This window comes from Glycine soja, chromosome 11 (assembly GCF_004193775.1).
Source record: "Glycine soja cultivar W05 chromosome 11, ASM419377v2, whole genome shotgun sequence".
Lineage (NCBI taxonomy): Eukaryota > Viridiplantae > Streptophyta > Magnoliopsida > Fabales > Fabaceae > Glycine > Glycine soja.
Genome location: NC_041012.1, coordinates 9586518 through 9697823, shown reverse-complemented (window position 1 = coordinate 9697823; position 111306 = coordinate 9586518). Strand labels below are relative to the sequence as shown.

The 111306-nt window shown below is 32.0% G+C and overlaps 13 protein-coding genes and 2 pseudogenes across 16 annotated transcripts; 4 read left to right on the top strand and 11 right to left on the bottom strand.

The window, feature by feature from the left end:
- The first annotated feature begins 1052 nt into the window (after window positions 1-1052).
- LOC114375043 (calmodulin-like protein 3) lies at window positions 1053-1941 on the top strand. The gene has a single exon (XM_028332781.1). The coding sequence runs from the start codon at window positions 1350-1352 to the stop codon at window positions 1800-1802; it is 453 nt and encodes a 150-aa protein (XP_028188582.1). The 5' UTR covers window positions 1053-1349; the 3' UTR covers window positions 1803-1941.
- Window positions 1942-4017: 2076 nt separating this feature from the next.
- On the bottom strand, window positions 4018-7205 carry LOC114376281 (protein FAR1-RELATED SEQUENCE 6-like). The gene is made up of 3 exons (XM_028334311.1): window positions 7081-7205; window positions 4968-5530; window positions 4018-4553 (listed from the first exon to the last, which is right to left on the bottom strand). Coding segments are annotated over exons 1-3 (792 nt in total). The 5' UTR covers window positions 7082-7205; the 3' UTR covers window positions 4018-4325.
- Window positions 7206-7354: 149 nt separating this feature from the next.
- On the top strand, window positions 7355-11237 carry LOC114376280 (annotated as a pseudogene).
- A 2431-nt stretch (window positions 11238-13668) lies between these two features.
- LOC114373710 (fructokinase-2-like) lies at window positions 13669-18781 on the top strand. Its single transcript, XM_028331232.1, has 4 exons — window positions 13669-14209; window positions 17218-17550; window positions 18156-18272; window positions 18403-18781. The coding sequence occupies exons 1-4, from the start codon at window positions 13793-13795 to the stop codon at window positions 18529-18531; spliced, it is 996 nt and encodes a 331-aa protein (XP_028187033.1). The 5' UTR covers window positions 13669-13792; the 3' UTR covers window positions 18532-18781.
- A 979-nt stretch (window positions 18782-19760) lies between these two features.
- On the bottom strand, window positions 19761-22966 carry LOC114373711 (B-box zinc finger protein 24-like). The gene is made up of 3 exons (XM_028331233.1): window positions 22484-22966; window positions 21305-21604; window positions 19761-20400 (listed from the first exon to the last, which is right to left on the bottom strand). The coding sequence occupies exons 1-3, from the start codon at window positions 22664-22666 to the stop codon at window positions 20167-20169; spliced, it is 717 nt and encodes a 238-aa protein (XP_028187034.1). The 5' UTR covers window positions 22667-22966; the 3' UTR covers window positions 19761-20166.
- A 3787-nt stretch (window positions 22967-26753) lies between these two features.
- LOC114373623 (RHOMBOID-like protein 13) lies at window positions 26754-28272 on the top strand. The gene has a single exon (XM_028331124.1). The coding sequence runs from the start codon at window positions 27215-27217 to the stop codon at window positions 28028-28030; it is 816 nt and encodes a 271-aa protein (XP_028186925.1). The 5' UTR covers window positions 26754-27214; the 3' UTR covers window positions 28031-28272.
- Window positions 28273-29801: 1529 nt separating this feature from the next.
- LOC114377071 lies at window positions 29802-31766 on the bottom strand (annotated as a pseudogene).
- Window positions 31767-36317: 4551 nt separating this feature from the next.
- On the bottom strand, window positions 36318-39676 carry LOC114374932 (protein FAR-RED IMPAIRED RESPONSE 1-like). The gene is made up of 2 exons (XM_028332657.1): window positions 39417-39676; window positions 36318-38722 (listed from the first exon to the last, which is right to left on the bottom strand). Exon 2 carries the CDS (start codon window positions 38693-38695, stop codon window positions 36668-36670), a length of 2028 nt encoding a protein of 675 aa, XP_028188458.1. The 5' UTR covers window positions 38696-38722; window positions 39417-39676; the 3' UTR covers window positions 36318-36667.
- Window positions 39677-41559: 1883 nt separating this feature from the next.
- On the bottom strand, window positions 41560-46826 carry LOC114372855 (probable transcription factor PosF21). The gene is made up of 5 exons (XM_028330397.1): window positions 46671-46826; window positions 46012-46576; window positions 43467-43599; window positions 43178-43262; window positions 41560-42453 (listed from the first exon to the last, which is right to left on the bottom strand). The coding sequence occupies exons 2-5, from the start codon at window positions 46557-46559 to the stop codon at window positions 42062-42064; spliced, it is 1158 nt and encodes a 385-aa protein (XP_028186198.1). The 5' UTR covers window positions 46560-46576; window positions 46671-46826; the 3' UTR covers window positions 41560-42061.
- Window positions 46827-56604: 9778 nt separating this feature from the next.
- Window positions 56605-60624, bottom strand: LOC114376302 (F-box protein SKIP16-like). The gene is made up of 5 exons (XM_028334367.1): window positions 60291-60624; window positions 58705-59427; window positions 58319-58537; window positions 57762-57868; window positions 56605-57005 (listed from the first exon to the last, which is right to left on the bottom strand). The coding sequence occupies exons 1-5, from the start codon at window positions 60492-60494 to the stop codon at window positions 56927-56929; spliced, it is 1332 nt and encodes a 443-aa protein (XP_028190168.1). The 5' UTR covers window positions 60495-60624; the 3' UTR covers window positions 56605-56926.
- A 2219-nt stretch (window positions 60625-62843) lies between these two features.
- On the bottom strand, window positions 62844-74153 carry LOC114373080 (flowering time control protein FPA-like). Its single transcript, XM_028330625.1, has 6 exons — window positions 73703-74153; window positions 70833-71078; window positions 70372-70452; window positions 69126-70141; window positions 67207-68599; window positions 62844-63289 (listed from the first exon to the last, which is right to left on the bottom strand). Exons 1-5 carry the CDS (start codon window positions 73973-73975, stop codon window positions 67219-67221), a joined length of 2997 nt encoding a protein of 998 aa, XP_028186426.1. The 5' UTR covers window positions 73976-74153; the 3' UTR covers window positions 62844-63289; window positions 67207-67218.
- A 1954-nt stretch (window positions 74154-76107) lies between these two features.
- LOC114374173 (3beta-hydroxysteroid-dehydrogenase/decarboxylase-like) lies at window positions 76108-81846 on the bottom strand. Its single transcript, XM_028331783.1, has 13 exons — window positions 81699-81846; window positions 81312-81569; window positions 81120-81209; window positions 80900-81033; window positions 80613-80783; window positions 79936-80052; window positions 79778-79857; window positions 79232-79427; window positions 78765-78882; window positions 77747-77921; window positions 77156-77312; window positions 76723-76789; window positions 76108-76641 (listed from the first exon to the last, which is right to left on the bottom strand). Exons 2-13 carry the CDS (start codon window positions 81559-81561, stop codon window positions 76469-76471), a joined length of 1728 nt encoding a protein of 575 aa, XP_028187584.1. The 5' UTR covers window positions 81562-81569; window positions 81699-81846; the 3' UTR covers window positions 76108-76468.
- A 1474-nt stretch (window positions 81847-83320) lies between these two features.
- On the bottom strand, window positions 83321-87415 carry LOC114373655 (probable hydroxyacylglutathione hydrolase 2, chloroplastic). Of its 2 annotated transcripts, none has more exons than XM_028331162.1 (8): window positions 87000-87415; window positions 86328-86510; window positions 85964-86167; window positions 85703-85826; window positions 85058-85158; window positions 84196-84270; window positions 84008-84106; window positions 83321-83825 (listed from the first exon to the last, which is right to left on the bottom strand). In XM_028331162.1, the coding sequence occupies exons 1-8, from the start codon at window positions 87012-87014 to the stop codon at window positions 83679-83681; spliced, it is 948 nt and encodes a 315-aa protein (XP_028186963.1). In that variant the 5' UTR covers window positions 87015-87415; the 3' UTR covers window positions 83321-83678. The 2 variants fall into 2 exon arrangements, with proteins under 2 accessions (XP_028186963.1, XP_028186964.1); XM_028331163.1 differs by having other exon boundaries at window positions 87268-87413.
- Window positions 87416-90855: 3440 nt separating this feature from the next.
- On the bottom strand, window positions 90856-97489 carry LOC114377184 (calreticulin-3-like). Its single transcript, XM_028335596.1, has 14 exons — window positions 97247-97489; window positions 97029-97136; window positions 96714-96906; window positions 95999-96257; window positions 95684-95740; window positions 94945-94992; window positions 94702-94788; window positions 94563-94620; window positions 93948-94015; window positions 93552-93647; window positions 93402-93458; window positions 93208-93291; window positions 92609-92638; window positions 90856-91167 (listed from the first exon to the last, which is right to left on the bottom strand). The coding sequence occupies exons 1-14, from the start codon at window positions 97347-97349 to the stop codon at window positions 91156-91158; spliced, it is 1260 nt and encodes a 419-aa protein (XP_028191397.1). The 5' UTR covers window positions 97350-97489; the 3' UTR covers window positions 90856-91155.
- Window positions 97490-98840: 1351 nt separating this feature from the next.
- LOC114377336 lies at window positions 98841-104490 on the bottom strand. 3 transcript variants are annotated; one of them, XM_028335802.1, is made up of 5 exons: window positions 104295-104490; window positions 102268-103283; window positions 101733-102041; window positions 100893-100984; window positions 98841-99967 (listed from the first exon to the last, which is right to left on the bottom strand). In XM_028335802.1, exons 2-5 carry the CDS (start codon window positions 103243-103245, stop codon window positions 99118-99120), a joined length of 2229 nt encoding a protein of 742 aa, XP_028191603.1. In that variant the 5' UTR covers window positions 103246-103283; window positions 104295-104490; the 3' UTR covers window positions 98841-99117. The 3 variants fall into 3 exon arrangements, with proteins under 3 accessions (XP_028191603.1, XP_028191602.1, XP_028191604.1); XM_028335801.1 differs by lacking the exon at window positions 104295-104490 and adding an exon at window positions 103734-103897; XM_028335803.1 differs by lacking the exon at window positions 104295-104490 and having other exon boundaries at window positions 102280-103900.
- Between the last annotated feature and the right edge of the window lie 6816 nt (window positions 104491-111306).

Sequence of the window (111306 nt, the reverse complement as noted above, 5' to 3'; positions counted from 1 at the left end):
AACGGTCACTTGCTGAGACATGTAACTTTCTAAACTCAAGGTTTAATTGTATTTTTTTTCTTTTAATTTAAGTTATATAATTTTTGTTTTTAATTTTTTAAGCTAGTTGATTTTTTATTTGAAGTTAATAAATTTTTTAATTAAATTTTTTGTTTGGGTGAAATTCAATGCAATTTATAAAGATTTTGAGTAAAAAAATAGTTTAAAATAGAAAAAATGGTCAAAAGTTAAAATTAATATTTTTTAAAAATAAAAAATAATTTATTAAAAAATTAAGAGATTCAAACTAAATGAATGTAAAATATAATTAAGCCCAAATTAAACGTAGCACCGTGTACCAAAAAAATTTAAAAAAAAAGTTAGCAACATGATTTCTTTTGTTTGTAATTAATTATTTGGCATCAACAACCCTTATTTATGAACAACGCATCTCAGTTGAATTGCCAAGCACCAAATTGAATATACCCGCGATTAAAGCAATGATTTATATCAACGCGTCTTTAAAATAAAAAATAAAGTTGCATCAATCACAATGATAATTGCAACCGTCCACCTAGCAAATACCTGTACGAGTGAAAGTGCCGTTGTAATATTTTAAATAATAAAATAATCCACTTTTTTTTTTTCCTTCTTCGAATAACAGAATTGTCACAATTTCTTAGATAAAATCGCATTTTTCGAATAATTTTTTCCGCAATATTTTTCTTTAAAACATTTTTTTATTACTAAGAAAAACATACTTTAAGTACTAAAATCATTCTTTAAAAAAAGTACTAAAATCATAGTATTTTTTTGATATAAAACTATGAATTTGCGTTGGGTCACGGAATAAGTAAATCAATTATCAAATATGACTAACAAGAAAGAAAAGACGTAAACCCTAAAATCATAATGTTACTAAAGTCAAAAGCAACATGTATATCAAATTATTTCCATGCCTGCTGTCATACGACACCTGTCAATAAAACAACAAATTATTATAGTACTCATCTCAACACACATGATCCCAAAAAACCTACTACATGAATTGTTATATATATATATATATATATATATATAGCAAAGGGTCCTTATTTAGTGCCCAAAAATCTCTCAAGAAATCATACCAAAAAAGCAACTAGCACTTCAAATTCGCTGTCTCAGTCCCTCGTATCCAACTATTTTGCTTAGGATTTTCCTTCTTCATCACAACCTCGTAATAAATTCGTTAAGTTCCTCCTTGTTTGGTCCCAAACAATCTGAGAACCCTCTTTCAATTCCTCTTCCTCAACTCCATCGTTCATCGCCGTCCACTATTATTAGCAATTGGTATTTAGTAATTAATTAATTACTAACATTAGTTAATAATAATGGACCCTGCAGAGCTGAAGCGCGTTTTCCAATTGTTCGACCGCAACGGTGACGGGAGAATCTCATTGAAGGAGCTGAGCGATTCGTTGGAGAATCTAGGCATCTTGATCCCGGACAAGGACCTTGCTCAGATGATCGAGAGAATCGACATGAACGGAGACGGTTGCATAGACGTGGACGAGTTTGGGGACTTGTATGAGTCCATCATGGAGGAGCCTGATGAGGAGGAGGACATGAGGGAGGCCTTTAACGTCTTTGACCAGAACCGCGACGGTTTCATCACCGTCGAGGAACCAGGGACAGTGCTGGCCTCCCTCGGCCTCAAACAAGGGAGGACCCTTGACGAGTGCAAGAAGATGATCATGAAAGTCGACGTTGATGGAGATGGCATGGTTAATTACAAGGAGTTCAGGCAAATGATGAAGGGAGGAGGCTTCACTGTCCTTAGTTAGCCCTACGTTTAATGCAAAAGCATGCTTGCCATTACAAAATGTATCAAATTTTCAATTTAATTCAATTCACATCTTGTAAATAAGTTTGGCCATCTAGGAGATTTCATTGATTAATGACTATGTGTGCTTTTAGTTTCAAGTTGGATTATTCATAATCACGTTAAAATATAAATGTTAGATAGTTTATATGATATTTTATCTTTTTTTTTCAATGGTTATTTATATTTTAAAAAAAATATTTTTATTTTTATTTTATTTAAAAGATGGATGATAAAAAACTATTGACAGCTAAAAAATTATCATAAAATATAAGTTTTTTTTGTTTGATGTTCCTTTTCTTCTTTTCTCTTGTCCTTCTCCTTCCTTCATCTTCGGTTATGTTTATCTTCAACTCAAGCATCGTAAAACAAAAACTTCAAACCCAGGTCCTTAGCATTTGCCTATTTTGAATAATACTAAAGCATGGATAATGATTCGAACAACCCCTTGTACAACTACTGAATATTATCATTCGAGTCGGACTCCACAATAAAGTGCTTTTCAATTTTTTGAATAATCAATATATCATGCAGGTTATTAAAGCATTAAAAATATTATTATAAATTTGGGTATAACGATATTATTTTAAAATATAAAGGTGACTAGGATATATATATTATTTAAAAATTTAAATTAAAAATATTAATTAGATATTATGATATTATTATATTGATCCCTCATGCAAGGAAATTATGTTTCATTATATTTTTCTGATCTAGCAATTATGATTGCTAGAAGGTCTGCCCGTATCATAAATTAATATTAATTTGATTTAATTAACAAATAAATTATGGAAAGTATTTGATTTGATTTAAATTTCTTTTTCTTCTGATCTTCTCCATTTTTTTTTTCAAATCAACTCCATACCCGCTTTTCCTGCTGGCCTCTATTTATGGGAAGCACCTAGTATTTATTTGCTTGTAATTATGAGAGCGATAGTACTTAGCATTAGCATGTTGTATATATAAAGATAGAGTGACAGATAACGCATCAAAGGTTTTTCTCAACGAGTAATTCAATCTGAGCCGGTAAAGACTCAAAACCCCTAAAATATGCATATTCTAATCATATTCTAATTTGGCATTAGTAATTTTATAATGTTATTATGTTATTTGAGTCATTACACTAATCATATTCTAATTTGGCAACTTTACTAGTTTTTCGTATTTTAATTATTTCCTACGCAGGAGTGACTGATATTGACATCGACGTGGAGAGGGGACTGGTTGTAGTTAAGGGGGTGGAAGATGCTTCAATATAATACTAATAGCGGCTATTAAAAATGCGCTTAAGAAAAAAAAAATCTTAACGTGAAACTTGTTGAACCTAATTCTGCTAATGCTAATGAATCTATACAAGATGTTGATGCCCAACATTCGGAATGGAGCTGATGATAATGAGATTGTTGTCGAACATTCGGCATGTGATCATGGAGCTAACGTTAATGAAACTAGAGTAGATGTTGGTGCCCAACACTACTGAGGTGATCACAGAGTTAAAGGATTGTTTGGTTGGTTCAAGTCTCCTCGTTCAAGTTGAAGTGTTGAAACTTACCGGAGTGAAATCCTTGGATAGTGGCATGCTATACGACAGATTAATTAGGCCAATTAACAACTTTATCTACTTTTTTTTTATACTATTCTATGTTATGTCTGATTTTCACTTCTTTGTGGAAGGATGCATATGTAAAATTTATTATGACTAGGAACATGCTTTAGGAGTTAGGAGTTTAAGTGTAGTTTATATGATGCATGTTTGGTTTGTAATTGAAATTTTTATGATACACATTCTAACGCAGATCTAATACATAAAAATAAAATAAAAACAAAAATAAGACCCTAATCCTTTGGCAGAATAACTTTCGTCTCAAAAGTAATTTTATACCAGATTTCCAAACATCCACGTAGTTATTTTGTCTTATTCTTGTCCTTATTGTTAGACTTCATAAGTCTACGGTATAATAATATTTTAACCTGTATATATTTAAGTTGAGTTAGAGACAACTCGATTAATTGCCTATTCATTGAGACAGAATTTCAACTTAATCAAATATATATTTTTAATCTAGATAACATTTTTCCTTTGTTAATTGAACTAGTCATTTTATAGAATTAAATAAATAAGAATGGCTATAAACACTATCACTTACTGAATTGTTGTTACATATTGCCCCATAGAAATCATAATCATATATTACATCGTATATTAAGTTAAAGCCACGAATACTGTAAATCTGTTGGTGGAAATTTGGATGGAGAATATTCAGCCACAGCATTCTCAACAGCAGTCTCATTCTATATACAAAGGAAATACTAGAAAAATGATGGAAGAATGAAACTCTATCAAGGGCGTTTGAATGTCTGTTGAGTTATTACATTGTTGGCACAACTTGACAATAGTGGACTCAAAAGGACCTCTACATTGACTGAACTAGTTTCCTCTACCAACTAAAAGTATCACGTTGTAAGTTGAATCTATCTGAGTCTACTCTGTTGTTCTTTGGCTTCCATCTCCTTCACACTGTCTACTATGTTCTTCTTTGGCTTCCATCTCCTTCACGCAGTCTACTATGTGCTGTATTTTCTTTGAAAGGTTATCATTCTGCTCTTCAATTTGCTCAAATATCAATTCAAGATGTCTTTTATAGGCCGCAGATCGCTTTTTCTCAGTTGCCAACTGTTGAGATAGTTCCCGAATTTTATCCTGTTCAGTCTGAAAATAGCATAAAAAGGAACTGAAAAAGAGTGAGGAATATAATATTTACTAATCTCACAAGTTGCTCTTTACTTACGTGGCACTTTCTAAGTTGCATTACATTATGAGTAAAGGAATTTGTACAAGGGCAAGGGTAATAAGACCAATTTGAGCAAATTTCAAATGATGTGAGGTAATGCAGAAGAAAAAAATTCTCTGGATTATGGATTATAATAGAGATGGAAAATGTTAAGAGAACCAATGTTATCCTGAAAACTTCGTTCTGAAATAGCCTGAAATTCTCTAATATTTAGCACAATATGAGAGCATCATGATCTCACTCAGATTTCATAACTGATCTATTAAGCACAAGTAACACTTGACACAACATAATATGTACAGTTGTTCAGTAGTGAAAGAAAAGAAACTGACCGGATATTGTTCATAGTAGAAATCCCTTCTACCTTTGCCAGGGGTCAAAGGATGTGTGTGTTCCTTCACAAACTTTGCAACAACCCATTTGCCAGAACTAAGTTTCCTCACCATAATCATTGCCCTGCAACCAACCCTGGTCTCGGCCCTTTGCCTCACAATCTTTTCACGTTTGTCAGCCATTCTGAATCCCTCTTTGTTGCAAACAAGAGTACGTCCAATAGCAGTTCCATCACGCCTTGACCGCGAGAGTTTACTCACACGTACGATAAATCCAACTTCTGTGGCATAAGCATTATAAAATGCATGTGCTGCTGCTTCTGACCCAAACTCCTGACCAACATAGGGCTCTTCAACTGAAACAACCGATACTGTGGGAATTGCAGATGGGATAGTGATCCCTCCAGAGGAATCTTGAGTCCCATTATCATGTTGATCTTGGTTGTCATTTGGTTCAACAGAACTTCCACCTTCTCTGTTGTCATCCGCTATGCTACTAACCTCACCTATAGCAGTATTTCCTACTGTTTCGACAGTAACAGAGCCATCAATCTCAACCTCCACTGCGGTAACAAAAGAATCTGGTATAAGATTTTCAGTGCACAGGTGATATTCCAGTTCTACACAACAGTCTATGAAATTGATGAATAACTGATTCATTGAAAATACAAATAAAGAAAGAACAAGTCAATAAACATAATCCTAATTCCCATTCCTTCCATCTTCTTTAACTGTCTATTGATACTGTACCTGTAACCGACTACTGGTATTTGGGAATGTCTAACATATAGACAGGAGTACAATGAACACAATATGGCTTAAAATGAAATTCTAAAATTGAAACGAAGAACGTTGAATTCACTAATAGAGAGCAGCCTCTAAATCACCAAGTATTTCTTGAATACACTCCTCCACAACAACAAAACATGAATAAAAAAACACTTATCCCAGAGTCAGGAAGAGTTTCTGTTCTTCTGAAGATTCCTACATTATAAATCAACCAAACACATGATATATATATATTCTAGCAAAAAAAATTCTCCAAAGTCAGTAAAATGAGTGAACAAATAACTCCATGCTATGTCTGTGGGCAAACCTAACTTTAATCCCAGCAAGCAGATAATCTATTGCATACATTGATTCCATCGCATTAGTGACACGTAATAAACATGAGTTACTGAATTATATGGTCTCAAAAATAAGATCTTCGCAATTTCTATGATGGAGGGAAGATGGGTGCAACACAGCAATCATGACTCATATCATCTTTATCTACTGCAACAAGCATTCCAAATTTCATTAAGTTTCCACATGTCCTGTCATGTATTGCAAATCAAATCTTAAAAATGTACTAAAGCCAATGACATCTTTGGCCATTAAATCACTAATGAAATTGAAAGCTAATCATTTCATCCACATCAGAGTGGAGAATTGCACCCACGTACAGTAGTCACCTAAAAAGGATGTCAAATGCTTCCAAATGTTTTGCACAATCAATATATGCTCCTTTTAACAAAAGAGGATATTTTTTTCGTTGAATCTGAACTTAAGCGTTCGTAGTGCTCTTCTCCGATAAATACATAACATGTCAATTATTTTTTATGCATCAACCATGAAAAATAACTCGTATGTCAAGTTTTTATCAGAGAACAGTATCACAAAAAAATCTGAGTTTTGTCACCACAAGAAAAAAAATGATAATTTATATTTCTGAACGGCTTTTCCTTGCCAATTTACCAATTCTATCATACCAAAAACTAAGCATTAACAGGAATTTCCTCGTCTCTAGCAAAAATTCGTAAGCACAAACGTCCAAATAAAGTCCAAAACTTTGAAACGTAAAAAGAGCAAAAACAGGACTGTGGAGAACAATAACACCAACAACAACGTCAAGCTTCAATTTTGAGTTATTTGCTCCATACCCTTTGAAATCCTCTGTAGAAAATACAAAGAAAGACGACTCTTGCAATTATGCAGTTATTCCCCCCAAATCACAAGAAAGCAAAACCCTAAAATTCCATACGAATCAAAATCCTCAACAGAGTTTACAAATCCGAAACAAACAGAAGAAATTGAAATTAAAAAAAAATAGAAAAAGAAGGAAGAAACTCACTGAAAATTAGATCGTGGTGGAAACGGTGTGTGATGCCGCTGATTATTTTTCTATCCTCTGTTTCGTGCTACAGAGAGAACACAGAAGAAGTGATTTAGGTAAGGCGAGGAATATATGGACCACCGAATGCATCCTATACGTGTCGAAATATCATTGGACATACTCTCCTGAATAAAGTCAACTTTTAAGTTGACCCAATGGTTTTCTGCCACATGTCAAATGAGGTGGACACAGGCCCGTAAGACTAGCACCTGAACAACAACACCACCAACACAATACAACACAAAAAACACAACAACACAAAAAAGAAACACTTGTTCTTCAACAAGGGCAACTTCGTTATTCCGCAGCATAAGGAGAGCTTCCTTTGCTCTCAGATTCTCGTACTCTACCTCGTTTTCGGTCTCTCCCAGGTTGTCTCTCATCTCTCTACTGTCACTTTTTTTTTTGTTAATTATAGTTATCTGCTAAGTCACTACCCAAAACCAATTATACTGTTATGTGGACAATATATTGAAGAACCTAACATGGGTTATTTCGTTTTTCCTCGTTAGTGGTTCTGTGTTGTTGAAAGTTTTAGGCTTTGAATTGACACATTTTATTTTTTTTATCACCAAATGTTAATTGTTAGTTTGTTAGCAGGAGAGATCGAACCTTTGACCTTTCCCTCCCTCTCTTCTTTCTTAACCATCCAATCAACCTTATATCTCCTTTGAATTGACATGTGTTATGTGTAGGTGCTATTAATCTATTATGTTCTAATTCCTTTGTGTTCTAGGTCAGTTGTTGGGAGAACTCAAATGTGTGTTTGTTCACCGTTGGGACAGCTTGTTCCGGTGGGAGAGCAAGGTTATGGGTGGGGTTTGAGAAATTTGAGCTATGCCAGGGTGAACCTTGTGATAACGGGAGGAGGAAGAGCCTCCAAAGAAGGACAAGTGGACGACAAAGAAGAGGTTGAAGATGCAGAGGAAGAGGGAGAAGGAGAAGAGGAGAGCGGCCAACAGGAAGGACCCCCGCCGACTCGGTGTCAAGGGGAAGAAGAAGAAGCAGAGATTTGCCAGTGCAGAAGAGAGAATCAAGTACAAGATTGAAAAAGTAAGCTATGATTGGATTTCTGCAGCATACTGCTTCATTTTTGTTTGATTTTAATGGTGTTTGTTTGCTAGTGTTGATATTTATGTTAGAGCGAGATGTTAAATCTGTTCGCTTGTATATTCTTCCCTTTGAGGGGAAACTAAAGATCAACATGCTTTGTTACAAGATGTTATTTTTATTGTACTTCTTGATTCTAGATGATATATACTTCTTTCTTTTTATTATTTTTCTGTTCTAAATTTTTAAAGCAATGGTAAATTTCTTGGTTGTGCTAGTTATGTTGTCCATTTGGAGAGTTGGCAATAGCAGTTATGGGTCTGGACTCTGGAGACATACATGCTTGATTTTTACTCATGTTCTGTGATCCCTGGTTGTTTGTAACTTTAGTTGGTCAGAAAGATCTCTTCTTTCTTTGCAGCATTGTTTTAATGGGGAGTGTTTAAATGATGAGACTGTAAAATTTGTCATCAACAATCACAAAAATCTTGAAATGCTTATCTGCCTGTACATTCTACTAAAATTTTGCATGATTCTGGTTTTAACCACAGGCCAGAATTAAGGAAGCATTGCTCATAGAAAGGCTCAAATGATATGAAGTTCCTAAAGCTCAGGGTCCTGTTGTAAAGCCTGATGAGTTGACAGGGGAGGAACGGTTTTATTTGAAGAAAATGGGTCAGAAGAGATCTAATTATCTACAAATTGGCAGAAGAGGATTATTTGGAGGGGTTGTTCTCAATATGCATATGCATTGGAAGAAACATGAGACTGTTAAGGTTTTTTGCAAGCCTTGTAAACCTGGTCAAGTACACGAGTATGCACAAGAACTTGCCAGATTGAGTGGTGGTATACCACTTCAAATAATTGGGGATGACACTATAATATTTTATCGCAGAAAGAACTATGAACAGCCTGAGGTTATGTCACCAATCGATACCCTGTCCAAGAAAAAGGTGTGTTTCTGTGCTGCATTAAAAAAAGAAAATAAAAGATCTGAAATGCATGATTGCTATAGTTTTTGTTCATCGTTTAAAAGCACTGGAAATGAAAATTGTTTAGATATTTTACCTGCTGCATTCTCAGTTGCAGAGAAGGTTCATATCATGCAACTATTTTGTAAAATGTGGTGTAAGTAGAAAAAAATATTTTCACCTTTCCTCTCCAACAGTGATCAGAACCAGCATTGTGTATTTTTGTTATAGGATCCAACTCTTCTAAAGTGAGGGGAGTGCACTTAGAGGATAAACTATAAAGTGCACTTACAACTAGTGATTAGAAAATTAATGATTGAGAATTGTGATAAAATCAAACACATGCATAACAATATCTGTAATTAACTACAATCTCAATCATTGATTTTCTATTCAACAGTTGTTACTTAGAGCGCTTTATTTTTAGAAGTACAAACCCCTCACATTATATTGAACCCATGTAATTGCACTAACACATGTCTCATCCATTCAAAATTGTTTTCTTATGATGGGCATTTACATTTCTCTATAAATTCATTTCAGACCATTTAGAAACTGTTGATTTGTCATACATGTTCTAATATTTTGGTTAGCAGTCAAGCTATAATCAACATAGTTGCTTTGCACTTACTAGCCTCAGTTTAAAGGTCACTGCACCATTATTTGGTTCACTTACTGTTTTTCGAAATCTTTTTCCCACATTCTGTTCAACTGTTTTTTAAATTTTAATTCTACACACATCATTTTCTGTTTTGAATGAGACTTTTTATACTGTAGAAATAATAAATCTTTGTGTACATTCAACTTGACTAAAGAGTCTCTGTTCTAATTGTTTTCTCTTGTTATTTCCATTCCATTTATAGGGCATTCATTCTGCATGTTTTTCTGCATCTGCTTGTAAACAAATACATGATTGGTATTACAAAGCCATGAAATCAAGCAATGAACAAAGAATAAGTTGGAAGTAGGATTAGGACATTGTTCCAAGGTGTGCCAAGCGGTTAAGTGGGACAATTCAGTGCGAAAATATTATGGGTGAAAAGCTAAGAAAATAAGGAGTTGAGCAAGGCTAGTCAAGAGTTTAAATTTGTAGCATTTGATCTATAGGATGTAGTTTCTTATGCCATGCGTTTTTGTGTATCACATTATAGTGGTCTCCAGTCTGCATCTTGAAGCTGTATGGTCATGGACAATTCAAAACTCATGCTATGACTTATGAATTTGATAGCTGGTTGATTGGTTATGGTGTTAAAAGTGTTCTGCAGTTATTTTTCCTTCCTAAAATTCTTTTTAGATATTTAGGAGAAGAAAATAAGAAGGAAATTTCTTGTGCACAAGTTAAAAATAGGAAAAAGTCAGAAGAAAAAATAAAATAAGGTCTCCTCTCCATAAGTTAAAATTAACTTATGCATATGTTAAAAATCAGTTTTTAGAGAAGCTAATATGAGAGAGCTTCTACAAAAATAGTTAATCTTTGTACAAATAGTTGAAGTGGGACATTTAGCAGATGTGGTTTCAGTTGCTCAATGACAAATAATAGTGGATTTGGTGTTTTTTAGTGACTGGTGATTTGTTGTTGGTTTACTTCTAGTTTTTAATCTAATAACTTAATTTTTCCTGCAGGCACTTGAGAAATCCAAGTTTGAGCAATCACTCGAGTCAGTGAGGCGCTTCGTTGCTATCGCTGAGAAAGAATTAGAGCTATATTGCAGGCACGTTGCACTCTATGGTGATCCAAACAACCGAAATCTGTTATCGATGCTGGACGTTCCAAGTGGAAACTCCAAGGAAAAAGGGAATCATGAAGTTAGTGGTGATTTTTCAGTCAGTCTTTCAGAGACTGAAGCAGATTCCATGGAAATGGAGCTATCAGAAACAGAAAATAGTCTTCAAGATGAAAACATGTCAATGAATGAATCAGATTCTGAAGAGGACAGCATGTTGGATTCCTATGTAATAAAGAAAGAGAGGTATATTTTACTAAAATGCAAGATGAAAGTGTAAGTTCAACCACGGGTTCTTCATCAGTGTCTGAACATAGCCACTATTACAATAATCAATTTTTATAACAAGTTCCATTCATTAGAGATTAAATATATTTTGTTAACAGTTACCTTGATTAAATCAAGTAGTCATAGAAATATACCTCGGAGGAATTTGAAAAATAGATTATTTCTTTTCTTTAATGTTCAAAATCAAGTTTTGAATCTACCAAAACAACCATGGCTAGGCTTTTAATTTTACTGTCGCCCACTGATGTGCCGGACACCTTGCAAGATTGAATCTAGATATTCTCAAAGATAGATATATTTCAAGATTACGTGAATAAAATAAAAATTATAGAACCTGGACTCTTTTCTTATAACATGTCAAATGAGAAAACCAGCACTAACATATGCAAATCCAATTAAGTCATTTATGGTTCCTTACTTTCTTTAGTATAATGTTGAATGGAATTTATTTTGGTAAAACTATTTTTAAAGTATCAAAGTGTCTAAATTAATTTTAGTTATAGATTTTTATATTAGTAAATCTATTCAAATGAAGCTCGGACTTTCATTAAGTTACCATTTTCTACCCTATCGAGATGGTCTCAGTACATCAAGAGGCCATGGACCTTGTGAGAGTATGTGTCTATGACATGTGCATCCGAATTCCTAACAGCTAGAGACCTGAAAATAGCACCTCTAATTCCAATTCCAATTCCACATGCAAGTACTGGATATTAAATTATATTTTTATAGCCACTTACAATGGATGTGTATGGAGCGGTATTGATGCCATTGTTGATTATTCCTTATCGTAACTACTAGGTACGATTATTTCAATTATCCATGATTAATTTTAAAAAATAAAATAGAATCATGATTAAGTATAAAAAATAAAATTGAAAATGGAAAATGAAAATTTTGACACTATAACCATGATTAAGTTTTAAAAATAAAATAAAATTGAAAAATAAAAAATATGAATACACACAACTTATGTTATAGTATTAATCAATCGTACCCAGTTTTGGATGCTGTTTTTTTTTCTTCTTCCCTTTTTCACGCCCACGTTGACACAATGATACTTATAAAGAGACTTTTAGTTTGTAGTGGGGACTGATGAAAGTTTAGATCTATTAATCATGATATCTAATGTTGAGAATGGAGAGAAAAACAACACCTTTTCTTCAAAGGCACGTTAGTTACTTAGTTACTCTGTCCAATTCCAGTAGGGCTGGACTTAACTGTGATCAGATCAGATCTCTTAGCCCGTTGGCTCACACTTTTCTATTCCTAGATCAAAATAAAAATGTTTTTTCAAATAATTTAATGCTACATAAAGATTACTAAACAACATATTAAATTACACAAAACATATGACAAGAGATCAAATCATTTTTCGAATAATTATTGGTAAAATTTCTTCATTCATTAACCTTTTCTTATCTTTATATATCGTTAGATCAATTATGAGACTTAATATTAAGTCTATCACTTAGTTACACTTCAATTTTTTTTTCTCTCTTTAAGAATAAATTTTGTGAGAATCCAATCCAAATATTTTCCCACAAACTCAATGTATAATATTACTAATTGAATTACCCCCATTCAATATAATTAAATATTTGTGTACATAACATGCATTTGATGTCTCTTAACCAATAACCATGACTGTTTCTGAAAAATGATATACTTATGCATAAGAAACAAATAATTAAATGTTTTTATTTATTTATGTTTTACTTATTCTTATCATTAATTAATTGATGAGACATTATCGTTCTTCACTTACATTTCAAGTATAATTATAATATCTTTATTGATTATTCCTTCTCTATTAAAAAAAAAAGAATCAAATTTTTATTTATTTTATTATTATTCTGAGGGTAAGGAACGAATAAAGATAGATTACTAGATTAATGATAATATTATGTATAGTAAAAAAGGATAAGGTCGCGTTGTAAAAACGCATTCATAACTTTTAAAATGAATAATATACTTATTTTGTATTATTCATTTGAAGGAGAATAATGTACTTATTAATTAAAGTGGGAAGGTTTAGTTTAAAAAGTTCCACAAAGGAATCATAGTTTAAATGTCAATCAAATACAGTGGCATACCTAATATGTCATCATATTTTAAATATAATTCTTTTCATTTACTCAAAATAATAATATACTTATCTAGTAAAAAAAAAATACTTATCTTAGATAATGAGAAAATTGGTCTTGACATTTTGGTGATAGGTCACAGAACACAAATGCTACCCAATTTACTGAATCAAAAACTAATATTTTACTCATGATACTTAAATAGTGATGATCCAAAAAATTTAACAATTATATTGAAATAAATACAAACAGTAATCTTATACCAAAAACTAATATTGTTAGTTGTTTTATCCACGGTGTACTAAATAAACAGGTAAGACCGTAAGAGAGATTTGAATTAAAAAAGGCAAAATGTACCAAAAATAATTAAAAAAGGTAAAAACCAAAGACTTATTATTATCAGCAAAATTAGAAGATTAATGATTAAATTGATTGATTTTCTTAACCTTCTTCTCACACTCTATACAAACTCTCGTAGCATTTCGGCATCCAAACTAACTCTCTCATCTTCTACAGCATTCTTCTGCAATTCAAATCAAATTTTCAAACCATGGCTTCCTCCACCAACGCTCTTCCTCCCACCGGCAACGGCCTCATCGTGAGCTTCGGCGAGATGCTCATCGATTTCGTCCCCACCGTCTCCGGCGTGTCCCTTGCGGAGGCTCCGGGCTTCCTCAAGGCCCCCGGCGGCGCCCCCGCCAACGTCGCCATCGCCGTCGCGAGGCTCGGCGGAAAGGCGGCGTTCGTCGGAAAGCTCGGCGACGACGAGTTCGGGCACATGCTGGCTGGAATCCTGAAGGAGAACGACGTGCGATCCGACGGGATCAACTTCGACCAGGGCGCGCGCACCGCGCTGGCGTTCGTGACCCTACGCGCCGACGGAGAGCGTGAGTTCATGTTCTACAGAAACCCCAGCGCCGACATGCTCCTCACGCCCGAAGATCTCAATCTCGAACTCATCAGATCTGTACGCAAATCTATTTTCTCAATTCTCAACTTTCAGTTCTTGTCGTTTTTCTTCGTTAGTGTTTGTGTTTCACGCGCGTGTGGTAATGGATTATGCTGAGTCAGCTTCAGGTAGGTGGGGTCCACGAGTGGATCTAGGATACCCCTACAACCCCAGCACGCTAATTTTTTGAATAAATAAAAAAAGAATTGTGAATCGGTGTTTTTTTATTAAAATTTTATAGATTTTCTATAGATTTTTGCAATAAATATTTTTTTTTTGTTTTGATTCCTTGTTTTTAAGGACACTGCTTAAAATACCCTTAAAAAATATTTTTTCCTTTTCTAATTTCGTCTAACTCGCTCGCAATCATATCATATCGCAAAAGCTCATAGAGTTGGTGGGTTGGTGCCATGTCACGTGATGTGTCTCACGTGTTTTTCCCTGTTTTGGTTTAAACTTTGATCGATGTGGACAATGCGGATCGGGTGGCACTTCCACATAATAGCTACACTGTTTTTTTTTTTCAAACATACTTCAAGAAAGATAAACTTTCGGTTTTATTTTAGAATAAATAGTTATTTTTGTATTTCAATATATATAATGTTAATAAATTTATTTTTAAAAGCTGAAAAATTAAATTTAGTTTCGGAAAGTATTAAAAGTAAGATAAATCTATCTCACAGTTTCTGTTTTTTAACGTTATCAAACTCACTAGATAAAAATATCATGAAATTAATATTTACATGAACATAAAAGTTAAATTAATTGAAAAATATGTTCTTAAATTTAACAAGTTAATGACATTTTCATTCTTCAAATATATAACTTCTTGATAAATATATCTACGAAATATATAAACTTGATTAGTTACCATCAATAATAAGATACACGTATCAACAACTCATTAAACTTTAGAAGTTTATGATTTTGTTATTACAAATACTTATTATAATCTATTATAATTATAATTATATTTATAATAATCTATTATAATTATAATTATATTTATAATGTTAACTTATCACATATGATACAAGACTTAAGAGAAGGGAAGAGAGAGGTAAGTTATCAAATAAAAAAAACAATTTATTAAATCTTAAATGAATCATTCACAAATAAATGAAAATAAACATGGGAGGTCTAACAACCAAAATTATAATATTTTTATAGTTTTTCCAAGCTCATAAGTGTATATCATGTCATTAATGTCACTAATTAAAATTATATATTTTGAGAATATATTTGTCAATAAGTTGTATTTTAAAGGATGAAAATGTTATTAAATTATTAAATGTAAAGACATATTTATCGGTAATTTTCCTTGTGTCCACATGTCATGACATTTTCATAGTTTTTTAACATTAAAGAACAAAAATTAATAGTGAGAAGAATTTGTCATACTTTTAATATTTTCAAAAATTATTTTTTTTTCATCTTTGAAAGATTAATTTGTTCGCAATATACACTTTGAGTGACAAAATAACTATTATTCTTTATTTTATTTCAAAATAACTATTATTCTTTATTTTATTTCAAATTTAATCAATCATCTAATTTCTGTACTTGTATAACCTAATCTTTATGTTGTAGTCTCTAAAATTGTAGGAATTAAGACGTATTAAAGAGTATATGCATAAGCATTAGAACAGTATATATGCAGGAACTAAAGTAATTTCTAAGTATAAAAAGTAAAAAAAAAATTATGGATATTTATCCCAATTTTCTTAATTTTATTTTAAATCCTGGTTTCTCACGCACGCGCCTAGGTCGAGGGTGGGATGTGGGAACAGTAACGAAGCTCTTAATGTTGCCATCTACTTTGACTCGTGCCAGTTGTCTTTCCCAGGCGCCGGTTGACTTTATTTAAGTGATATAAAATTAATTTTGATAGAATTAATTGTAAATTACTTAAAATAATTGAGTAGCCAGTATAAATTAATATTAGTAATGAATATTACATTGAATCATGTATGACGTGGGAAAGTGATTTTCGATATATAACAAACGCGTCTTTAATTTTTGAAAATATTTATGGGTACGGATATGTGTTTATAGCTTTTGTTTTCTTAGAAGTTAGAAGCAAAAAGACAAATAGTTTTGTTGTTTTATCATTGTGCTGCATTGTTAATTATCATTTTATCATATTGTGTTGCATTATTTGTTTGTTGGTCTCGTGTGACCAAAATACCGGGGTTTTTTTATTATTCCCATTAATAACTTAAATCTGGAGGATGAGACCATCAGGGTTATCAGCAAATCATGAATGGGAGACAATTATTTGTAGTTTTGTTCTGAGTTGCAAATGAAGGACCACCGTTTATATTTTACAGCCTTGCAAGTTGCAAGCACGTGCATAATTAAAAAAGTGAATAATTTGCCGGCCTTTTGCCATGCAGGGTACGGTAATGAAATTCATCAACAAAGTATTTTTGTTTTTAATCAATGTGGTTGAAATTTTGAAGTACTAAGAATAACCACATCAGTATACCCAAAAAAAACCACATCCATAAATTACTCTTGTTAGTAGATTTGTTGATATATATTTTATTGACTTTACTCATTCATCCAACTAAATATTGTACATAATTTTTAAAATGATTATTATATAAGTTAATAAATTTATCATAAAGGACGATTTGTGATAAATTACTCTTGGCAGTGGATTTAGTGATATTTTGTTGTGTTTACCATGTAAACCAATTAGAAATCATGTTACATATGACTATTAAAATAATTAAAAGTTGACAAATTTATATAAGAAGCTTAAAAGTGATGTAATAATAGAGTATAATAGTTTTATACTCTCAATTCTAATCACAAATTATCGTTAGTATAACTGTTAAGGTAATTATTGTAAAATAAATTGATTATATATGATAATTTGTGATTGAATGAAAATATTAAACGTATATGATTTTTCTCTATGATAAATGATAATTTGCGAGTGATTGCATGATAGTGTAAAAGTGATTTATATATTTTGTTGGTGATTGAATGTGAAAGTGTGAAACTTGAATCGTGAGCAGGCAAAAGTATTCCATTATGGATCGATAAGCTTGATCGTGGAGCCATGCAGATCAGCACACCTGAAGGCAATGGAAGTTGCCAGGGAAGCAGGATGCTTGCTCTCTTATGACCCAAACCTGCGGCTACCCTTGTGGCCCTCCGCCGAGGAAGCACGTCAGCAAATACTCAGCATATGGGACAAGGCTGATGTAATCAAGGTCAGTGATGTGGAACTGGAATTCCTAACCGGAAGTGACAAAATTGATGATGCATCTGCTCTCTCCCTGTGGCACCCCAATTTGAAGTTGCTCCTTGTCACTCTTGGCGAACATGGCTCTAGATACTATACCAAGGTAAAAACACTCTACTCTTTCAATTTACCTATCCTTTTTTGTTTTTTACTTTCCAATCTTTGTTGTATATTTTGTCCATTCTTCAAATTTTTAAGTCCTAGTTCTGTCCAGTTCATAGTAGTACTCTATCACAGATGTTTGGTTAGCTATCAATGGATGGTAGGCACTCGTATAAATGCGTGCAACCTCCTTGGTCCCATGTGTCATCCTGTTTCCCACATTTTCCTTTTTTTAAAAAAATTATTTTTAAAGGGTACAAATTCCTTGTACCAACTCAATGACTCAATCAAAGTTATATATGTGGTTTTAATATTCTGTAGTACTGCTACAACATATCATGTTTTTCATCTGTATGAGCCTATATGATATATCCATCTATTTGCTGTGCCTTGTGGCCCCAAACAACTTCTGTTAGCAAATAACATGACTTGCTTCATTTATGAATAAACTTTCCTTTCTGCATTTGGATTTTCTTACTGTCATGTTCTCATTATGATATTTACATTTTACCCAAATTAAAAGGTTATGTTCTGTAGAGTATGTCAAATGGCTGATCACTCTTTTTCTATTTGCAATAATTGTTCTCCTTTTTTTGCACAAACCAGAATTTCCATGGATCAGTGGAGGCTTTTCATGTCAGCACGGTCGACACAACTGGCGCTGGTGATTCCTTTGTTGGTGCTCTATTAAGCAAGATTGTCGATGATCAATCCGTACTTGAAGTGAGTGCTTTAACTACGCCCGCCCCGTTTAAAATGAGGAGTTTGGAAATGAAGTTATTGTTATGAATTTTTAAGTGTATTGTTTTGTAAAGCCTTTTTTTTCTAATCATTTTTCACATGTTAACTGCAGGATGAAGCAAGGTTAAGGGAAGTACTCAAGTTTGCAAATGCGTGTGGAGCAATTACAACTACTAAAAAGGGAGCAATTCCTGCTCTTCCCACAGAGGCTGATGCCCTCAACCTGATCAAAGAGGCATAGAAATTTAATGCTAGTAGCTTTTGGTTTTCTTTATATATATGTCTTCATCCTTTTCCTTTCGCGTTGGACTTGCTTGCTATCAACTTCAGATGGATTTTGTTTCTTGGTTTTCTTTGTTTTATTTACCCCTCATTCTGCATTAACGGTAATATCATATGATTTGGGGTTTTGCCAAATGATTTCTTTCAAATTCTGAGATTGAGATTATTGGTTGAATGAAAATTTGAGTCCTTATCAGGTCGGTCCACAATTGCTCCTTCTTCGAGACTTGAACGTTTTTTGTCTTTTTTATCAAAATCTTGCTTTATTATGTGATTTTTATAAATCAAATCTAGTATTGAATCAAATTTTGGGTAATTAATTCATTAATTGGTTCAACCAGATAAAGTAATAGTTGAAACAGAGTGTCTGATTTACTCTAGTGGTTAGTTTAGTCTGATAATCTGATTATCGATATGTTTTTACAACTACTAGTGTTTTTACTGTATTTTATTTAATGAGCAAGAATATTAATAAAAATCGGATTTTTTTTTCACTTTTTTAATTGACAGAAATAGATAATGGAGCATGTGCATCAAGCCGGGAACACCAGATGTCTTATTTTATGATAAATTTCACGGAAATGAGCCTTGGCCATTCTTCTTACCAAAAAATAAATAAATTTTTGCGAAATTGGTTCGTAGTGTACAACAATCCCCCAACCCTCTGTAAAAATAAATGAATAAAAAGTTGGAGAGGTTATGTCCGTGTAGTGTTGCCTTTCCAGCTACTTATAAAACACTAATGTAATAATCCTTGTCTTACACCGGAGTTAAAGATTATAGTTTACAATTTTGTTTATATCATAATTCTTAATGTATTTCTTAATAAAAATACAGAGGTTATGTCCATGTAGTTTCCCTTTTTCCACAAATTTTTTATTGAGAAACCTTGGTGATGATTTTTTTTCCAGCTTTTTGTAGCATAATATTAATATCAAAGCCAAAAGGAAACTGGGGAATAATCAATATCTCATTGCTTTTGATCCATGTTCCTCGGGAATGGAACACGAGAATTGATTGTTCGTGAAGTTAATTGCTGTTAGGTTCTATTTCTTTGTCATAGATAACAAATCATGGGTGTTTTCCAACTCAGGATCAGAGGGATTAATCTGCTGGCAATGCATGACTTCCGCTGGCCCAAAGGAATTGCTGTTAGGTTCTGAAATTACATAATAAGCACAAGTAGTATGCCGCATGTCTTCATCCTAGCTATTAGGCCAAAATGGTCTCCAACACAAGCATACATATGAAATTAACCATCTAGAGTGTAAACAATGATCAAAAAGAGCAACAAGGAAAATTAAATCCCCTAAAGTTTTAATTTATGCTATTTTCTAAAAATCAAACCATTCAAAGCTCTCCTAAAATGAGATATTTATCAACTCCACACAGCTAGTTAACATACTTCATTACTTACTGTCCTAAGAAGTATGCATATACAACTCATCAATCTACAGGTTCATGCAATAGTCCTCATGGTCCTGAGCTTCAGCTAGATCAGGCACACTGAAGAGTTCATTAACATCTGCACCTAGTATGCATATACAACTCATCAACCTACTGATTCAGGCAATTGTTTACATGAGAATGTACTTTATCCGAGATCCGGGACAGTGCAGTGTTCATCATCATCTTCATCCAGGACTTCAATCCTAGGCTTTTTGTAAGACACCAAGGATTTGGGGGCTTTATGTGAGGCAACACTGCTAGTGTGTGGCACTGGAAGCTGAGGAACTTCAGCTGCGACTAAAGCTTCATGAGGAAACTGTTCACTGAAAAGGCCTGCATCTGCTAGCCATTCAAGTTCTCCAAATTCCAGGGATTGCTTCTGAAGATGAAGAAAAGAAACAGTTCCAGACATTTTAATATGGCACATGAGGAACATCATAATTAAGTGACTGGTTAACAATTCACAAGTTCAAGGATAAAAATCTCCTTACCATGGCCCTCAACAAAATATGGTGCAAATACGATACAAAATATTGTCTATAAACATTGAAAGTCACACAAACCAGAATCAAGAGCCAGAATGTACTGCATAGAAACTAACCTACCTGCTAATTATTAAATTAAAAGAACTAGCCTCTTCCTTGGTGGATCTTTTCTAGATATAGAATTTAGTACTTGATCATGTACAAAGGAAGCATTTATACTACAATGCGGTGTGGGAGTACAATTCTTCACTATGTCTCCTTCCCTCATAAATCATAGTCTCTCAATCAGTAATCAATTGAAAAATTACTGCTTTGGTCAGTCTTCATCCATCACACTAACAAACAAAAATGTGTGCATGTTTTTTTCTGAGACTTGCATCAGACTAGCTAGTTGAAAGGTTAGTTACTAACCAGTTACAGACATGGTCCTGAAAAAATAACTTAAAACTCAATTCCTTGATGCATTTTCACGGGTGTCTGTTTTTTGTTTGTCATTGTATAATATAATTTAATTGCATGTCTTGTCAGTTTCTTTAAAGGGGGTTATGTTCTGAAGAATATACATAAATGTTTTCCAGATAAAATAATTGTGTTCACAGGTTCAAGCCATAATAAGCCTATTTTACGATATTCACATGATCCGTGATGATTGGCTATTGTATGCTATTCCAAAATGGATATTTTTGGTGGCAACAAAACAAAATGGTCCATCCTAATCATACTAGGTTCTTTGATCAAAATCACTATAATTTCTTAGCTAAAATATGCAACTAGAATTGTGAAATAAAACTGCCTTACTTTGTCTGGCGATTCAAAGTCTGTTAATTCCAACAAGTCATCAACTGCCCAAGAGGATGTGAAGCTAGGCACTTGCTGAGAAGGAGTTTTCACAGGAACTTCTTGTGCATTTGGATTAGATGGTTCCATGTTACCTTTTTCATGGCCTTTGGTGCAATTAGAACCCAAAGCCACCCTGATACCAGTAGCGAGGAAGCGCTGGTGGTTTGCAGAAAGGCTACTGGCTAAATGAATTGGCTCATCACAGTCTTTACAGAAGAGTGCTCTGTCCTCAACACAAAATATGAAAGCTGGCTTATCCTACAGTTACATTACATATAAGAGAAGGTTAATATCCATGTTCAACACAGATTTCAACTCATACTCTACTTGATTTATAAATGTTCAAAAGACAAAACAAAAACTCTGTTTAAATAGATCCAATTGAAATTAGAATAACAAAAATATAAGATGGCATCAAAATCTATCCTAGTGGTTATTGTTGAACCTATTGGATCACTCGGGCTATTATCTGACCATGAACATATTTTTGGTCAAGCAAATTTCACGCTTGAGATGTTCAGTCCTCATTGTTAAGGGGAGTGTTGGAGATCCCATGTGGACTAATGATATGAGGGATTTCCAACAAAGTAATCAAAGATCAATAAGGTTTTGATAAAGCAGTAGAGTATCTCTAACATCTTCCAGTCTCAAGCATATGTTATGACACAATTTTAACGATCAGTTAGCCTTTTCATGAACTTAGTGCTTTAAAACAACATAAACTCGAGGCTTCAGGTAGCATAAAGAAATATCATAGGATTAAGACAATATAAACTAACTAGAAGGCTTATGGAATGAAATTTTACAATCCTTACACTAAACTGCTATGAAGTTTTCTTAAACAACCTCTTGACTGATCCATTAAAAGCACAGCCATACATGTCAAACAGATTCAATTTAATAAAACTTAGATCTGGCGTCCTGTTTTATATATCCCTATGTTTGATAATTAAATTTAACCAGTAGCCAAGATTACAGCTACGATCCTAGATATCCTAGTTGCTTCTCATTTGAAACAAACACATACTGATATCTATTTGAGAGGCAGAATTAAACAGTCCATTCATTCAAGCACAACAATATTTTTTTTTTAAAAAAAAAAAAAACTAGAAGATGGACATAGAGTGAAGGGAGTACTTGGCATATGTCACATCTGGGAAGCTTGTTTGATAGACATTGAAGGAGAAGCCTCTGGTGCTTGCTTGCAAGCTTGTTTGCAGCATGAACTTCAACGTCACATTTGGCACACAAAGCTGCCTCATCTGCGCAACAAATCACGGTTGCAGGGGCTTTCTCACACACATCACACTGAATCTTCATGTTCTTCTTCTTCCTTTTTGCAAATGGGGTTCAAAGAAAGACCATACCAATATCAATATGAGCCACTACCCGACACGACAAGACAAAGGTTCCTACAATGTGAACTTGTTGTTGGTTGTTCTAAGCCGAAGATATGTGTGAAAGGTTTAGATGAAGTTGAAGATGAAAAACAAAAGACAGCATTCATAGTGACAGTGGTAGGTAATAAATGCAGGGAGAAAGTGTTTGGGCCATGGAAAAGGAAGTGACTGGAGGAGGGGTGCAGTTGGGGAAAGGGTGAATGCGATAATATTAAGATCTTACGTATCAGAATAAGAAAAGAAAGAGTGGGTCACACCTTGCCATGCGTGTGGCTGTGGAAGTACCACATCGAATGCGTCAAGTTCTCGTTTTAGATATTCTCATGCGTGGTCCATTGCTGACTATGACTACTGCAATCAATTTATATTTGTGCATCATATGATCTGTAAAATGGACAAAGGGAAATTAATTTTTCATATTGAAATTGTGCATAAGGTTATAGTATTATAATAATAATCACAAGAGGAAGAAATAGTGACGTGTATACACCTCATTTTGAAGGCTATAAATCAACCAACGGCATGAACTTAATAGAGGTTAACCCCCTCTTAATGTTATTGTTTCACTTGAAGTCTCTCTTTTTTTTTTAATGATTATCACTTGAAGTCTCTAAACACAAGAATCATGCAAACCAAACCAATTTTATTTTAAAAAATGCTTACACAAAAAGAAAAAAAATGACATAGACCACACAGAAGTAGAAAGGGAGCCGATGGTAGTACCTAAAAAACAAAGTAAGAGATAAAAAAGAATACTAATATACTATAGATGGTTTTATTTATGCGCGTCGCAACTAATAGTTACTCCTTTGTTATTTTATTCACAAGCAGGGTCAATACTTATTTTTCCTAATTGAAAGCAACCATTATAACTTATAAATCCACTTGATACTTTATAGATTTTTACATTACATAATCTCCCTTCTGTTCAACCATGGTATAAAGCATCTTATGGTAACAAAAAATGTAGAAGGTAAAGTCATAGTGATCCTATAGGCCCTGATTCCAAGCCTTCTCTTGTACATGACTCGTGCCCAAAACAATTCTCATGGCAGCTTCATTTACCTCCTTCACTGACTTCTTCAACTTCTCCTTGAAGCTATCATTGTTTCTTTCCAAATTGAAATGGTAACTGTTCAGAAATGCCTGCCTTGCATACCAAAATTCGCGACCACGCAGAGACCAAGTTCCATGACTATGCTGCAATAAGTTTGGTGTTAATTGAAGGGAGTAATTATCAGAATTTTCATCTAAATTGTTGGACAATTTGATGGGACGAACTTTGGAACTTCGCATCAGGAAGGGACAACTAGTACAAGAACATTAATTAGTGGGAGTGATCACGAGACACACGGGCTGCTACGAAAGGATTTATAGATAACAGCAAACAGATTAGTTTGATTGCCTTGATACGCTTAATTGAGTGGTTGACGTTAAGAAAATATTCCTAATTTAGTTGGCTTACCTTATCAATATAGTTACATGGGACAAAATATTTTAGTTAGTTTTTAATTCTTTTTTAGGTTTAATTGTAAAATTTGTTTTCTTATTTGGTCTATTTTATTAAATTGATCTTCTATTTTATAATTCATTATTTGAATCTTCTTATATTTTAAGATTTATTATCCGAGTCCTCCTATTTTTAATTCATTATCTCAGTCTTTCTATATTTTAATTTTTTAATTTATTATATTTTTATAATCTTATATGTTATCTTTTAAAATATAATATATAAGATAAAATTTATATGATATATAAAATAAAAATAAAACTTAGATAAATATACATATTCTAATTTATGTAAAAATATAATTTAATCTTATATATTATATTTTAAAAGATAATATATAAGATTATAAAAGTATAATAAATTAAAAAAAAAAGAAAATTTAAAATATATTAGGACTCAGATCGTGAATTAAAAAATAGATGGATTGATTTGATGAAATAAGTAAAATAGGAAAACAAATTTTGCAATTAAACCTTTTGTTATTAATTAAAAACTCATTTAATTGTTCGGTCAAATTTTTTTTTTAATAATTTCTCAATAGTTTCTAGTGTTTTCTAAAATGTTACTTGAAGTAATTTTTTAATGTTATTTTTTAACTTGTTATATTTTCTTCCTTTTTTATCCTTAACATATTTATCTTATTTTTTACTTATTATTTTTAAATAAATTATAATTTTATTATTTTTTAGTCATTTTACACTTTTCAGTTATTTCAACAACGAATTTTACCGAACACTTATAATTTAATAAGTTAATTTTTCAACTTTAAGCTTTTAATTACGAATTAACTTTTCAATTTTTAGCTAATATTTTTTTATCATAGCCATAGTCTTTGATAAAGTAATTTTTCCTATGTTTCTATTTATAAGTCTCATCACCTAATTTATTAGGATTAAAGAAAGTGACTATAAAAAATACAAGGTTGGTTCAATAATCGAAGAAGAATGAAAAAAAAGGAAAAAAAATTATGGTCTCAAGTTCTCTCAACTAATATTTATAATAAAACTAACAAATTAATATTTGTGGATAAAAAAATATTATCCCCTTCATCTTTATTGTATACTAATCTTCTAAATAAATGAGGAGTGATGGAGTGCTAGAAGGACAGATGAGGTGCGATGACGTAAGAGAAAGGAAGTGGGGTCCCATATAATATTAATAAAGAGCATATTAGTCTATTCGGTATTTTTATTGTTTCCTATGGAGTGAATGAAGGAAAAAAATGATGTGCAGAAAGTAATAGCCTCACTTTCACTAGTCAATTCAGTCTTGACTAACAAAATGACCCAACATTTCTTTTTTAGTAGCACCTCAGTGGCATTTGTGTTGTATTTGGTGGAAGAAAGTAATGGAATAAAGAGAAATTTTAAATTTGTATTAAAATAAAAATAGAAAGAAAGGAAATTTAGATTTTGTATTTTTAAAAGATAACTTATTTTTTTTCATTTTCTCTCCAATTAAGTTAAAAATACATTATTATTTGTATTTGGCTCAAGAGAAGACACCACCACACTAAGAACATCTGCATGCCTCTAGGAGGTTAATTTGGCTCTTAAAAGATGAAAGTAGTGAGATTGGTTTAAGGAAAGAAGCATATTCTCCATAACTTCCCTATACAGAGCCAACTTACTTGATAATGTGACATGACACATTAAATATCATGATAAATGAACATTTAAAGTAAAACATCATTTCAATGCTTGTAAAATAGGAAGTTAATTTGGTTCTTAAAAGATGAAAGTAAGGAGATTGATTCAAGGGGAGAAACACATACTCCATAACTTTCATCTACAAGGCCAACCTCCTTGAATCATAATCATGGCATTACACTTTATTCAACATTCATAAAATTTCTCTTAATTCTTTCAAATCCAACCATACATATCATTAAATCATTATTTAATAATCATAATTGAAATTTATCATCAATAAAAATAACGTCTTTCTTACATATAAAACAAAGAAACAAAATATAAACAATATCTATCGTTAAAAGGGATATTTATTTTACAAAATCATACTATATTGTCTGGGATCACATTCCCATAAATGTTGTAATTAGAAATATTATTCCTTTTTGTTATTCTTTAAAATATTTTTAAATTTTTAAAATAATAAATAAAAATAAAAGTGATAGTATAGTTAGAAAACAATTCCTCACATCACCATCATAATATAACTTTCTCACGCTATTAGCATCAGAATAAAAATTATGTAAACTGTATAAAAAAATTATGCAAACATAATAAAAGATACTCAAAAATATTTTATGATAATTTCCAACCGTAAATCTTACCAAACATAAGAATAAATATTCTCATGTTCGCATTTCTGCTAATAAGTGGTAAAGGAAGATGATTTTGGGAAACAAATACTACATAAACATTTTTTTTAGGAAGTTAAAGAAATATTTTTTAAACCAGAAAATTTCAAAAAATAATAGATTTTTCTTGGAAAAAGGCACCTAGCATTATATCATGAAATTTAAGATCATTAATTGACAAAAATGATAGGCAGTTAAATATGCACTTGCTTCAGAAAACGCAAGCGAGCATTCTTCCAAATACTCGAATCGTCTGTCTCTAGTACCTCAATCAAGGTGAGCATTCTTCTCAACCCCGATTCTTCATTGATCTCATCACAAAACCCATTTATTGAATCTGAATAGAAAGAACCCCACGATTATTATTTCATACAATTGAACTTCTTCAGCGTTGTTCGTGAACTCCCTCAAGTTAAAGACACTACCTTTCTGGCTTTGTTCTCTTGCAATCCCTTGAGAAAAGTTTATGTTCTGTGTTTGGGAACCCATGCACAATTTTTCATTTGGTGGGTCTCGTTAATTTCTGAGATTTCCAGAGAATTGAAAGAAAAAAAAACCCTTGAATTTGGGAGCGTTGGATTGAATAGACTGTGCTGTGTTGTTTGATTGTAGCATTTAGAAGGGGGTTTTGAGAAATGGGGAAGCCTTTGTTTTATGAGATCTTGGAAAAACCTGCCACAAGTTGCATCATAGGCATATGTAGCATGATTTGGTTCTACATACAGAAGAAAAATATTGGGTATTCACATGTGGGTCTCAGTTATGAGACTGCTCTAGAAGGGCATCATTGGAGGATAATTACTTCTGCTTTTTCTCATATTAGTGTTATTCATCTTGTTTTTAATATGAGTGCACTTTGGAGTCTTGGGGTGGTAGAGCAGCTTGGTCACTTGGGTCTTGGTGTTGAGTACTACTTGCAATACACACTTGTGTTGGTTGTTCTATCAGGAGTGCTGGTTCTCGCAATGTATCATTTGTTGATTGAAAGGTTCAAGCTTGAGTATTTTCGCCGAGTGACGGCTGTTGGGTATTCCTGTGTTGTTTTTGGGTGGATGACAATTCTTTCTGTGAAGCAACCATCTTCCAAGTTGGATCTCTTTGGGTTTCTTTCTCTTCCTATCAGTTTTGCACCGTTTGAATCACTTATCTTCACTTCGATCATTGTTCCTCAGGCGAGTTTTCTTGGCCATTTATCGGGGATTGTTGTTGGATATGCTATAGCATGGGGTTTGATTCATGGGATGAGCAATTACTGGGCACTTTCCTTGTTGGGATGGATTGCACTTGTCTTTGTTTTGAGTTTGAAGAGATCTGGCGCGGTTGACCTAAACTTTCTTGAGATTGAATCTGTTACGGATCCTTCCTTACCCTCTGTGCGGTTTTTGGCATCAAACAGTGGCAGAACACTGCAGATGAGTGCATTGCCAAATGGAAATGTTGAAATTGTCTAATGTTAAAGTTAAATTGATATATCTTGTGATATCAGATGTTGCCTTGACACACTCAATATTGATAGCAATGTGATTCTAATTCTTCCAATATAGAATTTGTTTAAAGCTTTAGCAATATCCCTTTTCAGAGTTTGCATCTCTAGTTATGTGATAATGAATGTTCTCTGATGTTGTATATCTCCATTTGTTGAAGTGATACACTGCTCGTTGAAAATTTGCTGCTACTTTTTGCCTTTTTGTTTAATTTGTGTGCTAGAATCTGAATCTATTGTGCTCATGAACAATACAATCATATTAAGATATATCATTACCCTTAAACTAGATAAATAGAAATTAGTGTCAAAATTTATGGAATTGAAGTTGATTCTACACAGCCTGGTTTGGTTATTGACTTATTTATATCACTGAACGATCTGCTTTGGTTGTAGGAGAGCAGTTTATATGTTGGAGAATTTAATATTCATCTTTATATAGTCAGTTAACCGGCTAGTGCATTTTCGTTTACATGCGTAGGTTATTGTTGATGTTGTTATATCAAGTGATTATCATTGAATAAATTATCAAATTGGTAGTCCTCTAAAGATTTGGATATTACTATGGTTCTTCGTAGTGTAAAACAAGCCTCAATTTAGGAATCAAACTGGTATCCAAAGATATATTGATAAACTAAATTGGTGTTAATTTTAATATTAAGGTACCAAATTGATGTTTTAGCAGGACCAACTTGAGGTCTCTTGAATCTTTGAAGGACTAATTTGAGTATTTACTCTAAACCACTGTACATTCACACTGAGCTTCTATGATTGTCCTATCTAACTTTACAGTCTTGCATAAAGGGCAGTGTTTTTTTGTTTTTAATGAAAATTTACTTTCAAAATTAACTAACTTCATTATTCGGGTGTGTGTACGTATGTGACTTTTTAGTTGAATGGTTAAAGTCGTCTTGGCTGTTTGATTGAGTTTTGGAAAGCCCCAATATATTATGATGCTTGGCATTCTGCGATTTGCCTTTCAAGAAAAGTATCAAGCTAGCATGGAGATTAAGGACTTTGCTTTTTTCGAAATTAGATAGAATTGATTTGAACATGATTAATTTTGAACTATTGAACGTAATTGTGATGTGTTCAAATCAATATTGAATCATAGATTTACATTCAATAGTGTATTTTCATTATAAAGTGTGAGAATTAATTTTACAATTCAACAAATAGGTGCTAAAATAGCAGTTAATTGATCTGGCATCAAAACTCACATTTCTCTGGATTTTGAAATTACTTTGCTGCTCAAATCAATTGGGGGATATTGTCTAAGTCAATAAAGTTTCAGATGGTAGATTATTTATTTAGGCATATATACATGAAAGATGCGATTTAGGTTTTGCTTGGAGTAAAAGATGCTCAAACTGAAAGTGAGGAATATATGAGCAGAGAATATCACGTCCAATAATAAGTAATTGAAAGATAAGCCGATCCAGTGATAACAAAATAAGATTGCTAATTGCACATTTTTCTGTTACTCTGTGCTTCCTCATGGCATCTCCCTGCCTTTCAACTGGATAAAAATTGCATCAACTGGAACCTACTGAATTGCAGAGTTGCAGAGTTCCGCTTTTCACCTTGATTTTAGGTGTCAAATATAACTGAATTGTTAAGAGTAAAAATATTTGAACTAATAGAATGAATTACTAAAGAAAATACATTTAGCTAAAATACTTTAGGACATCTAAATTTCAATAAACAAGGAATAATCAGATAACAACATATATTGTCATTTCACTTTGCAAATAAATTCTAATTTGTCAACTATACATACGTAAAATCTACAAAAATAAATTACTAGTAACAAAGATGTAAGTAATAAGTTAATAACCAGGTATAAAAAAATAAGGCTATTCTAATTTTTAGTTGTCACGGGCATTAAGTCTTGCGAAGAATGCCTTGACCTCTAAGGCTAAAATAAATTGTTAAAACAATAACCACCTGAAATGGACTTTCCTTTCCCTTCAATTCCTCCTGTATATCTGTAGACAAAACCATAATACAAAACAATTATTGACATAGAGAAAATATAGTCAAGGTGAACCTATTGACCCGTTCTTTTGAACCAATTTATCACAACTTATTATGCTCAAGCTCTTTTGACGTGATTCACTTTAGAGTGGAAGTCATAGATGTAAATTTAGAAAGAAAACAAAGACAAAATGCTATAATCAAGATTAGTAACACAGACACAATGCTGACTGTTTTTGTGCAACAAGCTTAACAAGAAACATCATAATATTTAATAAAGGCAAATGCTAACCAGTGCCTAAGTGTATCGGTTAAGGAACTAAAAAGAGAATTTTTTTTATTAGAATGCATAAAATTGTGCTACTCGTGACTTTTTTACTTTCTCCTATGGTTTTCACAATAAATACTTTCTCCTTTTACAAGAAAATTAATAAGAGAATCAGAAACAGGATTGGTTTCCATTTCTTTCAGGTATGGTTGAACCAAAAAAGAGGAAAGTAATGGGCTAATGGTTGGAGGCACATCTAAAAACTAGTTGCATTTACTGCTTAAAATATAGTCAGGCAAAATAAAACTGTGTTCTCGTGGATATTGATCAGAATGACCACTTCCCCGTCCACCGCTCTTCATTAAGAGAAACAATAACAAAAAAAAAAAAAAGCGGGTTTGCAGGCAATTGAGAAGCACAAGTCCTAAATCTAAAGAGAATACTTTGAAGGTTAGTTTAATTTCCAAAGCATCTATAATCATACTAAAAGTTGATCACAAAAATTCCAAAAACTCACCATTTCTTGAAGTCACTCGGACGTTTTTGTGATCTACAGTTTTAGTATTTTGTGAGCCAGAAGTAGAGTCATCCTCTTTAGAACCAGGAAGAAGAATCTGCCCTATTGACTTCCACAATCTTTTAGATAAAGATTTTTGTAAACCACCAGTGCTCAAAACGGATGATGGATCAATTTGTCTAGCTGAAGCAGGATTGAGGTTAGAAAATCTGAATGCACCTAAGAGATTTTCTGGAAAATCTGATTCAGTTTGGCTCTCAATAAGGAAAGCCAGATCAACAGTCAAAGTTGTCACATAACCAAATGCCAAATGAACTATAGCAGCTGCTACCATGGAAGATCCAATATCAATATCTACTTCTTCTACGAAATTCTCTGCCACACAGTATTTACAGGAAAGGGCGCGTCCAATTATGCATATCGCCTGCTATCCAACCGCTTTTCTCAAAATCCAAGGACCATTGACAATGTTGGCAATCATCTTAAGCCTTGAGTTTCTGAAAGCATCATCACCTTTCAAGAAATTATCCATTAGAGACCCCTCAGTAATAGGCTCTTTGTTTGTAAAATATGCCACCGCACTGTAGTTATCCTTGGTTGGGAGTTGAATATTGAAGGCCCAGACAAAAGGTTTGTCACCAGCTGGAAACTCATTATCAATGACCTTCCTAACTTGGCTATTCGAATGCTTCAATATCTCACCCATTTTTACTGAACTTTTAATCCAATCAAATCCAAGAGGATTGAGCAGATAATCACCAGCAGGAATCTTAGCTTTTGTTGTTAAATACTCAGGACCTCTAACCTTGAATGCAGCTCCAGGAGGTGATGCCCAACCATTTGAACAGTTATCTGGATCAAGGAGTGGAAATGTGGAATGGATCCTTCAGATCTTATTCTATCTATCCATTCTGATTTCTTTGGATTCTCAGGGCCCTCCATAATGTTTTACTGTTTCCAAGTAAAACACAATATAAACTTACAGGGACGAAAAAGAATTGGCAACAACATAAATAAAAGGTAATATGGTGCATGTATATGCCAGCAGTCATCTAAAACTGCACAAGATTTTACCAAATACATGCATAGAGAAAATAAATATTCATTCCAAAATTGGCTTATGACCTATAAACATAGAAGTAGGTCACCTAGAAAGCTTAGCACCAACGGACAGACATAATGGAACTCCCTGAATGCTTTCAATTACCTAACTGGACATCGTTCACAATCACTTTTTTACTTCAAACTTGTATGTGGAATAAATTGAACTTTAATAACCCCTTAGGGCCTTAACATTTTTAGTGAACCAAAGTATCTTTTGACTGAGAGTTAGAATCCCATATCTATTTAAGGAGCTAACTCATCCCAACAGATATTTTTTTTATATACATGGGTTTGGGGATCAAACCCCTGACTATATATGTTTAAGGGACAAAGTTATGTATTAATCATGTCACTCCATATTTAACTTTTCTTGGTGCAATTTAATTACTTGCCATCTTCAATGCAAACAGAGTCTATTTTCTATATATAAAACGAGGAAGGTGTTGATTATCACACTGTTTCCATATTTCCATTGTCATCATCCCCTTGATAACAATGATTGAATTAGGCTATTTTTATGATCATGACATATATCTTATACTTGACTAGAATTTGTGAATAAAACAATTCTAGAAATCATGTAGACCCCTATGGAAGAAAGTAGAGTAAACATGAACTCAAGTTATAAGTGCAATCTCTAAAGAACCCACGTTTATAACTTCATATGCTTCAGCAGCACCCCTGGGTATGATTTATTTAACAAAATATGGCAATTCAGCAATAGATTATGTCATTAGCTTATATAATATGCACACCAATACGTAATTGGCTGGTTTATCAACAAAGTGAAACCAATGATGAGACTTTTTCGATCATGCAGGGAATGAATACGTATAATATGAATCATGTACGTGTACGCATATTCCAAATTCAGATACATAGCCATGCAAACTTGTTCGCGTAAAATGCAGAGGATTTGTGAGCAATCCAATGAGGAGCTTCTGCAGAAACTAATTATATCACAATTGAGATCTGGAATTAGGGTTTTGTGATGTGAATTTACGATATGCTTGCTTCAGAAATCAAGATCAGGAAGTACCTCAGAAGGAAAAGCTTTCTCTTTTTCTTTTTTTTTTTTCAATTAAGTTTTGCAAACTTTTTTATTATTATTTAACTATTTTTTTCTTTCTATTTTTTTATATTTGGGAAAATTAAGTTGCTGGCTTCGAAGGATAATCGATAAGCACCCAAGGGGCATAGACTAGACTTTTTTTTATTATTAAGAAAATAAAACCTTTAACATTTTTTGTACGAGCCCGCAACTTAACTTGAAAGTTGAAATAACTTTCTATTCATGTGTTTAATGTTAAAAAATTTTATTATTATTATTATTATATGCACGTGTAAGCCAACAAAAATATGAGACTTAAACTCGACTATGCTCGAAAGCATTGTTTGTGTCCTAAGAGTTCTTTCCAACACAAGTCACAGAATGCGTTTGCAAATAAGAAACTACTGCCAGGCAGCTTTGGTTTGGCTCAGTAAATTATACTCCAAAGCCATTCTCAATTTTCACGATAAATGTAGTTTATATATGATTTAGGCTATTTATAGGAAAAGAAGATGGTGGAAAATAGACTTAGGTGGTTTGGACATGTAGAGAGAAGACCGGTAGACTCTGTAGTGAGGAGAGTAGACGAGATGGAGAGAAGACAAACACTTCAAGGCAGAGGAAGATCCAAAAAGACTATAAGAGAGGTTATCAAAAAGGACTTCGAACTCAATGGTTTGGATAGAAGTATGGTACTTGATAGAACATTATGGCGGAAGTTGATCCATGTAGCCGACCCCACCTAGTGGGATAAGGCGTGGTTGTTGTTGTATAGGAAAAGAAAGAAAGTAACAAACTAAAATGAATTAATTTTCTCTCATAAATTAAAATTAATTTATACATCTCATTTGTTTAACAAGTTAAAGGCTCAGGCTATGGTTGTCTACTATTAAACCACATGGTGATACGGTTAATTTGTTAGGAATATTATATTAGAGACTAAAGTATGATAAATTCGTTCTTAATTAAAAAAATAAATAATAATCTGCTGGTTTTTTGGAAGAGGGGTATGTGATATTAGGACAACTTCGTTAGTAGTTAGTGGAAACTTATGAATTTCTAACTTACGAAGGCTTGGTTATTGTAATTGGGTTTTCAGTGATATTTTTTTCTCTCTCAAAGAAATGAATACCTTAACCATTAAGTGATTGAGTGAGGGAGCAAAATGAGTGTGCTACATGTAATTTATAAGACGCATGTTTGTGCATGTTGTGAAGTACTATGAGAAAATAACAAGCATTAAAATTAACCTTGTCCCCCAGGAACCGATTCCAATAGAGGAAGTGTTTCAGCAGCTAAAATGGTCAAGAGCAGTTCTAACATCAGATGAAGGGGCCAACCGGTTCCAAGTCTTTCCAAACAAATTGGAAGAGAAAAAAGTATGTTCTCATCACAAACTCACAATAATGCAGTTTATGCTTTTTTCCTCTCTTTTTGCGATTGGTGAAGCTCTTTTGTTATTACAGACGTTGGGGACATGTCTTATATTGTAAAACACATAAGAGAGAGGGAAAGAGGGGAAGGAAGACGGAAAAAGAAGAAAAAAAATGGTGCGGAGGTTGCGTCATATCACCATGAGGTTGAGATGTATTCAAGGACTAAAAAAATTTGTGTACCATACAAAGATTATTATACTAACCTATCCTAACATGAATCCAAAGTTAAATATATAAGTGCATAAAAAAAATAGGTTAAATTACTCATTTCATAATTTTTATTTTTTTAGTTTCTATAATTTAAAAATGATTTTTTAATTCATATAATTTAATTTTAGTATCTGTAGTTTGAAAGTGATTTTTTAGTTTTTATTATTTGTATTTTAATTTTCTTTTAATCCTTATAATTTGAAAATAATTTTTTTAGTTCATATATTTTATATTTTAATTCTATTTTAGTCCTTACCATCAAAATATGAGTAATATTATTAATTATAATTAACTAAAAAATATTATTAAATAATTCATAACTAATTTATCGCAAGATAATTTGTAATAAAAAATAGTTAATAATTTATAATTAATTTGTAGCTAATTATTTTTATATATTTTTTTGTAATAAAGACTAAAATATAATTAAAATACAAATTATAGGAACTAAAAATATCACTTTCAACCTAAAGACTAAAAAATAATTAAAATACAAACTATAAAGACTAAAAAGAACACTTTTAAACTATAGAAACTAAAAAAGAATTAAAATGTAAACTATAGAGACTAAAAAATCACTTTCAAACTATACGGACTAAAAATATAAAAATCATAAAACTATAAGGACAAAATAAGTAATTTAACTTAAAAAAATATTATTATGACAACTTGCATAAGTGAGTGTAACAACAATATTGATTATTAAATGACTTCGTAGACTCCCATGCCTTTACTACTCATCAGCTCAGTGTTATTCTCTTTCAACATTGAGTGGTTTTAAACTTATAATATGCGTGCATTCATTCTGCTCTTACCGTGACTTAAATAAGTACGAGTAACATCATTACAAGTTCTAAATTTCATGAGAACTTCTACAAATTACCTTATACATAAGTTAATTTGAGTTTACGGAGAAGTTCATATCATTTTTTTTCTCATTTTCTTTACCTAAATGTCCTTTTGAATAAGCTAGCACAAACAGACACGTCAAAAAATGGTATAAAAATACAAGTTTTGTCACTTGCTTATATGGTTGAGAACAGTAATAATTAATACTGGGAAGAAAACCGGGGGAGATGGATCCAAAGTCAGGCTTCTGTAGTACGTAGAAGCTTGTGTGGATGGAATGTATTCAAACTCTCGTAACAAACAAGTAGAGAAGAGCATAGAAAAGGGTGGGAAAGGAAGAATTGCAAAAACGAAATGGGGTACAGGTGTAAATTTGAAACCCAATCCATGAACTCCTATATATGTAGGTAGATTTGAACTCATTACCAAAGTCTAATTTTCCCAAACAGCTTTATTTGCAAACCAAAATTAACAAACTAACAATTAACATTTGTCGATAAAAAAAAAAACGATACCGTTGTTATTTGATAAAAAAAATCTAGATTTTCTTCCATCCCATCCTGCAGACCTGCTCAAAAAAGTTTATATACATTGTATGTTCAGCATATGTATTTCCAATTTACTCCAGTTTGGGTTCTAAAAGGCTTTTTCAAACTTTGAATAAATTCTTACATATCCATCTATTCAAAAACAGGTATGTTGCTAATTGCAGAATCAGCTGATATTATAGCACAAAACAGAACTGATTACTTTAGATAAAATTTTCAGATCACATAGGAGGGGGGTTTCAATTTTGTGGTTAAATATTACATACTCAAGATAGCATTTTCAAGCACATCCACATGGTTCAAAAGTGAAAATCATTTTATTTGACTAGATTATACAAAAATCTACAGTTGCACACTAGCAGTAAGATTAGAAGAGGGAAAGTCTTTGGACATCTAAAATTATATTCACATGATATTTGAATACCAATAATATACATATGCCGTCTAAGGTGGTGATCCACATCAACCAAAAAGCAAAAATTCGAACTCAGGAAAACAACTAAGATGAATATTATTCTTTCCCTCAATCCCCTTTACTTTCCCTTCCATCCCTCTTCTCCCTTTTCACCTAGAAGCAAGTTTAAAGGAATAGCCAAGGCAGCAGAGTGACTTTACCTGGTTGTTGGGTCTTTCTTTTGCTTCTCCCTATTTATGTAAGAATGAAGAAGGCCGGTGAGTGGATAGAGCCATGGATTGCACCTTCCTTTTCAAATCATGCAAGCTATTTTGGAGGAAATGGGAAACACCCTCAAACTCAGCAGCAAGTTCTGCAATCTCATTAAAGTCCTTGCATAAATTGTCATACCTTTGCATTTGTGGCTTCAATTGTATCAAATCATAACTACTCCTAGTACATGAATGTCTCCGTTTTATATTTTTGGTCCATCTTTGCAAGATATACTTTGACGGCACTTGTTTCACCCTTTCTTGTGCAAATACAATGAGCGAATGTCTACACATAATACCTCTAAACTCAAACAATAAACATTTGCAGCTAAAATCATGATTGTCACGATGAAATACTACCTCAAAAATAGCTTCCTTTGGTTGTCCTTCAACTATTATGTCCTCCAACACATCATAAGTACAAATGCTACCTTCCACATCCCTAAGGGATACAGAACAATTAATTTTTGCTCTAAATTCAGCTTGCACCTCATTAAATTTTGCATGGGTATAAGCAGATTGGAATTGCTTTTCAATCATTGAATTTGACCCACAATGAATAGTAGTGCTGAATGATCGTAAATCAGCTTCAAATTCTTTTTCTACCTTGCCATAGAGAGCAATATCATACAGTTGGACAAACTGTTGCAAAGATGTTGTTGAGTTGATATATCCATCAAAGAAAGGATGTACGTTTTCACCTTGTTGAGTGGTAGACATTCCTGCCCAAAAATCCTTCTTTAAGAAAATTGGAACCCATCTACTTCGTTCGTTGTACAACTCACTCAACCATTCATTGTCTTGTAGGTTGAATCCTTTTATGAAATGACTCCATTGATCTTCAAATTCAGCTTCTGTGAAGGTATCATAAACTACACTTCTCATGGCACTCTTTATATTCTTATTGTATTCAGTGTTTGTTTTCAACTTCTCGGGGATTTTTTTCATTACATGCCATAAGCACCACCTATGTTGGGTTGTTGGAAAGACTAGCTGAATTGCTTTTTGGATTGCTTTGCTTTGCTCAGTCACTATACCTTTTGGAGGATTGCCTGACATGCAACGAAGCCAGGATTCAAACAGCCACACAAATGACTCTGTGTCTTCACTAGAGAGTAGAGCACATCCCAATAAAACATGTTGTCCATGATGATTAACGCCAACAAATGAAACAAATGGCATGTCATACTTTTTTGTTAGATATGTTGTGTCAAAAGTAACCACATCCCCAAATGAATCGTATGTTGCCCTACTTCTTGCATCAGCCCAAAATACATTTTTCACACGAAAAAAATCATCCAAGTCTATATCGTAGAAGAAATTACAATTTTGCTCCTGCATCCTTAAAAAATAGCTCCTTAGAGCCTTACCATCACCTTCCTTACCAATTGTATGTCTTTCCTTCAGAACATGATTTTTCACATCTCCTTCAACAAATGATAAATTTCTGTACCCTCCCACGTCACAAGCAAGAGATTGGATGGTCTTGTTCATCACTGCCTTTGCTTCATGATTGATTTCTATTGTTCTGTTCACATGCATGCTAGTGTTTTTGTTTACTCGGAGCATCATTGCCTTTGTAGGGCTAAGTTCATGGGAGTGGTCAAGTACTGCTTTCATTATGTACCACAGTCCATCTTTGAAGGAAACTGTAATTTTGGCTTCACAATTATTCTTGATTGTGGGCAATGTCTTCAAAGTGTTTGGCACACGAGTTCCCTCTCGTGAACATGTTAATATAAAATAGTGTAACTTTCCATCACGTCCTTTTTTTGAGTTTCTTACTTTGGAACCAAATCCCATTCTAGAAGCATACTGCCTATAAAATGATTTAACAGCTTCCTTGGAAGGAAATGACATCCCTGATGCTGGCTCGCAAGGTTCAAAACCCCCATTCATGTTATCATGCATAATTACGTCTAGTTCATCTACTTCTTCCATGGATTCAGCACCATTGTCTACACTGTTGCTTTCCCAACATTCATCATGGTTATTTCTGTCCTCCATGAAGGCCAGCTTTTAAACCCAAAAAACCTGCACAAGCCCTTTTCATCTTACTAGAAATTTGAAACGATATCAAATGCTATAGCAGCACAAATAAACTCTTTCTACCTAATTTACCATCTCAAAGCATAACATTTCATCAAAATATAAAGAACTTATCAGTGAAATAGGAAAACAACACACAAAAGACAATAATTCTAACATAAAACAATGTATACTCTTAGCCTCAGCTTCCATCAGTTTATTTTTCATGAATTTAACACACAAGATCCAATAGTTCATCTGTATAACATCAACAAATAAATACTAAAACTTTATCCGATATCAACATAGGCTCTTGCATGAACCACCATCAGTGAGTAAGAAAACAGTATTCACCATTCAGTATCTTTTGTTTTTTTTTCTTCACATTTAGGAATTTAAAGCACACTACACAGGTTGGCCAAAGAGGAATTCAGTCAATCAAACCCACAAAGACAATATTTAATAGCATTAGCCACACACTTTTTTCTCCAAGTTGAAGTGGGGAAATTTCCAATCTTTAAGAAATTGGAAACACCCAAGAGCAAAAGCAGCTAGTACAAGACATTTTATCAAACAAACAAGGAGCATTTGGGATTTTTTTTTGGGTGGTGGTGGGGGGTGGGGAGCTGCCATAATAATTAAATGAATTTCTATGATTAGAAAGAAATAATAAGCATGGAACTGGAATGACAAAACCTACGTTCGATGTGAAACAAAGGGAAGGCGGAGGAGGAGTCCCAATCACCAATGGAATGAACTTTCTGTGGAGTGGTGTTCTGTTGGTTTCTTCTGGAGCAACAACGTCAGAGGGAGTCGCAAGCAAAAAGGCTAACATAAAATCCAATAACAAAGAAAACAGAAACAGCAGATAGTTGCCTCGTAGTACATTCTACGACTTGGATTTGTGAATCAATGTAGCTGCAAATAATAAAGGTTAATTGGGTCTGTTTAGTTTAGCCTATAAATTAGATTGGGCTGTTTTCTTAAATTAAAGGAGACTCGATGTTCATTCTCCTCAGCTCACTGTTATTCTCTTCCTTTTAAGATTATTTTATAGAAATCAAGTAATATAATAAAAAAAATCTAATAAAATAGTTATAATTTTTTTATTTTATTCATTTTTTTCATTCTACAATAAATATACGTATATAAATTAATTAAAGATAAGAAAATAAATAAGAGTATAATTGATAGATTAATTAATATGATTTTGAACTTTACAAACAACACGTAAATAGGAACAAATATTGTCTAAAAATCCAACAATTAAAAAGGATTGGAGGGATTATATGAGGACCACCAATAGTTAGTTTAAGTGGTTGGAGCTTGAAATCCTTAAACATGTGGTTAGGAGTTTAAATCTTAACTCATATATATGGAAAAATTATTATTAGGAGGGGAGTGGGGACAACCCACTTATGATTGTAGACTCCCTTTACAAACTCCTTTGTAATCATATACTCGATCAGAAGAAAAAAACCTTATATTAAGAAAACTGATTTCCATAATATACTTTATTTAATTAATTTTCACGTTTATTATTTATTTTTTGTTTAAACAACTTTTTAACTTTATAAATTGAATAACTTAATAACTTAATTGACACATCAAATGTCTATTAAAACATCAAATACATCTTATAAATGTATAAAAGACATTGAAAACAATGTATTTAGATTTTTCAGCCCGAATAATAAATTCATTCAGAAATACAAATTCACCTTTAAATTGTAAAGCCAAATATCTATTTTTAAATGAAAGTGTTTTAGAAAACTATCTGCCTCCACATTTATTTATGTGACATTTCTTGCAGCAAACATTTAAACATTTTAATTATAATTTTATTCCTTTAAAATAATATTGTTTAAATTTAATTTAATTCAAATTTCCAATCTTAATATTATATATCAAAATAAATATATTTTTCCTTTTAAGATAATCTGAATTTTAAGATTATTAATTAATCTTATAGTGAATTGAACTTTTTAAATTTTAGCACATTATATGGATAAAGATAATATACCCTAATTTTAATACCTTCCTTTCCAATTTTTTTAAAAAATTATTTCTTAAGAAAAATACTTAATATAATAAAAATATCATTATTAATAGTGTAAATTTATTTGCAATAAAAAAAATATTTCCAATAAGATTTTTTATTCTCTTTACTTTATTTTCATATAAAATTTCTTTAAATTTAAAGATACAGGTATAATGCACCCTAAACTTATTTGCAATGAAGGGGTATTTGATCTAGAGATTTTTTTTTCATCCCTTAAAATCATGTTTCCTAGTAATTATACTTTGGTGTAATCATTTTTTTTCCAAATATTATAAATGTTTGGTATGTGTAAAATATTTTTGGAAATGAGAGACATAATTATTAAAAAAGCTTTTCCTCTTTATGAGAATTTGAATTCCCACGCCCTCTCATGGGAAAGTTTTATTAAAACTAGCTAGAAGCTTAAAAATGAGCTAGTAACTAAAAGCTGATCATTGAAGGCTAAAAAGTTATATTATTAAATTAAAAGTATTTGATAAAATTAATTATTGAAATAGTTAAAAATGTAAAATGACAAAAAAATAATAATATCATGATTTATTTTAAAAAGATAACAAGAAAAATAAATAAATATATCAAAGATAAAAGTAAAATAAAAATATAAAAAGTTAAAAGCCAGCATTTTGAAAAATATTACTTAAGGTTTAAAAAAAATTATTTATCAAACAATCAAATAAATTTTTCAGCTAATAAAAAAGTTAAAACTAACTAACATGACTTTAATAAAAAAGTTAAAACTAACTAACATGACTTTAATAAAAATAATTGATGAGCATGTGAATTTCTGAGAATAATTTTTAAAATTGTCATAGCAAATATAGAAATTTAACATTAACAACCTAAGAGAAACTTAAAAGGAAACCCCCTCTACTAAACACCCCAGGTGTTTCGTTGGTATCCTAGTTTAGGAGTACATATGGCAATTCCGGTGGAAATTGCGAGACAACGTGATTTTTAATCTAAACAGACCACTTATGCAGGCATAGCCATAGGCAAAAGCAATTGTAAGACTTAACAAACATAAATCCGCCCCGCATATTCATAACCAAAGGTGCCAAAGAATTTTACATAGCCAAGATCCAATGCATAATTCTCAATCTCTAACTAGGACTATCTGTACCGTTTCATGAATAAGAAATATAATGACTGTGACCTAAACAAACTCTAAACACAAGGGTAAAGTGATGAAGAGAAAGCAATTTGTAGTCTCTAAAATCCTCTGCCGCTGAAGTACATTTGATGAGGTGTGTCCCCTCCCTATTCATGTCCCCCATTTGTTGATATTACTGTTCCTGTTGCTGCTGCTGCTGCTGCAGTTGCAGTTGCTGCTGCTGCTGCTGCTGCTGCTGCTGCTGCTGTTGTTGCTGCTGCTGCTGTTGTTGCTGCTGCTGCAGTTGCAGTTGTTGTTGCTGCTGCAGTTGCAGCTGTTGCAGCTGCTGAAATTGCTGTTGTTGCTGAAATTGCTGTTGCTGCTGAAGTTGATGCTGCTTTTGGGAATGAATTTGGAGTTGTTGAAACTTTTGTGCAGCTAAAAGAGTGTGCATAGCCTGATTGTTGGGATAGAATTGTTGCCCCCCACCAAATGAAGCAAAATTTACCGGTCCTCCATTTGGCATAACTTGTCCAGTCAGTGCTTTCAAATGCTGAATTTCTTCTTTTAATGCATCATTTAATGCTGTAGGTGGTAGAAAAAACACTGAATTAGTTCTTTGACCGAGGAACTAAAATCAGGACGAAGTCTCCATTGACAGGTAAATTTGAATTTTATCAATTCAATCCAGACAAACTCTCCATGCACATATATTCAAAACAGAATCATGAAATTGCATTTCCAAGTAGAAGATTATGTTTCAAATGCACCCAAAAAGCCAACCAGTCTACCAACAAAATTTTGCAGCCATCTTTTTACACTTGGGAGTTGACTTTATCTAAGACAAATGTATTAGTTTTAAGGGCAGTCTTACAAATGTTATAAAAGGAATGCACAAACTTTTAAATATAAAGGTAAAACAAAATACTCTATATCAGTTTATCAACTTAAATTGTAATTTCCAAATAGCAAATTACAAAATATAAAAAATATACCATAATCAGTTTTATATTTTCCTTTCCTATTTTTGAAATAAATTGAAGTTCTATTCAATTTAACCACTGTTTTCACACAGCTCATTACCTACCAATCATTACACATGCTATCGAGCAACCACCTCCCCCTTTCCAGAAACAAAGAAAGTTGATCAAATCATTGTCTCATCAAGGTAAAATTATATGTATCAACAAAGGTCACAAGTCATGGCATACAGTGGTCTACCAATTTTATTTTTATTTTAAAATTAGAAAGATAGGAGAAGAAAAAGGTAGAGCAATAGCCTCAAACGTTTATAACAGCATGAGTTTACCATCTTGCAAGTGGACCTGTTGCTCCATGGTTTGCAACCGCAACTTCAACTCACTGTTCTCAGCAGTCATTCCAGTTGTATCTCTCTGCTCATAAGAGACAAAAATACATTGATTATAATATAATCCCCACCATTTGCTTTTCAGTCAGGAGACATAGTGGCATTAGTAGACCACTAAGAGGATGGAATGTCAAACACATTTAAACAGCCGTCTGAAGTTCACAGAAGTTGAACATTATAGAGCAGAAAGTATACAGCATAAGATTAAAATGGTGAGTTAAGGAAATACCTGCAAGAGAGTCAATTGTGCAGACAAGGAAGTTGCTTCAGTTTGCAATGTCTGCACTTTCCTTTCAAGCTCGGAAATGTAACGCATCTTCCTTTCTTTTGATCTTGCAGCAGACTGTCTATTTGCCCATATCCTATCACACACATCACACAATGCAGCAGAGCATTAGTCACAATGGAAAGGTTTTTTTACTTTTAATAAAAAAATCAGTGGTAGGTTATCAATAGCATTTACGGCGGATGGTGGTGAGCACTGCCATGCGCCATATCAATATGGAAGATGGCGTGGCGGACAAAAGAAAAATATATTTATATAAAAACTGGAAAAAGAAACCGAAAAATCACACACACACACAAATATATATATATATATAGTATGTATTAAAAACAACATAATGACAAACTAAAATTCATAACATTCATAATTCCATGATTGTCATCACATAAAGTCATAAACATAGTTAATAAAAAACCAGCAAAAAGGATAAATAGCAACTAACAAAGAGTCAATATTAAAGATACAATCAAAAATTATAAAACTAATCATCCTCATCTTCATCCCCTCCTTGAAAGACACATTCTGAAATTATTAAAGCACATATTTGAAAATCTGAAATTTCAAAAAACACAGAGCACCAACATAAACAAAATACCAGACGAAGAACATTTGAAAAGAGGAGCGAAAAACAGTTGAGGAAGAAAAAATAAAAAAAAAACCCTGCATTGGGTTCATGGTTCCCACAGGGATCGCTAGGGTTGGCTTCAATGGGAGAGTCGAATGGGAGAAACAGAAAGGTGGTTTGAATGCAAAAAAATGAGAAAGGGATATATGTTGGGTAGTTACAAATGGGCCGACCCAAGCCTGAAATTTTGAAGAAAAAGAGGGGGAAACCCACCACAGCGTCAGTCATGGCAGGGGCACCATATTGATATTGGCGTACGATGCTATAAAATGCCAAATAACGGACAACAGATTGCGGGGTCCACCGTTATATTACAGGAACAAAACGTCGTTATGGCAGCGCCATGACGGTTATGTGATAACACTGGTGGCAAGTATTTTTAAATAAAGTATAGAGATGAACAGTACACCCTCCGATTTTAAAATGTAAGTGCGAACAAAAAGGGGCAAGTGTGTCCAACGGACTAGGAATACAGAGATTCCACATATATATACAAGCTGAAATGTTGATTTACTAGAATAAGAAGGTGGATAGATGATTCCTGTTCCTGCTTAGAAGGGCATTTCATACAAGCAATTTATTCCACAAAATACATCAACAATCCCATGCAAGGCGGACAAAAAAGTGCAACGGTAGAAAACGGAACTGAGAACAGAATAACCAAGCCCCATGATTTTTTCAAAAAGTAACGGTACCAGAACTTCCAAAACCATATTAATGCACAAAATCCTTATTTTGTCATTCCTACTTCAACATTGCTTCTGAACCTAATTCTGCCCCAAAGCTGAAGCCTTTGCCAGAATTATTGAAGTGAGGCAATGTTTATGCAATGAATTGGAGACTACATGCATATAGTGATCCCTACAGGATGTGGAGTCTGTCGACTGGGTAGAATTTGAAGAAGAGGAATTCTCCATATCTGACAATTGCTTAACATGCTAAATCAAAAGAACTTGAACTAATATCAACAAACAACAAACACATACCAATAGAATAATTTCAATTTATAATGAAGAGAAATATTATGTGGAATTTCCAAGAAATGCACAGTAAGCATTAAAAAATTAATTAATAACCAAGAAAATAACACATTTTTTTTATCAGCAAATGTTAGTTTGTTAGTTTTTGTTAGAAATGTTAGTTGGGGGGATTCGAACCCGCAACCGGCCCCCTCCCTTCTTCCTTCACCCTTCTCCAATCACTGGACCAACCTTATATCTCCAAAAATAGAACATCACATGTCTTTGTCTATGGCAATTATTGATCCTAAGGCAGGCCAATGTATGTTCAAATGCTTTCAAACCGTAAAGATAAGTCCACGAAAAACCGTTAAAATTTCTCTAATGTCAAAATTTGTATGCATGCTAATGATATTATAACTAAAGACAAAGTAGTACCCTGCAACAACTTTTATTGATTTAGCCTACAATTAATGTCGAAGTATCGCTTACACACGCGGACACCCGATGAACATGTTTAGAAGGCATTTATAACGACCAAATTTAAATTTCAGTAACACCTATTTCAAGCATGTATCTAATCTCTGTCTCGAGGACCAGATTATGCTCAATTAGGCGAGCCAAATCTGCCCAAAACAGAAACAAGCCAATATAGGATGAAATTTTGCAGTCCAAGTGCCAAACACAATGACCCTACAACACCATCCATGCCAATCAGCACAATCACAAGAGATATGTCACCACCACAACTATTACGACCGAGAAATGAAGCAAAATCATGCATAAATTGTAACAACTAGCAACTAATTACTCTATCATATCAATAGTCTAACATATAGATCGGCAGCAAGGAGGATTGCTTTTCAATTAAGGCAACACAATTATTTACACGGCAGTAGGGTACCTTTTAGCCCGCTTGGGATCAACTAAGGCAAGCTCAGCAAGCTTGTCAGCAGACATAGCCTTTTTGGTGTCGATGCCACCACCGGAGACATCATCGGCAGCGGCAGCGGTAGCGGAGAGCAGCATATCCGGGTGGATGGAGCCATCCATGGAGAGGCTGTGTTGGTGTCGAACCCTAGTAGGCCTTTCATTATTATTATTATTATTCTTATTATTATTATTATTATTATTATTAGCAATGCTGTTGTGTTGAGGTGGAGGAGGAAGAGGAAGTGGAGAGGAATCGAGTTGATCGAATTGAAGGTAGATGGAAAGCAAGTCGTTGTCATCGGGGAGATCAACGTCGAAGGTGAGGTCGTCGGGTAGGGTTATAATCTCCGAATGGGCGCGCCTGTGCCCTCTGTTCTTCGGTGGATTCTCCGGCATTCCGCTTATGTCGTCGTGGCTGAACGACGACGATGCTGATAATGAAGCTTGTTGTTCCGATTTCACGTAACGGGAAGAAGAAGGTGGGAGAGGAGGAGGCGATTTGTTGTCCCTATTATCCATTGCCACCAAATCTGGAACTGAAATGCAAAATTCAATTCAATTCAATTTCATTCATTCATGATTGATAAGCTGAAAGGAAGAAAGGATTATTGGATTGTAGATTTGTAGTACCTTTGATTTGATTTGATGGAGAATGTTGCGTTGCGTTAAACCAGATTCAGCAGCAGCTGCGACCTTTGCTTTGCCGTTTCACATGCCTCCACTAATCCAACACACAAAATGGATCAGATTTTATAGGTTCTTTCTGACTTAACACACCCCACCACTGCACACCATTCCTGTAATATTATTCTTAATTTAGTCCAACCTAAGAAATTATATAATGCTATTATTTGTTAATAAATGTAATGGCTTAAAAATAGAAAATATTTGAATATGTTTATTAAACTTTAAATACATTTAATGTTTTTTTCTCATCATCATATTCATGAAGTAGTTTCTATGAATAATTTTCATCTAGAAATGTGAGCACACATAATATAATATTAACATAATTTATTTCATATTTAAAAGTCAATTTAAACATTTCATCACTTGCTTAAGAGACATGATTTTTTTGGTTAATATTTTATGACTTTGAAATAATATTAAATAAAAGTTAATAAGTATTTATTATTATTAGAAAAATTATATATATATAAAAGAGAGAGATGTATACTAAATCACTTGAAAGTAAAGAAAAAATAAAAACAAAATTGTACAAAGTGTAATAAAAATTTGTTATTCTTGTTGATAAGAATCACTATTTAATGTTAAATATATGTTTTATTCAGTGCTCTAATATGTACTATTAGTATCTATATGATTATTCATTTTAATAATTAAATAGAAAATGTTAAGTATTTCTTCATGCGAAGGGCACTCTTCTTAAATGTTCCTTTTAAATTAAATAACCACTCTTAACATTTATTTATATTATCATCATAGTATGGATATGGTTCAAAAAATTATTGTGCATTTTACCAAAAAAAAACATTATTGTGTTATGCGTGATAATATTTTTTGCTATAATTTATTTTCTCTACCTATTAAATTTTAAAGTGACAAATTTTGTATCTAGTTTTCTTCTCTTATGATAGAGATCAAACAAATGAAATTCTTTTCTCTCTTAGTATTTTTGGAAAAAAGAACAGCAGCAAAAAAATTGAACATTATGTTCAGAATCAGAAGGCAACATATCTGAGAAAGTATCTTCTTAATACACAACACGACTTTGTAAGCAATGGTAAAAATATTTATTAAAAGCAGAAAAAGAAAACCTTTTGCGGCGCACTTTTGTTTGCTATGGAGAATAAATACAATACATTCACTTTGTTTTCTTTTTTTATACTAATACTAGAACTAGAATAATAGTAATACATTCACTTTCGAGAACAAAGGCAGATGGATCCAATTCTCTGACATTCTTTTACTTTAACAACTAACATTATATTGTAAACTGCTTAAAAAAAACATTGCATATTAAATATTAAGTACATTTCAAACCACTGCCATGACCCCACACACACACAAATCACCACTCAATCAGTGATGTTTTTCAATTGATATTATTTTTTGTCAATGTCATTCAAGATTTTTTTTTTGTTGAAAGTTGTTTAAAGATATTTTTTGACTACCGGTCAAGATTATTTTTTGGCTGACATCAATTAAATGTATTTTTTGGTTGATGCTGGTCAAGTTTTTTTTTTCATTCGAACTTGATCAGGTTTTCTTTATTCGATGTTAGTAAGGACTATTTTTCAACCGAAATCTACTAGGACTATTTTTCAGGATGATATTAATAAAAAAAAATTGACTAACGTCAGTAAAAAAAAATCTAGTCAACATTGATTGAAAGATAAACTAGGTTGATATCGGCTAAAAAAATAGTCTCAATCGACTAAAAAATAGTTTAGACCAATATTGGCTAAAAACCTTAGCTGATGTCGACTAAAAAACCTCTAGACGACATTGGCTAAAAAAACCTTAGTTGATGTTTGCCAAAAAAATTGTGGTTGACATTGGTAAAAACAAGTGTCCTTAAATTCTTTAATTATTAAGTTGGATTAATTCTAATTCATTAAGCATTCATTGAAGAATAGGTTGAGTTTTTAAAAAAGTAATAAATGAATGGATCATTAACCATTCATAAAATATTATCTATTTTATATTTTTTTAAAAGGACCTATTTTATCTTTTATATAAGGCTTAATTATGTTTTTTCCTTAACAAATATTTGATTTTTGTGCTTGATTCCTAATAATTTTTTGTTTTGTGATTAGTCTCTAATAAAATAACAATTTAGTTTTTGGTCTTTGATACTTTTTGTAGTATCTAATAAATTAGTGAATTTTGTGTTTGGTTCCTAATAATATTTTTTCATTTGTTAATAATCAAAACCAAAATAAAATTCGCTAATTTATCAAATAAAAAACATAAAATTCATTAATTTATCGTGAACTAAAAAATGTCATTATCTTTCATAACTTTATCCCATTATTGTCTCTTCTCTTTCAAATGCTCATTCATCCTTCTTAGCCTCTACAGCCAATGAGGGGAAAGATGATGTATGGTTACATTCCTTCATACCCTCTCGCCTGCAAAGTGGAGTTCTTTGAGACCAGCAATTGGTAGGAGTAGAAGACAAAACACATTTTTTTGTTTACAAAGATTTATAATTTTTAAAATAAAATAAAGATAATGATAGTTTTTAATCATCACTATATTAAATTTATCATTTCAAAATTTAAATGTTAACATAAGGTTAACGTCTCAAACAAAAAATCAAATAAATAACCAAAATGATATATTTTAAAAACATAAATGACCAAAATAAAATTTTTAAAACTTAATGCAAAAACAAAAAAAAAAAACACTAAAATATAATTAATCAAAAGTTTCATTTAGTCTAAATGATTATGTAAACATAAAAGTGTGCACGTGCATGGAGTTGTGTGTGTGTGGGTGGATAAGCATGTGTGCACGGGTGTATTATATTGCCTCCACAATTTCAAATTTTTAAATCTATCACTGTGCCAAGGATCGTGCTTCTTCAATGTTATTGATATGTCTACTAATTTGAAAATCAATCTTTTACTCTTGAGATCACATTAGCGTGTAAAAAAAATCAATTCGGATTGAACTAGATTATAACTGAAACTAAATTGAATTGGTTTTTGTCCAAACTAGTTCAAAAAAAAATAAGTACATTATTTTATAAAATTAATTCGATTAACCAAATTATTTCTACAAAATCAATTTAAAAATCCCTTTTAATGTATTTTTGATATAAAAAAATCATGATTAATGGTGTTTTAGTGTTGATTATTTTAATAAAGTGTGTTATATTTCACACACTAAATTAGTATTGATAATGAAAAAATCATAGAACATTTTCAAAATATGAAAATTGGTAGAAGACAACTGTAATTTATAAAAGGTTAAATACTTTAGATTTCTTTTATCATGATACTATATATTTTGTAGTACCTTGTGATGTTTTACTTTTGTAAAAATATTAAAAATTATTTTTTGTTTCCACTAAGAATTTATGAGTGAGGGTATGCTTGATATAGTTATTGCTTTAGTTTATGATTGTCTCCTGCTTCAAATTTAAAATTGCTAGATGCTTATATTATTGATTTGTTTCTACGATAGTCTTGTAATTGTCTTTTTTTGTTTCTTCCTTTTACTGTTGAAAATTTTCCTTTTATTGCTAACTAATGGAATCTTGTTGCTTATATAAAGATTTCAACTTTGAAAGCAACATTAGATGAATGTCAATGCAAAAGAATTACCCAATGATTTTCAAATTGTAAAACTCTAATTCATAACTTATAGACACATGAATACTTGAAGTCCCCTTAATTAATTGGTCCAAATTTCAAATCCCATTTGATCTTTTAGTATAAAACAAATTATGTTAGGAAGGGAATACTCATCTTGTGTGTGCTCACTGATAATTTTTTTTTTTGTAGTTTCAACTAAAACAACTCGTATCAATATCATAGTCAATAAAAAAAGAAAACACCACCTCTCCACCTTTGAAGTTGCCCAAATTCGATCACTAGCCACATGGAAATTGTTCAAAAGCATTGCCACATCAAAGGAGGAATATGATGTGCATGTAAATGGAAAAAATGTGAAGAATTATCTTAAAGAGGAGAATCATGCCTATTATCAGATTAGACTAGCTTACATGCCTCTATAAATGTACTGAGCCTATTTGGTGTTATTTTAAATGATAATGATGACAATGCTAAATATCAAGAAAAAAAAATATTAAGTCACTAAAATTGAATATCAAGAAAAGATTATTGAAAGAGGTGATGTATAAAGCTAAGTGATACTGATATTATCGACTTTGAATGATATTTCTTTAAAAGGAAACCCACACCCTCTCTCTTTCTCTTTCTTTTTTTTTTTCATTTTTGTTGAAAGTAAGATTTCCCCATTCATTTACTAATTGTGATGAACTTTATTGATTAAATTTTTTAAATTTAATTTCTTTTTTACTATGGTGTTAGTACGAATTAATCCCAAGCTATAACTAATCTTCCTCCTGGGCCATAAGTTTTAGAAGAGATATAACACAAGGACTTTACAAGAGTTTACACTCTGTTACATCTCAAATGTTTCCATGTTACACTACTGTATATGGGGTGTTAAAGCCTACCAGCCTAACTAATACTTGGAGAGGCTTTAAGTAGAAAATGTTACATATTTATCTATATGTAAATTTCACTTTAAACTTTTTTGTAATTGTCAGATTAAAATTTTAACTTTATGACAGTGGCCGATTTGATTTAATTATATAACCAGTCATCAGAGATCAAAACTTTAACTTTATAATAACCATTGATATATAATTCAATGTAATCTAACATTAATATATAATTTTAATTACTATATAACTTTTTGTTTTTATAAATTCAAATTTTAATAATAAAAATAATAATAATAATATATAACAATAATAACAACAACAAATTTAAAATTTTAATAATAATAACAATATGATTTACTAATTTTCAAAACAATTATTAAGTAATATAATGTTATCTTTTGTATAATTATTAAATAGAAACAGAGAGAAATAAGAGTTAATGTAGTATTAATTTAAAATTTGAAAATACTATTTTTAAAATAATATACACGGATTTATTTAGAAATATAAAAAACTAATAAAATAAGAGAAAATGTAGTGTTAATTTAAAAATTAAAAACTATATTTTAAAAATAATTATTTTTTAAAATGTAGAGTAGAATTCCTTTATTATAAAATATTCATATATTAAATTTGATACTATTTATTAATAATTTATGTATCAATTTAAAATATTTTCTATAGATAAATATAACGTACAATGTTGTTAAAATAAGTTAAACAATTTTAATAGTAATTTGAATAATTCACCCATTTATTATAGTTATTTATATTCTTCTCTTTTCTTTTTTTATTAATACATTGAGGACGAAAATGAAATCCATGAGAGTACCATAACTTATGTTTCATAACTTCTGTTTTTAATTTAATTACTTTAATAAGTGAATATTAATTTATTTTAAATCAATTTAATAGAAATCAATTTTAAAAAACGTTTTAGAAATAAAATACTTAGTGCCAACCAAATGAACTGAATTAGATTATTTGTAAATCAATTTAATAATGAATATTACCTAGACATATTAATTGACTTACTAATTAGAAAAAAGATTGGCATTATATATACGTATTAGTTAATTTACCGATATTAGTTGATTGGAAAACAAAAGGTCAGTTTATAATTGTTATCAAGTGGTTGATAATGTTATAATATAATTTGCCTCTATTAATTTTATAGTATTTTAATTAATACAAAATTTTATTATGAATATACTACAACTAGAAGGTTATATAACTGACTCTTTTTTTTGTCTTCCTTTATTAATTTTTTAATAATCTCATAATTAACTTCTCATTAGTAATCGCTCTCACTTTTTATTTTCACGATCAATTTTTTCTCTCACTCACTTCTCTCTCCAACGAATATATATCCCACTCACTTTCTCTCACTCGTCATTCTCTCTCCAAGAATTATATCATATTTACTTTCATTCTTTAGTTAAATTTCATCATTTTTTGTCTCATCCTCTATATGATTTTCTTTGTTTACATCTTATTTATCTTACAAAAACATACTTATTTTTGTTTCTTTTACCTCCCTTCTTGGTGATTTTCTTTATATGAATCTACATCTTATTTATCTTACATATTTTTAACTGTATTTATGTACATATTTAAATTTAGAAAAAAGAATTTATAGTCAGGTAAACGAATATGAGTATAACCATCCTTATCTCTAAATTTTAATAATAAATCCTTATCTTTAAAATTGAGAAACCATCATTTTCTCTTAAATAAATGTGCTTTCTTTTTTATAGGTGTTAACATGATGCTTAATCTAAACACAGACAAAAGAAGAAAAAATTGACTTTGATCTAAAAAGAGAATAGACCAACAATGAAGTAGGCAAAGAAAAACCTCTTACATTTGAGTTCTAATAATATGAGTTTTAATTATCTTATAATTAAATATTATTTTATTTAAACCAATATTAATTATTTTTCATCATTATTTCTATTTATTAGTTTTATGACATAAAAATTAATTCTCATATTTCTTTGAATAATATCGATTATTATTATGTATTTCTTAGATACAATATATAAATATTTTACGCTTTATTTCATTTCTGAATAAAAGATATATTTATTTTAAAATTTTCCTTTATTTAATGGTTTCAAAAAAAACTATATACCTTAATTTCATTTTAATTTTCATATATTAAATATTTATTATTTTTATAATGATTATTTTTGCTTTTATAATTCTTAAATATTATTAGTTTGTTTTTACCGATAATTCTTAAATATTATTAGTTTGTTTTATACTACATAGATCATTTTTTTTATTTTCTAAAAAAAGCAGGTCAATAAACCCTCTCAATTTAAAAACCAGGTATACGATAAATTAAACAATAAATTTGTTATCAATAATAGTTAAACAATAAATTTATAAGAGTTAAGTATTAAAAAATTTCAAAGTTTATGTTAAAGAAGAATTAAATTTGTAACAGTCAAGTATTAACATTAATGTCCATATTATTATACAATTTTTACCAATAATAATAATAATAACAGTGTATACATTTATGCCGCAATGAAGTTAGCCATTTAAAGTTACTATTTTCAAAATTATTCAAAACATGATTTTAAAATGATTAACAACTTTCATTTTAAAAAAAAATACAATTTCAATAAATTTAATGTAAATATTATTTTTTACAATAAATACATTTAAACATAGTTTATTATAAAAGACAAAAATCAAGTACATGTTAATATAATATCCAAAATAAAGAAAAGGACACTCAAATTTAAATAACTATGTATTGTATTTTATTTTCTGTTGAAATGTATAGTATTTGTGATAGTTACCTTTTTTTTTAATTTATACACTTCATATAGGTACATTGCATGATTATTATTAGTTAAAGAAAGAATAAATCATAATAAATTTTTATAGGCTAAATATTTTTTAAGACAACATATTCAATTAAAGATTTAATTAATTTTCTTCCTAAATAATTATTATAATTAATAATTATTTATTTAAATATTTTTTAAAAATAAAAGAAAAATATAACAAATATATAAGTTAAACAAACCTGTGCAAGTTTAAAATCTAGTACTCATGCAAGCCAGAGAAAAAATGGTGCGGCGTGTGTACTATAACTAGAGAGATTATTGTTTAACACAAGCATACTTAAAATCATTTAGTTTATTTTTTACTTATAAAAATTTAACAAAGTTAAATTGTAATTTTGATTCCCTATAATTTTAAATCTATAAATTTGGTCTCCTTATTTCTAAATCAAAATATTTATTCTTCCTATTTTTAAAATAAGCAATTTTAATCATTTATTCATAAATCCTTTGTTTAATTAAATATATTAGCATTATTTTTTATGTATCATTAGTCAAGTTATTTTTTTCAAAGTATCTAAATCTATAAATTAAAAATATTTAATGTATAAATTTTTTTAATTTTATTTTATATCATTTTAGATATTTTTATTTTGAATAATTTAAATATTTTTATTTTACTAATTTAATTAAATTTCATAACTTATTATAGAAATTATTTACATAATTTTTTTTCTAAATTGATATTAATATACAAATTATTTTTACTCTAATTATTTATGAAAATTAAAAAGATTTACATATTATAAAACCAAAATTATAATTTAACCTAAAAATTAATAAGATTAATAGTAAAAATATATTAGAAGATAAGAATACATTCATTAAACATGAGATAAAAAATAGTTTTTGTCTTCTTCTGAAGCTTAATCACACGTTAATTATTCTAATCAATTTCATATAAATTTAAATATCATATATATGAAAAAATAGTATACTACTACTTCTCTGGCTTAAAAGATTAAAAGTCAGTCTCTACAGTTTTAATTTTAATTTTTAATATCAATTAACTTATACGCTTAAAATCAATTTAGTTTAAATATTTTCAAAAACTCACAGCTAATTCAAAAAAAAATTGAAAATTAATTTTTTATGCTGCTAAAAAATTATAATATATTAACACTTTAAAGAAGATCTCTTTTTTATTTTTTCATATTCAAAATATTGTAATGGTAAATTTTATTTAATTTAATAAAGTAGTTTTTTCCATAAACTCAAATACCCACGTTAGTTTTTTTACTGCAATAACCACGTTAGTTATTCTAATCAAATTTATGTTTCCGAGATTAAATATTATTTATAGGTATTTGAATTTTAAAAAATGTCATTTTGGATAGCATAAGTCATTTTATTTTATTACTTAGGAAGATTAATAAGGTTAATAGTAAAAAGATATTGCAAGATAAAAAGATACTAAACATGAGGTTAAAATTATTTTTGTTATAATTAATTTCTCTACCTATTGATATAATTTTTGAAAAAAAAAACTAAAATCAAAATTATGTCCTAAATAATTTTTCAAATGAAAAAAAAAAAATAACGCTCCACTGGACTTGTCTTGTTTACTATAAAAGTCAAACTTAAGCATCTTAAAAAACTTTTTTAGATAAAAAGGCCAATACAAAAAACTTATTAAGTTTGACAAGCCGGCTTGTTTAAGTAATAATAATAATAATATTAACAATAATAACTATTATCTATATCATAAAGGAATGACAGGATGGAGTGACATAAAGGATGAAGTGACATAAAGTAAGAGAGTTTACTTACATGTGAAAAATTTTCAAAAAGAAAAAGACTTAGTTAAAAAAATAATACAACCAGAAAAGAATATTTTGTAAAGACATCTTCAGAAAATTTAAATATTTTTATTTGGCTATATTAATATAAATCATCTCTAATCCATATATTTTTTAATATTATACTCTTTTTTTTCATCTTCTTTTGATATACTTTGTATTTTAACAACTTGAATTCAATATGATTTTGTTTATCAATTATTTTTGGATTTGTACATTACTTATACAAAATTTTATAAGTTTTTTTTTAGTTAGTATTTCACTAAATTTTAAAGCAATTAATTGATAAAAAACGTCTTTAAACAAACTTTTAAATAAACTCGTAGACCAAGTCAAACTTTTATATAAGTCGAGTCGAGCCTTTAGAAAAAACTTATAATGAGCCAAGCTCAAGCCTTGCGTATTCAACTTAAGCCAAGCTCAAGCCTAGTAAAACTTGACTTGGCTTGACTCATTTTCCCTCCAAAACAACATACCGTGAGAATCTCGTGTAGTAGCAGTATAAATATTTACTGAAAGCAGAAAAAAGAAAACCTTTTGCAATGCACTTTTGTTTGCTTTATGGAGAATAAATACAATGCATTCACTTTGTTTTCTTTTTTTATACTAATACTGGAACTAGAATAATAATACATTCACTTTCAAGAACAAAAGCATATGGACCGGATTCTCTAACATTGCTTTACTTTAACAACTAACATTGTATCGTAAATATTAGAGTACGCATTGCAAACCACCACTTAACACAAACACGTTCCCATGTTATAGACGACAATACTAAATATGTATCATTGAATTGCTGCATGCATATAGATTTGTACAATGAATGAAGGATAGGAAGTTAATACACAAGTCAAGAACGCAAGTAATCGAATTATTACTACACCACACTAGATACAGATAGATAGATATTGATATATAATAGATAGGGAAATTGTGCAGGTCCAACTTAAAAAACTCAACGACCTAGCAACTCTCACGAAAATGACATAATGCACCCAAACAATATACTGAGAGCTGCATTTGCCATTAGAGATGCTTCAATCCCATCTAGCATCAAAATCAGAAAATATAGTCTGGAAGCTGGAGCGGGAAACGAGCCACTGTAGCTAGAAAAGGATCTCCTTTTGGGTCTGCCAATCTGAAATTAGAATAAAAAAGTAAGAAAAACTAGCTCATTGACGATAACAATTGAATTTTATTCCTTTGGGTGTCAAATGCGTGGTTTTTGATGGTAAATAAAGGCATCCCATATCATCCATGGAGACATTAAGATTTGAATGATAAATGTGGTTCAAGTAGGCGTATCTAAAATATACAAGGTATACAAACAGTAGTGGATGCTGAAACAACATTGAACAGAACATCGTTTACACTGGAAGACAACACACCAAAGACAGTTTTGAGGACAATTTCAGTTTTCTCTACCTTGCCTATCATGAACAACCTACTTATTACTGAATCCTCTCAAGTTTTAAAAAAGCTTTGACATGGTCAATTGTCATGATCTCACTGTTTATTCTTTTAAACCTCTAACTTTAAAATAGAACTACAGAGGATTCATCCCCCTACTTGGCCTTTCTGAACTACCTAAACCACCTATCTGAAATTTTCTCCCACTGGATCTTCATTTCATCCCATAAGTTCCACCAAGTATCTTCAACACCCCCCACCCAACACACACACACACACACTGATTATAGTCGAACTTCACAAAACCCAATCCGTTAAGTATAAAGTTCATCTGTACTTCATGTACCAGAAGAAAAAAAGGATCATGTAAACTTGTTATAGAAATTTCCTCTATCCACAATTCACATATTCCTACATTGCCTAATAATTATAGATAACCAAATCAGTTGTCACAAATAATAATTAAAATAACATAAATGCATACCTGCCGGGTATAAATGTAAAAGAACCTTCAATGGAACCTGATGGTGTTGGTAGATGCATGCGACTCTGATAGACAAATTCTTGAGCACCTGGACGCAAAAGTGGATACTGCAGAGAGATACTCAGAACTCAGTAGCTTGCCACATTAGTCACTTTAATTACGAAATTTACTTGGATTTAAAGAAAAAATGAAGACAGTTTTCTTCGTTTTCTAATAAAAAGGAAGTTCTAAGACATGAATCCAAGTTCCAAAAGGATGAATTATAAACTTTATCTACTTTTGGAAATCAGAACCACTAAATCAGCACAACTTTTATATGTTTAGCAGAGTTGAACCTAAGGATGACTCATCTGCTAGCAAGTTATAAAGTAAACTACCAGCATAACTAAGCTAGCAGCATCAGTTGGATGCACTCTATCAATATATGCACGAAATGTCAAATCCCAAAATTTTACTAGACTTGGGCCACAGATATCAGCTCATAGCAAATAAATGGTAGAGTAAAAATAATTACACTGAAAAAAGGAAATTGAGGGGGGAAAAAGTGAAATTTATACCTGTCCTATAACAGCTTCTCCATTGACATCAGATATAACAATATCATTAGCTCGGATGATCCAGTGCCTCCAATGGAGCTGGCAGGAGCTGAAGGACATTCCATTAATAGTGCACCCTTGAGGTTCAAGGGACAAGCGGATTGAATAAGCAAATAAGTACTTTTCAAGGTCATCTTGAAGATCAATCAACTCAGGGATAACCAATGCAGAAGCACGAACCTTAAGATATAAACACCACTTATAAGTTTCCAAGAAAAGATGAATCACCAGAATTAAGCAATACTTGTAAAAAAAAAACTCTGGTAATAATGAGAATAAACAAGCAAATTGGAATATCCCATGCATCATCAATGAGCAAGCATAAAAAATAGTATACACTCTTTTACCTTCACACCATTAGTAACAGCCATTGAACAAAGAGGGGGTTCTTCTGGGAAAAGATTAATGCTTTTGCCATTTCCTTTGTCATGAAGTTTGATAAAGCCATGTTCTAAACGGCGACCATGTTCTTCTAACCACAGTAGCATGGCATCTTGTTGCTCTGAAATATTCAATTCCTGATGTAAATTAATCAGATCATGAGGTACACAAGGGATTATGTCTCCTTCAGTAAGTAGATCCCTGGTCCCAACATATAGTTGACCATTGGTACAGTTGAGGAAAAATAACTTTCTACTGTATGTGGATGAAGCAGCCACGAGAACATACTTTGATCTTCTTAAAAAGCTCAAGTGACGCCTAGTTTGCTTTGTTTCTAGGATTATCTGACGTATAGGTAATAGATAAACATTCACCAAATGACTATAGAAGGAGTAGCCACCAATTAGACCCAAAGAACTGCCATATGTAGTAGTTTCTGGATCTGCTTTTGCAATTTCTTGCCCATTGTGAAAACGATAAAGGATCCTTGAAGGAAGTGGCAATTTCACCTTTAATACATTCTCCAACTCCTGAATGTCAGCTTCAGTAGCACCTTTACAAAGAGTGGCCTCAGCTTCAGGAAAATTATTGGTCAACCAGGTTTTTATTTTATCCCAGCACCTTTTTACACGCTTAACAAGAGACCAAGGATACATAACAAAAGCTCCTCGCCATGCTTGATAGCATTCCTGCATAATACAGAGAGAGTCTGATTTCTAGCTGTACCAAAAACATCATTTGAACTTTAGCATACACAATGTGTCTATCATCAAGAGTCTTTTGCTACAGGACATCCATCACATCCTCAATAAGAATGAAAGAAAATGATTACCGCATTATAACCATAAATTTAGCATGTTCATCAACCAGCATTCTGGAAAGCCAGTAGTTAATTTCACAAGTAGTGCCAAAAAACATGCTAGCTACTAGTAAGTACACTAAATCTACAATTGCATTGGATTGGATGAAAAAAAATGGAGGGAAATCAAATGGAACATCATTGTATACATTGTTTCGATTTCTTAAAAAAGTGGAAAGCATGGAATGGAACATGATGGAGTCTATTCACCTCCATTCCATCCAATACTCTCTCATTTTTTTCTAGCCCAAAAATAGGGGTTACGAAACGAAACAATCCAAATAAAATCACAATTCTTACTATTCTATTCACTTCCAAGTTCCCAAATAATGAAATGGAGGGACTTTAATTCCATTCTATCCCATCTCTATCTATTCCATTATACACAACATTGGATATTCAAACATAACCTATCTACAACAAGTTATGTATAGTTTTAATTAACCAGGGCAATGTTTCATAATTGGACCAAGTCAAACAAAACAAAGTCATTTTTTTCAGCACACGAGGGAAAACAAGGGCATCTAAAAGCCGACCCCATCGTGCGCAAAAAACTGAAAGACGCACGAACAAAACAAACTCGACAAGACAAGTTTATTTATTGACCCGAAAAAGGAACCAACCAATGACAAAGAGGGTTTTTATTTTATTTTTCCCACCTAATTGGAATCCAAAAACAGAAGAGGTTCCAACCTTGAAGGAAGAGAGAGGGTTTCCGAGATGATCGAGGGGTTGTGTCAGAGCGAGTTCGTGGAAGCAGTGATTGATCCAGAGAGTGTCGTCGGAAGCGGAAGAACAGAACCTTTTGCTCACACACGCGACTCTGGCAGTGTCTTGGGCTCCTAACTTACTGAGAATCACGTGAATCGCTAAATCTCCCACCGATTCCAACCCCATTTCTCTGCTTTCTCGATCGCACACTCAACCGCTGTTCCAGTAATTGCCGCACTCACACCAATCACTCTGTCACTGCTGCCACAAAATAATAACAAAAATCCTAATATGACTTCAGTGTGTTTTAGCATCTACGATGCATAGACAATTATATCCAAGAGATTTTAGCTACTTTTTAATAGCTGAAAAATTCTTTTATTTGTTTGACAAACAAATTTTGTTTAACTAATTTTTAGTATCCTTTGAAACATTAACTTTTAATTTTTTTATTCTTAATAGATTTATCAAAAATTTTGTTTATTCTTTTTAAATAAAAAATAATTTTATTATTTTCAATCATTTTATATTTTTTAGTTATTTTAACAGTTAATTTTATCAAACATATATAATTTAATAATTTAATAAATTAACTTTTAGCTATTAATTTCTAACTAATTTTATTAAATGTAGTCACACTTTATTAAATGATTTGCTTATCTCAATTGTGCAAGTCTTATAATTCTACCTACACTCTACATGAAAATTTATTTCAATTAAGTTATTAAAATAAATGTTTAACTTAATTTTATGGGTATTACAACACTAAAAAAATATGTTATTTATGATATAAATTTATTAAACAGTTATATTTATATAAACAACTCGTCCAATAAATTACTTAAATTTAAGTAACTCGTGTAAGCACCCTTCATAATAGATACTCTTAATAGAAATGAAATAAAATAAAATAAAGAGGAGAAGGTGAAAATAAAGAGATGAGAAATCATACATGTTTATTAAGGATCCATTCCATAGAGTGAAATGTAAGAGAGTAACTTGAGATAAAAGTTATTTAATTATATTTTATTTTTTCACTGCAAACCAACAGATCCTAAATTAGAAATTTTTTATTTTTCCCCAAAAATGAGTAAAAATGAAAGATATCAATCTTCCATCTCTTTTTCATGTTTCCTAAATTTTGTTTATTTTTTAAAATTAAACATCTCTATTTTTATTTTATTTCTCAAATATTTTCATTCACTGTATTTATTACCTTATTCCTCACTTACATTTTTTTATTATCTTTTTTTTATCCGTAAACCCAAAATCAATATCAAAAAATTTATAATAATTCACTTGCTCAATCAAATAAGTTAGATCCCCTAACTTTTTTGCTTACCTAACACATCATTACGAAACCTCCATGTAAATTTGTTATTAAAGTACACAGTAAAATTTCTTTATACTGTTAATATATATTTATTTTTAATTTATACAGCTTGTTAATATAAATTATCTTTACACAGACTTTCAACAAGAGTTAACTATTTTGTCATGTCATCTTACTTACTAATATGGTGTGACCATAAGTTGATTAATAATTAAAACGTGCATAAAATAAACTGAAATAAAGACAAAAGATAAGGCTTGATGTTTGTTCCTGCGCCAAAGAAGAATTTTACATGTTTTTAGCATAATGTTATAATAATTGTTAGTTACTTTTATATGTGTTACATTATTCATTGCTTTTTCAAATTAATCAATTGTCACGAATACATTTGACGGAGAAAAGTAATTAGCATTTAATTAAAAGGAACACTTGTAAAAAAAAGTGCTAATTCAAAAATACTCTGATAAATACCGTTAAGTTTATATAGATATCGAATTATTCCACTATTTATATCTCAGATTAATTTAAATACAAAAAAAATGTTTTAAAGTCATAAAAAACACCGCTAAAATTATGTTTTTAGGTAATTTATAAGAGAATTCTAATTATATGAATTCGAAAAAGAAAAACAGAAGCGCCACTAACTTGCTTTTTATTTCTTTGTTCTTAATAACAAGAGAAACAAGATAGACTATACAGAAAATAATCTTCACCAGAACAATTTGATAGAAGTTGATAAGAAATTTTCTAAAGAGCCTGCCAAAGATTTTATGTCACAAGTATCATCATCGGTCGATCACATAATAGTCGGTCTTTTTTTATTGGTTAACCACGGTGTATAATTTAATTAATAACCTGAACTCTGCACGGTAAATTTTAAATTACCAGGTAAATCATGCAATCATACCTCAACGCTGGTAAGAGCATAAGAAATCTTAGCATTATCCTTGTTTTATTTGGTGTAGTGGAATTTAAAGTCAAATAATTAATTTCGTCAAAATATTGTGTTAGTGATTGTCTTCCTTTGGTTTAATACATTAGAGATAACATCGTAGTTTTTCCCACTTTACTGCAAAATTCCATCCAACGTTAGTTTATTTTTTCTTAGTCCAAAAAAGAAATTTAATTGATTGAAGTAAATATCAAATAATAAAATGAAACCTAATACATGGCATACCCGACCAGTATCATAATCATCGGCATTTGAACGAACCATAGTACCTTTTCGATTTTCAAACATTTACTTGCACTATTTTGGACAACCTAGCAGCATTCATGCGATTCCCTTCCCAACCCAAAGTGACACGACGACAAAACAATTTAACAAAAACGAAATATTCTAGTCATAATTGGACCCACAGTCGGATGCAATTTTTCTCACACGTCTCGTAGGTAGCCCAAAAAAAACATGTATTCCAGTTAGAACGACATCAGATGAAAATTGTTATATACATTAAACAGTAACAACAATCAAAAACCAACCTTACACCTTTGTAGATTGTAGAGAGCAGAGATGTTAAAAGGAAAGAGTAAGTTGGTGATAAAAGAGCTAGTTCAATTAAATAAAAATGGCCGTCGAACAATCGCCAAGTCGCCGTCACCTTCGTCGTGTACGACCATGTATCTCCTCCCTAAGCACGGTCATTACCTACGCGTGCATAAAAAACAGAAAAAAAAAACGACACAATTAGGATTTTGACATTACCTGTTAACAATTGTTAGTAACTTAACAATTAAGTTGCGCAGAAACCACCTTGACGCAAAATTCAAAAAAACAATGATGAAATTATATTCAAAACGCGTGAAACCATTATGAATCAGCATTTTTTTTTTGTCATGGATAGGTTACACTTTTATTGATTTTAGAGGGATATATGCATGCATGATTAAGAGATTATTACTTGAGAGTACTAACATGCGAGGCAGAGAAAATGTTTCAGAAGAAAAAAAAATCACATCGTACTTCTTGAACAAGGATCATAACGTATATAAACGACCGACACTACTGAAATCCATACGCTCAAAAAACCATTCCTCGTGTAAAATTACACTGGTGTAGTGGCAGACCTGATGGCCAATTAAATCGTTTAATGTTGATAGTTCCTTGAATCTACAATTATATATTCATTGAATTTAACCATTATGGTTAGTCTAGAGACCTAATCGGGCAGAAATTTTACTGCTACGAAGTACGAACAGTCGAGAATAACTAAACGAATGTATAACATGAAACACGAAGTCCACACCAATTAGAAGACGGAACTATGAAATGAAGCATCGAATGCATCAGTTACTTTATAGGATTATAGCTTTGTTTGCTTCCCGATTGATTCACGAGAATGAGAAGCTAATCTCCATAACTTTTGCATAATTTAAACTACGGACGTGGAGAGAGAAGCATGAATCTACATTTTTTAATCTATTCCAAACACCCACTTAATGGATTGCTTTGAATCTATATCGAACTATAAACGATAAATCAACAATACGACAGCACCACACCAGACTCTCTAAGCACTAGGTCACCTGACCTAAGTGTTCCTATAAAGGAGTCCTTGGGACTCAAAATAAGTCAGTGGTCTCAGATTATTTAACACATTAAAATGGACCATCCAATATGGTACTCAACACTCACCGGACACCGGCATTAACTATTATTAACATCACCCATCCTTTGAACATTGAAGTACTCATTAATCAGCACTTTGGACAGAAAACCCCCTTTTTTCTTTTTGGGAAAAGTATGTTATCATAGTATTCCAGTGTTTAAAAGTAGTTCTAAAGTTTTTGGTATATTCTATTAACAAGTGCCTTCCTCGAATTTTATATCCAGGTAAATTTTACTGTGTTAATTACCCCAAACTGTTTGGAGAAAAGGCATCGATAACAATAGATAGAAGAGCAAACTCAGGACCCATATTCAAATGAGGATGAAAACAATTTTGCACGAATGCTCACAATAACATAATTTATAATTTTACGCATCCTTTAATTCAAAACTAGCTGATACTCAACACGAAGCCATTGAATTGGCTGAATAATCAAACGTCTCCTCAAACAAAACCATCAAGACTGATAGAACATATGCAATTTGTTTATTAGCCCTCCAACGATAATAAACTCCTGCCGCCTTTCCATAGCATTCCTGACACCTTTTCCTAAGATTAAATGCTACTTTATTACGAAAAATAGACCCTCATATTAGGAAGCAAATGGTCGGGTTCAGCACATGCCATAATTACCACATTATTATTGTAATATAATTGTCCTTAAATTTTAATAGTGCAGGTAGGGATCTAAAGTTTTCAGCTTAAGTTTCCTGTCCAATATTTCATAAGCCTAGTCACTTGAAAATATTACTCTTAACCAAGTTGGTGTCCAATTAGGATTAGATTCACAGTTCCAAGAAATTTCAACCCGTGTCACGATCTTGGGATCATAAATCTTCTAATTATAGCATCTTTCATGTTCCTAAGCAGAATTTGTAATTTCTCTCTGTCCCCGATATTGAAGGAAACATAGGGAAAATTAGTGGAAAACCACAATTAACATGTGGTACCAAATTTGTTGATTCGATCGACTAACCCTTGATTATGGATAGCTACGAAAGTAGTAAACTAAGTTAACTCTAAATTTACAAATTTAATCAGCAAGTGTCTTCACATGATCTGAAGAAGCCCTTTAAGATTCATACACAGTTGGAATTACGCCCTCACAAGTCTCAATAAGTTATAGGGTGATTGAATTTCGAAAGAAACATAGGGAAAATTAATGGAAAACCACAATTGGCAAGTGGTACCAAAATTGTTTATTAGAATTTAGATCTACCAATCCTTGATTATGTTTAGCCAGGGAAGTAGTAACCAAGTTAACTCAATTTACAAATTTAATCAGCAAGTATCTTCACATAATCTTTAGAAGCACACTCAAGATTCTTACAAGTGGAAATTACACCTCACAAGTCACAATTAAATAAGTTAGAGTGACTGAATTTCCAACCCTAAAAACTACCTTTCATGGGGTTAAAATAGAAAAGAAAGATCACTGCCTACAGCTAAAAAATAATTGGATACAAAACTTAGAAGAGAATAAGTTATACCCCGTGTCCCACACAGTTTTATGTCACATTATTGGTATCTATAACACAATCAACCAAACTGAGAATGTACACTACTGAAATAACAAAAAACAGAAAGAAACACAAGACAGGTATCATAGACAGAAAACAAAAACAGTAATATACTACAGGGATTGCTAGAAAATTAATCTACTGATATCTGAAGACTGAAATAAGTCAGCTGATGAAATGGTGTTACCAAGTAATGGAGTTATACTCAAAAGATACAAAACAACTTGTTTTACCCACAAGGACCAAATAACCACATTATTAATTATAGCCAACAGATGGGTTTCTAAAGCAGAAGCCTAACAGATGATCCTCCCTATTATCAAAGATGACTAAACAACCATTGTAAACCAGCTATAGCTCTTAACTGAAGACATCATGTAATGGGCTTTGAAGAGAAATTGCAAATTGACAAGGCATCCACCATTAAAAAGCAAATAATTGGACCAACCAGGATGAATTTCTTCAAATCCTTACAGATAAAAATATCAATCCTATGAGCACTTCCCAAAATTTGAGGTGATTGATTCATGTTCTATTATAATTCAAATCACGAATTTTCCTAACATGCCTGGAGATTTCAAGCTGTTAGCCTAATGGCTATGAACCAATCAAAGAAGATATCTTAGATGATGACGGAAAGGAACAAAAGCTTAGCTAGCAACAGTAACAGGTTACCTTGCTATAACCAGATGTGAAGCAGAAAACAAGAGAAATTGACATAGTTTGAAATGGTTCAATGACAAAAACAAGCAGCTCAATACTCAAAAACAAGAGAAATCAACATAGTTTGAAGTGGTTCATAGCAAAGTGGAGATGCCAGTTATAAACTTAACAAGGGTCAAACAGAAAGAAAAACTAGAAAATAATGGATGTATGATCCAACTCACAATTTACTAGAGAAATAGGACAAAACAAATACAAAAGACTTTTACAGAGTTCAGACAACTATCATTTGACTGATTGGGAAATGAAATCATTAAGATCACCGACCCTAATCCCAAATCATCTAAAGAAAGAAATCTACAATTTACAGCCTTGCACAATTGCACTTTCTCTTCAAATGTCCAAAACAGAACAATTAACCTGTCCTATGATCCTCCCCATAAAACTTTGGACAGACTTCCTACCACATATATTTGTTTACAAGAGCTTATTATGTCTTTGCAAGCTCATATCACATGCTTAAGATGACCATATTTGCTGTCTCTATGATTTTCAGGATTTCAGGCTTAGAACCCACACAACAGATCATTTGCAACTAATTAACAAATGCAACCAGAAAGTCATGTGGCATATATCATTACATCAATGACATAAAAAAGATATTTAGAATAGAAATATGGCCAGAATCTGTATATGAAAATTAAACATTCAGCCTAGGTTAGTGAATAGCAGAGATCGTATATAAAAGAATTAGTCATGGAATGATTACTTACAGAAAACAATTCTCATTGTCCTGGCCCATGTCCTCCTGGGGCTTGTTGCTGTTGTTGTTGTATTTGGAGAAGAAGATTGGCAGCAAATTGTAACGTTGACTGGTATCTCTGATTCTTATCAGCCTCTACCTCTGTTTGTCCTTGACTGACTCCAAACATAGGAAGTTGCTGATTGGGGGTGTCCGGGTTTACCTGGTCCACTGTATATGGCATGGCAGTTTGCTGCTGTGAAGCATTAGTACTATTAACTTGATTAGATAAGGCAAAAGAATTATTGGGTTGTTGGAAAGCCAGAGAATTGTTATTAGGTTGCTGGAAAGCCTGAGAATTGTATAAAACAGAGGCATCTGTTCCCTGCACCACTCCAAAACCTTTCTGATTGCTGGGGGAGACCTCAACTTGATAATTCTGACTGGCATGGGGGGATACAGCTACCTGTCCACTTTGAGTAGGCATCATGAAATTAGGCATGTGTCTTGATGAAACAGCACCTTGCTGCTGCATGCTGGCAGCAGTATCTTGGATATGAGAACTGCCAGAGACCACTTGAGAAGGATTGCCAGAAGGAGCAGATGCTGGTGGATAGGGCTGATAGTGAGCATTGTGAATGTTATACATGCTCCTCAACTGTTGAGGAGGATGAGTGGATTGATCTGCAATTTGATTATCCTGTTTCCATAAATGAGATTGATTTCCATCATTTGGTGTCATGGGAGGAAATGGAGGCTTCATGGTCGAGGAACCTACAGCTGACTTGGCACCATCAGTGGCAGGTGATTGTGTAGTTGTAGGAAGAAAAGAAGCTAAAGTTGCAATTAGCTCAGGTGTTAATGCAACTCCAGCTTGGGACCCAGCAACAGTATTATTAGGAGCATAATCTGGAGGCCCAGAATGAACTGGAGGGGGGCCACCTGTTGGTGGATAGACTGGTTTAGCAGGAAGCTTGGAATCCTCATGCAACGGTCTGTTATAATCCATTGGTAAAATATGTTCCTCTTTTACAGGAATCAAACCATATTCAGTCTGCGAAGGAGGAATCTGCTGCATATACTGAGTAGTTGGTACACGCAAATGTGATGGTTGTTGCATAGGTGCACTACTTGGCACTGGTGGAAACTTAAGAACCACACCATACAGACGCTCAGGTCCAGTGACTTTCAAAACTCTTGTGAGAAAATCAGAAGGAGGCACCAAGAATAAGGTGGTGTTATCAACAAATTTGGCAACACCAGCACGATTTTTCGCACTAAGATAGCGAAGGAACTCGGTATATGAAGCAAAATCGTCTTCACTATCAGGCAGAAAGAAAACAATATCAAAACCAATTGCATCAGCATAATGTTTTGTGAGTATATCCAATCCCGTCCTAGCTGAGCAATCAACAACATCAGGACTGCAGCAAAAGAACAAAACAAACTTCAATTAAAACATTAAAACAGTACCGTGAAGACAGGTATACATTTCAACCGTTGGGACAAGAAACTAGAACTTTCAAGGAAAAAGTGTACAAAAATTAAGAGCCCATTTCTTTGTGCTTAAGATAAAAATGAGTGAGTCAGTTAGCATCTTTACCAAAAATATAATTAAAAAAGCATAAAATTTCAGAATGGTTTTTCTCAGAAATGAAATATAAGAAAAATAAACACACCATTCTTCCTGATGATGCAGTAAAAGAACAAAGACATTCAAGAAAAGCTAGCATGCAGCACAAACCAGAGAAATTCATAAAACCTAATTATTACTTGCAGAAAAGAAACAACACACAGAAGAAAGAGAACATGCTACATGTGGACCTTGCTAGCAATGAGAAAGAACTAAATGCAAAAGAAGTCAACAGAAAGAAATAGATTTAAAGGAATCTTCCTCTTTCACATTTGCAAATTTCAATTTAGATTAAAGACAGATAAAACTATACTCACAGCTCAGTCCCAATTCCTTTCCCAATTGGTACACATCTAGCACGGCAAACAGGAGTTCCCCCTTTTGCAATAACTCCACGCCAAATATGATCAATATCAGGTTGGGCGACACCATGTACTCCAGCTGTAATCCTTGAGCTAACTGGACCAAGGTGACTCTTTCCTTGAATGTTTACATATGGACCAGAACCACCTCCATCAATAGCTGGGTCAATCCCATATGTCTGCTCTAGAGCTAACCCCCGATCATCTATATTCCTCAAAGGAAATGGGCCTTCATCAACAGGCAAGGGTCCATCTATCCTTGAACGTTTAGAATCTCTTGGAATATGGTTTATGTCAAGCACATCCCATGCACCCGAGGTTGATCTTGTAGGAAGCCTAGCACCCGGTGCAGGAGAAGAAAGCATCCCTGGTGCAGGAGGAGATGGCCTTTTCCAGTTTGGACCCATGCTACTCTTGGAGCTACCATCCTGAAATTTGTGGAGCGCATTAATCTCATTAAACTCAGGGCCAGAAATAACAGATTCAACACCACTGTGAGGACCAAAAGGTCGCATTGGTATGTTTGGTCCCATAATACCACTAGGTGGTAACTGTCCAGGAAAATTATTTGGACCCATTGGACGATTATGACCAAATGCATCCATTTGTAATGGTCGAAATGGATGGTCATTCAGCAATACATCAGGTTTCGGTCCATTACTTCCAGGAAAAAAGCCAGGGTAATCACTGCCAGGTACTAGGTCACTGATGGAATACATAATTGTTATTCGAGGATCGTTAAAAAGGCGTCCTTGAAGGCCCTCTTTTGCACGTCGAGCTTCGTCAACACTTCTAAACTCAACAATAGAATAATTTCTCGAAGGGAAACTCTTGATTCTCTCAATTTCACCAAACAAAATCATGGCATTGTGAAGCATTTGTTCATCAATCTGAACAGCAGGCGGATAACCAATCCACAAAATATTACTTGGTTGACTGTCGCCTTTTCTCCCCATTGGAGGCTGTGAATGCTGTTGACACAAGAAAAAGCATTTATTAGAGGAACTAACAAAGTTCAAGCCACAGGTATACAGAAAAAAATATTAACCATTTTACAAGCAGTGGATGCTTGTCTAAATAATGTCTAGTCTTCCTAGAACTGACACATTACATCCAACAAGGCAATGACAAACAAATGAGCAGGACTGAGGCAATGAAGTGATAAACTTGCAACTAGATGCATGTTGCAGAGGACCCTCACCAGTGGTCTTTTCTGTCCAGAATAAGCATCAGTAGGCCCCAAGTTTTTTCCTTGAAACTGCCCATAATCAAGCAACTGATCCTACAGCAATAAGCAAAGGAAGCAATAACTATAACCGGAATAACAAACCAACAGAGAAAAACTACATAAAGAGGAAACAACCCAATACACCAATTGTAGAATGAAAGCAATCAGACAGAAATGTTTGACCCAATCAGACAAATTACAGTTTTAACTGCAAAACCTTAACAAAAAGCTTAGTAGAATATGGATTATTTATAATGTGAGAAATAAAATTCCAGATGTGTCATTTTCTAATAATCACTCCCCACAATTCGAATTGAAATTACTCTATAGGTACTATCATGAGGCATCAGGATGAGTGTAGTAATAGGTAATTGAATAATAGAAGGAAATGGAAGAACAGTAAACAAGTACAACATATAAAAATATAAACTTACCCTTTTTGTAGATTGTGAACGAAGGAAGTCAACACGAATATGCTCCCCACCAATTCGTTTCCCATTCATGATTTTCATAGCCTGACAAGCATCTTCCAAATTGAAAAATTCAACACATGCAGTATTTCTGTCTCTGAAGAACTTAAAATCCTCAATTGTACCAAATTTATGAAATTCAGCTTCCAAATCTTCCTTTGTAACAGCTTGGCTAATACCACCCACCCAAAGTTGTTTACAAGCCTTTGCCTGAGAACAGGATTTTTTGGTAATTAAAATACACATTATAGGAATACAGATCTTAGCCTCTATACGCATGTTACTATTGAAACATCTGCTACTGTTTAAAGGCACATTATATTTAAACTTCAAAACATTCAAAGGCACTACTCCTACCATGAATTTCCCAGTAGAACTATTGAAAATAAACTCACATCTTGGTTTGGTTAAGAAAAACAATAAAAGGCAATCATCTCTCTCTGTCACTCCATCACATAACAGAACTCATCCAATGGTAGGAACTAAAAGTGAACTCAACTAAATTGTTATTTTGACCATGTAGACATCAAATGATGTAATAAGTTAGACAAATAAAGAAAAAAAGAGTTTCAAGAATTCTAATTCTAGATGAATGTTAAATGTCTAGGTAAATAAATTGAACTAAACATGATGAAAGACTATTAAACATTATATATTCAAACCAAAGCTACCATGTTCTAGTTGCAGAGGTTCCCCTTTGATTTAAGGACTGCTTTCACTTCAAATAATACAGGATATTATTCCCACATCACCTATCCTTTTGCACTTTCTATTTTTTGCAAGATTCTAATCTTTGGAATTTCATCTTTCAAAATCATAATATAGGAGAAACTTAAGAACTGGATATCCTTCTTTGTATGATTGATTTTTATCAAACTTTCTCTTTCAATAGAGTGGTAGAATTTTCATAGTATTATTGCACCAGTGTTGTTTTAATTTTACTTTCTTTTCATGTAAGTTTCTTTATTTGAAGGGCTAGCATTTTTTTTTATATAGGGCTGAGCTATATAAAATTGCTCGATGGCTGTAACTGTGATAGTTCAGATTTATGCAGTAACGTAGGTTTCTTTTCAAATAATGCTAGGTACAAAACAGCTAGGTGCTCATCACCTCACAAAAAGTAAAACCAGTGGTAATTAAATGGAGAAAATCAAAGTGTAGTGATGCATATTCACAGACCCCAAGAAATTCTCCCCTAATATTATGTGTCAATTATGTATTTTTCTAAATCTAACATCAGATATGCTGTAACTCAGAGACTTCGAAAAGTATTATTCCCAAATTGGCCCCATTATGTTCTTTTCCTCTTTTTTAGGTGCTGATGATTATTTTCAGAATTATTCCAATTTCAGACCTCAAAAAACACTTCACTCTGATGCTTACGGTTCCAAATTCAGAATTATTTACAATCTTCGTATTTCTTAAATGATACATTGAAACATTTCACTGGAGTTAACCTTTTGGTTTTAGCAAACTTGGGTTTGCGCTGCTAGAATGGAGCTTCTTTTTTCTTGCCAACTAATTTCACGAGTTTCTTCACTGTTGCTGTTTTGCAATGTGCATACTCACGGTTAAAGCCAATGCTTTTAAGTGTTGCCCCAAGAAATTCAATGAATTCCGAATGAAGAAATTAAAAAAATAACACGAATATAGCCTGGACATGTTCAAATATTCGCACACTGAAATCGATTTCTGCACATTTCTAAGGTCTATACACGAAGTTATCTTAGATAACAAAATTAGTTTCATATCCGTCTAGTTGAAGAGCACTTTTCTACAACATTGTGTGTATTTGGATTTCCAGTCCAAACCTACGTTTATGCCAAACTCAGTTTCCAGGACCATCACTTGCCTTGCTTTAGCGATAAATACATGTTAAACTTCATGTCACCACATCTCTACCGGAAAAGCAAACACACCTATTGTAATGTCCGCCTTGAGTTTTAAACTAAATCTTCGTTTTAGAACTAAATAAATACGAGCAAGTTAAAAAAACGGACCGCAAAACAAGCTTTCAGGATCCCATTTGAGTTACGTCACCGAATTCCAACCAGTTTTACGGATCATGATTCGAGTATCAAATATTTGCCCCGCTAATTTCTAACGATTTGAATATTTTAATCGTTAAACATTATAAAACTGTGTTAAATTAAATCACCACCCACCACTAATTCATTAAGGATTTCGCTCAACGTAAATTCCCAACACACCGACCTTCGCATGAACAACGAGTTTGCATTCACACTATTCATGCGTTAAATGTGTGTAGGAAACAAATTCTCGATTCGTGTGTTTGGTTTCACAATTTCACCATCCAGTATCATAATTGATTTTACCTCCATAATGTAATGAACGATTATTGTAATGTATGAAACAAATCACCATCACGAATTTTAACTAAATTAGTTTTTGCATTAGATTAAAAATTTACAGTTAAGTTTTCATAATGTAATGTAGTGCGATTATTGTTAGATAAAATTGATTTAGACAAATCAGTTTTCGCCTTAGATTAAAAACTTACACTAATTTTCAAATCAATTTGGCTTCCAGGATAAAATAACTAGACATAATTCTCTAAAATCAATTTTGCAAATCGATTTTTCAAACGGAGACACAAACACACACAAAAGTTGTTGAAACTAGGGATTTGGATAGACTGTTTTGCATGCATATCTAGCAATTTCGTGAGACAACTCGCAGCGAGAGAAAAATACAAAAAAACAAAATCTAGAATGCAGAAATAATAACAATTTTAATAATAAGAGGATGTTAGTTTGAAGAAGAAGAATACAGGAATGTGCAGAGAAAGCGAAAGGAAAAAGAAGAAGACAAACCGGTCTGGCAAATTCAATCTTCAAGGAACTGCCGCGGAGAGAGGTTCCTTGGAGAGCGTTCTTAGCGGCTTTGGCGTCTTCGACGCGCTTGAAGAACACGAACGCGTAACTGCGAGCGGAGTATGACGTCACGCTGTCGAGTGCGCCGTATTTGGCGAAGAGCTCCATCAGATCGGCGTCGGTGACGTCCGCCGCCAGATTCCCCACCCACAGATTGTTCGACGGAGGAGCCGACTCGTCGAAATCCCTCATCGGTTTCGCCGGAAGCGGCATTGGGAACGGAGAAGTTCGCCTGCGAATGCAACGAAAATTGAAGACAGAAGAGAAGAGGACCAAGAGGTTGGGGGCGAAATTGTTTTGGGAGCGGAAGAAACCCTAGAAGAGAGAATGAATGAATTTTTTGATGAGAGAACGGTTAAAAATCACTTAAAAATAATATTTATGCGGTTCCTTGATTCCTTCGTTGGAAAGACCGAGAATGTTCGGCTGTCACGGGTGGTAAAATTTCGGATACTCGCACCATTTCAAATATACCAATCCAATATATATAAATATTTGCTTCTTTTTTTCATAACCATTTGATTTATCTTGTCAATAATTATTTCTTGTTAAAAATCAAACTCAATAATAATTGAATGATTTAATCTAATCTTTAATATGTTAATCATTTGTGTTTAATCATTTCATTAAAAAATATTTACTCTTATATAATAGGATTCTTTTTAGAGGAATATAGTAGGATTTTATTTTGTGCAATTTACGGATTAAATATTTATTTTTATTAATTTTTATTTCTTTTTAAAATATTTTAAAAAAACTTATATAAATAAGACCTAAATAATAAATTACAAAAATTAAAAAACATTTCTTGTTTTGGTAAAATTTATTTTCTTCAGTTATTTTTTTTAAGAAAATATGTTATGCACTCGGTAAGATCATGTTTTTATAAAAGATCTTAATGAGATTTTAATTTTGTGATTTTTTATGATTATAATTTTTTTATAAAATATTTTTCATTGGAATTTTATTTTTCATATTATTTATTCATCAAATTTTCATATTAATTAAAGTGTAAGAGATAAAAATATAGATATTTAAGTATCTAATATGAATGGATATTAAATTTATTATCCAAAGCGGATATCAATTTAGAAATTTCTTTTTTAGGTACAAATATGAAGGAATACTTTAATATCTTGTCCAAACCCTATTTTATTACTAGTGTAATAAACCATCGACATGCACAATTATTAAATTTATATATAGAGAGAAGACATGTTATATAAGTGGAAATTATTTTACATTAGAGTGAAATAATTAAATCTAAATCATATAACCTAATATAGACGATCAAGATTTAATGTTATGTAATTATTCAAAAAGTCATATGACTTTTTGACATTACATCTCAACTCTCAATTTATAATTACATCATTCAAATTTAATTATGTCACTCTCTTGAAAAAATATTTTCTCTTATAAAATATGTTCTATCTCTATATATAAATATTTATATATATCCAAATAATTTTATTTTTTACCATTCTAATTTATATAAAGAGTTTAATAGTCATATATTAATAAAATAAAATAATTTTATATTATTATTTAATCACAAATTATTATTAATATGATATTTAACATCATTATTGTAAAAGTAAATAAATTCACCATCTGAATGATATGTTTTTCGCTATCTAATATATAGTTTTTTTCTCATATAAATGTGTCTTAAATAAAGAATTTAATTGTCATCCAAAGTATAAAGTTTTATACATTGCTAACCAATTACATTTCATAAAAGATCTTTATACTAACAATACCAATTAAATCCCTTAAAAAATATCTTTATACCAATTGAATCCTGCTGAGAATTTATTCATCAAGGATGAACTACAACTTTTAGAGATCCTATGCTCATATTTGAATTAAAGTTTAAATTAAACTTAAAAATTTGAAATAAACTAGAAATAAAATCTTAACAAATCTAATCAAATATAACAAGATGTAAATTTAAGCTAATATAATTAAATCTAATTAGATATTATTCAATAACTTTGAACTAATCTAAACAAACATCTAAGCAAAATTCAATTATTTCTATTGTTCAAATTCAAAATCAAAACTAAGCTTGATTGCTATGTTATTTCCTCACTGTTTGAGTAAGTTGCTTGGATTTCCTTGCACTTCTTTAAGTAAAATATATAAATATATTCCATATAATGTTTTGGTTTTTTGTTTTTAAATATGATGTTATATTGTGTGACGGAGACGGGAACAGAAAACGATAGAAGTATAGAACGCACCATATTTGTAGAGCTTACTCAACGAGTCAACGTAGTGCATTGCACTATTGTAGCCCATGCTTCTTTCCTTTACATGATAAGCCTTTGTCCTTTACATAATTGCAACACGTACCAATCTTAAATTTTATAGTGAAAGTCAACTGCACATTCCCTTTGTACAACTATTGTTGTCAATTAACCATCAATCTGTTTCTATATTTCCATAGTTAAAAAAGAGTACCAATATCACAATTCTTTCAAACAGCAACATCTTCGACCTGATTCAGTAGTTCAATTGTGATTACAGAGAGAGAGAGAGAGAGAGAGAGGGCATTCCTAAATGTGGTTATATTTTCCCTATCTTTTTCATGGGACATAGCTCTTTTTTCAATTTTTTGGTATAAATAGATAGCGTATTGGAGTTTTAAGATCGCAGAGCAAGAAACTCTTCATTTTTACTATCTCAGGTCTTTTACCTTTCCTAGTGCTGAAAGTTCTCCTGATAATGCAGAAGCCGTGATATCGAAACAGGTGAGATTCTCATCAAATGTATCATGAACTCCTTCAAACTGGTGAACAGAAAATCCACCAATCCATCAATTTCGGATTCATATTGCTCGTAAACAAAAAATGCCATAAATGCGACCGCCAAACCTACACAAACAATTCAGATTGTGTAAAAATGAAAGGGCACAAACCGAAGAAGTTTTGGAACTCACGTTAACAATTCCATACCTATGCCTATCATTTTCGTGAACAACTCTGACAGGATCAACTTCAGAAGGTAAAGAAACACTGCAATCTGCATCGGTTACAAAAACTAAACATAAAGGCAATGATTCCCGGAATCTCTACATGTAGTAAAACTTCATTCGTGTTTGAATTATTCATTCTTTCAAGCCAACCTCTCAAACAAGTATGTAAGACAGAAAGCAAAATGGTGACCCGCAGACCAATTAAAAGATAGAAACTTAGAACCCTTTTCCCCAAAACCAAACAATAGATCCAGCCATCCAGACATTAAAGAGTACATGCATTCTCAATAAACATATAATGCCTACATCATATATTAAAAAAAATTTCAATAAATTTAATTTTAGAACAAGAAAAGAGGGGATTTTCGTTTTTTTTTCTTTTTAATTTTTTAAAAGGAGACTGCATCTTTTACCTTGAAGAATGCAGACCAATCGTCCCCCTGGGCCAGGCCACTTATATTTTGAAAACCCCTGTTCCAAAGATATACTGTAGTGGTAACTGAATCTTTTACTGCTGTATCAGAGATCTCAAAATACGTCGTGGGTATCCTTTGTATATGAAAACCAAATCTGTCAAAAAGTATCATAATACAGTTAGTACTTAGAGAACAGTTTATTTTTCCAGTGCAGGTACAAGTTGTTAAGAGCCAAAATCCCCAAAACAATCTTTTAAGTGTTCATTAAATGTATACTACGTAATTCCTGTATTTGGCACTGATTTGTGGTGACATACGAGTAGCCTTTATGGCTGAGATATAGACCATATTACTCTCAAAATAATTTAATTAAATAAGTAAGCTGTGGCTAGAAGCCTAGAACATATCAGCCATGCCAAAGATGTAACCAGCAGGATGTGGGACGACCAACTGTCGAAGCATCATTTCAATAAAGCAACTGGCTTTCATAAGAAAATAGTGCTATACAAAATTTGAAGGCATAAAGCTTCCTAAATCTGTTAAAAAAACAGAAATTTAAAGTCTCAGTCTTTATGAGCATGCACTTACAACTTTGATGGCAGAAAACCATGTCCATATAAAAGTAATGTGGAAAACAGCAAAAGTCTCGCAGCAGCTGATATAAAAGTTCTTCCAGAAAGGAAAAACCAGTAAAACAACAAAACCAGCACAAGGAAACATGCAAAGGATTTCTTCTCTTCTCTCCACAACAAAATGTCAGCCACTGTAAAAGTAAAGTTAAAAATTATTTGGTTTGGCAATTTTATAATATATTATGGTTCAGAATAGTTAACATGTGTACTGCCAAATATTCAGTTTAATAATGATGTATCACTCAAATGTATTCTACCAAAGTGATTATAAATGATAAAATAAATCCATTTGCTCAATAATTTTAGAGGGTTCATTTTTATGATCCAAAGACACTATATACCAAGAAGTAGTAACTAGTATGGATGGAAGATTAACAAAAGAGAAGTACACTACTGAAGCAATCCAAGGGTACACTTGGCAGGGAAGGTGAAAAATAGGGAGAGGAGTAAAAGTAGATTGGGATGAAAAAGATATTACTCTCTGTCCTCAATGTGAGGTCAAGAGTAGAAAAACATGGGCAAAAGAATCAATTTCAGCTCACTTCTGAGTTCAATAGGGAGAGGTTAAAATTTAGTACGGAGTGCAAATGAGTTGCACTTCTCTTTCAACACGACTACATTTAACATGCACCATACTAGTGCAAAGAAATTTTCATTTGAGCCAGGCACACCCTTAAAGTAAACAAGAAAATGCAAATATCCAAGCAATCCTACTAGCAAGGTATTTATGGATGGTGGTGTTGCCCTCCCTTTTACTTATGTCAGGGTTAGTTTAATTAGTTAATTTGCAGATTAAGAGTTAACTATTCTAACAAGATAAGACACATATTCATGCAATAAGGTATACCTACCTATCAATATGCTCCAATTCGTTTCATTACCACCAAAAATTGCTTTGACATTAACTAAGGATAGAAAACCTTAATTGATGTATGTAAACATTGCAATGCAAGAGAAAGCATTATGTTTTTGACCTTTTCCACCACCCAGCAGCTTATCTGCTTTTGACTGTTCAGTGGAACTGCAGCATCTTGAAAAAGATGAGTCTCTGGCTAAATGAGAGAATGATTCTATGGTTAATGTGACTCCTTCCTGTATTATCCAATATTGGCAAATATAAATGCAAATCTTAAGAGTAAGAAATTCCAGGCTATATATAAACATTGCCAAACAGTATATTTCACTCTTAGAACATCATAAAGTCACATAGACAGGAAAATATCAGTAAGAGCCTAATTTGTGTATCTGTATGTGTGTCGGATTGTGGGTCTGAGCAGTATTGAAAAAGGAACGGCCTTATTTTATTCAACAAATCTTCATTTTGCCTCTTTGGAGGTTGTTGCAAAGTTACACCCCGTATAATTCAGTTTTCAGTGGGAAGTAACAAGAATATAGGGGATTTAACAAGTAAAAATTTAAAAAGAAGGAAGAAGAATTAAACCTCGAGGGAGACTATTGGTGAGTATCCAATATCTTTCTGAGCTGCCATGCAGTTGAAAGTTCGGGTGTATGAAGCTAACTGAAAAAAGTGAACTAATAAAGGATAACTGAAGTATCTGGATCCCAACTTTTCATGTACCCACTTTAAAACTGAGAGAATATATTGCACCAACTTAGCAGGAAGTTTGATGAATGGCCTGCAATTAAAGCAAGGATTTTTCTGACTTGGTTAACAGTATAAGAGGTCACAAATTGGCAATAAAGAAAAAACACAAATAGCCCTTTGTTGCCTCCAGAAGTGAATGAAATAGCAAGCCAAAGGAGCAAATATACCTAAGAAAGTGCTAATTTGTTATGATGTCTCCTAAATGGGCAGGAAATAGTCAGTGTGGCAAGCAGAGAAAATGTAATTTATAAAGCTTTTTTCCTCTTCTAAAACTCCCATAAGCTATATCATACAAACATGTCAAAATATACAACTAAACATCAGTAACATTGAAAACAATATAACGCCACTCATATATCAAAACAGGTTGCTCATTTTTACCTTTGATATTCAAGACCTTCTAACAAAAGTGAGAGAAATTCCCAGAATTTCATAGGCTCGAGATTTGTGATGAAAAATGTCTGCACAAAAAGAAAAATACTTTATGCATGAATAACTGATCAGAGCAAGCAGTAAATTGATATTCAATATATACACACCTTTCCTGCCACAGAAACCGTTTGGAAATTTAAGGCTTCTTCTGCACAGATATGGGCATGAGTAACATTTTCAGAAAAGGTGAAATCTGAAAGATTATCACCAGTCCCTATAATAAACTGAAATGAGAAATTGTTACTCTAAAATAAAGACTTGAAGTCAGCAACACCAACCAATATGAATCACATGATATATGAAAACAACAACAATAACAAAAGTGTTATCCCACTATGTGAGGTAAGCTACGTAGATCACACAATATCATACAACTCAGTTAAAGACCAAACCAAATATCTTTACCTCCCACGCTTAGAAAGACAACACTATTTTGTTATAGGAGAGGAGGAAGGGGGGCAGGGGGGATTTATTCAAATAGTTACACAACAAAGAACTCCAAGATGTTGCATGAATCCAAAATCTGTCCATTGGTCATGACCTTTTGAGAGGGAAAATTGGCTAAAGGGAAGAGTTGTTAAATAATTTCTTTTCAAGTGTTTGCCAAAACCGACATATGTTAATTACAACCTGATTATAAGAATGCAAAACATTTTTTTTGCAAAGCCTACATTAGGCAATTTTATTAAAAATAACCCTCTACCCCCCCTCGATTTGACAAATGAATCCTATAAATGTACAACTACAAACCAAAATAACAAATTCCAGGCAAAAAGAAAACTACCTTTGAAAAACCATATCTTGCTAATTTGAGAAAATATGGCACAAATTCTGTGTCACCAGGTCCAAAAACATTACTAGGACGAAGAGAGCATGTCAATAGGCCATCAATGTCATTGGCACTCAGGATCAAAGCTTCCGCTTGAGCCTTAAGGTCACTTAACGTGTTGTTAGTCTGCAATTCACACACCCCTATTAAAAATGCTTATTCATTCGCAAAACAAAATCATCTAATCTAGCCATCAACAAGTAGCAAAACAAAAAAGAAAGCTCGTTCAACAAAAATCTTACTTTCCACGGATACGCCAACGACTCATCTCCATCACGAATATCATGCAAACCACCAACTACAACATCTGCCGAACTGTTATATATCAGGCGTCTCACTCTACATTCCCGGCAAGCACTAATGACATTCTTTGCACCTGAAAAATCAAACATAAAATTACACAACCAAAAACATCAAATCAACAATTAAAATGAATAATTAAAACAACAAACGGAAGAGAACCTTGAACCATAAGCTTATAGCAAGTATAGAAGTTATTCACATCGACGCCGGCAACATCCATATAAAAGACAACAGAGGAACCTTCTAGAACTGCACAAGACGCATTTCAATTTTCAACCACTGCTGTTATTTTCCGTAAACGGTGAGTATTTCATTTGAAACGAAATTGAAAGAAAATCAGGCGGTGTGCACCTTTGACAATGCTCCGTTTATCGAGAAGGTCGACGTGGAAGTAAGAAGCGCGAGAAGAAGAGAGAGCTTGTTCGAGGAGAGACTCGGAGTGGTGGAGTTGGAGAGACTGAGCGGAATCGGCGACTCGGACGATCCAGTTACCGAGTTTCAACAGCCTGAGCACCAACGATCTTCCGAGGAATCCTCTGCCGCCTAAAACCACGCACGTCTTAGGGTTCAAATCCGCGAAGCGATCGTCCACCACCGCCATTGTTAACGCTGCGAAAACGACGAACGTTTAATGTCGTGTGGTATCGTATCGTAACATATCATATATTGAATTATTCGTGTGCAACGTAATTAATGTGATGTGAGTGAGAAAGAGAGAGTGTAGTTTGCTAAATGAACCTGTTGTTCGTCTTGTTCTGCGTTTTTCCTTTGGCGCGGAAACTGTGAATGCAATGCAAATCGCACTGAGAGTGGGTGGGGACCCCCTCTTGGAATCTTTTCGACAAGGGAAGGCCGAGGGTTAGTAATCTGATCATGACGCGTAATAACTCTGATGCCGATGCTACAAATAACATGAAGGGAGAACAACTACCATTACATTTGTTTCTATTACTATTATTATTATTAGAGAAATCTCTTCGCACACTTTTGGATAAACAAAATTCATTCAAATTTATAAAATTCAGTATCATTTTTTACTTAATAACTTTCTCTCTTAATTTCATAATTTCCAACCGATTTTAAATCTTTAATCAACATAAGAATGTATTAGTAACACTCATTATTATTATTATATTGTACTATTTTCATTCTTATTTATAAAATTTAAGTTTAAAATAATATTTATTTATTTTTATAAGACTCACAATGATAGTTTTAAAAAAATTATAAATTTATTGTTATCAATTAAATTATTTATTTTTTTAAATTCTGATTAATTAGATTATTGAATTTTATATATAGGAACTGAGAGAAACTAATCATAATGTCATAATTCATAAAATTAACATAGTGGTGTAAAATTTTACCCATTTTACATTATAGAAAATAATATATTTAAGGAGAGAATTGTGTTTGATTTCTACTGTGAATAAATTTTTTTAAACCAGCAATAATTATATATCATAAATAAAATTATTCTTTAATATAATATATTAAGAGACATCCGTACAGTAGGAAAAGAATTGATCATTCCATAACCATTACATAACGTTAGTGTTACTTTACTTGCATTACTGATTACACTGGCTGTGGGGGGGCCTACTAAATTGCAGTGCTTGCACATTTCATTTCTGACTCGTGAGACAAAAGACGTAAAAGTTAAGACACACATCCAACTGTACCAATTTGGAAGTGGTTAACCAAATAATGATCCTATGGGGTGATACCCACAGATATGAGATGACATGGGTTGGTCTATAATTTTCTGTACACAGAGGATTAGCATATAAAGTATGAATTGTCATATTCGAGAAGGATGATGATGGCGTTGTCTGTTTCTTTGAAGAGTGGCGATTAATGCCCAAGCTGTTCCAGATTCGGGTTTTAGTTGAATTCATCCATCAACGTAAAAAGTGAGAGTAACAACAACCCACCATACTTGAGAGTCCTATTCGTAAAGGGTTATATTCCACATCAATCTTCCTCAAAATTTACTCAACTTACTTCCTAAAGTGAGGACATTGTGAAATAAGTCGGTACTAGGGCCAACGAGGCAACGACCACTACCGGACCAAAATATGATATTTGATGAAAGTTAATAAAACGTATAAACAAAACTTTTGAAATCAAATCCATGCCTGAATACATTATTTTAATGCCTGCATCCTCTATCCTTTGGTTTGAGGTCATATGCCATCAATCGCAAAATCTTATGTAACATTGTAGCCGAAATGTCTGTGTCTATAAAATGATCATAGTAGAGACTGATGAACCGCTTGCGTTGACAACTCATGCCTTCATATGACAGGGTAATTCAAGAGTACAAGACAATGCCAAATGTCGTCAACCTAATTTACTGATAAACCCAACGTTAATGCTCTTATATGTACAAGCTAGTCTTTGAAATATTTAAAATCATCATATCACAAAAGTGCAATGGATCAAAATACAACTTTCTCAATAATTCTCAACATATGCATATATATGCTAACACGAAGGGAGTGTCTGAGTGATGAGCTTCTTCCACGCACCATCATGATTTTGACTCCCATCATGCCAACAAAACTGAAATCTAATTTACATCTCAAATGAACCCAAAGAAAATTGGAAAATTATATTACGACAACACCAAGTAAATATTATTCCATTTGATGGATTCATTAACCTAATCTATACAGAATAAGTATATTAAGAATTTTAATATTTAATTAAAAAATTCTAAAAATTATCCTTTGCTTGCTGAATAACACCCAGGGCTTCTGCATCATCTGCTGTGGTTGCAATGTTTAGTTTTTGCCGGATTTCCATGCTCCATGTGCGAAGAAATGGATTGCAAGCCTTTTCCACTTTCACCGTAGTTGGAATCTAAGAGAACAGTAGTAATATGGTAAAAGCAAAAACACAAAATTCCACCACAACAACAACTAATAAGACTATGCAAGCTTTAGTAACAATGAGTTATGACAGACAGGTGTTTCTAGTGAAGAAGAACCCCTACAGAGGGCACTTGAAACCATCCATTAACAAAGCTCAGTTCTGAAAATTACCGTGGGCAAGCCCTTATTTCTAAGGTTAGCTACATGGGCAGCATAGGATTGAAGTTCCTTGTTTTCAGGTTCTATAGACAAGGCAAACTTTGAATTACTCTGCCAAATTTCAAAGCACCAAAGTCAATGTTGCAGCCCGCTTAGAAAAGAAGCAGGGAAAATAAAGAAGGAGAATGGAAACAACTAACCGATGTATATTCATGACCACAGTAAATACTTGTATCATCAGGCAAAGACATGATCCTTTTAAGAGAAGATAACATCTGTAACAGGGAAGAAATTCTCAATAATTAAAGATAAAATTAATGACTAGCTTATCAAGTAACAGACTTGACAACATAAAAGAAATGGATTGCATTCATAGCCACATCGTGCATCTGCAATAACATCTAGAAATCAACATCCAATATTCAACATATAGGCAAGCATTATATGATACAATATATATAAACAACAACAAAAGCCTTGTCCTTCTGTAACAATATGACATAATATACAAATGATTTTTTTTTACATTAACATATATTCAAAGTCAAAATATGAAAAACATTATTATAACCACTAAAAAAATAATATTTATTGACAAATGATTTCTGATATTAACGTAGTAATTAGTAGGAAATGGCATAGTAGTAAGCATTTAATTAGTCTTATCCAAGTAAGATCCTAATAATTCAATTCAAATGTTCCCACTAAGATTGCAGACATGGAGAATATCTGTCTAACTAAGAATAAAAACATCATAACCTCATTTTAGACAAGGCCTTCAAGAAATAAAGTCAAATAACTACCATATTACTGGCATTTACATTCACAAAAGAATACAAGTTTCAAATATCATAAAGTCCTCATTTAGTTGCTGTTTAAATCACTATAGTTCTAGCCTTTCCTGCAGGTATTTGCAGTTGAAGTTGGCTGCAGGCAGTTCAATTTAAAACGAGATATATAAAACAAGAAATAAATATTGCAACAAGAGGCAATTACTTGTCCCTAAAGATAGAAATGTACAACCAGAAAAAAAATGTGAAACTAAATGCAATTCAAATCAACCTGTTTGGGGGTTCCTTCTAAGAGCTTGCCACATGATAAGCTGAACAAAGTGTCTCCGGTAAAAATTGCCCCAGAACCCGGAAAGTAGAAGCTTACATGACCTGCTTATAGTACAAATAGATATTAGATAGTAAATTGGAAAAGTGAGGATCAACAGGTTGAAGTTATGAAAATCAAATAAAAGACATTAGCAAACACCTTGAGCATGTTAATTGCATAGCCTAACACTAGACCACTATCCAAAGCAATAACCCAAAAAACATTCATAGAAAAGTCCTACACCATGGTATTTACAATAAATCCCAGAGTCTAGCCATGAGAAAGGAAGTTTACTGGGATTCTATGAGGGCAGATAATATGCAAGTCAGGCTAAGCCAACATAAATGATTTCAACTACAAAACCAGGAGTTTAGTTGAGATAAAAGCACAGAAAATAGTTTAGATTTCCATGGAGTTGAAAATTGTAGATTAAATAGACAGGGTCATGGCAGTTAGAAGAGAATATAGAAATGTATTATATAGTCAAAAAGACTGCAGGAGGATAAAAGAGCCAAAGTAACAAGCCAAAACTGAGCTGGTTTTAATCATATATCTAATAGCAGACAACAAGAATATTTACTAATGCAAATAGACTATAAATGTGACCTTCGGTGTGACCAGGTGTGGCCAATATATGCACTTCATGGCCTGCGAACATCCAGTTATCTCCATCACTCAAATAGATATCAATACCAGGGATTCTTTCCTTGTCTATTTCTGAACCAATTACCTGAAAGACAACAAAATGTTACAAATAAATCAAAGTAACCTCACTTTATGTCTTCTCTTAACATTTGCTGACAACACATTTATAGTAGTATTAATTAAAAATAGAACAAACTTCTACAGAAGATAAAAATATCATACCTTTGCACCATACCTTTCTTTCAACTCTGCATTTCCACCAGTATGATCAGGATGGTGGTTGGTGTTCATTATGTAAGTTAAATTTAAATCTTTCTTGCTCAACGCATCTATGATAGGTGCAGCTTCAGAAGGATCAACAACACCAACTGTCCCCGTATCCACATCGTGTAAAAGATATGCATAATTGTCCCTAAGGCATGGAACCTAACAATTCAAAAAGAAAAATGAGATAAGTAACACAGCACACACTAGAATTTCAGCATATTGCTCCAGAGCTTATTAGCTTGAGCAACTTGAGTGACTAAATACTAATCTAATTGCATCACAAAAAAACCTTTAAAAAAGGAAGAAGAGATCTGCTCACCAATTCTATCTGCAATGAGGACGATAGATTCACTACACTGCAAAATTGATTTACTCTCAGCGACCGACTAGCTCCACGCAATGTTTTTAATGGTATTGAAAATAATCGCATAAATCCATATAGAAGACCTTTCCCTAAGCAAAGTTGTCTCGCATCTGGCCACACGCAAAACCCACTTCTTTCCTAAAAGATAGAGAATAATCAACACCTATTGCAGATAACCAAAATACAAAGTGCATACAAATATGAGCACGTTAACAAAACTATCAATGGCAGTGTGAATAATACTAATGCCATAGCAGATGATGCTAATTTCACTCAGGAAAACCTTAACCACGTGCCAAAAGGCCATTAAGTTAAACCGAATTACCTTTAAATAAATAAAATTACTAAAATATTATAATCAAACATTTTCCAAATAACAAGGCAAATACAGTTCCAATTTGTAAGAGATCTACAGTGCACTCAAGAGATCTGAATACACGGAAATTCAGCAAATCAAAATAACGAACACGGAGATGATTCATTCTCACACGGCACTCCAACAAAACGACGACGTGAAGCGTAAAGAAGAAGGAAACCGTTTTTTTCAACACATCTTTGCACGGTCACGGATTCTGCGGGAAAAAACAAAATTGCAACGAAGAACAGAATCAATTAAACTTAAACTACCTTCGTATCACCCATCGAATGCGATGCGCTTCCTGTTAAAACGAGGAGAGACGAGAAAGCGCGCTCTTCTTAGAGAAAGAGAGAAGAAAAAGAAAAAAAGACGGAGAGTTTGTGTGCGTGTTGTTAGCAATTCATTTAGTGTAATTGTTGCAGATTCGGCATAGGAGAGTTGAATGTAAGGGGAATTGAATAAGTTAGAAGGATGCGTGGAAGAAAGTGAGAAACCCTAGAGGTAGAAGAGGTGGAAATGGAAGTGCATTGATCTCACCTGAATGAAAAGAGAAAGAGAAAGAGAAAGAGAAAGAGAAGCAGTTGTATTTATGTTAGCACGTTGACACACACATACACTCTTTCTTCTCTACTGTATGCTTGAAAACGATTTTGCTTTTCCCCCCTCCCACCACCTTTTAACGCCTTTGCCTTTGTCTTCCTCCACCCCCCAACAACCTTCATCTTAAATATTTAAATCTTTTTTATGCTACTACTTTACTGTTAGTCTTTTTTTTTTTTAACCAGCAATTTTAATCTTGAGTAACAATCTTAATATTATGTATAGTTAAATACTAGAATTAAATAAAAATATGTTTTTTAATATTATTTTTATAATTGAAAAATAATGAATAAATAATAATGACATTTGAGTTTAAAGGCAACAATCATTGGTTCATTTTATAATAGATTAATAGTGAATAAATAAATGCCACTTTATAAAACTGAACAAAGTTGTTGGGACTACTCAAGGATTAGTTGTGTACTATTGCTTCTTAGTTCTTATATATATATATATATATATATATATATATATATATATATATATATATATTATTGATGAAATAAATAAAACTTCTATTATGAATTAAATAGTTAATACATTATTGTGTAAAAATTGAATGGATAAAAGTAGAAGAATGTTGACAACTTTTTTTCTACATTCTTTTTTAGTTTTTCATAGTTATTAATTGAAATTTATTAAAAATTATCATACTTTTTTTATATGAAAATGAAATCCATTAAATTTGATATTTTTTAATAAATTAAATAAGAAATAATTATGGTAAAAAGGAATTATCACTAGCATTTCTCATAAATAGAAACATCTGCGTCCACAATCATGAAAATCATTTCTCTCCCCTTGAATTTTGGGTGTTCTTAATGAAAAAGTGTGCAAAATAAAAATTTGAATATATTTAATAGATGACTTACGTTATGTTTAATAATACATTTGAGTTAATTTTTAATTTTTTTACTAGTTAAAAAACTTGCTTAACTATTTAATAAATAAGATTTTTTAGTAGTTTTAACATTTTTTTAAATACATAACATTTTTAAAAGGTTAGTTTCTATTTTTTTATATTTTTTCACTTTTAACCTTAGTATATTTATTTATTTTTCTTGTTATCTTTTTAAATAAATAATAATTTTATTATTTTTATGTCATTTTATACTTTTTTGTTATTACACTAGTTAATCTTATCAAATATTTATAATTTAATAAATTAATTTTTCAGCTTTTAACTAACTTTTTACCTTCTAATTACCTTTTACCTAATTTTGTCAAAAATAAACTTAATTTAAATTAGAATCAAATATCGTCTCATTTTTATTTTCACGCATCTCTTGGTCAAGGGACTCAAATTTCTTTTTTCGACACCTGATGGCTGTCTAATTTCCAACAGATGAATGGTTACAAAGGCTGAGGATATTGTGAAAATGCTATAGTAAAAAGATTCCAAGTTTTCAAAAATGGTGCATCATGTCAAACGATAATACATTCGATTTATCATCTTAATGCCTCTTTCTGCCAATTACCACTATTAATATCCCTAAAACTTTCCAAAATAATCAAGAATATTGTAGTCATTGGGACGAAACAATATAGAGCAAGCTTCTTGTTTATATGCGTTCAAAAGTGGTATCATTCCTCCATAAACAGACCACTTTGTACCCGTATGCAACGTTTCATATTTCACATCCCAAAACCAACTTTAGCTTCCTTATACAAACCCTATTTCTTTTCTAAGGAAAAAAAATGATTCTGATTCCTTTTAATTTTTGTAGCTTTTAGATTTTGGAAACGATCATAAATGTGATTTTTTACATCAAATGAGCACTATTAATTTTAGCATTTGGTTTTACATTGGATTCTTCAAAATTATGTTGAAATGTTCGGTAACATAATTTTAGATTATAAAAATTTTCCATGTGTTTGGAAATGCAATCAGAACGTGAAAAAATCCTGGGTGTCTTGAAATGATTTATAACAACTTTCACATATTTTAACTATTGGATGTGGAGAGAGAACATTGATTCATGTTCCGAATTTTGGTTTAAACACTTATTTCATATGTTTTGTTTTATGTTGAGAAATTAATTAGGATTAATTTTAAGTCGAAACAATTTCAAGTATTTTTTACATCATTGTTAAAAACTGAGGCACTTGAATGTTTCATACTTCTAATGTGGGACTCAATTTCCATGCCTTGCAATTAGTGGACTTTAACATTTAATTAGTTCTTCAACCCTAACAACCCATGCAGACTAGATGTGCACTAGCCCTTTGATTAGACTTGATTGAACACCACATCCCAAGCATCACCACTCGTGCCATTCACTTTTGATGGGTTTCAATTTTCTCTTTACTTATTTAGGAGTGAGACTATCAAAATTGATGATTTTCATTGAAATTTAGTCAAATGTCAAATAAAGTATCGCCAACATTCCTTTTATTATTTAGTTTCCAATAAAACCTTTATTTATTACTCTAACAATATGACATTCTTTCACTATTGATTTATTTTAAAATGGTTAGTTCTCTATTATGCCGAAGACGCCTAATACATGATAACAAAGTATTCTAAGTTGTTCCTTAATATTAATATATTTTATTGAACTTTTGAAGACATTCAAAGTTAGATGATTTCTTTCTAATCAATTTTTTTATACAGAAGGATTAAAAATTCATGATTCCAACTCCTGATCACTAACTTTATTAAATACCTTTCATTAATTAAAAAAAGGTATTTTTAATCATTTTTAACATGAAGTGTTTTCTTTTAAAATAAATATTTCAGTTTTGTTTTCATAACCAAAATTCTAAAGACAATAATGGTGGGGATATTGATACTCTAATTTACCTATTCACACTCTCCATTAACAACTTCTAATTATCAACTTCATTACTACAACTATTTCTATATTTTTAATTTTTTGAATGAGTATCATAAAGACACAAATACCTAGTAACATTTAGGTAATTTGTTTAAAGTAATTGGAAATAAGATTGTGGACATTTTTCACGTGGAAGCGGGGGGAGTTGAGGTGGAGATTGGAATGAGGAGCATGTTGGTGAAGTGATGAATGATGATTGTGATACTACAACCATGTGATGCCGCCAATCGCCATATATATGCCGTATCCTCTATTTTTTCAGCACCAAATATCATTAGATTACATGATTTGCCAAAGTATTTTGACTCTTTCTTGTAGTTTGTAGATTCCGTCTCTCCCTAAAGCAGTTCTATTATTAGAAAATACTTTATTTTATACTTTATTACAAAATAATATTTAGTGACAATTTTAGATGTTTAATGGCAGTTTAAGGCCGCCACAACAAAATAAATTTTCAAAAAACAACCATCAATTTTCACATATGACAATCGATTGACTGCTACAAAAATCGATTAACAATGGATTTTCTTCTTATTTCACTTAAACAACTCCACTTGATTTTTTTTTTAATAAACACTCCACTTGTTTCTATTCACTCTTATTTCTTATTTCATTTTTATCTACCCTATTTCTTTTCTAATCTAAAATTTTTCTGTAACAGTAGGATGAAAGTGTAAAATATATGATAGAGACCATAGAGAATGCTAGTATTGTACCAAGAAAAATTTGTTTCTTTTCCCCCTTTTCGGTTACAGATAGAGAAAGTTTTAATTCCATCCTTGAATACAGTAGCAGTAGCAGACCAGCTGTCACATAATAATCGAAGAGAAATGAAGTTGAACATAATGACTGACGCTAATATTTCAGATGTTACAGTTCAGTACAGCTCGGCATGGTCAGTCCAATAGCAGCTTTGGTCCTACAATTCACAACTTCAAAGATGCATTTTATTGCTGCAATTACCTGCCACCTACTCTTAATGCACGCTTCAAAGTTCATCCTGAATGAGTCAAAGACAACGGAAATGCATATTTAATTTAATAAGAATGAAAACTGACCTTTACCGGAAGAAAATTGAAAGAAAATGAAATTCGATGGAATGCAAAGATCTTAGTACAATGCAACGAATCTAACAATCGCTCAAGAATTTCAGAAAGTTGAATTTTGTATCATAATATACTAATATCCTTATAACTTCCACACAAAATGTAAGATAAAATATCATATATTTATTAATAGCTGAATTCATAATTATTGATGAAGTAATTTCAACTCACAGTTAAGAATGTAGAGGATAAAAGGTGCGAATCCCATGAATTAAAGTACAAAATTTCTCTCCTTTGGAACAAACACAACCTAAGTGCATGTTTTTTCTTAAAATTGTTTCTTCCCCTTCAAAATACATTAATTCAAACATGCACTAACATGAAGTCATGCACTGAAGTGGATCATCGATTTTATCGAAAAAAAGGTACGTAGGATAAAGAGGAATGGTCTTGTTTAATGCTGTGTGTTACTTATAACATAACAAGAGACATTTTCACCAAAGAAATATGTTAACAATGCATTCATCAATACATTCACCAGCAAAAACTAACAAATTTTTATAAAAAACCAAAAACTAACAAATTAACATCTAACATTAGTACTTAAAAAAAACAGACAGTATATTCACTTAACACTTTTTTTTAATCTTCGAAAACAAACTTGTTTTTTTTACTAATAATAATTAATAAAAAAAAAACTCTCTTCAATTGATCGAAGTTTATTTAATTTTTTTAAATCTCACATTTTATTTAATAAACTTCTCTAATGATTTTATAGTTTTTAATAAATTATAACAAGCAATAAAGACTTAAAGAGTATGTTGGTAGCCCTCTTTACAAAGAAAATTATACTTCCCTATGGCAGGACCGCAAGGAACGGATTTGCAAATTATTCATATGCTCCTTTTATGCTTACGTCTCAGAAAAACTCAGGAATTTATTTCTAAATTAGCATAATTCAGTACGACAATAATTTTCTTATTATGAAGCTCGAGTACCATACCATTGTTTATTATCACTGCATATTTTGCCATTTTTTAAGGTGCTGAACAGATACAGACTTTACCAGATGCCCTTGTGCTCACAACTAGAAGGTATACATTATAAGTTTGAATAATGTTTTTATTTAGCTTTACTTTGTATGTGTGTATATGATGCAATGTCTTTCTTATTGTAAATATCTTGGTTGTATTTGAGTTGGATATGGAAAAAGGTTGATACCTAAATGGCAACGAGTTATGGGCAGTGTGGTCAAACCCAACTCAAGCAAACTAGCAACTTCAACCTCAGTAGCTCAAAGTTCACACATCATTACATGACCAACGAAAAGCAATAAAGAATTACGAGACATAATCACATAAATAAAAATTAAATAACAGAGAGTTTTAGACTTACATGGTAATCCTCCATATCATGGGGATCCGGCTGCAGAAAAAAGTCTTAAAATCAGATTTTTATATTCCATAAGCAATAAGTGATCATAAAACCATTTGAATTAAGGGCCAAACAAAGCTACATGGATTGGCCAGGAAATTGAAGAGAAAAGAAAGCACAAATAATGCTAGTTTGCAATGTTTAGCTTCCACCTTAGATGTCCCAAACTCATGTTCTAATGTTTCACCTTCTATTTTCAAACGTGAAGCCCACATAGATCCTAAATCTTACACCTCCACTATAATTTATTCACTGTTCTTTTTGCCTAGAAGGAATGCCCAAATGCCTTTTGAAGGAAAGAGTTTCCAAACCACAATGATGAAAGTAATCTCAAGTCAAAAAGCATCCTATATCATGTATTCTCTCCCCTCAAACACAAAGATGAGGAAAGAGGGATAACAAGAAGTCTTCCATATCAATTGTTCCCCACCCGCCCTATTATTAATTCCTACTGTGCAAAATAGAATAGATAAACCAAAACCTTTACTGCAAAGTTAACAAAGAAATGCATATAAACACCCCAAAACAATTTTTGGAGTGGAATCAGGATGAAAAATTACCCTTCGACGATGCCTCCTTTTTCCATATTTATGATCCCTCTCCTTCCTCCTTCTTTCACCCTCTTCTCTTGCTCTTCGTGCCTCCTTCATAATCATAACATTGAATGGTATTGGTATTATACGGAAGTACAAAACAAATATGATTATTAAGCATATTAAAATAGTGCTGAAGCATTTAGGCTTTGTACAATCACCTCGTCTTCCTGAGCCCTTCTTTCTTTTTCTGCTTCTTCAAAAGCTTCTTTTTCAGCCTGAGATTTTACACATAATGAGAATGCAGATACTATGATTCCTAGCGCCTACAAACTAAATAAAAGATACAAAGTCTGAAAGTAAACGCTCACCTCTCTGTTGCTAGCCATATATTCATCCACAACTTGCTTTGCATACTGTGGGTCATCACAAATTAAGATATTGTCGTAAACTGAACCTGCCTTCACCTAAAAATTCAAAATTTAACATTGTCACACTTAAATATTTGATAATAGCTAAATATTCAAGTACAGCTAGTTTTTGTAGGCAATTACTACCGAGGGCATGTTCGAGTAAACAATTTAATCACGCACTTATTCAATAATTTCTTATTAAATGAGAGCTTATTCAAGAGTTTAACTTTGAAATAAGCTAAGAGGAGCTTAGTGAAGGTCATAAGCCACTTTCATAAACTAAAATAAGCACTTCTAAATGCTCTTCCAATCAATAAAGAAGAAAAACATGTGTATGTATATATTGACACACACCTGCCACACTTCAATGCCCACATACTTTATTGGCTTGAGAACATACAGATCAGGATCATCCTCGAATTCTGCAGGAAACAGTAAAGGGAAAGAAAAAATCGTAATTAGAGATGACATTCATAACATTTCAGGAGAAAAACCAGAAAGCAAAGATCAGGCAATGTGATAGCTCAGAGATTATGACTAAACCAATTGCTGCCCATAAGTTCATGTTATGTCTAAAAGATTCCAAAACAAATTTACGTAACATTCTTGCAGAGGCTTATATATGCTCAAGTGAATGCAATGGAGGCTGTTGGATATTACTAAAGTAATCGATAGACTAGTAGCCAACTAGTGAAAACTTATCAGAATACCATTTTATAATTTTTGTTGTCTAATCAAATTTCCCTAGCCCACAAGAAGTGAGCAAACAACTACAGTCTAATTCCATATAACATTATAATGTCAGCAAATTTCATATTTGCAAGTTGCAATAGTTATAACTTCCAAGTTAACACAAACATAAATGACAAAGCCCAATAATATAAACTAGTTATTTCACTTGTGGTACCACCCAATTAATGCTTTGAAGCTTATCACTTTTTGATTCACCAGCATATAAAATAAATCTACCTGGGTTATCAATCCATGGAATCTTCCACTTTCCTTTGTAGTTGGGGTTCTTGATTTTCTGCAGTTCAACAATTTTCAACAATTAGAAAGCCTAAAAAATTAATGACTCCTCCAACTTTTAATGTGTGGCTTAAAGAACCTTGCATTTCCATGGTCCTTTGTACGCTGGATTAGGAATCTTTGGGGGCTTCCATAGTCCATCATCTTCGTCATCCCAGTCAACAGGCTACTCAAACAAATAATTAAACAAGAAGAAAAGAGGAAAAGAACATTCATAAGTTCATGCTAAATCAAGTCTACTGTAAATAATAGTGATCATACAATCCAAATACATATTTATTGGCATTTTTCAAATAAAAAAATATGAAGTAAAAAAATCAACCTTCTTGGCTTTTGGATCAGGAATTTCAGCTGGAATTGAATCATATCCCTGCAATTAAAAAAAGAAGTAAAAAGAAGCACGTGAAAATATAGCTAAAAATCACTATGTTGTTATTTGTTGCCAATAACCTTTCTAGCAGAGGTTGGCTATTAAAATTTACTTGGAAAAAGAATTGTCAAATTGGTGTTCTATCCTTATTAAAATCTACTTTCTGTTTATTTACCCCTTCAAATAAATAATCTACTTGTAACAGTTGACTGAGGCAAAGATAAGCAGTATCTGCAAAAGTTTGTTTCCATTTATAATGCTTTATGAGACTTAAAAAAAGTAATTCTAACCATGCCTATGTTTTGAATGATTTTTGTTGTTGTCAAAAAATGGAAACCTCTTCCATACAAAAAAAAAAAAAATTGTTAATAGTCCAGCTAGTTGTAGCATACAGTGTTCTAACTTGCACTGTGGTTGTGGTTGCAGAGCCAGAGACCATGAAACCTAGTCCCATTTGCAGTTACAAACCGCAACTTACAACACCGATAGCAGATATTATCTATTGTTCATGTGCACATTAAACTTAAAGTGAAATGGAAGAGTCATACCATTGTAGAAATTCCTAAAGGTGATCAATAAGGTTTTTCATGTAAATGCAAATACTAAAAATGTAAATGTGAAGGTGTTTGACAAACTTGATGAAAATTACAAGTTACCAGCAGAGGATTAGGGTGAAGAGGGGGGAAAATACCTCTGGTTTGACATCATTAGGGTCTTCAATGTACTCTCTATCATCCCAGTCTGACGGCTGCAATAGGAAAAAAAAAATCAGTCTTTCAGATGAAAGGTAAACAGAAAGAACCAAAATGTTTCCTATCTCAATTAAAGAATCCCTTAGAATGTTTGTTTAAGTTGTTTTTTAATGTATGACCCTTGAGACCCCCACAAAGCATGACTATAATATTGCAGCGCATAATCTTAACATGGCAATTACAAATTTTTATCATTCAAATAAGGCAAGACAGAAAAGCAGGCCAACACTCCAACTCTAGTCCCAAAGTTGTACCTTTTTTGCTTTGACATCCTTGATTTTCCTTGGAGGAAGGATGTCCCAATCCATGTACATGCTTCCAGAATCTCTTTCCCGATTATCAACAAGGATACTATAAGAGGCATCAGGCCTTAGAATAAATGTATAGAAATGAGTCAACTTATCCGTTTCACATTGCAGATCTTTTCTAATCGGGTAATTCTGCCCCTGGTATGATAGTATAAGATGGAGCTTCTTTGTCTGTGAACCACATAAGTCTGGTCCAAACATCAAACTGCATCAAGCAAGACCAACCAGTTCACTCTACTCAGCACAGTGACAGACTAATTAAGAAACGTTAACCAGCATTTAGATGTATAAAAATAGTAAGTGCATGCAGGAGTTAGACCTTGTTTGGATAAACTTCTTCATAAGCACTTACAGAAAAAGAAAATAAGAAAGTAACATGAATTGAACTTCTCACATAAGCTAAAATAAACTTATGCACATTCTATTCTGGTAACTAAAATTATTGAAATTCATGAAACAATGTGAGTCCCACTCTATATAACAAGTCTCATTCATAATTTAACGGGTTTTGATAAATTATAAAAGTGTGCTTCTAACATTTCTCGATATGATATACTTGATTTCTATATATGCTCATCTTCCATTTTTAACCAAGTTAGCAAATATCCTCTAAATCATAGTGAAACAAGGAAAATGCACATGACATGGGAAATTGACAGACCTGTAAGGAGTATCACCACCAAACTTCTTCTGATTGACATAACCAGAAAGAAGCTTGATGTAACCGCCACCGCATTCAATGTCCTGCTCAAACCTAATAGAATACTGCACCACCAGGGTTCTGTCCTTGTTACTAAGCTCCGGTATCTTTGCAGATATGGCGAAATGCTTGGCGTCATTATATGTCTGAAGACCTGCAAGAAAAAAGAAGTTGTTGCATCATCATAATAATTAACAACAATTCATTCCCAAGTTTAAGTTTTGATTAATGAATGAATTTGAGTGAGATAACTATTTAATAATGTGAATGAAATACCTTTGTCATCAGGATCCCCAGACCATTTCCCTGCTGTGTGCTTGAAGGTACCCGCTTTTCCCTCGCTCCTTTTCCAATCGGATAGCACCCAACGGCTCTTCCATCCATCTTAAATAATTAATTTGATAAAGTGTTACTTGATAGTGGTTTTGAGGTGCAAAATACAAATGATTCTGAGGAATGAATGAATCTAAGGTGAAGTGGAGAATGAGGATTACCTTCGAATCTCTCTTGGAAGAAAATCTCAGCGAGACAAGAGTGGAAAGTTAGAAGGAAAAGCAAGAGCTTGAAGAAATGACTAATGTTGTTACCATTGGCCATTTCATTCCTCAGTGGCAACGAAACTTAGCTTCAGATTTCAGCTTAGAGAGTTGAGTTGAAATGTTGAGACAAGCGAATTTTAAAATAGCGAACGGTGGAGGAGTCGTACTTTCTAGAACACTTCCAGGAGCATTAAAGTATTTAATATTTATTGCAGAACTATGGATATTTATCTTCTCACTCAGAATATTAATCATCAAGACATTTTTCTTCTTCTTCCTGTTATTGTTATAAAGTTGTTATCATTAAAAACACTCACAAATCTTTCGGAGACCATCAACGTAAATAAGAGTATTTTCTTTTTAACACCATTTATTTTATAATCAATACTCAAGGGTCAATGTTTTTTTTTTATGAAGTTGCAAGTTTTTTTTTTTTTTTTATCAGGAAGGGCCAATGTGTTTAGTAATTCTATATCTTTTTTCTTAATTACTCTATATCTATATGTCAAAAAAAATTATAAGAATAAAATAAAAATACGATAATATGTTTTTATCAACAAAAAGATGATAAGTTTATGAGTAACTAAAAAATACAGGAGTAATATTTAACAAATATTATCTTTACCCATATTTTTTATATAAAATTAATATATATATATATATATATATATATATATATATATATATATATATATATATAATAAAATATATTGAGTCCTTTTTTTAGAAACTATAAATATCTTCAACTAGAAACATTTTTTGCTGTTATGTGGCAGTACATCATCATATTTAACCAGTAAAAGTATGTCTCTTCATAAAATTATCATACCGAATATACTCTAATGGAGTGGGGAGGGGATCTAAGTAATAAAGCTAGGAAAACATGCCATGTGAGCATATTACACTTGTGTAGATTCTGAAGCCGTGAAGCAATAATTAATCTAGCCAGTTTTACCTTTTAGATAAGAAAAAGATTTGCCTTTATATAAAGTTTTTCTTTTTTTGAGGGATAGCCTTTATATAAAGTTAAGAATGATCACAAATTTCAGCTAGAATTTATAAGAAGATTATATACAGTCTAAAGTTGTCCTGAAATTAAGTTTAAGTCCGAACTTTGTAAGAGAAAGGCCAACTAAGTGAACCAACCTTATTTAAGGAAAAGAAAGAAAATTATAATAAGATAAAATCTTTTTTGAGAAAAAAATATTTAATTGCTCTTAATAAATTAATATCATTTATCAAATAATTAATATTTTTTAATTTTTAAAATATTATTAATAAGTAAAATCTTTTTAGATTAAAGAGTACTCTATTCATCTTAGGGTTGGACCCGTGACGTTTGAATTGCTAACAATTCTACATCCATGTGGTTAATATGCATTAACTTAGCCATAAATGTTGCTTCTTGTTCTGCTTAAGTCCAGAATATTGGTATTTATAGGTTTTTCTTTCTATTATACATTTTTAGTACTGAAGTTATATCACTGAGTTTCATGGCTTGATGACCATATGCTAGTTATTTGAAGGAAATCACAAAGAGAAAGAAGCATAATCATGCAAAGATCACTTCTGCTTATATTTGTCCACTGTTCCAATTACTGTATAACTAAGTAAAAGGAAAAGAAAATCCTCACAAATCACATAGGCTACTTCCTCAGATAAATAATTGTCACTCCATATTCTATACCTCAAAACACATGCAGGGTTTATATACAAAAAAAAATGAGTGGAAGAAGAGAAATTCTTTTGAACAAGTTTTGGTGACTAAATTTCCTCCCATGCCACCATAAATAATGCATCCTTAAGCTAAGCTATGTACTTATTCATCACTTTTTGGCTTTGGTCTCTGTTGTTTGGATCTTAGGTGATGATTGTGATCCACCAGTGAGTGCGGCGGCGGCAGATTCAACATGTGTAAGAAGATACTCATATATCTTCTTCCTCAGCCTGTCAATTGTCTCTGCTGGTATCTGGCAGGGTTCTCCTTCATTCTTGCTTGATCCTATCTCATCAAGCCAATCATTCACATTTTTCAGTTGAGTGAGCATACCTGCTATTTCGCCATTGTTTGACAAGCTAGTGTCACCATCAGTGTCCAAGAATCTCTCAACAAACACCAAAAACCAATCTCGGGACCGCAGTTGCAGCAAGTCAGCCAAATCAACCACCTCATCAAGGCCATTTCCTCTAACCCACTCCGGTGGTGGTTGGACTAGTTGCTTGTGTCCATTTGCTAGCATATCACCTGTTTTGCGAGGAGTTTTGGAATTAGCCGTCTGACGGGGTTTTCCGTGAGATTTTGATGAATCTTCACTTGAATTTTCTATGACTAGCATTGGTTTACTTCCCAGGATATTCTTTTGGTTTTGAGAATTGGTTGAAACTGGAAGCTTGGATGATAGAGGTTTGCGGTTATAAACAGAAAAGGGTGATAGATTGGTGGATAAAGCAGCCTGGACCCAAGAATTTGCGCACTTTTGTCTATCTGATTTAAGTTTTAGTTCCTCTTCTGTTATGCTTCTTTCATTATCTGGAGAAGAATCATCTGGAATGGATTTAGATAGCGAGTCAGCAATCATCCGCGCACTATTTAGGCTAGCATGAAGAGTTAGGAACTGCTCTACTGCAGGCTGTGGGTTTTGTTCCTTAGCAGAATTACTTAGCTCTGCATATACACTGCCAAAAACATCACAAAATAAGAGTCAGAAACAATCTGGTATGCTGTATTGCAGGAGGGTGACACAATATAATGCCTACCATCCCATAGAAGAATTGTGGAAGAAGTGGATGAAAAACATAGTATATGGTTAAACCCCAATCTGTCTGTATGATTGATTAACTAGTTAACTAGATTACATAAAAGGATTGTATTACAATATTTTTCAACAGGCATGTGAATGTGTACATCAAAATGACCTTAAAAAATTAGCAGTTGAACACTGACTGCATTCATACACATTGTTCTTCACTTTTATCCAAATCTTTCCAACAAATATCGAAAAAGTCTCCACCATGACTACAAATGCCAAGAGTCATACTTGTCAAAACACACGACAGACCTTAGGTAGGCTTGGACCCTAAATTGACCCCCTAGCCCCTACAACCCACCCTTTTTCTGCCTTAGATATTACTAGTACTAAATTATTAGTATCTTCAATAGATTTAGAAATAAATATTCAAATCAGTATCAAGAAGCACACAAGGGATGATTAGCATAAAATTGGTAAACATTATATTTGTATGACTCAAAATGTAACTCCATATAAGACAAATTGACAAAGAAAATCCATATGTAGCATTGCTATTACTTCATTGGTATATCAGATGTCTGTATAGGAAATCAATATTGGACATAGTTAATCAGAAAGTATCAACGTTACTTCATTGGTATCAGTATAAATAACTTAGTGTTTGCATATCCTCTAGAGGTGCCAAAACATACCTATACCAGTAATATATATCTTGGTTTAAAATCTAAATTCCAACTTCCTGACATGAGCAGTCCAAAATCTCAACCATGTTGAGAAACACTAAAGATGGGAAGTACTGATCTGACATTGAGAAGTCCATAGTAAAGTTGTTCATATGAATACATTCATACCTTAGACATTGCAGCAAACTCTCAGCAGCGGCAGCCTCTTGTATAGCCTCAGTTGCTGCCATCTGTGCGGCATCTCTTTGCTTCATCACTTCCTGTGAACATAAAATAGTAATGAAACATTGCAGTCACATAAATTCTTGTCCAAACAGCTGGTTCTATGAGTAAGATAATTTAATAAATAATACATCCAGCGGGTAAGGACATGGTATGGGAACATGGCCAGAAAACATTTTATAATGGCAGACTCAGAAAACCAAAGAATAAACCAATCGTATATATATGATCTGGCAATATACTAGTTGGCTGTTGCATACTTATTATATATGTATTTATGTTGTCATAACAATAACTTTAATAAAACTTGTTTATTTAACATTACAAAGAAGCATCTGGGTGAATTTATCCCATTAGCATTACCCTCTCCATCATGACCTTAATTGAAAGTTGAGGACATGCCAATAGACAAAATGAGAACAAGTACAAAAAATTATGCTCTGAACAATTCCTCATTATATAGCCAAATTCAAAAACATAAAGGCAACCTAGTGTATAAGGCTCCCATCTAATGGGTCTCGGGGGAGGGGGAGGGTAGATGTACACAGCCTTATCCGTGCATAAAAGGAGGTTGTTTCCGAGAGTTAAACCCATTACTTTTAGTTTCAGGTCATAAGGCAGCAACCTCACTGTTATGCCAAGGCTCGCCCTCAACTAAATTTGAAAACATGTCAATAAAGATTACAAGATTGCATATAACTATCTTCAGCATTCAGCATATATACTTGACAACAAAGAGTCAAAAAAGCTAAAACTGTAAAAGAAAAAGTGTTTTACGGGATTTACCCTCCCAAGCTTTGCAATAGATGATGGGAGTGAAGCCCATTGAACACTTGCATCTGTCACTTTTCTACTACTTGGAGAAACTTTGACCAAGTTTTCAGGGAATCCATTGTTAGAAGCTTCTGACGATCTCTTTCCAACGGAAACTCTTTGCTTACTTGGTTTTTCTTGTTCCTCCATAGTTCCATTGGCAATAACTCTCTTTATAGATGATTGATTCTCGTGGTCTTCCTTGAAGGACTTTGTCTGTGGTTGCATCTTGCTCTCTTCTTTAGAGGGAAACTTTTCACTTGAAGTACTTCTCCTAGGAGTCTGCAATGCCATAAAGTGAAAGTAAGAACATAACTTTTTTTTTTGGTGAGTTAAGAACATAACTGTTTGATTGGCCCAAAAGATAAAGGTAATAAAATACAGATATCTCAGAGTGGCTAACTAGTTAGCCTAATTTATTTTAAGGAATGCTTCATATTAAATACAGCAAATATTGTAGCTTGACATCAGGAGTTGTTCAAAAATGCAAATTGTGAATAACACTTACTGAGCTGCGAACCTCTGGCTTAGGATCACACTTGGCAGCCCTTAATTTGGATGTATCTTTCTTCTTGATTTCCATATTCCCTTCCCAGCTCTTACGCAGCGCCTTAGCCCCAAGCTCAATTCCCTGAACCAAATTTCTGATCGGATTTCCCACGGAAATTCTCTTCCCGGTAGGACTGGCTCCACGGACGCCCTTTCCTATCTCCACCACTCCCACCTTAGCAGTTAGCCTGTCCACTCCCTTGATATTTGCCTGCTGCTTGACTCCATTGGCGAATTTCTCAAAAGAAGTAGGCAAGGAATAGCAGCTAGTGGGGGAAGAGGGAATGGTCCTTGAATTCAATGACTTCAATCTCGCCAACGGTTCCTTCTTCACATCAACAACATTGGCTGCTGCTGCTTTTGTTGTCTGAGATTTACTCTTAGCAAAAAGCATTGCTTTCTTGTCTAATTGATCTTCATTATTCAATCTTACTTTCTCCTTCTTCTCCTTCTCCCCAACATGGTGATTGCTCAACACTTTCCTCGGAGACTTAGACCTCTCTAAGTCCAAGGGACCAGAACAAGCACTTTTCTTGCTAGCCTTACCATTACTAAGGAACCCAAGTGAGTGAGTTGTTGCAACAATGTCCTCAGGGGTTCCAACACAAGGGTGTCTCCCAGGAACAGGCCTAACCCCATGAAGAATAGGAACCGGTGAAGCTGCCTCCAAACGATCGACGAAAACAAACTGCCCCAATTGAATCTTGTCACTGAGGATGAGATCATCATGTTCATCAGGGAGAGAGACATAGGTGGCATGCAAGGAATCAGAAACCTTGAGATAAAAGCCTTGATTTGGGAACAACTCACCCCCTGCAAGTGCTGGAACAATGCTCACAACTTGTAAAAGAGAGGACCTATGCTCACCAGCTACTTTCACATCTGTGTTCATGTGCTGCATAAGTTTGAGAAGCACCCCAGGAACAAGATTTGCCATCTTTTGTTGTTTTGGCAGCTCCAATATGCATCACTCTCCTGATACCCAAATTTAAAGAGAGACAAAAAAAAAAAAAGGAAGCGTTTTCAGCCTTTCCCTCAAGTCTCAGATGAACAATGGAAAATGTAGACGTTTTCTAAGCAAACTTGCAACTGATGATGGAATGGAATGCTAAATCTGAACTGAAACAATAAATTTGTGGCCTTTTGGGGATTCAACAACAGCAGCAGAAAGGGAAATTTTGCAACAAGGTCTTAATAATAGACTATGAATACATTGAAAAATATATCAGATATTGAAAAAGGAAGAAAGGAAAAAAGCCTTAGTTTTGGTAGCTATTTTTAATACTAGAAAAGAACAGTGAACAACAAATAAGACAGCAATAAGCTATCAAAAAGAATTCCCCAACCAGTGGATGAAGAGATTTTCTATTCTCGTTTGTATCATTGGGTGGTACAGCTAGGACATGAGAAGGAGAATGCACCCACCTTCCTAGAAACACAAGCTAGACTGTTACAATCAGAGAGCCACTGACAATAATGTGAAGTCCAGAAAATGAAGAATTATTTCCCCTTTGGAAATATGGTTTGGAATTAGAGTCTTGTACACTTCATAATAATACTAATAACAATAACAGTTCTGTTTGTCTACAGCACTATACCACTTATCAAAATCACAAATTCTAAAAGAGACACATAGACACAATTAATGTCTAAAATATAAAATAGGGAAACATTAGATACACACAAATAGAGAAATTTTAAATAAATAAAATATATGTAATATATAACAAAATATTTAAATGGATGGCATATTTATTTTTTTAAACTAATTTTTTTTATGTTTTTTCAAGTATATTACTTATATAAAAGTTTTACTTATGTTTTTTGAATTAAACATCTAATAACAACTGGGACAAGTTTCCGAATGTGTTGGTGTGAAAAACATATCCAACACAATCACATTTTGAACAAAAGAGGTGCACGTAGATCTACTCCAAGAATTAAATTTTAGAAGCCATAAAAACACAATTCTTTTGTGGAAGCTACCTTTATGGGCACTGTGTCATGTTGGACAATGAGATGGGATTTAGATAAAAGCTTTTAAGGAAAATAGGTAAGGGGGGCATAATTGGCAGCATGCTTATTGCATGATTGATATAAAAGAGCTGTCAGTGTCTGACAAATACATCTAAACACACATGCACATCAATTCATACAAAGAATGAGAAACCTGAACTTGACCCACACAGAGAAGAGGGGCACTTTGTGTAAATGAATCAAAAAGGGCAATAACATATTTAACAAATTCTGAGAGAGAGAGGGACAAAGGGAGAATCTGCAATTACTATATATTTTAATAATTTTATGTCGTTGTTAGTATTTTTTATTTATTTTGAATTATAAGGTGGAGACCTTTACATAGAAAGATTCCAATTTTATAAATCTAGATAGGGGTGAATGCAGGAAGGTGCATGTGCCGGGGTAACGCTGGTGTTAAGAACAAGGTAATGGTGTGTCGGCTACCTAAAAAAAACAAGAGTCACGTTGTAGTGGAACTAGTTCATTATTTATGCCATGACAACAACAAAATTGCATATATTGCTTCTTTTTTTTGTGTGGCTAATTGCATATGGTGCTGTTTCTTAGGTTTTCTTTTTGTTACATCTCTTTTTTTTTTTTTTTTTTTTATTTGCATAGTTCTATTTCATGGGTGGCATGGAACCGTAAAACAAACGAACGTCATATTTTTAATCAGGGATATTTTTTTGGTCTTATTAAACCTATAAGATGTGATAACATTAAGAGTCGACCCGGCAACCTAATAAATATCTAGATAAATAGAATGTAGAGGTATATAAAAGTAATTAAGGAAGAGAAGGCAATTACTAATGTTATGATTTGAAAATATTATTTTTTTATAGCAAACACTACTCAGTATTTATATTTTTTAGGATACTGATTAAGAATTTAAAGAAACGTATTAAAAAAATAACATAATTAATGTATTGTCATTATGATTTTAATACGTTTTAGCATAATTTTCACTCCCTCCGTCCTATAATTTTCTTCCTAGTTGTTTAACACAAACAAATAAAAATTAATAAATAGATGAAAGAGAATAATAATTTTACAAAATTAAATTTATCATTATTAATTTATTTTTAATTTTTGTTACACATATTATTAATATTATAAGAGATATAAGTAAAAATAATAATTAATATTACATTAAAAAATTAAAATAATAATTATTTTGAGATAATTTTTATCTTTTTATATAATGATTATTATGGGACGAAAGAAGTAATATTTTTTAGTATTATTTTTAACCAATATTTTAATTAAATTAGCGATCAAGATTATATTTTTAAATATAAAATGATAATTTTTTTGTAATTTATAACTCAAACTTTTTCTATCAATATTAAAAAAACAACCAGTGAAATGTGTTTCACGCATTATGTTTTAAATGTTTCTCACTTTAAAAATATATCTATGTACAATAATAATGAAACTCGATTTAAATTCTTAAAAAGAAAGCATATATTTGAAATAAAATATATTGTTAAAATTCTTAAATTTAATGTGACATGATTTACTTTATTAAAAGAGTTAAGCAACTCACCTTATTTGCATTCCAGCATTAGAGATACTCTAATTTAACAACAAAGAATGAAAAGAGAAAATACTTTCAAAGTTTGGTAAATAATTATTCTTTAAGAGTGTTTTTATTTTGAAGGAGAGAAATAAAAGACAAGAGAAATTGTGTGTTTTATTTTGTGAAATCTACATATCTTGCCCTCTATTTTAATACAAAAATTTCACTTCTCTAAACCAAATACATCCTAAAAATAAGTCTTGTATGTAAGAGAAGAACCTATATTATTTAGAGGTATCCACAGGCATAATCATTTGAGAATTCAAATTGACCAAATTTAACCAAAATAATTTGGATTGAATAATATTTGTATTTGAGTTAGACATAAACTAAACTAATCAATTCCTTTGACTGGTTGGGTCACGGATTTTAATATCTTAACTCGTGACCCATTCTTTCAATTTGTTCTTCTATTAATTTGTATGAAATTATTATTATTATAATATATGTTTTTAAATTTTAAAAAATTAATTACTAATTTAACTAAGAGGGAGTGAGATCGTATCCACTTTTCTCTCTTTTTTTTTTTACTCAATTCTCACAAATTATAATTTCACTCTCACAAAAATTAGGATTTAAACTATTTTAGATTTAATTGAAATTTCAGGTGTATTGTTCATTTGATTATTTGAGAATATTGAAAATTTCAAATTATGATGTAATAGTTTATTTTTATATTGTTAGATTTTATGAGTGTGATGCTTATTTATTATTTCAATTTTTAAATCATATTTAATATAGTGTGTTAGTTTATGTGATGACAATGGCATTAATGTGATTTATTTCTTGATCTTTTCTTCTATTATTTGATTACAAGTAACAATTATAAGTAATATATTTGATATTTCATTTAATAAAAATTTTAATTTATAAAAAATATATTTTAAAAATACCAAATAAATTTAAATATTTTAATTCGTTAACCTAACCTAACTCAATCCAACTCATTTATAAACAAGTTGATTAATGTTGATTTTTTTTTAAAAAAACAGATCTTTATCGATCCTTTTAAATTTAATTTGATTGGATAACGAATTTGATCACAATGACTCTCTTAACGCTAATATTATTTGCGCGGTTTACAAGTTGGGAAGTAAAAGGTTGGATAATTACATTTATAGTCAAAACTTACGTGTAATTTTTAGAACAAATAATAATAACAATAAAAAAGGCAAGTTTCGTCAACCACCCAGGACCAGGGCGAGTGAGATGATTTAACAATAAAAATACGTAATATATATATATATATATATATATATATATATATATATATATATATATATATATATATATATATATATATATATATATATTTCTTTGTCAACGTTTACTACCATGTCAGGAATGTTAAGTGCTTGTTCGTTTGTCATTCAAAATTATTTTTATACAATGACAAATTTTAATAACATTCAATAGTTTACAATTGTATTTATCCAAAAAAAAAGTTTACAATTGTAAAAAATAATTTTATCAAAATTTAAAATAAGCAGACACTAAAATTAAGAAGAAACAACTAATTTGGAAATTTATTTTCAATATATGATCAACTTTTTCTTGCATCTTCTAATAAAATGAGAATGATATAAATGTTTGAATAGGAAATTTTGATTTTTTTTTTAAATTTTATTGCAACTTAATGTTTTGATAGATAATATTTTAACAGATTAATAGATGATTTAATTGATCTTGTAATAATCTTGAGGCGAAACTAAAAATTAAAAATTAAAATTTTGGGGGGAAGAATGCCATAAAACTATATATATTTTTTTAATTTTAAAAATAGAATAACTTAATTGACTTAAGAAAAAAAAAGTGAGAGACCTACCTTGGACGCAATTTAAATTTAAAAGTGCAATTAAATCTTATTTTTGTTTTTTGTTTAAATATTCTTTCTTCCTCTTTCCCTTTTCTTTTAATATTTTTTGAGACAACTACTTTTACAGGTAATGTGAACTTAAGAGAAATAAATAAATTATTTCCCCTTCAAAATTATCTGCAACTTCACATTGGGTAAAGAAATAATCTAAAATACATTGAATATGTTAAAATAATAAAATAAAACATACTTATCTCAGGTTTAAAAAAAAATCCTAGCAGTTGCTCACACTAACAATTATTTGGTTTTGATTCTCACATTTTCTTGGTGTATAAATTTTATTATAAATCCTTATTGAGATTGATCGTCTTTGGCGATCTAATAAAGGATTGCATCTTATCCTAATCTTTTTAAGTATACAATAATGTATAGCGTCGAAAAAGGAATAGTGGTGATGAATTGGTTTGGTACCTTTGGTAAGTGTTAGTGATTGATTACCTAATGATTCTGTATCGATGAAAATGGTTCAATTCAGGGGAAGCAGAGAGAATCAGCAGTTTATAAAATAATCAATCATGTTAAAGTGGTTGCAATTTTTTTTAGGTAACGAGGTGGTTGCGATTATTAGTTGCTCTAAAAGTTAATTAAAGCAAAGGTATCGAGTTTAAGCTTCCACGGCACACTCATTAGAAAAACAAATGATTATCTAAAAGCAAAAAAGGTCAATGTTGGTTTAAAATAATTACAAGAATCCAAGTAACTAGCACAAATAGATCTTCGCGTCATCAGCAATCTTCCATTCACATCAAAATTTTACTAACTCTTAAAAGTCTTTTACTAGCTCTTAAAAAAGTCTCAATTAGTTTTTTTTTTTCTGCTAATCATCTTGTAATTAACACATATCACTTTACAATCTATTAAGTTTATATATCATGTGTTTAATTCAGCAAACTGCTATTTATAAGTGTTTACATATTTACGAATTTGTATAATATGATGCAGTTAATTAATTAATACATATGTGGTAATGTTCGTACGATAGAGTTTATTGTAGTTTGTAAAGAAAAGAAAAACTTAATTCAATTTTTTACGCTCAAATTTTTAGCTTTTGACTAATTTTATCTCAACAATTTAAATTTAACGTATTTTATTTTAAACTTTTAAAAACATTATGAATTTATCTCCTATCATTTATCCATTAATAAACATAAACGTTTGGATAAAATTTTCCTAAAAAAATAAAAAGTTAGGGGTAACAATAGCCAAAAAAAAAAAAATTAGGTGTAAAATTTGCAAAAAGAAGTTGGAGATAAAAAATGTTATGTTAGAAGTAAATTGATGGAGTAAAATTCAGTTTGTTAAAAATTGAAGATAAAATATGTTAAATTAAATTGTTGAGGTAAAATCCATCAAAAATTAAAAAAATGGAGTAAAAAGTGTAATTAGGTAAAAAAATACCATCCGGAAATTCAAATTAAACCAGAAATTAAAAAAATATTTAATGTTGTAAAGTATTAAAATAATATAGACCCCCCCTCCTTTTAAAGCCTAATGCTGATTTCCTAAAGTTTCATGTCTCGTCTTTTTAATTCTCTTAAAAACCTATCCATTAAAATAGTTCATTAAAATTTTAAACACATATTGATCTTTTGTTTTATTGATTTATTTTTGTCACTTCAGAAAATGAAAGATGGTGAGGTCAAATTTCTGGGCTGGATGGGTCCACAGTACTCCACACCGACGCATCTGTAAACACTGAACTTGAATCATTTTGGACAGTGGGGATCAAATTAAAGGCAATCATCATCATCATCTTTGAGAGTTCTACCAGAAGCCACAGATTTTATGAGTGTGTATGGTTGGATTTAAGTTTGTAAATTAGGCTTGAATGAATCTAATTTTGAAAATTGAGTTTGTAAAATTAATCTTTTATTTTTGTTTTACTTTAATTTGAATTCGAATTCTAAGCTAAACTTGAGGTAAAACTTAATTTGTAACGAGACTCAACTAAAAATCAAATGAGAGTTTTTTATAGTCCAGTCCCTTTCTATTTTCAATTTATGTTTTAAGGGGAAAGCATTTTCATTTTATTAGTTATTTTTAAAATGAAAATATTTTTTATTTTAATTTTATTATTTTTCTAATATTCTTTAAATAATATGATAAGTTTTAACATAAAATTGATAAATATAATCGTATCTAGAAATAAAAATTTAATACGGACTCCTAAGACTGCTCAAATTGAAAGAAACGTAGAGAACTTTGACGGTTATTCATCATTTTTAAAAGTTGGCGTGGGAGTTTAACACTTTAATGAATCGAATATTTTTGTTTGCATACAAATTAAAAAATAAATAATGTGTTTCATTTTAGTATTATTTCTCTTTTCTTTTCACAAAGATTAAAGAAATACTTAAGTAGTGATTTCTTATGTGTAGAAGATGAAAAACCTTTTATAAATTTAATCCTATGGCCATCCCTATACCAAGAATCCAATTTTTCATTATAATCTAGGAAGAGTGTCGCACTTTGTAATAAAGAATACATATTTTACACAAGAATAAAAATTGAATTCAAGTGTCCAACAATCTCATTTTGAAGAAATGTTTCCCGTGCCACCCTTCATTATCAATTTGGTTTCTCTGTTGTTCCCGTACTGTCCCTTTAAAATCATATAATTTTCATAATTTTTAAAATTAAATGTCACTATTAAATATTAACACAATTGTTATATACTGTTATTTTGATGAGACGGCACAAGGACAGTATGGAAAGGGACTGTAGAAAAAGTAAATCCCTTCATTATCATGGTGAAAAGTATTCACATTTGGCGGAAAGCCAATCAAGTCACTCAGTCATAGATCTTCTATCATAGCGTGTTTGGTTTCTATTTAATGTAGATTGTTTTGTTTGATCCCTAGTGGTAGTATGAACAATATTGGTAACGTTGAATGCAAGTTATAGGCGTGAATGGAGTGATTTAGAGTGTGGCACAATTTCCTATATCAATTCACCAGACTCCGGTTGACATTTTGTAAAGTACATATTATATTTTCGTGCATTTTGTTAATTCTAGTTGTTGAGTATAAAATAAACTGTATCAAAAAAAATATTTATCTTGTATGCGTTTAAAATTTCCAATAAAGATTTATTATTATTTTTAACAAAAGTAACTTCTTACCAATATTCTGATATCAAAAAAATATTCCTATGCATGATGGATGGATGGAAGGAGATTTTTTGTCCTTTGAGGAAAGGTAGTTTTGAAATGCAAAACAATTTGGTTCTTGACACTTTTACAACCAGGAAAGGTACGAATAAAGATCCTTTCCATTTACTGGAAATTTTTAGTAGGAGAGAGAAAGACACGTATACTCTCTGTAAGGTACACAGCAAATGAAAAGGGAACTCAACCACCATACATGACCAGTTGGGGAGCTTACGAAGAAGCCTCGTTTGTTTTATTGGACGTGTAACCGAGAGGTAGATAGAAAGGCCAACGATAAAGATAGGGAGAACATAAATACTCTGCATTCAGGAAAAAAGTGAAAGACAATGGTAATATGCAAGTGACATGTTCATGG

What these genes read in the sequence shown, in the direction of transcription:
- LOC114373623 (XM_028331124.1), top strand. Translation starts at nt 27,215, where the DNA reads ATGGGGAAGCCTTTGTTTTATGAGATCTTGGAAAAACCTGCCACAAGT.
- LOC114376281 (XM_028334311.1), bottom strand. An exon ending in TCTACTATGAACAATATCCG is followed by an intron (nt 4,554 to 4,967) that starts GTCAGTTTCTTT and finishes TGCTATTTTCAG; the next exon opens with ACTGAACAGGATAAAATTCG.
- LOC114375043 (XM_028332781.1), top strand. Translation starts at nt 1,350, where the DNA reads ATGGACCCTGCAGAGCTGAAGCGCGTTTTCCAATTGTTCGACCGCAAC.
- LOC114376302 (XM_028334367.1), bottom strand. Translation starts at nt 60,494, where the DNA reads ATGGGGTTGGAATCGGTGGGAGATTTAGCGATTCACGTGATTCTCAGT. An exon ending in CTGTTACTAATGGTGTGAAG is followed by an intron (nt 58,538 to 58,704) that starts GTAAAAGAGTGT and finishes TTATATCTTAAG; the next exon opens with GTTCGTGCTTCTGCATTGGT. An exon ending in GAGAAGCTGTTATAGGACAG is followed by an intron (nt 57,869 to 58,318) that starts GTATAAATTTCA and finishes ATCTCTCTGCAG; the next exon opens with TATCCACTTTTGCGTCCAGG.
- LOC114377184 (XM_028335596.1), bottom strand. Translation starts at nt 97,349, where the DNA reads ATGGCCAATGGTAACAACATTAGTCATTTCTTCAAGCTCTTGCTTTTC. An exon ending in CTGATCCAAAAGCCAAGAAG is followed by an intron (nt 94,789 to 94,944) that starts GTTGATTTTTTT and finishes TTGTTTGAGTAG; the next exon opens with CCTGTTGACTGGGATGACGA. An exon ending in GAAGGGCTCAGGAAGACGAG is followed by an intron (nt 93,292 to 93,401) that starts GTGATTGTACAA and finishes ATGATTATGAAG; the next exon opens with GAGGCACGAAGAGCAAGAGA.
- LOC114373710 (XM_028331232.1), top strand. Translation starts at nt 13,793, where the DNA reads ATGGCTTCCTCCACCAACGCTCTTCCTCCCACCGGCAACGGCCTCATC. An exon ending in ATCTCGAACTCATCAGATCT is followed by an intron (nt 14,210 to 17,217) that starts GTACGCAAATCT and finishes AATCGTGAGCAG; the next exon opens with GCAAAAGTATTCCATTATGG. An exon ending in GCTCTAGATACTATACCAAG is followed by an intron (nt 17,551 to 18,155) that starts GTAAAAACACTC and finishes TGCACAAACCAG; the next exon opens with AATTTCCATGGATCAGTGGA.
- LOC114373711 (XM_028331233.1), bottom strand. Translation starts at nt 22,666, where the DNA reads ATGAAGATTCAGTGTGATGTGTGTGAGAAAGCCCCTGCAACCGTGATT. An exon ending in CCAGATGTGACATATGCCAA is followed by an intron (nt 21,605 to 22,483) that starts GTACTCCCTTCA and finishes ATGTAACTGTAG; the next exon opens with GATAAGCCAGCTTTCATATT. An exon ending in ACTTTGAATCGCCAGACAAA is followed by an intron (nt 20,401 to 21,304) that starts GTAAGGCAGTTT and finishes CTTCATCTTCAG; the next exon opens with AAGCAATCCCTGGAATTTGG.
- LOC114377336 (XM_028335802.1), bottom strand. Translation starts at nt 103,245, where the DNA reads ATGGCAAATCTTGTTCCTGGGGTGCTTCTCAAACTTATGCAGCACATG. An exon ending in AGCCAGAGGTTCGCAGCTCA is followed by an intron (nt 102,042 to 102,267) that starts GTAAGTGTTATT and finishes ATGGCATTGCAG; the next exon opens with ACTCCTAGGAGAAGTACTTC. An exon ending in CTATTGCAAAGCTTGGGAGG is followed by an intron (nt 100,985 to 101,732) that starts GTAAATCCCGTA and finishes TTATGTTCACAG; the next exon opens with GAAGTGATGAAGCAAAGAGA.
- LOC114374932 (XM_028332657.1), bottom strand. Translation starts at nt 38,695, where the DNA reads ATGGAGGACAGAAATAACCATGATGAATGTTGGGAAAGCAACAGTGTA.
- LOC114373655 (XM_028331162.1), bottom strand. An exon ending in CCTCATTGCAGATAGAATTG is followed by an intron (nt 86,168 to 86,327) that starts GTGAGCAGATCT and finishes TTGAATTGTTAG; the next exon opens with GTTCCATGCCTTAGGGACAA. An exon ending in GTGGTCATGAATATACATCG is followed by an intron (nt 84,107 to 84,195) that starts GTTAGTTGTTTC and finishes GAAATTTGGCAG; the next exon opens with AGTAATTCAAAGTTTGCCTT.
- LOC114373080 (XM_028330625.1), bottom strand. Translation starts at nt 73,975, where the DNA reads ATGCCGCTTCCGGCGAAACCGATGAGGGATTTCGACGAGTCGGCTCCT. An exon ending in GTTCACAATCTACAAAAAGG is followed by an intron (nt 70,453 to 70,832) that starts GTAAGTTTATAT and finishes TTATTGCTGTAG; the next exon opens with GATCAGTTGCTTGATTATGG. An exon ending in AAAGGAATTGGGACTGAGCT is followed by an intron (nt 68,600 to 69,125) that starts GTGAGTATAGTT and finishes CTTTTGCTGCAG; the next exon opens with TCCTGATGTTGTTGATTGCT.
- LOC114374173 (XM_028331783.1), bottom strand. Translation starts at nt 81,561, where the DNA reads ATGGCGGTGGTGGACGATCGCTTCGCGGATTTGAACCCTAAGACGTGC. An exon ending in GAAGGTCTTGAATATCAAAG is followed by an intron (nt 79,428 to 79,777) that starts GTAAAAATGAGC and finishes CTTTAATTGCAG; the next exon opens with GCCATTCATCAAACTTCCTG. An exon ending in GGTTTTCTGCCATCAAAGTT is followed by an intron (nt 77,313 to 77,746) that starts GTAAGTGCATGC and finishes ACTTTTTGACAG; the next exon opens with ATTTGGTTTTCATATACAAA.
- LOC114372855 (XM_028330397.1), bottom strand. Translation starts at nt 46,559, where the DNA reads ATGGATAATAGGGACAACAAATCGCCTCCTCCTCTCCCACCTTCTTCT. An exon ending in GATCCCAAGCGGGCTAAAAG is followed by an intron (nt 43,600 to 46,011) that starts GTACCCTACTGC and finishes TGTGTGTGATAG; the next exon opens with GATATGGGCAAATAGACAGT. An exon ending in CACAATTGACTCTCTTGCAG is followed by an intron (nt 43,263 to 43,466) that starts GTATTTCCTTAA and finishes TCTTATGAGCAG; the next exon opens with AGAGATACAACTGGAATGAC.